The 144,179-nt window shown below is 39.4% G+C and overlaps 4 protein-coding genes across 7 annotated transcripts in view; 2 read left to right on the forward strand and 2 right to left on the reverse strand.

Annotated features, from left to right (window-relative positions):
- Positions 1-2,395, reverse strand: part of TFPI2 (tissue factor pathway inhibitor 2) — a 6,619-nt gene extending 4,224 nt beyond the window's left edge. Inside the window, exons 1-3 of one of the 2 annotated variants that reach the window (XM_066317408.1) lie at positions 2,068-2,395; positions 1,798-1,977; positions 1,175-1,354 (exon numbers count right to left, since the gene is read on the reverse strand). In XM_066317408.1, coding sequence (XP_066173505.1) covers positions 1,175-1,354; positions 1,798-1,977; positions 2,068-2,149 — 442 coding nt within the window. In that variant the 5' untranslated portion in view covers positions 2,150-2,395. The remainder of the gene's footprint in view (positions 1-1,174; positions 1,355-1,797; positions 1,978-2,067) is intronic. The other variant, XM_066317397.1, reaches the window with a different exon arrangement.
- Positions 2,396-5,593: 3,198 nt separating this feature from the next.
- LOC136360283 (guanine nucleotide-binding protein G(I)/G(S)/G(O) subunit gamma-11) lies at positions 5,594-9,250 on the forward strand. Of its 3 annotated transcripts, none has more exons than XM_066317440.1 (3): positions 5,594-5,695; positions 5,841-5,944; positions 8,811-9,250. In XM_066317440.1, the coding sequence occupies exons 2-3, from the start codon at positions 5,849-5,851 to the stop codon at positions 8,934-8,936; spliced, it is 222 nt and encodes a 73-aa protein (XP_066173537.1). In that variant the 5' UTR covers positions 5,594-5,695; positions 5,841-5,848; the 3' UTR covers positions 8,937-9,250. The 3 variants fall into 3 exon arrangements, with proteins under 3 accessions (XP_066173537.1, XP_066173518.1, XP_066173527.1); XM_066317421.1 differs by having other exon boundaries at positions 5,609-5,714; XM_066317430.1 differs by having other exon boundaries at positions 5,610-5,714; positions 5,846-5,944.
- A 116-nt stretch (positions 9,251-9,366) lies between these two features.
- Positions 9,367-89,426, forward strand: LOC136360383 (probable acyl-CoA dehydrogenase 6). Its single transcript, XM_066317594.1, has 9 exons — positions 9,367-9,498; positions 21,653-21,773; positions 59,749-59,878; positions 64,030-64,136; positions 70,043-70,210; positions 75,425-75,598; positions 81,213-81,374; positions 81,501-81,651; positions 88,609-89,426. Exons 1-9 carry the CDS (start codon positions 9,376-9,378, stop codon positions 88,697-88,699), a joined length of 1,227 nt encoding a protein of 408 aa, XP_066173691.1. The 5' UTR covers positions 9,367-9,375; the 3' UTR covers positions 88,700-89,426.
- A 1,269-nt stretch (positions 89,427-90,695) lies between these two features.
- Positions 90,696-97,236, reverse strand: BET1 (Bet1 golgi vesicular membrane trafficking protein). The gene is made up of 4 exons (XM_066317617.1): positions 97,074-97,236; positions 93,409-93,524; positions 91,418-91,474; positions 90,696-90,860 (listed from the first exon to the last, which is right to left on the reverse strand). The coding sequence occupies exons 1-4, from the start codon at positions 97,090-97,092 to the stop codon at positions 90,705-90,707; spliced, it is 348 nt and encodes a 115-aa protein (XP_066173714.1). The 5' UTR covers positions 97,093-97,236; the 3' UTR covers positions 90,696-90,704.
- Positions 97,237-144,179: the final 46,943 nt, after the last annotated feature.

Genomic DNA, 144,179 nt, shown 5'->3' on the forward strand with positions numbered 1-144,179 from the left:
AAAAAAAGAGAGAGTGAGAAAAATTGCATAAATGTAATCTCTGTATGTGGCTTATTAAAATTTTTTGTCAGAACAGCTCTTTTTGCCCTTGAATTGACACTATTCCTGATGACTTCAGACACTTTCTACATGGTATGCTTGTGAGCTGTGAATGTAAGAAAGCAACAGACCATCCCAGAACACAGGATTATATTCCATAAGTGAAATTGATCAGCTTTCCTCGTTTGTGGTGCTATACATACAACAGCTAAGATTTTTAGATAATCTTATTCCAAATATAGGAATATAGCAATAATTTTGGTGGTACAACCTCTATAGAGAAAAAAAGGCACAATTTTGCTATGATTTTGCCAGCAAATTCTGCTTGCAGCAAAAAGTACAAATCCAATAGTTTCCTCAAAACCATGTTTCTTTTTGCCTAAAAAAAATTTATTTTTTCCTGCTGCAGACCCTTTATCAACTCATTGTGTGTGCAACAGAAATAATTCAGTTTTCACCTAAGAAAATGCTGATGATCTGTCATCAGCCACAATAAATGTCATCAAGCACTAATAAAGCTTGGGGCAGCTGACAGCTTTTATACATTCTGGTAGATCTTCAAAGATCCTATCTTGAACTGGAGCCTATCTTGTATCTGGTGTTCACATCAAAACTCAGTTATAGTCATCTGCTCATAATTACCACCACTCTTATTTAAAGCTCAAATGGAGAGACAGTGAAGAATCCCATCAGACTTTTGTCAGAAGCTGAGCTGTTGAGTGCCAAAAACCTGAGCTGCCTACCACCATCTCTCAGGCCTAAATTTTAGAAAGGTGCTTCTGCTTTACATTACACTACCACTTCCCTGAAAGTGATTGCCACAATCTCTGACACATCTGCCTCAACACAGATCTTCAACCTTATTATTTCTCTTCAGATACACCTCTACAGCTCTGTAGAAGTCAAAAAATTGGTTTGGTATAGCTGTGAGTGTATTTAAGATCTCAGCATTCTTGTTCTTCCAGTAACAGCTAAGACAACATATTAAATTAGAGTGGAAAATATAAACACCTGCTTTACACAAGTCTTCAAAAATACCACTGTAAGGGTATTCAGGGGAAAATATCAAATGAAGTATCATCTTCATATTACTTTCAAACCACCTATTTTATTAAAATTTTGGAACAACCATTACTTTTTTCTGGCAGACAGTGGTCCATACAAGACTGTAAATCTCTGAAGTTGTTGCCATTTCCGTAACAGCCACCATAGATGAATTCCTCACACCTCATCGAGCTCAAGTTAAAGGCATATCTTCTTAGATAACTCCTGCAAGGTCCTACATCAGCCTCCATCCGGCACAATTTGGGGACTTCTGCAGAAAAAATAATTTCACCCTTTGTAAAGCCTTCATGCTTCGCATACAGAACAACATAGTAGTGTAGGCAAAATTGTATTACTTCAGCCGCAGACAAGCCCCAGTTTGTCCCACCTGCTTCTTACTGGAGGAATCCAATGCATTGATTAGCAAGTAAATGCAATATTACATCCCATTTAAATATAACAGATAATTCTACACATCATCTCTGGAACAACTCACTGCATTTTCTGCCTAAAAATGTCATCAGCAAGAAGCCGTAACGAGCAGGATGGTGATCAATTGGACTTGATCATCTTAAAGGTCTTTTCCAACCTAAACAATTCTATGAGTCTAAGACTATGATATAGCGGGTGGGTGCAAAGCGCCCCGCAAAGCCAAGCAGCCCCCAGCGCCCTGCCCGCCGGGGCCCTCTGGGGACTGCCGGTCCCCGGACTCACTCTTGATGGTCCAGCAGCTCTTCTCGCAGTCGTCGAAGGTGAGGAAGTTGTTGGCGTTGCCGTAGCAGCCCCCGTAGGCGAACTCCTGGCAGCTCTGCGTGTGCCGGTCGTAGTACCAGCGCGGCACCAGGGCGCGGCAGGGCCCGTCGTCGGGGGGCAGCAGGCAGGCGCGCTGCTTCTCTGCGGAGACACCAGACCCCGGGGCTGAGGCCACCGCGCCGGCGGGGACGGCCCCGGCCCCGCGGGGTCCCACCGAGGGCCCGCTCCTACCTGTGAGGGGGCGCTGGGCCAGCGCGGCGCAGGCCAGCGGCAGCAGCAGCGCGGGCAGCGGCAGGCGGCGGCCGGTGGCCATGGCGGGCGGGTACCGGCCGGGTCCCGGGAGCGAGCGACGCTCCCCGCTCCGACGGCAGCGCTTTATATGCACCGAGGCGGCTTCCCCGGGCCGCCTCCTTGCGCAGGTGGTGGGAGGGGAAGGTCTGATTCAGCGGGGCAGGAGGTCGCCGCCGATCCGGCCGTGACCGGGGCGCGGAAGGCTGCGCGATGCGGGTCTGAGGGCGCGGGCAGCCCCCGCTCCGCCCCGCCGCCGTCACGGGGAGCAGCGGGGGGCGCTCCCGGGGCTGCCGCCCCTCAGGGCTGCGCCGCCCATGGCCCAGGGGCCTCCGCCCCGCGGCTGCGGCCAGCTGGCCGGCGTCCACCCCCCGCCCTGCTCACGTTACGGGATGATGCTCCAAGAGCGCTTCCTGTAAATCACGGCGAAAGCCGGGACAGGTCACTTAGCGAAAGCCCCCTCTCCCTCCCCAAGTCGTCCTCGTCCCCATCGAGGCCGCTCCCTATTCGGAAACTCCGGGTAGAGGGCGGAGGGACGCCGAAAATCGAACGCTGATCCTGCTGCAGGTCCCGATCCAGCCCGATAGGGTAGAGGCTGCTAAGCGAGTGCCGCCGAGACAAACGCGCGGCATTAAAATAATAATAATAAATAACAACAATAACAAAAACCTCCGTTGTGTAAAACGCTGATGAACTTGAGAAAATCGAGGCATCGTGGGAGGGCTCGGACTCTGGCGAAACCCGAGGGGCCGAATGGATAACACCTCTGGCAGTGCGAAGGTTTGCACTGGGTTTCAGGAAATATCATGACCTGGGGTTTTTTTCTGTACATTTTAACCCCACCAGACAATCGGGTGTGATTTGGAGGAGGAGGAGGAGGTGAGCAGCAAACAGCATGCTTTCCCTCTCTAATCTATTAGACACATTGCATTAATTAGTGTTTACCCCAGATTGAACACAGTAAGAGAGATAAGAGTGGCTGCAAATTAGGCGTGTTCTCCATAGATAACGACAAACTAATCTGATCTCCTATTGTTCTTCTCTGCTCCCTTTGCAGTGACATTGGGCCGCAGTCCTGCAGGCAGGCACTGCCCTCGATGGGTTGCAATTCAGGGCTCTGGATATGTGTGGCCTGCAGAAAAGAAACCACAGTTTATACGGGCTGTAAGCAGGAGGCACTTCAGAGCACACTGATTATTTGAACTGGCTTTCTCTCCACTGCTTCTCTGCTTTACTTATGTTGTGGAGGATCACAACCTAGTTTCTTGACATAGTCTTATTTTTCATAAAGGCAAGAAAGGAACAAGTCTAATCCCTACCCCACCTATGTGACTCTTGAAAGGGTATGAATGGCACCTCTTTCCCTCCTTTTGCAGAACTGCTCCTTTTTTCAGAATCTCCAGAAGCTAAGGGATAAGGGTGTGCTTTAGTGACAAGAAAATAAACCCTAGTGCAGCTTGAGTCATCACGATGGGACACATCTGCCATGCTTTAGATTCTTATAGCTACAACTGTTACTAATGGGCGTCTTTATTTTCAGGGATTTTGTTCAGCTTATTAGGTAGAGCAGCTAGCTATATTTAAGCTTACATCCCTCCAAAAGAAAAGAATCAAACCCCCCCCCAAAAAAAAAAAACCAAACAAACAAACAAAAAAACACCCACTTTTTTTTTTTCTATTTCTAAAAGAAAGCAAAAGGTCATCTTTCTAATATTGAGAAACTAAAGTGGTTTTAATATGATGTTCTTTAATATGTTGTCCTAGACTGATGTCCTTTCGTTTTCAACACGTTTTTTGGAATTCCAAATAAAGAAATTTAAATGTCACTTTAAGCAACAGCAGCAAAGTGAATGCTGTAATGCAAACACCATTTTCAATATTTTCCATTTCCTCTGTGCAAAAACACATAGAAATCAAAGTCTGAGTTAAAGCCACCTATCTATCAATGCTGCTATTCAGCTTCTCCTTTGCTTTAACTTGTATCAGGTAAATATCTGTAAAAATACATGAACCACAATGAAAGTTAACACAGTGAGTGGTAGAAAGTCCATTACTGACTGCCATCTGCAGAGCTAGTCATATCAGCAGACAGGTCAGTGAAAGCTTCCATTACAGAGCTATGGATACCAAGTTCTTCCCATGTCAGTGGTGTGCCAGAGCTCACCTTCAGCTCACTCCTGCACCCTCCACCTGCCTCCACTAAATCACATACTCTCTGCCTTTCCACACCACAATGTTTCTACTCCCACCAACAGCCTGGGCTCCTCTGACACACTGGCCAGCCAGCTCCTTCCACCTGTTTTGAGTGGCCCAGGACCAGCAGCTGGTGGGGTTTGCAGCTGTCAGTGTAGGTTATGAGGGTGTAGAAAGTGCATGCCAGCAGCTGGGGAGGGGGAAATAATAGCCAAAGGGAGAGGAAGAGAAACTGGTTATAGTGTACTGGCTAAAGTAAAACGATTACAAAACCCAAGAGCACTATAGGAGCAGTGCTGGAGAAGATGTAAATCTTACATGCTGCTGACAGCTGCTTACATCTGGTGAGTAGGGAGAGGAGAAAGGAGTGTGTTTAATGCGAAGAAACAGAGGAGGAAAGAGGGAGGGCTAACTGCCTATAAGGATCTTTGAAGTGGCAGATAACAGAAGGAGTGCAAGCCCATTTTAATGCCCTCTAGCTATGTTCAGTCTCGGGGGTCCTGAATTCTGCTTCCTTTGCTACTGTAGGAAAGCAACTGCTAGGATGAGAGCTGCCAGATGCTGCACAAACATTCATGAAGGGACCACTCTGCTCCTGAAAGCATAGAACCCTGTTTGGGATCTAGACCTCAAAACTATGTCCAACCATGTAGGAGAAAAATTTCCTAACTTCTTGCATCTTCTGAATGCATCACTTCCCTTACATTGAGTACTCCACCTCAATACCTGTCATAACTGCACGTGTCCAGAGACCCTTGGTGCAAACCAGGGACAATAACCCTCTTATGCAGAGTTGCAATTCTGCTTTGCAGACACACCTAGCAAAAAGTTTCCAGGTCTGGCATTGATGGGCTGGCCACCCGTTGGGGCACTTTGTATGGGAGTGTTTTCTTCCCCTCTCTAGTCTAGTTCATCTGCAATTGTAATGGACAAGTATTGAGGAATGTACCCATGCACACCACCTGCTTCTGGCTTAGCTGCTGGGCAGAAAAACACACAGCCCAAGGATGCTGGTAGCACAGAGCAATAGTCATTTCTATGGCCAGGAGGTGCATGAGGAGAAGGTGGTGGGGAGAAAGATTTTGGCCGCTGGGTTAAAAGCCCGAGCCGATCTCGCTGCTGTTGTCCCGCACTGGAGTTGTGGAGGGTAAGGCCAGGAAGGTCAGCACGGGAGGGTCTTGCAGCTCTGGGCTCCTGCTGGGACGGCCGGACCTCCCTGTGCAGCAGGGCCCGTGTCAACGCCCCGGTAGCGGGGCCGGGCCGGGCGGCGGGCTCTAATCCGGTTAGAGGGGATTAGCGTGCAGGTTTAAAGGCCGGAGCGGCGCGGGGAAGGGGTGCAGGCACGCCGGAGAGGAAGCGGCCGCCGGCGAGCAGCGGGGTAACTCGGACGGCAGCGTGTGAGTGAGCCGGGGGCGGGCCGGGGGCGGCCGTCCCACAGCCCCGCCACCGTCCGGGGGCTCCGGCCCGGCGCCCTCGCCGCCCAGACGTAACCTTTTGTCCTAACTCCCTGCGCCCTTCGGTAGTGCAGACGATGCCGGCTATCAACATCGAGGACCTGAGCGAGAAGGACAAACTGAAAATGGAAGTGGAGCAGCTGCGGAAAGAAGTGAAACTGGAAAGGCAGCCGGTGAGCGGGCGCGGAGAAGGGGCCCGAGGCTGCCCGGCGGGCGGCGGGGCCGGCTGTGGAGCGGGGAGCAGCCCGTTCCTCCCCGGGCGGCAGCCAGCGGCACGGCGGGCGGGCGGGCGGCGGGGCCGGGCGCGGCAGGGGCGGCGGGGCTGCGGGAGCCGCTCGTCCGTAGAGCCCCGGCTGTTTTGGGACGGCCGCGGTTTGCACCGACGGGTCCCGCCGCCACTTTGGGACCGGGGCCGGCGCTGTTGGCACAGCGCCGCTAACAGCGCACAGGAGCGCCGGTCCTTCCCGGGGGTGACTGTGGATCCCGGGGAAAGGAGCGCACCACCCCTGGGATACAGCGCCCCGAGGGGCTGGCACGGGCCTGCCCGCCGCGGCTGTTCCCGTGGATTTGGCACCCTTTAAATTCCCCTCCCCGTGAGTCCCCGGCCCAAGGCCGCACAAGGCAGGCTTGCCAGGCGAGGGAAGGAGCACGTCGCGCTCTATTCCCCTCGTCTGCGGGCAGAACGCACCGGGACGTGCTGCTGCTAGGGGAGGTCCTCCCCTGGGAAGCCAAGGGAGCCCTGGCGCGGCGCTACACTCGGTCCCGGCCCGGGGCTGGGTCTCGGCCGCCCGCGCCCCCGCCCCGCTCCCCGCGCTGGGCAGTGTCCGGGCGCAGGGCAGCGGCCAGAGCTCCGCCCGTGCCGAGCCGTGACCGCCCAGCCTTGCTCCACAGAAACATACAGACATTTACACTGACCGTTCCTTCCCACAAGTACTTTCCCCTTAGAGGTTTATGGTATTGCACACTTTCTATAGACGAAAGATATGCAGAACTGATCTTGCTCCACGATGAAACTAATTTTTTTTTATTTTTTTTTTTAATTCTGCATGCCAGCGGAAGCAAATTACACCTAAATAAACGCTTCTAGCTAGGACCAAAAATACATTTATACGTGGGAAGCAGTAGAATTGGTCATGTTGATTACATTGAAGGTCTGGGTTTTAGCTCAGAAAATAAGAATGCTGCAGTTATGTTTTAGCTGTGAGTTAGGTATCAGTGACTGCAGATGTTAGGCTATAGTCTAAGGCTCCAGCAATATTGAGGGTTCAAGATCCAACTAGTGTAGACACCTATATCAACTCTCAGAGGATTAGACAACTGAAATATACTCTGTAGGATGTAAAGTTTTTCAAATAATAATAGTTATAAATCTTGTGTACATTTTGGGAATAAACCAAAACCCCAATCACTTTAGGAAAATGGATATTTTTCAGTTTTCCTGTAGTAAAGCACAGACAGCATGCTCAATTTTACCAGTGCATTGTATCAGAAGTTTAACTGTGAGAATGAAATGTGTTGTAGTTGCCACAGTCCCCTGGTGCCTGTATGGGTGTGTTAAAGGACAGAGAAATGCAGAAACCACATTACTGTTGGTACCAAAATAAAAACGTCAGCCAAAATTTTCTTGACCCTCACTAACAACTTTACGGAATAAAAAGGAAGTATCCTTTAGAATGAATAAAAATTTCTAAATGTGTATTTAAGCAGGCTTTTTTTCTTATAAGTGAAAGGAATCCTGGCAATTCTGACTGAAGTGAAACAAACCCTAGTGCTTCATATACTTTAGTGTGCAACTTTACTATGGTGTTAGGTACTCCAATTTGAATGAACAAAATTTGCAAGGCACAGAAGAACAAGACACATGTAATAGGATTTGTAGGTCCCGCTTCTTCTTTGCCCTAAGGCAGCTAGATCTTACTTTATGCACTGTTTAATTGGGAATTACCTCTGTTCTTTCTGGTGGCTTAACACTTAATTTTGCACAGGCCGTGCTTTGTTGTCTGTGGTACAGCACTTAAATTCATTGGTTCTCTTCTTTTAGTTTTACCTTTGAAATAAAATATAAATAACAGAGGAGGCAAGGGGCCTTGATTTAGCAATACTAATTACCTAGTGGCCTGGTCAACAGCTGGTTCCTGCTGCTGACTTTGCACAGCTGTATCACTGCAGGGCCTGCGGGTAGGAAGGGAGGAGGTGGGGACAGACCAGGAGTGTGTCCTCAGGCATGTCAGATATTTGAGCATCTAGGGACAATTTCTGCAGACACAGGGAGCAAGAGATGTGTGTGCACAAGGAACCTCAGGAGCCCCAGACGTTCACTTGTGCACTCTCAGACTGCACAAGACACCATTACCACATGTGCTGCATGTGCTCCTGTGCTAGTGAACAGAAACTAAACACACTTCTTCTCCATAGGTGAGTTCTATGCAGGCTTACCTACATCAGTGCTGGCTTGGTATGAATCCTTTGGGAAGTGTTATGGTCTCGTAACACAACAGGCTCTTTTATTAACCATTGTTCGAAACAACCCCAGGTAACAAGTAAATGAATTGTCTTTACTAGTTATACTCTCATCAGTGCTACAGCAGAACAGCAAAGTAAGAATTCGTATTACCACCGAAAAATCACTGCTGAATGTTTTGTTTGTGAAAAACACATAAAGGCATAAATACTTAGAAACTGAATTGAAAGTTACTGACCCTGAAACTATTGACCATAAGTCATGCTGTTGCTGAGGGAGAGTGTGATCTGCAGCTTAATAAAACTAGATTGGCTAATTATGAACACACGTTTAACTATGCAGCAACTGCTGTTCAGAATGGCGTTTATTCTCAGAGATACTCACATGTTCTGTCAATATCGGGCTGTGAAAAGAGAGGAAGGAAGCTGAGTTTGCACTTGCTTAGTGCTCTGTGGGCAGTTTTTTTACATCTAGTGTGAAGATGAGTGAGAAATTCACGGGTAAATTCACGGCTTTCCTCCTCTGATGAACATTTTCCCACGGTCGTAACGCAGCCACTTTCTGTCCTTTCTCTCGAGGTGTCCAAGTGCTCCGAAGAGATCAAGAACTACATCGAGGAGCGGTCGGGAGAGGACCCGCTGGTGAAGGGGGTTCCTGAGGACAAGAACCCTTTCAAGGAGAAGGGAGGCTGTGTCATCGCTTAGAAGGGACCCCGCGCCTGCCCCTGGAGCAGACATTCCCCCCGTACCCCTAGGGAGTCATTAGCGTGTCCCCGCCGCCGCCGGTCCGTGTCGAACGAGCACAGGAGCGGATTTCTTTTCATTTTCTATTTCTCCTTACCAAAATACAGAAACCCTGGCGAAGGCTGCCGAGGCCCCGCCGGCGGCTGGGCAGGGCAGGGCCGGCTGTGCCCGCTCCCCGGCGTGCCCGGCCGCTGTCGCTGCGCGGGGCCCGCTCGCCGCCCGCTTGTCGGTCGCTTCATGGCTGTTGGTTGGCATTAAAGAAAAGCTGCCCGTAACCCGAGAGCTGCCTGACTCGCTGCGGGACGAGGAGCGGGAGGAGGGGCGGGGCGGGGCGGGGGTTGCCCGGCCGGCTGTGGGGGCACGGCGGCCGCCCCGGCCTTTGCCCGGAGCGGGAGCGGCCATGGCGCTGCGGGGCGGCGGGCGCTGGGCGCGCCTGGGCTCGGCGCTGCGCGGCCGCAGCTCGGGGCCGCGGGACGCCGGGGACACCCCGCAGCACCGCGACTTGCGGGACGCCCTCCGGAAGGTACCGAGGGGGGCCGGGGAGCCGCGGGACTGCGAGACACCCGGCCGCGCCGCCCCGTGCGGGGAGCGAACCAGGGCAAGGGCAGCGAGCGACCGAGCGGCTCGGGGTGTGCTTAAATAAGCCAACTTCCCTGTGCCAAGGCAAGAAACGGAGCCGTGCGTTCCCTGCCTGTGACCCGCCGCGGGGCAGAGCCCGGCCCGGCGTGTGCTGCCCTGGGCGGAGCGGGGGTCGGTCCTGCCGAGCACAGCCCGCCCGGCGCTGCGCCCGCCCTGAGGCGCACGACGGACACATAACGGGAGCGTCCTGCCAAAGTAAATCATAATCCAAGAGGAAACCGGGCGCTTCTGGTAACGTAGCATGTAAATAGAATGCCAACTGGCAACCTGCAAGTTACAGTAGTGCTGGCGAGCTGTGTGTCAGCGAGGTCAGTGTCACCTGTAGGTCTCCGCGGTGCTGTTAAGGGCGCCTGCCAAAGGCAGAGGGGCAGGCGGCTCGGCTGCAGGGAGCCCTGCTGCGGTGCCCGCTGCGGGGCCGAAAGAGGAGTCACCTTTAACCTGTGAGCCGCTGGAAGAGTGCTGGAGTTCAGAGCCTGCTGCAAGGGCCAAACAGCATTGTTGTGGCCACCACATAAGAACAAACATACAATGGGTGCAGAAGAAGGGAATGTAAGGCCTTATCTCAGACTGACCTGTAGGCAGGTTTCCAAATTCTAGCTGGTAGGGCAGTGCCCTGCTGTAGTTTTTTTTAAAACCATATGCCCTGGATTGCCAGATACTGACTTCTTTACGTGAGTTTGGACCTATGTTGTCCTATCTTTTGTGGACGCTTTTAAAAATTACTTTCAGAATCTTAGACTTCCCTGGATAAACTTTTTTTTTTTATTTTTTTTTTTTTTTTTTCCCCCCCAAATTTCACCTCTTCTCCAGTTCACTGTGGACAAAAGATAGTAGAGTTTGAGTCATGTAATGTTTGCCTCGGGTTTGTTTTTTCAGCATTAACTTTCACACTTAAAGCGTTAAAATATCCCAAACCCAGCGTAATTAATCAGGTTTTCTATCACTGAGATGTGTTATCCTTGAGTTTTGGGAGAAGAGGGTGCATCTTCTGTGCTACAGAAAAGAAACCCAAGTGAGAAAGGAAAGACATGCATGACCTGTCACTTTCTTAGTAAATTAGTTTCATTATTCTACATTCCTGGACTCTTTGCAAAGGAGAAATAAGATGATACAGAAAGAACCAGTAGAAGAAGCTGGAAATGAATCATCCTCTCTCACCTGCACTAATAGTGTAGAATTTTGTAGCTAATACCATTGTGTCAAATTTGTGCCGTTTCTGTCTGGAGAGAGCCCTCATATATCTGTGTATCTGCAGAGCTATCTGCCTGATGAACTTGTTCCCTGGCACGCTGCTCTTCATTACCTGCCCAGGGACAACAACTGCATTAATAAATCAACTAGTGCCCTACAGACACAGAGGACAAGGCCAGACCTTGTGAAGGTGGTGATCTGGAAGATTTTAAGTCCCACTTCTTTGTCATGGATAGGTCAAGGCACACATTGTTTTGTATCTCATCTGTTTCCAGCTGTGTATTTATTGAGGATGGGGAAGTAGCTATATTAGTGTCTGCTAGTACAGTGTTTGCTGCTCTGCTGTGTGACACAATGCTTTTTCTTATAAAACTTTCCCCTTGTTTTTATGTCTGCCATCCCTACTGAAGAGCAGATAACAGTATGTTCTACCTTGCTGGGTTCAGTGCAGATAATGACAACATGGGCTAAGAGGGAATGTGATGCTACATTTATCACATAAAGCCCTGTAATGAATATATTGCAGAATAAATCACAGTAGGCAATATAAACCTGCTTTTTTCATTGTCCTGCATTTAAAAAAATGCTTATATAGCACTTATTGTAGATTTTCTCTGATCATACCGGAAAAAAAGAAAAATCACTACTTATGTCAAATCCAGTCTGATACTGTTCACAAAAAGCTTCCAGCAATCAGTGTTTGTTTTGGCTTAAGTTAAGCCTGTCCCCAATGACTTTAGGATAAATTGAGAAGTGTCCCTCCCCCTTTGGGAGGGAATGGCCATTCAGTATCTGCAACATGTTTAAAGTATACCTGTTATATATTCTGGGGCACCCTTTCCAGTAGCTAAATCCAGATGTGAGTACCAGAGAAATCAGAGGAATAAGCAGGGCAATTCCATGAGTGAGAACTGGGTTTTTTGTTTGTTTGCATTGATTTTATTTTTTAGTATATTAAGATAAGGTACTTTAAATGATCTATAATTTCCCAATTGTTCTGAGCAGGATGAGGAAGAGACTTATAATTCCAGGGGGCTGTTTTTAGCAAGGGTATTGAAATAATCCTGTGAGTGGTTTCCTTTACAACTTTATAGGTCACCACCCTTCCTCTTGGAAGTTGAAAACCTAGCTTTTCCTTAACTTGTTGAACAATGCTTGCAGTACACTGATATCCTACAGCTTGCTTCAGTAATTAGTATAACTGGTTTAAATAAAAAAGGTTTAACTTATTCTGTGCATGTATGTCTAACTCCTGTATGTCAGCATTCATGTACATACAGAATGTAGATGGGGTGTCTTTTTCTCTGGCATTAGCAGAAAGAAACTTTGGGAAATTGTGAAATTTGACATGTATTTTGCTAGAGTTGCATGTAATATAATGACATTTCATTTTATGCCCAGTGGTGACTGAGTGTGTTGTGTGTCTGTAGGATGAGAATTTCCTCTGTGACAATGAGACTCCACCAAAGGACACTGCTACTTTTTTCTGCCATTCTTGGCTTGTATGTTATGCATTTCTGTTTATTAATATATATGTATTTTTTGCAGCAGTTAATGTCTCTTCATATTAGACCATACAGGATCTGAATTTAATATTGACACTTTCTTTAACTTTCTGGTAAAGTTTCTGTAAATTTTCCATCAAAAAAAATATGGCTCTTTCTGACTGCTTGCAAAATAATGAAGCGTGACCACATTGGAGCAGCTTGGAGTTGGTTTATTTATCATTGTAAGAAATCATAAGCCCCTGCCTCAGGATGGTGAAGTTATGATTTGCTGGTATTACAAAGAATCACTTAAATGCTAGTTTCTCACTGAGATGGGCGAGAGAAAACGCCCAGCTGAATCTGAACAATACATGACTGACACCTGTAATTTTAAAACCTAATTTGTCATACACCTGAGTTAAGAGCTTCAGGAAGAAAAGAGTTAGAAAAGAGCCTTACACTGGTAAGGCTTACAGATTCTGCACTGACTGCCCTTCTGTCTAAGGGAAGCAAAGTGTATTCCTAGATTGTGGGGTATTGCAGTACTCTTTTTCATCTTGTATCTGACAGAAACATACAGACATTTAGGGGCTAATTATCTTGTTGGTGCCAAGAATTTTTGGTAGCAAGTTATCAGAGAGGAAATCTTCATAATTGAATTTTGTTGTTATTGGAAGAGGCAGCTGGTATACACCACTGTAATATGAGAGACCTACCAAGTACACCTACTAGTGCCCTACCAAGAACTGCTTTTAAATCAACGTAGGAGGTGATAAAAAAAAAAAAAAAAGAAAATAAATGAGCTTCAACTTATTTAGGCAAGCTCTGTAAAAAGCTTTTTCTCATAATAGAAAAAATGTCACTTTCTGTACAAATGCTTCAGTGTGTAGGAAAAGTGTAATAAAAGCACTTTTGTAATTAGCAGTCCTATTTATTACTTGGTGTCAGAGTAGTGCATACCTCTGAGATTGCAGTTGTTGTGTCCTAACACTGGATTTCTTTTTCCTGACCCATATCAATGTAAGAACAAATTTCCACTGTATCTAGTTAGACTTTTCAGTGAACAGTTTTTAGAAGTCTGCCTAGTATATATTTTTGTGTCTCAAATCTAGCTATTATATTGCTTAATCATTGCCACATTTGATTAGGCAATACAGTTATACATTTATGACAACTAAAATTGTGTCTTAATAAGCAGTTTTTGATTGAGCAAACACCTGGGGTTGGTAGAGGTTTTGTCTGACAGTTCAGATGTGATGGTGTGGGCTGCAGTGAGAGAACTTGTTTTTTTCCTTCAGGGATGTAACCCAGAATCAGGAGAAGGACCCAAACCCCAACATCCCTACCTCTGGTGAACATTATGCCATATCCCATCAGCATCTCTGTCTTGGAAAGTATGATTTGCAGGAGCAAAAAAACCCAAAAAACCCGCTTGCTCAGTTCTGTATCTCTTTCATAACTTGATACAAGGAGCCTGAATACTATTCCAGTGGCCAGAGCTCCCTGTCATACAAAAGGCTTGCCCAAGATCAGTGCCTAGACTGGCTCAACACACATTTTGCAGGACCACCCTGGCATCTGCCCTCAGATTCTAGGAGTAGTTGTATCCTCAGTGCTTTCTTTTTCACAAATTTTGGGCTCCTGCCTTTTCTGCCATACTCTTGGATAGGGCAGTTGAAGGGGTTGTGGTTGAATGTGCAGGGGCTGCCAAGACACTCAGGTCTGCACAGGAGGGATTCGTCTTTGCAGCTGTCTTTGGAAAAATGACAAAAGGAGGGAGAAGGTGTTGGCTGGGATCATGTGTGTTCCCTCCCAGCTGGATCTGCCTTCTAGCCTCTCATTCCTCAGGAAATGGTTGAGCAGGGCTCAACTCCAGGGTGGTGGGCTGAACCTTTCATTTCCTTAGTATAGTGATGATCTGCTTCAGCAGTGGGGCTCCCGGATGTGCCAGCAGCTGCATAGCGTGGAGGGCAGGGCATACTTCTGCACTCCCTGGCAAACTTGCAGCATTTTTTGGATTTCAGTAAGTGTTGGCAAAAAATTTTGTTGTTGATTCAGGATTTAGATTTTTTTGTTTCCCAAGGTAAAAACTGTAGCCTGATGTATGGGACCAAAAGATAATCAGTATTCAAATTTCTGAACCAGTAATCAGCCTTGCTTTATCTGTTAGGTTTGTTGCAAGGAACTCTGTTGCAGTGAAAAGAAACCAAATGATTTAAACAGAAGTGTGTCTAGATACTGACAAATTAATAAACCAGGCACAACTGCAGAATACTTATAAAGTGCATGCTTTTTTTCCATGGAAAATCAGATTTTGTAAAAATAGATGAGGACAGCTATGTTTTATTACACAGTGAGAAGCTGCCAACTCTAGCATTATAGGGGTTTTGCCTCCACTATTTTTTTTTCCTCTGAGAAAGGAAAGATTTCATTTAGTTACTGTTTGTTCCCATATTTGATGATCACTGCAGTCTTTAGTAGCAGTGCAGTAGGAGATTGCAGATTACTTTGTTGCCTGTGGCACAGCTTAATTGAAAAAGGAATTGTGGTGCTCTAATTAATCAGTTTTAAATACACGTATTTCCCATTTAAGTCTCTATTTTCCAGCTATTAGGAAAAATTTCTGGGTTTTTTCCTTGTATAAGCCTACTCAATATTGGTTTAAAATCCATTGGAAGCTTCTCTGGAGGGTCAGTTCTGGCCCCAGCTATGTGCAACAGCATGGTAGAAACCCACTTTCTCTTTTCTTCTCAGTGATATATTCCAGCTGGCTTGAAGTGTCCTCTTCATCCAGTAGGCTTTTTCCTCTGTGTGGGCTACATCCTGTCCTGCAGGCACCAAGCAGAGCCATTGGCTTCTGCACGTGAAATGTATGAAAAATTGGGGAGATCAAAGGTTTGAACAGCTTAAGACAAAATTACTTTTATTTTTGTTCTTTATTTTAATTGTCAGATTATTCTCTTTCTAGGACTTTTTTCTGCTACAAGTTTTTTACAGGGTAATAAAATGGATGTCTACTTTTAAACTGAACTTTTGCAGTTCAACCTCATATCATCATGGAAAATGTTTTCTTGGCTTCTTTCCAGAAACAGGCTGATGACAGCTCAGAGTGTGAAAGTTTCCGTGTCATCGCGGCCCAGCCTCAAATCCCATATGCAACTCTCTTGTAGCTTGTCATTTGCCCAGGTGTATCACATGATATATTTGGCTGGGGATATTGAGTAAGAGGTGCATATTGTATCCAAATACCAAATCTTCTATATTGTGGGCAAGAAGAGACTTGTCTGTGAAGCAGTGAAGTGTTTTGGCAGCATCTGGGACATTTGCTATCTTGACAGGACCCCTTGCATAACAGAGAGTTGTATTTTACACGGATCTCCTAGGTGAGCTCCTAATTAATAATAGTATAGGTTTTATAGGAGGAGTGAAGGTATACCCCTTGTTTCAATTAGTGTTAAAAGGAACCCCAAACAGAAGACAAACAAGCAAACAAACAAAACCGCAAAAACCAAAACACCCAAAAAAGTCCCCAAAACCCAAACCTAAACAAAAACAAACACCCAAACAACCCACCCACGAAAAAACAATCCCCAGAAAACCGTCCTGCAAAACTTCCTGGAGACCTTTGCCCTGTGCTGGTGGTGCATCCTGAAAGAGGAAGCAGTAGGCTCAGCTTCACTCTCTAGATTACTGCAGACCACAGGCAAGCTTGTAATAATGGATTTTGCTTGCCAGAAGAAAGTGCACTAAATTACTTTGCATGAGCAGGCAAGGTTAGCACTGCAGGGAGCATTTTCTGGCTGCTGTGTGGTTAAATCATATTTGTTTAATAGGGTTATTTTTAGCCTGCTGTGGTCTTTTAAGTCTCATACTGTCTCTGCTTCTGCACCCAGTGTCATCACAGACTGAATGATTGCCTCTTCTGATGAGGCACTGAGCTCATCCTGCTCGTGATCCAGGCACGTGGGCAGCTCCTGGCTTCTGCTAGGGTCTCCTAGCATGTGTTGTGGGGACTGGAAGCACAGCACTGCCGTCCATCCTGCCGGTGCTGGAGGAACTTCATAAATGCAGGAGGGACAGCAGGACATGGTTTTGCCTGCTACATGCCGTAGATGTTCACATCAATGAGCTGCTGTGGCAGAAGCTCGATCTGTCCACAGCCTCTCCAGTAGGCAGCAGCTGCAAGGAGCTGGCCTACTTCTCTCATGCACCTGTATTCTCCCTAGTTCTGTCCTGAGTGTGTTTCCACACCTCAGTTTCCTTTCCCGTGCCCTTTCCCTACCTTTCTGAAGAGTATTACTGGGAAAGGATTGTCCATCAAACTTTATTTAGGGTTTTGGAGAAGTCTTGAGAGAGTCAAGGAGGGCTGTGACCTCCAGCCCAGGAGTGAGAAGAAATGAGTAATATATTCTGAGAAACTCCTTCAGGTGTGCTTGGGATGCATGCCTTGGGAAAACCAAGATAGAGATCAATATGTGGGAAGTGGGCAGCTGCTCTTTGGACTTAGGACTTTCTTCTTCCACGTGTTTTTCACAGGGTCATGAAATGGATGTCTACTTTTAAATTGAACTTTTTCAGTTCGACCCCATATCATCATGGAAAACCTTCCCCAGGTCTTCCTGGGGAGCAGCTGGGGAGAAGACCTGCACAGGCTGCATGTGTGGCCAGCCAGGAGCTCACCAGTGGGGTCCTTGCTGCCTTGCACCCCTGGGGTGGGTTTAGGTGTCCAGGTTTGGCAGTACCCACGTGTAGCCCATGGGTTTGCCCACCTCAGCTTTGCCTTGCATCTTTCTAAAGTACTTCCTTGACCCCAGCACAGTGTTGCTACAAGGCTGAATTGTCTCACTGTGCAGTCAGTGCTGCCTGTGGTTTTGATTAAAACTAAAGGACAAATGTTGTTTTGAAGGCTGTTAATTATTTGCTTTATTTATTGCTGATATGGAAAGCAAAGGAATCTCTGGTCTTGAACCTCCTGTTCAAGTAATTGTTGTGCTAATGTCTAGGTATACCCACTCAAGAACTGTCATTAGTGGTTTGTTGTTTACTTATCTGTTTTTTACATTAGAGGTCCTATTAACTGTGTAATCATCGGTTATTATATTAATAGAGCCAAGTTCAATTGCTGTAACTTGATTTAAAAGGGAAAAAATGCTGCTCCTAACATAATATGGAACAGTTATGCCATAAAATCATAGAATCATAGAATAGTTTGGGCTGGATAGGACCTTGAAGATTATCTATTTCCAGCCCCCCTGCCATGGGCAGTGACACTGGTCACTAGATGAGGTTGCTCAAGGCCTGTTTCAACCTGACCTTGAACACTTCCAAGGACAAGGCATCCACAACTTCTCTGGGCAACCTGTTCCAGTGTTCTACCTCCCTCTGAGTAAAGAATTTCTTCTTAACATCTAACCTAATCCTGTTCCCACAGACTCCATTTAATCTTCTTAATACAAAATGCCTTTTTCTTAGACATTTTCTCTTGCTTCTCTAGTAAATTAGTCTAATCTCAGGAAACTTTAGTAAAAATTTGTGTAATTTTTTAAGAATTCAGTTTATTTTTTCAAAATTCATCATTTTTCTAATCATTTCATCATTTTTCTAATAGTGTGCTGAAACTGTATGCTCTACAGTCTTATAAGGGGTATTTAGAAGAGGTATTGTGTGTAGAACTGGTATGGCCTTTAATTTCTGAATTGCATGACAGAAGGTAAATATACTGGTTAATAATTAAAACTAATCTTTAATTGCTGTAAAGAACATATGTACATACTCTCAGTATCAAGTATAAAATTAATTCAAGTACAGTTTTTACTGTTGTAGAGTGCATTTACTTTAGAATTCAGAATAAAGTGGCAATTGCTGATGTTTCTGGGTAGTTGCTGGTACAATATCAGCACAAAATTCTGAGCATCAGCATCATATATTTTTGTTACTTCTCTCATTTAAATAATACACTAAGTTTCAGTGGGAAATAGTCCAAACTATGGCAGTGATTTCAGAAAAGAGAAATTAAAATTAACTGTTTCTAAAAAAAATCTGAATTTATGTCTCTGTCCGCTCTCCAACCCTGTCATGGCATTTCCCCAGTCCTAGGCAGGAAGCCACAGGTGCTGTTTTCACAAAACTTTGTCAAGAAATTTTCTAACAAAAACACTTACTTTTCTTACCATCATTCAACATGAAGTGCATTTGTTGGCTTGATGCATTTCCCACTGGGCAAGTGTCCAGAGTGTTTTTAGTATTTCACAGCTGATCACAGCCCTGAGGCCATTTTTTGGAGGCTTCCCGGAGAGCATACTGAGATGCCGGCTAAACCAAGGCTGCCTCCAGAGCCTAGTCCTTTAGGTTTGCATCTTCAGTGTTTGGACAAAGTGGCCTGAGAAAAACACCAGGTCCATACATGAGACTTACTGTGTGTCCTTGCTCTCAGGAAAACAACAGTTTTTGTTGTGGTTTACTGGTACTTCAGCAGGTGGGAAAGTTATATGGCTCCTTAATCAACTTTACATCCCAAATGCCACTGAGATTCGGCAAGCTAGAACAGGTGGAAAGATTTCTTCCGTGGCTGGGAATATCTGTCAGATGGCATCTGTAGCATGCAGTGTTAATTATTTCTGCTGATAGAAGTTTTAGATCTTGTTGTAGTTGTCCTAGTAATGAAAGTCTAAATGCTGGCACCCATGATTTCCATGTTTCTCATCATAAAGCATATATAAATAAGCAGACCAGCTGCTCACATACTGTTGAAAGCTTGCTTCTGTATAATTGCCAAACACTGCATGGATACCTTAGGGTTTAAGTTAAGGTGCATACATTATATGTGTCTGCAGTTCAAGTGCAAAATATATTTCTAAGGGACACAAAGGTGAGGAAATTGCTAAAGCCAAGAAAAGGGACAAATCAGATGGTTAAATACAAAGCATTATTTGACCTGTCTTCAGCAAGGTTTTAAGCAAATGTTAAATTTTGTAGTCATTCACTGATGGTCTGAACCTTTAAAAATACCTTTCCTTGTTTCAGTTAGCTTTTCTAGTCAGGGATGACACTACCCAGTAATCAGTGCTGAAGCACCAGCCAGTTGAGCAGTACTGCAGCTCTCCAGCAATTTGGCTTATGTTTGTATGTGGTAGTACAAGCAAAGTGTTCCCCCAAACCTCTTATGATTATAAAATAACGTGTGAGTTTTGCAAGCAGTTTGTGACTGAAGCATAGAAGCTTTTGACAGGACTTATTTAAATCTTTTCAAAAACACAGTGAATGGTCCAATAGCTAAGAAGAAACTGGCTATCAGTATCTGGACTGATTTTTTAATTTTTTTTTTTTTTAAAGCCATACTCAATTTATGGTTTGTGCAGTGAAGTTATCTTTGGGGGTTTTATTGTTGTGTCATGTAAGGAAGATCTTGTTTTACTCAATGTGTCAAACCTCACTTGGTAACAGGTCAGTTCTGTTGAGCAATTTGAGTTTTATGCAAAGGCACACGAGCCAACCTGCAGAACTCATGGCTTAGTCATTCAGAATCTGCTTAACTTCAAAGGTAGCTTTGTGTGTAGGCTACAAAACACTTGGCCCAATACCAGCTACAACAAACAAAACTCCATGTTAGTATACTCACTACATAATTTTGCCAAGATCCATCAAAATACTGGAATAACTTTCTTGTATGCTCTTTCAAGTATTCCCCTGGGTGTTATCCAATGAACATTGCCAGATGCTATTACAGCCAAAAAGGTGTTTCACCACCTTCAACATCGAGGGTCAGCATCTTAGGATTTGAGCATATGGGATATGGCAATATTGAATAGAACTGCGAGCTCTCCTAGATAGGGTTCTGCCAAGTACTTTTTTACTATTGATCATTAGGCCTGTGTTAATCAATATAACAGAGGAAGAGAGATAATAATTACTGAACGAGTTGAACATTCAGTATACAAATTTCTGAGAATTTGGTGAGAGAAGTGAAAAAGTGATTTTTCTGTTACCAGCATTCAAGTATGCTGCTTTCTGTGGCCAACTGGAAGGCAGAAAGTAGCCATATATGGGTTGAAATTCTCCAAAGAATGTGCAATAAATAGATAGTTTGGAAGAAGGTTCCGCAGGGTCTCAAGAACACAGCAGTCTAGGAGGGAGAGGATTCTATTTCCAGCTCAAGAAATAGTTAGCACCACAGGACTTGTTTATTTAGTGGAGAAAGAAGAGGAGTAAGTTCCTGAAATAGTAAATTCTCTCTTCATGATGCAGCATACTAGTAAAATCATGGTCACAGGTTAAAGACATTACCTTTATATTGGGAACTGGTGTTTGTTTTGGTAGGGTTTAGTTTGGGAGGAGGATGTTTCCCGTTTGGACCCCCTTGTGTGGCTGACTGAGGCGTGTGGTGCCTTTGCTGCATGGCAGAAGCAGCCTGTCCAAGGCCTGGTTTGGGCTGCAGAGGTAGATAGAGGTGGGCATGATCCAGCTGCCTGATGATGAGCTGGTAGGCAGCAAGAACACACCTGCAGGCTGCCCACTTTGCTCCTTTTCCATGGCCATGGAAATCTGGGACTTTGTGGAGTGAAACATCCAGCCCTTGTGCCCTGAAACCTGGAAGTGTTGCTGAATGTAGTGGATGTACTCCAGATGTGTTTGCTTGCAAAGGCTGGAAGGGACACTGCAGCCTGAACAGTGTAAGGACTGTAGTCAGGCAGCTTGGGACACTGACTTTTGGAAGGTGTGCAGCACTAGCAGTAGCACAGTCAAGAGTTGCTCAGGGATTAGATTTGGGAATATTATAAATATTCTTTTGGAAGAAGATTATACTTTTCCAGTACATGTTCTGTCAGACCTGTGGGGAAGTCTAAATACAGACTAGCTGTAAATGCCCTGAACAGCACCAACTTCCTTGAGAGTCTTTCCGGCAAAGAGAGAGGAAATGAATCTCTTCTACTTGACTTTCTTGGTACTGTGTGTGGTCATCAAGAACAGATCAACCTTCTTTGCCAAGGTTCCTTTGAGGATAATCCAGATTTCCCTTCCTGTCACTTTCTAGAAACTGTAGGCAAAAAGGTAACAAATGGGGGAAACACCCATTTTCATAGAACTTGGAGAGGCTTAAATTAGCCCTGAAGGCCTGTTCTAATAGTCATTGCTAAAATAATTATTCACATTTGCCTCATTACATATGTTGTAATAGTTGCGGGTGAGTGGAGAATAAGGAAATCCAACAGAAAGTAAGAAAATCAGTGGGCTTTCAAATTTTTTCCTGTATATTATTCTTTCTTTTCCCTCTTGAATAACAGTTTTTAGGTGAAAGTAGTCAACAGCTTTTGTGTAGGATGCCTGTGTTCATAACTTGTGCAATTTGTTTTCCCAATCTAGATCATTGACAAGGAGATCAATCCCTTTGTGGACAAGTGGGAAGAAGAAGGACAGTTCCCAGCACATAAAGTGTTTAAAATCCTGGGACAGGCTGGATTCCTTGGGGTGGATAAGCCAACAGGTAGGCAAGTGTAAAACTCCTGACTATTAATAGTGATAGACTCAATACATTAATTTGCTTTTGCCCCAGGTCAAAGCATGGGTTGGAATTCAGTACAAAGTTTACTTTTATTCCTCAGTCATATACATGCTGATTAGCAACTCTGCAAATACACAAAATAACATTGTAGAGTACTTACGTTGATATTCTTCTAAATACAAATGTATTTAGATACATGACTTGTATGACTGTCATTTTAAAATTAAGGAAATGAACATCACTTCAATTTTCAATGTAAATTCTGTATAATAACTTTTCTTCTGGATCAAGATACATATGAAATAATCCAGATCTTCATTAAAGAAACCACAGTTTGTAGGCATTGAAAGTGTTTTAAAATTTGGCTTATTATACTTCTTGAATGTGTAACCTCTCCATGATTTCAAAGGATGAGGATAGTGTGGCCTTTAGGCCATGATCACCTGGATTGTCTTTAAAATGCACTATTCCAGCCCATAGAAGCCTGAACAGGACAGGAAGCTGATGACACAGAGAGCAAGTTTTTGTGTGTCTATGTATGTAGGTGGCACAAAAAGTCCAGAGGAATAGGAAGTATTTCTGCTCTTCAGCTAAGATACATATTCTGCTATTTTTTTTAGTTTATATGTGATGTAATATATAATTGTTTTCTTTTCAGATGCTACTGTTACATGTTCAAGCCAGAATTGTCAGTGATTTTTATACCTCCATTTTCCTATATTCAGAGCAGCCTGAAGTGACAGTGAACAGTTAATGGCAGATCATTTTCTATATGGAGCAGCTCACACAACCTTAGCTGTGCCGCACCACATCATGATATTGCTAAGGCACAGGGTTCTATGCAACAAATTATGTCTTTTTTTATCACTTAATTTCAGAGGAAATATTCCCTCTTGAAATGAACTCATATTCGTACATTATGATGTGGAAGGCTGCCCCACAACTGTTCAGCTGTTAGATCTCAGAGAACTGTTGGGCTGCAATGGTCTGACAAATCTAATTAGGTCTGAGCTGGTATTTCTTTACAGAACTGCTGACAACTCAAGATTATGCTTAAGATCTATTTAAAGGACAAATAGGATTACTGGAGAAGAGAGAAAACCACTTCTACTTTCTGCTATAATTGTTTGATAGGCAGATTTGAATTGCATCTCGGTGGGTTTCCTTCGCATTGCTGATATTTGTGCTGGTTGTAATAATGGTGCATTGCCTGGCTGACAGATTTCAGTTCTGCCTTCTTATATTCATCTCAGGGCATGCAGAGGCTTCAGCTGGGGTAAGGAGCCTCTGTGCTGAAGGTGCTGCACATAAAACTTTACAGGAGTAGAAACTTAGTATATTGCTCACAAAATAGCTGGACAAGAAACAACAGGAGTGAAATCTAGTGAAGAAGGAACTTTGTAGAGGTAAAGGTGGCTCAGAAGGTTGCGCTGATTACACTTGTCATACTCATGTTTAAGATTATTTTAACTTTGGCTTTGGTGTTTGTATCTAGCCGTTAATGTTATTTATTTGACCTCTGCAAGTACATTTTATAAAAGGTATAAAAAATTGATAGAATCCTCAGCAACCTGTGATCCATCTCAGTTCAGTATTGTTAGGTACAGAAAGCGCACCAACTCCTTGGAAGATGCTGTCTTTGCAGGATTCAGTTGTGCAGCAGAATGTCACCACATCCAACTTTGTTCTGTAATGGTGTAATGCCACCAGGTACATCCTGAAAGTCCTGAAACTTTCTCCTGATGGTCAGTCAAAGTAAGGTGTGTAACAGCATAGTCTCAACTGCACAACTTTGGCAAAGGCTGAAATTCTTTGTCTTCTACAAAATGCTTAGGCTTGCTGTATGGTTAGTGTATACTGTAAAATAAAATTAAAAGATCCACCTTTTTTACTCTGCTCAGCCGTGTCTGTTATTTATTTGCTGTTTGCAGAGGTAGAGAAGTCTTATGAGATTTGAAGAAGCCAAGAGCAGCCAGGAGCTTTGGAGGATGTAGCAGGAGGTCTGAAGAAGGGAGGTTAAAATGATTTGAGGAGAGCAATTGCAATGCAGAGCACTTGTGAGTTAACAGTCTGCCCTGCTTTCTCTTTCACAAACCAAAATTATCATGCTGTATCTTTTCAAATCCAGATCATAACACATTTTCTTTAAAGAACAGTGATTTTTTTAAAGTTAATTCAGATTAGCTGCAATTTTGAAATACAGGTTTTATTGAATGTGTTTTCCAAGATTATTCTGTCAATTATGAAGGGTTTTTTTTTCCCTGCAGAAATAATTTTGAAGCTGTCTGATTGGGCAGAAATGGGTTGCAAACTTGTTTTGCTCATATAGAAGGAAACATCTGCTGGATTTCAGATTTGTTGAAAGTGGACTTTTTCCTGTGTAAACACCATTCCCTTTATGAACAATGAGCTGCTTAATGGGAGTCAGTTTTTTAAAAGAACGTGCCTTACATGTGTCCCTTATCACTGGAAACTTTCTCTGTGTGGAGAGCTGATTTGGGGCACTATTTGTATTGCAAAGGCTCTGTCAATTCCCACTGTATGCAGTTGCGGGCTACAGACTTTGCAAAGCTTTTCCTGTATATTTTTTCACAGTTGTTTACACGGTAGTTGGTTCTAGTGAATATTGGCTGTAGTTCAGGATGTTCATTGGAGGTCATGTAAACACTGTGGGCAAAGCTCAGTCATGCACCCATAATTGGAGAATTTTGAGATCATCAGTAGATTTAATTTACTGTCTGGTCAGTTCTCTGCCAAAGAAAGTCTTCTCTTTGAACTATGTTTCTGCTGTGGTATTCTTTACATGACTTAAAAATAGTGCCTATGTTAGTTTTCCTTAGGAAAAGGTTTGTGTTCAATTACATTGCAAGATTCTTCTTACTAGTAAAATACATGGTGAAAAGTGAACATCATTTATGCATAGAAGATGTTTTTTATTTTCTCTATGCAAAATGTGTTTTACGGAATTACTTCATTCAGGATTTAGAGGAAAAAAACAGCATCCCTATATACTTACTATTCTTCATTTACGTTTACTGTGTATTTCTCCATAAATTATAAAATTCTGTATTCCTGAGCTACTGCCAGTCCCAAAACTAAGGGCAGAAAATATTAGGGCAGGCAGCAGAAATACTTAACCGGTCTTGGTAGTTTGCCATTGTCCGTTGTGCCAAGGGAAGTGGGCAAGACATATTCTTTGAACTGTTTTATGTGCAGATTAGATAAGATACTGGAGTAAAAGCTGAAAGCATCTATGTGGTTATTAGTGATCTTATGATTTATGAATCAAATCTTTGGCTGTTGCTAAATTTTAGGATGTGTTGCCAAAACTGAAAATGTACTGTATGCCTACGTATGCCAATGCAGATGATTAAAAGTTGTTTGATGTAAAAGCACAGGAATCCTGTAAAGGATGGGAGAGGCAGGTTTGTGGGAGGGCAGTATCTGCTTTCCGGTGTATTCAGATGGCATCACTGTGAAACATGAGTGATAATGCCTGCTTTCAGTATTTCATTAGTGTTTACACTGGCAGTACTGTAGGAATATTTAGTGGAATGTGTTAGGAGTTAGGATCTAGAAATAATTATGACAAGTTTGTCCAAATAGAAGCCTTCATTTATTACTGTCAGACACTTAGCAGTGAACTTAGAAAACATGTTCTTATATATTTCAGGAAAATTAGGTAACTGTGGTATGATTTGCACATGGATGGGAAAGTGTAATTCTATGCTGTCTGTCCCCTTTCCCTACTGCTGGGACAAATACCAGATTCGGGACTGGAGAAAGTAACAATCAGTACCTTCTTGTCACTTCAGACAGAGAAGTGTCTAATAAAACAAAAATAATGTTTCAAGTGACTGATTGCCCTGCAATTGTAAAATGATGCAATACCTTTCCTTCAGAAAGCCTGTTTTATTACAAGTATCTCTGTGTTGAATATGGGAAAGGAATACAGATCTATACTATCCTCTAAGGTTAATTTTGCTGTTTTCTTCGCCAGTATATATTTTGCTGGTAAAATGAGAGAGTTTGAGCATGCAGAGTCACTAGGAAAGAGTGTATGTTTTTTTTTTTTTTTTTTTGTATGGGTATTTCTGTAATGCTAAGCCTTATTATTGTATAGAATGAGCATAGAAGGACCTGGGAGGAGCAACAACTAGAAGAGAATTTAGTAGTTCAGGTGAAACAGGGTTGGATGGTATCTAGGGAAGTAAATGGAAGATGTTCAGGTATTTCTGTGGATAGAACTAGGAGGGATATATTTGTCAGAAGTTAATGAATTTGTCCCAAACCATTTCTGTATGGCAGTAGCGGACCAGCTGCAGTGCTTGTTCTTGGTTTAGTAGATTTATGTATAGTCTATTGAATTCACTTCCTGTTCTTTTCTTACACTTACAAAAGAGTGCAATAATAGTTAATAAATAATAGTTGCACTCTAAATGTTTGCAAGAGAAGCCTTTGGGCCATGTTTTTGGACACTAATGAACCAGTAAATCAGCACTCTCAAGGGCTTACCAGCTATTATTTATACCTGTTTTGCAATCAAGAAGTAATTTTGATAGGCCTCCAAAAAACAGTAGACTAAATCAGTCACTGCTTTATTTGTTTTATTGACAATAATGAAAATAAATCTGTGATGTGTGGCAGGGGTTTGGAGACCTTGATCAGATAAGTATAAGAAATTTCAGGTGCTTATTGGACCTTCTCATCTGATGGATTGGATTGAAATCTCAGGAAAACAGGGTTTTGTATGTGTTTGTACACCTGAGTTTTGTGTAGTTGAGACTTCTTTTCCCCTCCTCCACTGCTGTGAAATGCTGACTATTGGAGTCCCATCTAGTATCTTGCAAGCGCATGATGAAATTCAGTTGAAAATGGTGAGTGGGGGACAGTTTGCCACATTTCAGAGATAATCAGATTTTTCTCATCAGACAGGGTAATGAGCACTTGAGTTCATCTTTGTTTTTTTCCTCAACATGACTTGGGAAATGGTTGTGCTTCTTTTCCTCATGGCTGGTTGGGAAATACAGTGGTACCTTTGGGAGTGGCTTGTTCAGCTATCAATAGCAGCCAGCAGAGTACTGATTACTGAAGGACACCCAGTCTTTGCAGAGGAGATAATCTTCCTTTAAATGTGTTGTTGATCGAGGGATCAGATTAGTTCCTGGGATTCTGCTTTTGTACTTCAGATAAGGCAAATCCTCACACTTGTGGCTTGTAATGCAGAGCACAGCAATACTGCAGTTCAGGTGTGCTAATAGCGTCTTAGGAGTCAGATTCAGGGATTTCTGAAATCTGGTATGTGTAAAGGCAGTTACAGGTTATGTCAAAATTATATTGAGAAGGCAATTTAAAATGTGTCTTCCCTGGAGAAAGTTTCGAAGCATCTAACTGGGATCAAGTACTTTTGTGTGTGCAATTAGTGCTTGAGCTCGACACACATTTTGCTCACAGCAGACCTGCCATGCCAAATTCACTTGTGTATCACAGGCTTTGCACAAACTGTCAAACCCACATGGTGTTTTGAATCTGACTAAGAGCACCTAGAATCTGCTTGCAGAGATGAGAGTGTTACAAGCAGCTGGAGCTGTTCTGTGCCTGGTCTGTGCCTGTTCTACTCTGCGCTGTCAGAAGAGTCTGTCCTCTGTTGACTTCCCTCCAGTTTTGTAGGAAATCGTTGGGTTTGGGGATTTTTGAAGATATATATATTTATATTTTTTAGAGATATCTGCTAAAAATCTGATGTTTTTTTATTTTATGATTGAGAAAAAGAGAAGAATGCACACTAAAGAGAATGGTTGAATATATTAAAGAAATAGGAAATAATATAACATCTGAAAAGAATCTAGAGATTGAGACTCATCAAGTAAGATGTACTGTTCAGGAAGTTTTTATTAGAGGAGCTTTGTTTATTCTTTACTTCTGTAGATCAAATAGCAAGACTATCTTGACAAAGCTTAGCCAATGAATGAGCTTATACTAAAACAACCTGGGTATTACAAATCTCTCTAATTTACACATAACTGTCTTTTCCCAGTCTCAAGATTCTTGACATCTGTCATATACATAAATGGCGTAATTTAAAAGCTTTCTGAAAGTATAAATGTACGTCTTAGGCTTACATGTCAGTACACTAATTGTGGTGAGTTTGGGAAAGTTCTTTTTGTGAAGTGTAGGATTGATTCTGTTTTACCCACTCACTTATGCCTTATGAACTGCTGGATGTGAAGGTTGATTTCTTCCATTTCTTCCCTCCCCATGGGGGAAGAATATTGTTAAACAGTCACTTGGATGCTGATATGGAAAATGTCTGAAAAGCCATTGGCTTGTCAACACTTTGCAGATCCCATTTTACAAATTTTGAACAATATCTGTCTTGAAGAGTAGATTCTAAAAGGTTTCAGTAGAAATTTGTTGTTCCTAGTTGTGTTTCTGTTCCCAGGATTTTAGCATGATCAGTTGGAGTCCCGGCCGTGCAAGCCTGAACATGTGTAGCCAAATGAGAAGAAATGAAAAAAAAAAAAAAAAACCCAACAAAAACAGACAAGAAATGTATTTAGTTTTAGTTCTCCTTCAAACATTTCTAATCCCTGGTGACACAGTTCATGCAAAATCTCACACATCATTAATCTAATCCCTGGGGATCTTGCATAAGGCCTTAGTCACTCCAGCGTCTGTAAGGAAGTTGAGAGGTCCCTGTAACAAAAAAAAAGTCTCTTTTTATACAACTGAAAAACAGGTCATGTACCTGCTCATGGCAGGAGATTTAGAACTGAATGATCTTTATGGTGTCTTCCAGCCCAAACCATATTATAATTCTTTAGAAAGGAGGACAGGCAAAGGCATGGAGCCGTATTTGTGAATCTGTGTGTGACATGCAACTTGCTTACAGGATAAGTAGTGCACACAACACTTAGCAGCTTCATATGCTACACTGTAAAAGACAAAAATATGTCAGGGAAGGATAACAATATAAGGAATTTAGCTCCATGGGGCTTAATATTTAGATAAGGTTAGAGCTGGCCATTTATAGTTTTCTTATGTGATGGACTGGAACAAGTGAGTTTGTCGGCAGAGATGCAGACAGCTGAAATGTGTGTTTTAATCCTGCTGTATTGTGGGAAATAGGTGTCAACATTTTTCAACAAACTTGAAAGTTATCTATACCTCGTTATTCATCCTGAGTCTTATGTATAAGACTTTTAGCTCTACTTTGAATTATTTTTTAACTCTCATTTAATACTGATATGCACATCAGACAGCACATGGTATCTTCTACTGAGTAAAGTAGGAAGTGAGAAAATTGGTTTTACTCCAAAATAATTTTAAAGTTTATTAAACTGATCTGAGAGGTGTTTGGATCCTACACTCTGGTTGTTGGCACAACCCTGTTGAATATCTTTTTATAGGATTTGTCTAAATAATGCACTGTATTGCAAATTTGAGATCCAAAAAATAAATTTGGGTACCTTCAGCTTCTCAGTTGATTATTAAATTAAAAAAAAAAAAAAAAAAAAAGAGGTGAATTGTTTTTGAAGTGCTGATACATTGGAGACAGGAGTGAAGGATGTTTTAAAACTTCAAAACTTGTCCTTCAGTCTGGATGATCTGACTAGTGCGAGACAAGTTCTTGGCTCATTTGTGGGGAGGCAAGTGGGTATTTGGGGCCATCAGGACTTGAATTGCATTATTTACTGTGTGCATTGCAACTCTGAAGGATATATAAATTCCCAAGTTCCCTGAATCAGAGGCTCAGGTGCATGGCAATCATTCTTTCCAGGTGTAATATATCTACTACATATGGAAAAGTAATATTCTCTTCTGTGTATTACTTTGTAGTGATAAACATGATTGTATATACACTGCAAATTTTTGCATATGTTGCATTAAAGTATATCTTGTTTTATACATAATTTTTATATGTACAGAGAGAATTTATTTATTTATTTTTATTCCATTAAATCATAAAAACCAGAGAATACCAGTTGGAAGGGACCTCAAGGATCACCTGTTCCAGTTTTTCTTGGCAAAAACATAGGCTGGGCAAGATAGCCCAGCACTCTGTCCATCTGAATCTTAAAGTTATCCAGCCCTAGGGAATTCACCACTTCTCTGGTGAGACTATTCTAATAGCCAGCTGTTCTCACATGAAAACTTTTCCTTTTCTGTATAATCACAGTCTCCCCAGGAGTACCTTGTACCCATTTACCACTCATCTCCTTCACATGATTTCTTTTAAGGAGAGAATTTCCATATTTGATAATCTTTGTGGCTCTTCTCTGAACCTTTTCCATCCTGTCCACATCTGTTCTGTGTAACAGGAACCAAAACTGGACACAGTATTCCAGGCATGGCTGACGAGCACTAAGTAAATTGGGATAATGACTTCACTATCTTTGCTGATGTTGGTTGTGCAGCTCAGCATCCTGGATGATTCTCTGTGCTGCTGCAGGACACCACTCACTCACTGAACTTGTCCACTAGGACCCCCAGGACTCACAGAGCTGTTCCCCAGCCAGATAAATCCCAGTCCTGCTTAGGTAAGATGTGCTCTCTGCAGACTAGCATCAGCAAGCTGGATGTTCAGTGTGGGAGTCTTAATATTGATTTTCTGGTCTTCTACATATTTTAAAAAAATGGTGCAAGAGAGCATCTTTTAAGTGAAAACACACACAGCACTGAGGACAAACTGGATTGATATCCACAGGGAATGGGTGCACAATGCAATGTGAAGACAAAGAATGGGAAATAGCAAGACCCTAAGGCTCTGTGAAACAATATCAGTCTTTAGGGGTGGAAGGGGCACTAAGCAGGACTGGTGGGTTGGATGTGCTGGGCAGAGTTTGTGGCAGTCTTGCTTCTGCAGTGTGTTGCCAGTAAAACTGCAGTAGCTGTTTTGGTTATTTTGAAGCTGACCTTGCTGACAGACACATCAGGAGGAGAGGTGTCAGAAGTTTATTGGGGCAGAGGTTGGAGACCTGGCACAGGACCTGGGAGGAGATGGGAAAGAAGCTGCAATATAGGGTGAAGATTTGTTTAACACTTTTATTCCTGGTGTGTCTGGTATCCTGCTGTCATAACCATAAGTCATGGTTATCTGGAGGAAATACAGTTTCACCCTGTTTGCAGAGGAAAATAAAATAAGACAAGTGCATGTCAGTTTAAAAACAGATGTGAAAAAGAGGTTGAAATAAAACTTTATTTTTTTTAAATTTTTTTCCTTCCATCCACTCAAGAAACCCTTAAAAACCTTAGTCTTTTAAGGTTTTTCAGTAACAGAAAGAGGTTGGAACCTTTTTTTGAATGTGGAGACTTGTGAAAACTATCTGTATAAGTATTTGAAGTGTGGACCAACTGTGAGAGACAAAGTAATAAGGAAAGTGTTTTTCCAATCACCAGAATTGTGCATGCACTGAAATGTAATTTAATTTTTCTCTTTTACAGAAAAAGTTTTTCTGTTTTTTTTTTGTTTTGTTTTGTTTTTTTTTTTTCTTTGTTTTATTTCTTAAGCAGAGGCATGGGAGGACATTTGTGATAAACAAAGTACTTTGCAGGGCAATGTATTTCCTGAAGAATGTGTCTGTTCTCTTTGTACCCTTCCTGGGTGGCCTAGAATAGCTGATTTCTGTTATCTCTAGGGCAGTAGCTATAGCTTTCCGTAGGACTACAAGCCTGCTCTGTGGTCTTGCCTGCCCTGGGAGATACCTTCAGTGCTGGGTGGCAGGAGCCAGGAACATGGCATGGCTCTGGAGGGTGGCAGGAACTTCTTGCTTTTGGAACACCATGACCTGTCTACTTGCACTTCCCTTGAGCCTGTGAACTGGCAGAAAATGAGCACTTGCCCAGAACCTTGAACACTTACAAATCAGCTTCACTTGTACAGCTGAAAAGGGAAACAAAGACGGAATTAATGAAAAATTTCCTTGAATGTGAATCACAGGGGAAGGTGTTTGAGTTTTTGGTGCCATCATTGAATGCTTTAAAATTCTTTGAATGTGACTTGAGTCAGCATTTCTTCTGGTGCTATATTGTGTGTCAGAGGAAATGAATGGGACTGTTCTCATCCTTACTTTTTATTAAAGAGCAGGGGTCTCTCAACAGAGCAGGAGATCAGTGAGTAATAAGCCTTCCATAATGAATTTTTTTTTCCTTTTTACGTTGTTTATAACCTGTGAAACTCATTCCATGGAAATCACAAGGAGCAAAGTTTAACAGGCATCCAGAGGCTGTTAAATAAATGTACAGATGGTGGCACCATCCACAGTTACTACAGGGAGAGTAATTGTATGTCTGGTTATCAGCTGCTCACTTAGCAAGTGAATACATAATTTCACAGCATGTTGTACTCTGTGGGCTCACCAACTCCTCCCTGAATAGCACATCTAGCACTGCTCCGTGTGCTGGAGCCTAAGCCTGGCAAAAACATTCACAATACATATTTGACTTGTTCAGGATCCTTCCCCAGCCCAAGAAAGGAAGCCTTCAATTAGTTACAGAACCATAAAGTTTGGAAAGGACCTCTTAGATCATCAAGTCCAACCATTAACCAGCACTACCAAGTTAAATTTTTGCACTTTTCTCTATTTTTGTATGTTGGAATGGTTGTGAATGTGTTTTTTACAGGTCATTGCTATCCATATTTATTTTCTAAATCTTACCAATTGTTTTCAGCCACCTCAATCTATTTGTATTTCCCACTGAGCCTCATCTCTTTCTTCTTGCTCTTTTCCCTCTTGAGAGGCTTCTGGTGGGTGCCTGTGTAACTGTCCTAACAACTTATATTTGCTGCTGCTTCTATTTTCACTGACTTTGGCATGACTGAAGGTAATAAAAATATTTTGCAAAAAAATAACGAACATTTGGGTTTAAGGAGGAAGGAATCATTTTTTTGATCAGATATTTTTTGTATTACTAACCACCTCAAGGTCCTGAAGACTGATAATATTGAGGCTTTTTTAATTAGCATAAATCACCAGCTGTGCATTTATTCTTTAAAGTCAGTGCCATTTAAGAGAAATTTAGATAGATAGACTTTGTATTGTGTGGAAAACTTATGAAAGATTAAACTGCATTTTTTTCCTCAAGCTAGTAACATGCTGTGTTTCCTTTACCTGGTCCTTTGTTTGTTTTTGCTCAATAACCTTTTTGTGAGTTATCTTTTGGAAGATAAATAGATTATTTTACTCATTTACCATTTTAATAGGCTTTTGCTTTCCAAGTTTCGCTTCTCACAGCTGAGCAGTTCAGGCTGAATTATCTGGTATCATTAAATTCCATGTGTACAGACCAAACAAAAAAGCCTCTGAGTCCATTTTACTGGCTTTGGGGCTATGATTGTTTGCTTGTTTTAGGTAGAATAATGAGGGGGGATTTTCCCCTCCACCTTTATTTCCTCCCCCCAGAGTGATAGCATGGGAGCAATTTGCTCTTCTGTAGCTGGTGTAAAGGAGCTGTTAGTTGAATTTGTCACTCAGAGCTGATCAGGAAATTCTTTCCAGTGTGTCCAGATGTTTCCTGTGCACAAGGCTGCTGTCATACTTGGCACATGATTAAAAAAAAAAAGAAAAAATTCACGCTGAAGCTGGTTTTTATTTTGCTTTTAACCCGGCCCTTCGGCACCTGGAGGGAGTACAGTGACATTGTGCTTGGGGTTGTTTGGAAGAACAAAAAGGAACCATGTAAAATTTTTATTTATTTATTTTTAAAGCCTTACACAAATTCATATTCTGCACATGTCAGGTTCTGCATTGTTTAAAAAAAGTAGTTCTGGCAGCTGATACTTTTAGCAGTGCTGCAGTTCAGAGGAGGAGATTTTGGCATCTTTGCATTCTGGCGGGTATTTGAGCTGCTCACGATGCATCCTCTGACCTCTTTGTGGATTGTATTATTCTTTTACATGCTTCTGCATGGTAAAAGTTGTGTAAGCTGTACGTTCTGGTTGTTCCTGTAAAACCTGTGGGCTGCTGGACCTATAAAGGAAACAATTATGCACTTGCTACCTTTGGGCAGGTCTCCACTGGACTCCCTGGCACCACAGTAACGAGATGCCCAGATAAACTGGATTCTCTGAAGAGTAAAGGCAATTTCCTACATTTTCTTTCTATATCCTTACAACACAATGTTGGGAATCCCATGCTCTATCTCTGCCCTGGTTGAAACTGTGTGTCATCAGATCCCACAGCCCCAGAGGCGGATGTGGAAAGAGGTGAATAGAAGAGGAAACAAACACCAGGAGGAAAATTCTTTACATACAACTCATTTTGACAGGAAATGTTCTGCTCCTTCCAGCAGAACTTTGTAACTATTTGCAAGATACTAATTTCACTTTTTTCCAGTTTTGCATTTTTTTCTTGCTACTGAGAATCCAGTTTCTTTTCTCCTAGAAGATAGGTGAATATTTTGGTCTTTGAAAAGTTTGCTTCATCATCAACTTGTAGTCACCAGCAGATCTTTAATGCACATGAAAGATGCTATAAATTCTGCTAAAGATGCTCTAAGTTCTGCTGGATAGTGCATTAAAAATGGAAGGAACCTTCAGTTTTGGAGGTGCCCAGTGAACATGCTTCTACAAACTGGTTATACAAGAGCTGGCCTGGCCTGTAAAGTCACTGCATTGTCTAATCCATAAGCAGCTCCAGGGACTTCAGAGTATCATCTCTTTGAGGTGGATCAGAATCTGGGCACTGCACAGATTCTGTGGTGCTGCCTGCTAAATTAGGGAAGGGAGGGAAAGTACCCATTTTCTGTTAGGAAACTGGAAAAACAGTGGGAGATAATGAATTGAACTTTCTCTAAAGATATTTTTCAAGCAGTTCAGTTAGATGGCTGAAACATAAAACATGCAAATGCAGAGGATTAGAAAAATCTTCTAACTTTGATCTTGCTAAAGGTTTAACAGGTTTTAATTGCTTCCATGTTTCAGACAACGGACTTTGAAACAATCTAAGATGCAGAAACTAAAATGGCAAGAATACAGGAGATTTTTACCATTGCAGCAACCACTGTCTAGATCTATAGCACAGTATGGTTTTTGCAAGAAAAAATGCCAGGTGGGGAGGGTGGAGAGGGGGACACATGCTATGGTGTACCTTGTGCCTGCCTGATGGGCACTCAGGAGACATCCTCAGGACTTCTGTCACAGTTTCAAGCTCTCTGGGATTCATGCTGTGTTCTGTGGATAGGCTGTCCAGCATGGCTTTAAAATGTTTTGCCTGGATTTGAGGAGATCTGTGTTTGTGGTGTGCACAGTCTTCCACTGATGGATTTAGTCAGGAGAAGCAGAATAGAGATGGGTATGTGGGCATGATTGGTAGATCTGGGGGTTGAACCTGCTCCTTCTCCCACCACTCCAGTGAGAACTGTAATTAGCTTGTCTGTGATGGAAGGTGGAAAAACCTCCAGCAGAGACTTTTCCTGTCCTGATGAGAGATGAAGTAGCACACGTGAAGGGTGGTGATCACTAACAGTGGCTACCACTATCTCATTTCCTGTCATTTGAATGAAGACACTGGTAGTGCTTGAAAGAAAAAAATAGTTGATATTTTAACATAATTTTCCTTTTTTTTTCACTATTTTATTTATTCAATGGGTAGTTGTGAGCTGTACTCTGTAAATGTCTCCACATGCTGAAGGATCTAATTTTCCATGTAGGAGTACAGAATAAACTTTAAAACACAAAAGATTGCATGGAAAGGGGGCATTAATTATACAAAATTACCATCAGAAGGCAGATTATTATACAGAACATTCTTTTTAACATTATGAAACAGCTTTTAATTTAATACTAAGTCTGAACTGACAACATTCAAAAATATTTGCAAAGCTTTAGAGTTTAATTTCTTGTAAGGGAGTATCCTTAAAGGTAGTTGTTGAAGCATATTAAGTAAGTTTGGAGGGTAAGAATTTTTAAATATAAGTTATGCTGAATAATAATAAAGGGATTAATTGAAATCATTAATTTCTGGTCATAGCAGAACTTGGTGAGAAAAGGTGAAATGGAACAATGCCAGAGTTCTTCTCTGAGTCCCAAATATCCACAAGCTGTAAAATATGAGAGCAGCCCTGCAGAGAACAGCACTGCAGTTGGGGGTACTGGTGAATGAAAAGTTGGACATGACCTGGCAAATGTGCACTCGTAGCCCAGAAAGCCAGAAGTATCTTGGGCTGTATAGAAAGCAGTGTGACCAGCAGGTCAAGAGAGGTGTTTGTCCCCCTCTCCTCTGCCCTTTTGAGACCCCTCCTGCAGTGCTGCATCAAGCTCTGGATGGGAAAGATTTGAGCCTGTTGGAGCGAGTCCAGAGGAGGGTTATAAAGATGATCAGAAGGACAGAGCACGTCTCCCATGAGGAAAGGCTGGGAGGGATGGTGTTGTTCTGCCTGGAGAAGACTCCAGAGAGACTCCTGTAGTTGTAGTCTTTCAGTACCTTAAGGGAGCTTATAAGAAAGGTGGGGCCAAGCTCTTTAGCAAGGCCTGTAGTGGTAGTACAGCGAGTAATGGTTTTAAATCCAAAGGGGGTAGATTCAGATTACGTGCAAGGAAAACATCTTTTACAATCAAGGTGCTGAAGCTCTGGGACAGGTTGCTCGGAGAGGTGGTAGATGTCCCTTCTGTGAGAACATTCAAGGTCAGGTTAGACGGAGGTCTGATCTAGTTGAAGGAGTCCATGCTCAGCACAGGAGGGGTTCAACTAGATGACATTTAAAGGTCAAGCCAAAACATTCTATGATTCTACATAGTTAATTTCACAGGCATGCAAATGTATACAAAAGCCTACAAGGAAAACGATTGTTATTTATTTGATGTATTGTTTAAAAAGAAATAAGAAAATTAAATAGCAAATAAGAGGAAAATCAAAACATAATGTAGGCACTGATTTGTCTGTGGCCAAAGTGGCCAAATGTGAAAGACAGCGGTGAGGGAAGACTTCATTTTGCAATTATCTCTGGCTTTGGAGCTGCACAAGCCCTTACATGTTTTCTTTTCATCTATAATTATGCCAGCTCATTTTAAAAGGAAAAAAACCCCAAAAAAACAAAAACCAAAAACAAACAAACAAAAAAACCCCCAAAAACAAAACCCCAACCTGCTCCAAGAGCTACACTTACTGGGTTATTGCAGTGAGATGAAAACCTTCACATAGTCATAATTCTTTTTGCTTGTATCTGGAGGCCAGAAGTGTAACCAGGGCCATGATGTCGGGTAGATGGTGGGTGCTCACCTGGAGCCAGACTTCACTGCTGAGAGCTGAAATGCAGATATGGCAAAGTCTGGAGCAAAGCGAGAAAATGAACTCTGAATTTGTGAGTCTGGGCAGCTGTGATGAACCTGGGAGACAGGAGGTTCCTGATCAGGATGGTTTGTACTTGCTCTTGGAAAATCTTGAGGGAGTTACTATTGCTCCAAGACTTGAAAGATCCCAGCAGATGAACCTTGTGGAGAAGTGTTTACCTCCAGCATCTTCCAGCATCCCTACTCAGCTTTCAACCACTCTTCCCACTCTTGTCTGTGATGTTTTTAGTCAAAGTTGTTTGGGTTTTTTGTTGTGAGAGTGGTAAATTTCAGAAAAAAAAAGGGGAATGTTTTAAAAACATAGTAGAAAATATTCTTGCTGTTTAGGTATCAGGCTGTGAAATCTCTTGGCAGGGGTGGTTTTATTTTAGCTGACTCTGGAAAATCTGAAGAATGCCACAAATGCATTTTTAATGGTCAGCTGCCATTTTAATCATAAGTAACAAATTGTAACCAACCAGGGCATCATTTAGAGTGAAAAATATCTCGATGATATGAAGTCATTCCAAAGCACAGGGCCAGATGAAAATACCCACTTTCTGTACAGGCTTTGAACTCACCATGTTTGTGAAGCTGGTCCATAAAAAGCACAATCAAAACATTGCTCTTCATTTTTGTGTGTGAGATGTGTGCCATCTACAAAGGACAGAGCTGGAGGGATTATAGTTATGATTGTTTTTTAGTTGATCCTCTGTTAAAACCACATGTCAACATGTATCTTCTTCTTGCAGCAGTATTTTCAACACTCTAGCTGCTGGCTGAAACTTGGATAATTGTCTGTAGCATCCCTATTTCTTGCCTGTGTCTTTTTAGCTGCTATGGGGAGTATATCACCTTTCTTTAATTAACCTCTGTGCAATAAAAGGGCTGAGTGCTAGTTATTGGGTTTTGGCTCTACTGAACATCAATGAGAACTGGGGCATACTTGCAATTTTAGTTTTTTGAAAACTGAGATTGTAACGAGAGAAAGGAAATTATGTGAAAAATATGCTTCCTCTTTCTTTGCCTCCATAGAACATCTTTCCTTATTGGTTTCTGATAAAGCCTTCCAGCTACCTGGAACCATGTAACCAGGTCAGTCGGTCTGTCCTGGGTGTGTCCCTCCTTCAGCCCGCCCCTGTCTCCCAAAATGATTACGCTGTTGCAATGCAGAGCAAGGGAATGATGAGACAGTGGTAACTGCTGCTCGCAGTGGCTTTAAAGGCAGCATCTTCACTGACTTTAATAAACCCTGGATTAAAGGGCAGGAGATGTCTAATGCACCTTCTCTGTAACCAAGGGAAGCTCCCTGAGCCACTCATGGAGATGTCACCCAGCGGATGGGCAGAGGTCACCATGCCCCCTTTCTTGTCCAGAACAGAACAGTTTTCAAAGTTTGAGCGAAGGGATACCTGTGATGAGATAACATCAACGCTACCTGGTCTGCAGCAGTGGTCTTTGGAAACAAGACGACTGAGAGGGGGCACTGAAAGCTGTTTTTATGAAGCCATTATGTGGTTTGAGTCAGTTTCCTAAAAACACTCTTGTTTTATTATGTGCTCAGTTTCCTTTAATGCTTTGAGATATTACAAAGCTTAGCCAGATTAAGCTGAGGTCCCAAAAATAAGCAGTTCCTGAGTGTCTGAGAAATGACTGAGAGGAGAGAGACAAGAGTGTGTGCCACCAAGAAAAGAGATGTGGTGTGAGCTGAAGCTGTTTACTCCCCTGGCCCAGCTGCTTACCCCCCAGCTGCTTACCCCCATACACCCCAGCCTTTTTCCTGGCTGCAGCCCCAGGGCCTGGAGTGGGGAGCTGGTGGGGAGCTTTGCTGGTGCAAAGCCTGGGCACAGAACAGGGGGAGCAGAGTGCTTGGAGCTTGGACAGGATTTCTCTCTACATGATGGCAAAATATACCACAATCTAATTATTTTTTGTTTGCTGGGTCACCAGAGTAGTGATCATCACCGATGCCATAAATATTTATAGAAAAAATTCCATTCCATCTTCCACTTTCACCGAGGTATTTATCCTCACTGTTTCTCTCTTTGTTGTCAGGTTACCCACCTGATTCATTTTTCATCACTTTACACTTGTGGGCTAATGTAATGTAATATTCAGGTATCTGTGAGAAGAATGACTATGCTGTTTTTGCAGGAGTGCTTTTTTACTATGTATTTTGTGTGCTGGTAATGGCGTGTTTCTGCATTGCTTTGAGATGGTGCATTATTATTGTTGAGTGTATTTTTTTTCTTTTGGATATATTATCAAAGCCTACACTGGTTTGGTTTTTCTAAGAAAATCTTTATAAATCCATTTTCAGTAGCTGTGCTTTGCATATTCATGCATTTATACATATTTTACACAGCCTTAATATGTTGAAGAAAAATCAGGGGTCAAGAAGAAGCTCACAGATCAAATTAATGAGTTCTAGTGAATGCCCTTAAATCCTTTGTGCATTGGGAATGGGGCACAGAGACACCTCTCCTGATGCTTATTTTCACTTATTCCTTCAATATTTAATTAGCATGGCTTACACACTATAATTCTCAGTGAATTTTTAAAATATTTAATTTGAAACTAATTAGACCAATTCCCTGACTACTAATTACCCAAAGCTGCAGGTGTAGGAATGGTGGGAGATCAGTCCATGTGAAGACCCTGGATGCAGTTTTATGTCAAGGTTTAATCTCAGGTGTAGCTGAACAGATTTAGGCAAATCTCTTCTGTTTTCTCTGTACCCTCTTTGTCCTTTGAAAGAGGAAAGAGGGGAATGACCTAACAACCTCACTGTTGTGCTTGGCCTTTGTCCTGCAAGGAGAACCAGGTCAGCCCCAAGCAGTGGTGTTCAGTCGTGTTGTCTGAAACGTGAGTCAGAGTGGCAGGACATGCAGCTGGTGTAGATGTGTGCATACACGTGTGTGTGTCATGGCACATCTGTGTTTGTGTGTGCATGTGCATGTCGTGACACATCACAGTCACAGAAGGTCTCCTGGCAGAAGGGACCCACAAGTATCACAGGGTTCAGCTCCCTGCCCCTCTCAGGACTATCTAAAATTAAATAATATGACTAAAAGCATCAGCCAGACATATGTATTTTTCAGTCTTTAAATTAATGAACAGTTTTTATTTTGCCATAATTTAAAAGGGTGAAATATTACATTGCTGGATTTTTCTGGGGCTCTTTCCTGGCTGAATTTACAGATATGGAAGTCTGTGCAAGAGGTCTTGTTTTTCAGAGGCTCAGTGTCCTGAAGTAGACATACTGCTGGTTGGAGATGCTCATTTGTTAATCAGCAAGTGAAATTTCAGTGAAGCATTACAAACTCTTAAGTTTTCCATTCCTGCTTCGGGGCAGATGGGCATTACTGTAAGCTTGCAATAAATGTGTCATACTGAAATTTGTAAACTTGCCAGTTTGATTTAAGTGAGGAAGCTTGCTCATGCTTTGTAACTCTCTTATGGTTTTGTGTAAACATTTCTTAAGCAGTCTTAAATTTTCATAAGGAACATACACCTGAGTCTCTTTGTTAGTTTAGTCAAGACACAGAGGCTTAGAAGAATAAAAAAGAAAATTATGTTTTGGTGTTTTTTTGGCTGTTTTGGGGTTTTTTTTGGTTTTTTTTTTGGGTTTTTTTTTGGGGGGTTTTTTTTTTTTTTTTTTACATATTCCAAAACAGTGATGACAATTTTTCCTGCTGGTACCTGGGTTCTCACCTGAGACTTTAGTCTTGCATCTTGATGAGTGGTTGGACATGACTTGTTGGTAGTGGATTTGCAGGCATGGAAGCTCTGCTGTGGCATGCTGTGCAAATCCTGCCCAGCTAGTTGTTTTCTCTCAGACCTGCAACCCTGCCAGGCAGCAAAAGGTGTGGATGGCAGAGCAGAGAGTCTGTCTGAGAAACCACCGTGCAGCTGCGGGGTCTGGCCGTGCAGCAAAGTGCAAATTACACTTTTCTGTCCATCATTTGTTCAAATGGCAGCATGAACCCTGTTTTTGCCTGATTAAAGTCAGGACAACAGTAACTGATAGGAAAATACTAGCAAGATTTATTCCTGTGTGTTTACAACTGTTCCTGGTGCAGTAGGCATTCCAAATGAGTTGCTGCAGGTGCCCTACGTTTTCAGAGACCGTCAGCTGCTGTAAATCACAGTCACGCACTGTGACTTTCAGTGCTTGTTCTTCATACTGACATCAAAACTGTGCCTGCTTCATGCTTGTCCCCCAGCCTCCCATTGCAGGAGGGAATGAAAGAAGTAGTGCTGTCTCCTGAAACACATAGGAGATGAAGTGTACCTTTTTTCATGAGAATAGTCATGAGGAGCTGCACACTGAACAACTTGAGGCTGTAGTAGTGACTACATTTCTGTCACCCTTCATATTTGGATGACAGTAAGATGACTTACTTGGGGTAATATTGGATCTCCATGCATTTGGATGTTCTAAATCCCCAGTAGCAATTGAGAATATTTTTAAGTAAGGTGACTTTTACTCTGTTATCTATAGTTAATGCAGTATATGTTATTGGCTAGGAAGGTGGTGGTTAATTTGTTTAAAACTGTAGAAACAGCAGAGCCCTTTTCCTGGCACATGCCATGTCTAGTGGCAATAATAATAAAAAACCCAACTTAGATCTGTTTTTTTATTTTTAACTCACCGTAGCTTCCTATGATTCTTTTGTTTTTCCCAAATACAAAATACTTAAAAATTACCATTTTATATTTTTGCTAGAGACAATTAATATATTTTATCGAGTTTAATTTGGTCTGTGATCTTGATTTTTTTTTTTTTAGCCATCTGTTCATCAGCTAGAATGACATTTTTGAGAGGTTTTCTTGTTTGACTGTTGGGATAACTTCGCTGTGATGCTGGACTGCTTCTGCCAGTGAAAGACCTAAGTTCAGTAAGTGGCAATGAACCATGTTCTGCTGTCAGAATTTTGAAGTTATCCTTTATATTTGAGCAGAATTTGATCCCATTCTTCTTTTTTTTAAATTAATTTCTTTTTTCTCTTTGCTACAAGTCTGCTTTTCTTTCTGCATCTGTTTAACACTTGTGTTGCAGAGGTCATCACTGTAATTACCAGTGAAAGCTCAAAAAAAGGGGAATCAATCTTTCCTGTGTGTCAGGGAATTTTCATCTACAACTCTTAGGACAAAAACTAAATTAACTGCATATTTTACTAACACTGAGGACAGGTTTGGAATGGAAGCTATTAGCTGGGCATGTCTTGGCCTGAGAGTTTTTGGCAAAGTAATGAGGTCAAGGAAGAAATTAAGAAAGCTCAAAGGATTGATCTGTAGGAACAATTTAAGAGCTCTCTAGTTGAGCTATGGAGTGATTAGAGTCGTGTGATTACAGTGTGTCTGGCATAAACAAAGAAATGAAGATCTGTTTAGGACAGTGGAAGAAAATGAGAAATATAGGCTGAAAAACTGCCAGCAAATGAAAGGCTGAGATTATCACTTTTCACCAAAAGTTGGAAACCTTACTGGTGAAGACATACCAGTTGTATTGATGGAGAAGAGATGCAGCTGGGACTGTCTTCTGAGACCTTCTGTAGAGGTTCTTGGCTTTGTTTCTCATGTCCTTGAGTCTTTAGTCGTCATTAAGAGCATCTTTATAGATAATACAGGTAGAAATAAGTCTCTTTTCAGTGAACAGTGCAAAAGTATGAATAATGGAAAAAAATCGGGTTGGTATTGCTAATAGGCAGTTTGTCTTCAGAATCTCTATATGTTTGTTCAGAAAAAGCCTTTATTAAGCAATTCCAAGCACATTTATAAGTTTGTTGTGTATTAGCAAACAGGCAAAAAGACAATTTCTGACTGCAGATTATTTGCTATACACATTTTGATCACATATATATTTATTTTATAAAAAAGTTTTGCTCTGTTTCTGTGTAAAATAAACCTGGCTTTTGTCATCATTGAAAGTAGTGAAAAATTTAAAGTGATTTATCATGCTAATGAAAAATAATCTCAACTGTAAACAGAAAAAGCTAAGTAAGAAACCCATCAGTCTTCAGTTTTCATGCTGCTCCCTCTAGACAGCTTGTTTAGTCACATTGAAGGTAGAGAGTGTATGCCATGGAAAGACTTCTAAAGCAAATTTTGGGGAACAAACCACCAAAATTGCTGTGATTTTGTTAGTATCTTTTGTTATTCTGTCATGTAAAAGACCCAGATAGAGTATTAAACAGACAAATATGAAACTCCTATATAAAGTTTGGGTATGGGACAGGAGGTTTTTCATACACATTTAGTTTGGTTTTGCATTATTCAGACAACTCTGTTGGGATTGGTGACACTGTTATTAGAGTGTATAGAGTGGCCATAAGAATTAGAAAAAAGGGAGCTTTAAAGTGAAAGAATACTTCTGTGCCAGAAAGGTTCTTAAAGAGCTGGTGTAAATTTCACAAATTGATTTTTAAAAGTATCTTTCTCATAATTAAGAGTGGGGACCCACTGTGTTGTGCAGTGGGATAGCATAACCAGTGAAGAATACTGGGACATAATTTAAAACAATCTGCCACTTTTTAGTACTGGTTATTGTGTAACTCTTCTGTTGCTTCAGGCAGTTGTGGTTGTGTGGCTGAGGAATGGGGAAACAGCCAGAGACAAATTATGCTAAACCTGGAATAAGAGCAGAGCTGCTGGCAGCCCCACAGCGTGATGACCATGGCTGCTCCAGGAGTCAGAAATTCTCCTGCTGAATTCTGCTTGCAGATGGGGCTGTGGTTCACACTTAGGGATAGTCTGTTTTCTTCAAACCAATCCTCACGGTGGCATGAGGAAAATGAGTAAAAGTCACAAACCTTTACCTCAATCTGTTTGGGGCTGCAGTCTGTAGAGCTGTGAGCCCTCGCCCAGTTGTTAGGTTTGCCCTGTACATTTCCATGGAGCCCACCCTTATACCAGGTAAGATGATGGGATGGCAATAAAAAACCTTAGTCTGTTAAAGCTGGGTTTCTCTGAGTGGTGGAGCCAGGTTGTTTCTCCAGTCTCTACTGGCCTCTGAAGAAGCTTTTTTCTTAACGTTTGCTTTTTCCAGGAGGAATCTCCAGTTAAAGCACATACCAAGTTGGTTGTGAGGATTCATATTTCCTTCCGCCCCTTGCTTAATTGAACTAGGTTTAAAAATAAAGTACTTTTATTCCTAAGCTTCCTTCTCCTTTGTTTTTTGCAATGGTGAGCATCACTCTCCCCAGATGCCTGCCTTCCTTTCCACGCGCTTCCCTGAAATTGTTCCTCTATTGTGTTTCTTGTTAATTAATTATACTATTCTCAGCTTCAGGGTTTCTTTTTTTTTCCTCCTTTGGCTTCTTTGAGACTGTGATAAAATCCCATAACTTGTGTATCAAGAGAATTACTCATTATGCTCATGTTAGTTATCTTGCAGCATCTACTTTATCACAGAGACCAAAAACATCACAAATTGCAGGCAGTGCACTATTTCTAAATTACTGTGTCCTTCCACGTCATCCTCCTCCATGTGTTTTACTAGTTTTTTTTAAATCCTACTGTCATCATTAAGGGGAAAAAAATTTCATCTTTTCAGTAAGTAGTAAGGCATTTTAAAATAAAGTTCATAGTACAATACCAGGGCTTTACTGCCTCACGGGCCATTTATTTTGAAGACATGTAAAATGCTTCTGTGCTTGTGCAAGGAGATAAGAAAATGAAGGTAGATGCATGGGTAAATGAAAGATAAGAAGTACAACTGTTTGGCCTCTCTCTTCCTTAGCAGGAAAGGCCTCATAGCAGGTAGTTCCATGTATCTCCAAGTGAAATCTGACCATCAAGAAATGGGGAGGCAGCAAGGCAGTGTGGGGAGCTGAGGGCTTTTTGCTTAGCAATTGGCAGAACACAGCACTGTGTCTGTTGTTGACAGCAGTTGAGAAACTTAGCTAGAGGTCCGATTAAAAAAATAAAGTCAGTCAACAGGGAAACATTAGGAATAATTAAATTCCAATATGATTAGGTTTTATATAACCTTGTTGCAACACATTCTCCATTGCTGGCAGGCTAAACAAAGAGGTCTCCTGATCCAGCTGTAAAATCTGTATGAATTTGGTTTGGATTCTTCCATCTTTTCTGTGTTTGTAGTCAACAGAACAATCAGATCAATAATGCCCATTCATCTTGCTAAAATATTCCAAAAACATCCTGAATGTGGTATAAGGATGATAAATCTTCATTAGCATAAGAAACAGAACTGATTGAAGCACAGTGCTCAAAGCTTCATTTACACTGATAAAGACCTTTCATTGAGGAAGAAATTAAGGAGCAGTTTCACCCCAGGTTAGAATGGAAAACACAAACCAGAGAATGGAATTTGTCTGAGGACACATCTTAGCTCTGGAAAATTTGGCATGGAAGGGGTACACTGAGAGATGGAAAACAAACAAAAATTGTATCAGGGTTTATTGTTTGATTACTCAAGCAATATAAGAGTAACCAGTTTCTTAAATTTTTTTGTTCTAACACAGTAAATCTTGGTAGTTCTTCTCTTCTGCTTAAAGTTTTAGCCTGAAGTTTTCTGGAAGCTGACAGGCTGCACACATCTTTTCAGCTGCAAGGCAAGATTAAACAGAATTCCAACAGCACTAGCCACTCCAACAAAAAAGTCAGGAGCAAGCCAAATCTCACAGAGTGAATTGTAATTAAATTGCAAGTGGAAGACGTTTTCCAGTGGTAAAACATTAGTGTGGGTGACCTCAGTCTGCAGCAGCAGAGCTTCCAAAGAGCAATTTCTCTAAAATGGTAAAAGGTTGGGGTTTCTTTTGTGGGTTTTTTTTTCTGTTTCTTTCCATGGCAATACTTCTAACGTGTAGGAAAAAAAAAATGCAACAGAAATATGTATCTAGTCTTGCATGTAAACCTCATCAAAATGCAGAGAATAGTGACATGGCTTAGTTTAAAAATGTAATTGCTAAGGTCTGTCTTTTAGCATGCTATTTAGGTGGATTTGTATTTGCTGCATTTTTCATGTCTTGCTTTAGTTAATTGCTCTGAATCCATACTTTATCAGTGCTGTTCCAAAATGCACAAAACAGGATTAGCCACAATGTGAGATGGATTTCAAACAAGAAAAAATCTTTATTGATGTTTGGTGGTGTAAGAAAAACAGAAGGTCAGTCATTGCAGTTATACCATGTTTGTATAAACGAGAGCAAAATAAATATGCTCTTTTTTTCCTTTGCTTCTGCATTGGAGTTTTTTTGAGACAGGATATAAGCATTAATTAATGTTTTACTTGTTTTATATCACCTGACTTGAAGTGATGAGGCTGTAGCCAAGAAGGTGCTGTGATCTTTTCCAGACAGAAAAACTTATCTCACTTCCCCCTCCCTTTTTTGTTGTTTGTTTGGTTGGTTTGATTATTTTTAATACAAAGACAATTCCAGCTTTACAAGTGAGGAATTGTTCATGTAAGTTTTCATTGTTTCAATGATGTATAGCATATCTTAAACCTTATTGCTAATTTAGTGTTCAGTATTCAGTGAAAAATGTATTTGTTCTTTCCTCAACTATTTTAACCATAGGGTGAGAGTTGAGCATAAATTGGTATCTTTGGTGTGGGTTTTCTCATTCTTTATGGTTCTATATAATGATGTAGTTGATGCAGTCACTGCTGCTTTGCTCATTGTCAGTTTGCTGTTTCCAGAGTCACTCAGTTTGGGACTACCTGATGCTGAGAGATGCTGTACACTGTATTAGTCATAATGAGTTAGCAAATAATTTTAGTTCTTAAGGAGTAAAAGGATTGAAGTAATGCAGTGCTAAAGGATGTGCAGTATGCTCAGCATGATGAAGCTTATAAGTTTTAATACATTTATTATAATTTTGTCTGAGACACTGCAGAAACTTCATAATAGGTCACATTACAGAATCTTATCTATCATTTTGTTTCTTCAGCATTTAACTCTGCACTTTGATCATGATAACATTGATGAAAAAGCCACTCTGCACCCTTGAACAGCTGACCTGGCTCTTGGGCAGTTTATAAAGACAGCCTGAGTCAGTGTGGGGTTGGTGTCTCCACCAGACTAAGGGTACTCAGACATGTTGACCGTGCTACATTTTTGCTTGCCTGTGAGATACAATACGTGTGCTGGAAATGCATTTTAATCAAGAACCATTCCAGGGCAGACATCTGCACATCTGCTGCCTCTGCTGTGCAACATGGAAAGCCCACAGTGTCTCAGCTGCTGGTGAACTCCAAGAGCCCAGCAGCAGTGGGCTCTTTGTCACCAAGATGATCCTTGCAGTCCCACCCACCTCTCATGTCTTGTGCTGCCCAGAAATGAGGAAACAAATTTTGCCCAGCACCTCTTTCGGGTGCCTCTGAAATACTGGAAAGCTTATCAGCAAGCTCTTTGGAGACGTTGTGTAAGATCAACAAGGAGGTGGTGGAAAATACTTCTCTCTCTGAACAGAAATATCCAGGAGAACACACAAAACAAAGGATTCATCAGCACTTTTACTTAGAGTGGCTGCACAGTGAGATGTCTAACTGTGATTAAAGGTGCCTGTGGTAGTAGAGTCCTCTTCAGTTCCCTTTCTTACAGGCCTGTGCTGCCCACTGGGGTCTCATGGCCACAGAAACCTGCAGCGATAAATGGATGCATGCGAAAATTAGGCAAATAGTTTGTGACTATTGAGTATCCTTCTAAAACAGTGCCTCTTATGAGATAGTAATGTAACTCAAAAACATGATACCAAAAACATCAAAAAAGAGCCTTAATATATTAAAATAATTTTCTAATTGTATGTTTTGTTTCTAGAGATCCTGACACTATTTGCCAATGAATTGCAATGGGATTTTATTTTTTTATTTCAGTTGTTTCAATTTCAGTGTTTTTCATTTAGAAACAGTACACACAACATTGTAATAAATGCCTGGTGTCTGATGGGTGGTTGCAAGTGCTTTAAAAATTCTTAGCAATTAGATGGATCTAATAGAAGTTGCATCATACAAGACCAATTAAAAAAATTAGTAGTAATATGTAGTTTTGACAAAAGCTTTTTCCTGCATGAAAGGGCTACTTTTCCCTCCCCCGCTGAATCGTGAAAAACCGATAAGATTACGGACAAAGACTCTCTAGCTGGTTACAATTAGAAAGTGGTGTGTGACGGGGGTGGCACAGGAGTCACCTCCCAGAGTCGTGCCCATGAATCACAAGGCTCTTTGCCCTCTATTTCTTTCCCAGAGTCTTACACGCTATATGGATGCATAACCCCAGCACCTCCCACTCCTGCTTCCTGTTCAAATGAGGCTATTAGTCCTTCACACGTGCCCAGTTCTTCTCTTGAATTGGGTCCGTGGTCTCGAATTGGGTCAGTGGTCTTGAAGGATGAAGTCAGGAAAGTCTTCATCACAATGACCTTTCTACCTTCGTACTGCTGGCAGGCCTTCATGACCTTTTGGCATGTACCAGTTCCTCCTGCTTTGTGATTGATCAGCCCTGAGTCCAGGTGCTGGTCATGGTTTCACTGGTTTCAATTTGTTATTATGATGGTCCATCTATTTCATTTCCTTCTATAAACAAAACTGAAACAAGCACATAATAGCAAGCAATACATCATTTAGCTCGAAGTCAAGCATCTAATAATCATTAACTTATCTTTTGTTTTTCTAACTTGCATCCTAATCAGTATAAATTGCTTCTAACCCCTGGCTAAAGTCTTAACCCTTTAAAATCATGATTCACCATCATCCCTATTTTTTGTCTACATGTAGATGTGTGGGAGAGATAGGGGAAGCATGATGACTCTGGAAAGTCTGTGTCCTTGGGAGGTGGAAGGTGGAGAAGACTCCAGCCTCCGTGGTTGGTGGGTTTTTCGTGGTTTTTTTGTTTTGTGTTTTTATTGTTGCTTTTGTTGCTGTTTTGGGGGGTTGTTTCTTTTGGGATTTTGTTTCGTTTTGTTTGGTTTTTTTTAAATTTGAAAGGAAGGTGTATTATTGGCTAGATTCTTGAGCCATGAAGATAATAATTCAAGTATTTGGCAATACTTGTAAGATTATTTTTTAAATATTTCCTGAAATAATTTCTGAATTTCTCTGAAAAAGATGGAGGGTTTTTCCCTCAATAAAAATTATTTTGCTTCTTTTATTTTAAAATATAAATGTTTTAAATTCAGTTTCAGGGACATCCCACAACAATACATGTGTGGATTTACTATAATTTGCCTTTCAAAATTTCTTGGAGAATGCAATGAAATTTAATTCCTTTACAAATTTACTATGTGACCACATATTCAACATGTTATTGCCCTGAAAAAGACATTTATTGCTATGCAACTCTAGAGTGATATCTTGAGAACAAGAATTTGAAATAAAATTTGTTGTATAGCTGCTTATGAAAAAGTAAATTACTGAGATGAGTAGTGAACCCTTCTTGGGTTCCTGAATGGTCTGTAAACAGCAGATAATATTCACAACTGGGAGAGGTCTGACTTTAGTCTTAAGTGTTAAATTGCAAGAGATGCAAATGCATCCTTACTGTAGACTTTAATTTGCTATGGCTGAATCTATTTTCTGCTTCTGTTGTAAAAAATTAAAGCTGAACTGTATAGTAAAAAGGTACTTATACTATTGGGTGCATGAATTCTTAGGATCATTAATTATAATTCAGGTAGGTTTGGGAATCAAGGAAGGTGACAGGGATATTCTGTGGAGGAGGTTTTGTTATTTTTCTGAACTTGTCTCAGACTTCTACAGATAACTTTAGCCATGTCTTTGTACCCTTTTGCCCTAGGATATTCTTTAGGTATGTTATGGATCTCATTAGGCAGTTTGATGTGGTTTTGATTGCAAACCACATAATTTGATAATTTGATCTGGTCTGAAGCAGGGTGCTGTTATTCCCCCTTGGAACAACCTGCTTTTCATCGGTTTGTGAGCTGATTTGTTACTGATTTGAGAAACAAATCTGTAAGAAGAAAAAGATAATTTTGATCAATAATAATTTCTTGGAAGAGACAACACTGGGTGATGAAATGCTTATAGAAATAATATAATCTTCTGAGTATAATGTTCTTTTGAAGAAAATAATCTTGAATGGGGAATTCTTTTTGTGGTATGCTCGCACTATACTGAAAATCCTTTTGGTTTTTGCCAGTAGCACATACAAGGCACACACTCCAATGTCAGCATGAATTAAAATAGCAGTGTAGCATATTTCACACTAGAGACTGCAGTTCCGAGTAGAATCCTGTTGTGTCAGCTCTTCTACAAACAGGGAGGAATAATCTGTTTCATTATTGGGTCTGGCTGACAAATCTTAAGGACAAGGATGCACAGAATCATAGGCAAAAATGAGAACTGAGCCAGATATTTTCAGCTCTAGAATATAGTTTAAAATGTTTATCCACACTCCTTAAACCAAATAAAAGTTTTCAATGAATTTTTCTCCATTAAAATGATCAAGAATCGAGAAAGCATGGAAATGTATCAGTTTTACTGAAATATTGACTTTGTTGGAGAAAATTATGGGAAAGGCATTGTTCTGACATTGCAAAAATGCTTTCATTTTTACCCCAAAAGTGTTTTTTATTGTGATCTTTCCTTTGTGTGTCTTTAAAAAAAACCAAAGTCACTTGACAGAAGCATACAATTTAATGTTATAAAAGTACTGATATTTTTTTATTTTTATTTCAATTTTGGTTTGAGATCAAACCCATTGCCTTTCCTGGAAAACTGCAAATTTGGGTTTTGTCTCAAAGAGCTCGCCACAATCCACTGCTCAGATCTAGAAGTACTCTTTTGTTGTTTTGCTTTTGCTAACAGAAAGCAATTTCAAAACCAGTCAGGTTTCTCAACAATCACAAATACAGAAGATGGCCTCCTTTGTTTTGTGCTGTGCTTGGGAACTGAAACCTCTGGAGATCTCCAGCAGCACAATGGGCTGTCCCACACGGAGGGTGGCTGGGAGCTGCCAGACAAGGAGCTGTGGAGCTGGTGGTCCCAGCCCTGATCGCCTTGAAGGCTGGATCTGTGTGTAGATGCAGATGTTGCCAGCTGAAGAGAGTTTATAAACAAGGAAATTACCTAATGACAGAGGGGTGTGCTTCCATCTGCAGCATTACTTGATAGATGTCTATTTAATATCTGCTGTCTGTGGCTGTGCTGGGTCTGTGTTGACCTGCAATGTGACAGTCATTCTAGGATGGCATGTTACATTTTTATCAGTATCTGAGCCAATATCTCAAGGGCTTAAGAAGTCAACCACTGGAAATTCATTTAATCCTTTAGGTCTATGCTGATCAGAAATTCCTATAGAAACTTCCTACAGTGCATTTCTGTTCCAAGTTTGGTGCTGCTGAACTAAAACCCTGTGGCTGGCAAGGCTAGCTCAGAACATGTCCGAAGTTTAGTTCATTATACACTGCACACATGCTGAAATTCTCTTTTTTTTTAAAAAGTTATGTTAAATTAACATTTTCCAAGTTTCTCCCCCCATGCCCAAAATTTTAATTCTCAATTTATAATTCCATTTGTAGATTGGAATTTTTGGAAAGTGCAATCTAGTAAGATTTATGTCTTTGGATGTGAGTTTTGAGTTAGTGTCTTAAGTTTTCATGTCAGACAAATGTGAATTTGCAACAAGCTATTTATTAGCTTGGACTGGAATAAAAAATCTTGTAGGGAAGAAAATTAAACATAGCTTTCAGCTGATAAATATTTAGCCTTTGTATTAAATCTTAGCATAGAAGTTTTAATAAGCAGCAAATGTAATAAATCTATAATACTTAAACCACTTAGCATTGCTTCTCAGTTTATTTATTTGAAACTCAGAAGAAACAGAACGATGTTTTGAATATTGACTGTATATCCTGATACCTTAAGGAAATGAAAGTAACTGGATGCCTTAAAGCAATGGAAGCAGTAAGTCTGCTTTTTGCTTGTAGAGTACTACGAAACTGAGTACAGTGACTCCTTTTCATCCAGCCTTTAAAAATTCCTTACAAATGTACCTACCTGTATTCAGTCCTGTTACTCATCTCTTCTCTCTGTTGTGCTTAAACTGGGGTATGTTCTTTGGGATATCTCTGTTGGTAACATTGTTAAGTCAATTTCCATTTTCTTTCCCTGTTGACCTATGGATGGTTGAATGCACATTACTATATATTCCTTATAATATCTATTTGTGCATTCACACTTAAGATCCTACTGGAAGAAACTTTGCTGTGATGCAGAGTGACGTAAACTTTTTGTAGGAGTTTGTGGCAGTTCATGTGAGAGGACAAGTCCTGAACAGAAGAACCAACAGTACATAAAGATGATGTGCCTACTTCACCATTGTACAGGGGTGGAACGGAACTAATTATTACCTGTTCAACACAAACGAATATGTTAAAGATAGCCGAGCAGCTGTTCAGACACTTTCTTGAGAGAGAGAGCACATTTTACATGGGGTTGACAGATGCTGATGAGGGATTTTGGTGCCTCTGAGGGCTGACTTATACAGTTGTGTCAGGAGGACTGCAGGGGACACACACGGTGTTAAGGGATTTGAGGCAGTGGTGGCCTGACCATCAGAAGGGTGGCCACCTTTAAGCTGGAGAGAAGCAGCATTCGCTGCTGCATGTGTCTGACTCAGAGAATTCACTTGAGCATCCACAAGCAGAGCTTAGAGCAGGTGACTGTGCAGGAGCTGGCAGCAGTGGTGTGTTTGATGTACATAGGGAGGTTGGCAGTTGTTGCTGGTGGACTGATCTCAAGCAACAGGCAGGTTGCAAAGGTGATATCCTTGAAATACATTCTGTGATTTGTTTATGAGCTTGCCCAAAACGAAGCCCACTGAGAAGTAACATGGCTTTTCCACTGAAGCTCAGGAAGGATGATATTCAGCCTTTATATTTCTTGACTTCATTTTTCTATGTGTTTGGTGTCTATTTAATTTTCTTTATGCTGTGGCATTTAGTTTGACTGACATTTTCAAATGTACAGTAATTGAGATCAGTGCTCTTTAACCTTGAAGAAAAAGCTGTAAGGTGGTCTAACTATTTCGATTACATTCCAATTTCTTTGGAACAGATGTTGGATCACAGCTGGGGGGGGGGGGGGGGGGGAATAAGCTCCATTTAAAATTCCAGGCAAAAGACAACTGAGGAGTCTGTGACCAGGGATTACCTAAAGTTTTTCTCTGATTTGGAGCTGATGCAGTATCTGGTGCTTTGGACTCTGTGCACTTTGGATCTTCTTTTTCCTCTTTTCTTCTTTTTCCTCTTCCTTCTTTCATTTTTACTGCACCTTTTACATTGCTAATGTTTCTTATGTTGCCATGTGGACATTTTATTCTCTTTTGCTGGGCAGCTTAGCTTTTCCTTCCCCATAACATTGTTTGTACACAATTTTGGGGCTTTGTGTGATATTGTTGTTAGAGCTCTGATAACTTTCTGAGTTTGAAGTTTTATGCAGATGTGATTACTAAGTCAGTGTCACTGGGTGATTCTGCATAGCCACTTAGAAAATGAAGAAAACTTACAAAATTTTGAGGCATATTTTCAAAATCAGAGGGTAGCAAGTGTAGGTGTTGGCAACTTGGTGATTTAGAATATACTAAAAGTGTCCTAGATATGTTTTAAAGTGTCCTATACAGCCTTGAACCCTTTTTAAAGTGTCCCTGCTGTCCCTAGCTGGGGCCAGGCCTGTGTGGTGCATTTATCTGCTCAGTGGCAGGCACTGCCAAGTTCCTCCAAGTGGTGTTTTGTGGTGGTGTTATAGGAGAGTTTTTATCCTTATGCTGATCGAGAAGTTTCTCCTTTTTATTTTGCAGTGTAGGTCTGTCTTAATCTAAAACACTCCTAGACAGACCCCATCACCTCTGAGTAAACTTAGTTTCTGTGGCGGCAACTGTGATGACTTCTGTAGCAAGAAGGAACAGAATACAGAATACAGTGCAGAATAGTACAGAATACACAAGGACTTTTGCAGGAACACACATTTTGCGTTGTTAATTGCTCTTGGGATTGTACTTGTGCTGCTAACCATGAGTGTTTGAAAAGTAACGAGCAACCAATCCATATTTTTCCTTTTCTGAGGGCTACTGGCTCATGAGTGATACTAAAAGTTTGGTTAGCAGAGTATTTCCTTAGCTGTCTTGAAATTTTTGGATGAAGTATTATCTGTCAGAGAGCAAGTACTGAAGGTGATTGACATCTTCCTAGGATCAACCAAACAAAATCGTGAAGCACTATAATTTTTCCTGGTTTGGGACAAAATTTCATTCAAACTGAGGGAGTTTGGTGTCTCTGACTAAGGTAATATGTTAAAAGGAACTTTTTATCTGTTACAAGGGTTTATTTGTGTCTGGAGGTTTTTTTCTCTGTTGGGTTTTTTTTGTTTGTTGTTTTGTTTTGATTTTTTTGTGAATTGATCTGGGAGAGGAAAAATAGCCCAAAAATACATATGTCATAATCTCAACAAGACTAAAGTGGACTCACAGTGTTTCTGTTATGCTTAACAAGTATTTTTTTCTCTACACCCAGCCAGAAGCAAATAACCAAGAAGGCAGGAGGTGTTTTCTGAACTGCATCAGTCTCAGCTTTTCCGAATGAGTTTATGGGAAATTGAGCAAGACAGAGAGTACACCCTTGGTAATTCTTTAAATTCCTTCAATATAAAGCAAAGGAAAGGAATTATGATATGAATTTCTGCACTGTCCTACTTGATGACATTTGCAGTTATGTAGCTTCAAGGCTCTTTGTACTTCTCTGGAGTTGAAATTCTTGAACCATATTTATGACAGGTGAATAAGGTTTGAACACTTAAATTTTGCTACCGTTGATTTAAAATTATAGGCTGTAATGAAAATTGGCAATTACCTTTGTCATCTTAGTGTCAAATGTAGGAGTCTCTCAGACCTATCTTCAAACTGGGATTTGATTCATACTTTATTTCTCTTTCTAGTCTCTAGAAATGAGAGCACATACTTGTGGTTTTTTCTTGCACTAAGGTAGATGCCAACAGTAGAAATAATACTAAGTGATTTTCTTCGGTGTAGATACACTTCATTGAAACTTTGGAAACTATGTAATCAAACAAGATAAAATATATAAGCATTTAAAATGGAGTTCTGGATACAGAACTGCATTGTGTTATCACTATTCCTTTATCTAGGCTCACTTACATTCTTAAAAAACTCTAACAATCACCTGTTTCACCTTGCTTCAATTCACTTACAGACCCTTTTCACCACAGATAGTCACTACCACTAACATGGGAGTTAACTAGATGAGGTTCAGAAGCAAATTCCAAATAGAGACACTTGTAAACTCTTACAAATTTTTGACTAGAGACTTCAAGCCTGTTTCATCATGGAACAGTCATATTTGAACAGAGATCTTGAACAAGTGGCAAGAAATGCTCTGGCCTTCACAAAAGTGAAATGATTGTATGAAAGATTTCAGCTTCTCATTTGCCTTTATGAATCCTTTTTCAGAGACTTTCTCTGCCTTTGTTTTTCCAGCTGATCTTCTCAGCAGTGTTCTGTGTTTGTTGCAACTGGAGATCATGTCTTGCTCTTTTATTTGTAATTTTGGGTATCATCTGTGCTGTCTGCCCTGTATTCATATATAAAACTCCTGATACTCTAAATTGTCAGATTTAGTAGAATGTACACTTGCAGCTTTTAAAAACAATGTTTTTTAAGATTCACTGTGTTGTTCTGGATCCCTAATCCCCTGCCAGGGTCTATAAATATGACATGTAAAATTTGCAGGTCCATATAAAGTAAGGAGGTTTTGTGGGTTGGGAGTGTTAAAATTATGTGGTGGTGGTTAGGAGAAAAGCAGCCAATTTAAAGGAATAGGCTGATATACTGACCATAGTGTGGCAAGTTCACCCTGGCCTGCCACTATCTCAGTCCCCCTCTTTAACAGAACAGGGGAGAAAATACAATGCCAAGGCCTGGCTGTTGAGAAAATGAGGGAGACTGGTCACCAGTTACCATCATGGTAAAAAAAAAGACTTGGCTGACGGAAAATGATTTTAATCCTTCCTGCCAATTAAAGCAGATTTGTGTAGTGAGAAGCAAAGCCAAATTAAAACAAGATGTTCTACCATCCCTTCTTCCCAAGTTCAGCTTCAGTTCTTCATTCCTGACCCATCTCCACCCCAAGTGGCACAGCAGAATGGGGATGAGAGGTTCTAGGCAGTCCATAGCACATCCTCTCTGCTATTCCTTCCTCCTCACATTTTCTCCTTCCTGCAGCTTGGGTCCTGCCCATGGGCTGCAGTGCAGAATCATTATTTATTCATATCAATAATGAATCTTGTGCTCTCTGCTTTGGGCCTTATATTTTAATTGCTTTGTAAAAGAACCTGAAATCCAACAATGGATAAGATATTGTATTAGGCCATTTAACAGCTCGAAGTTTTGCTATTATCATCAAAACTGTAACAATTTGAATATAGCTGAGTTGCTTCTTTCTCTTTTCAATTATACAAGCAACAGTGCATTAGACTTTCTGCCGAGTTTAATCTACTTTGTGCTTTGTTCTTTTAATTTTCTTACAAATTAAAAATGGTAATGTAGCCAAACAATTCTCTAAAGTTCCCTCATCTCATTTTAAAGTAAAATGAAATATTTACCCTGGAAATGCTTTACTTGAGAATATTTAAATATAGTTTGTTATTCTTGATATGGAATTTTTTGGTGTGGGTTTTTAGCTGTTTATTTTTTGAGTTTTTCTGTGTGTGTGTTTGGTTGGTTTTATGTTTTATAAAGCAATCAAATCTAGAACTGATTTGCTTTTATTATGGTTTTTTTGTTATGATTTTTTTTCACCAAAATTTTCACTTCTCTGTCAGGCATGGTGTTTGCTCTTCTGAATTAAAATTTAATTGATCTATTAGCATTACATCATAGTACAGATACTTCCAGGAAGTGGTGTTTGTTGATAAGACTGGCGAATACAAACCTACTACCATCAATAAATTGCCTTTTTTGCAAATAAGTTATTCCACAAAGCCTAAGTTCTGTTAATTCCATAAAACTTTTGCCATCATTACAGAAGCAGATGGAAATAAGAATGGGTTGGTGATTTTGTCTCAGATTAAGAGCTGAGTCCCATGACATGCATGGGAATGTGCTCGGACCAGCTCCAAAATCACTGGCTGGAGTGCTGGGAGTGGGTTCCACTAGGAACTGAGGAAAAAAGGAAATTTCTTTGGTGCTTTTAGCCAGCACTGCCTCCTAATGCTGTGTGTGAGACCATTGGCAGCCTGGCTGGGTGGGGAAGGCCAGTTCTCCAAAGAGATTGGACACATCTGTGCTCAGCCATGGCCTGAGTTACCTGAATACCAGGGATGTAACAGCACAGACTGCACTGGCAAATCAGCCTCCACCCTGATCAAGTATTTGGGGCTCAAAAAGACATTCCCTATCATTTCCATCAAATCACATTTCTCCATGAAACTTTAGCTTCTGGGCTCTTGGAGCAGAACTGATGAAAGCTTAGGTGTGGTCTGATTAATGGTTTTACCATTTGCTTCTGCCCTTCCTGCCTGCATCTGTGATTGTATCTTGTTGTGGTTGTTATCTATCCCCAGATTATAAAATCTTGAGATTTTACCATCTCTTTGCCTGGCAGGGCTTCCCTCTCCACCTCCAGCTCCCAAAGCTTCATTCTGCTCCTTTTCTCCCTTTGGTCAGAAATTCTTTCATTGTTATCCCTCTAAAAGTTGGCCTTTTGCAGTATTTTATTTTGAAAGTGTACTGCTTAGTAATTTATCTCAAATGAGAGGAAGAAGAGTCTGTTATGTGGTAATATACAGTGGATTGTGGTATGGACAATGAATGTCTCTAAGCTGTATACTTGGATAAACCAGCCCTTCTTTGGGTCAGTTTTGTGCATAACATTCCTCCTGGGAAGTTACTTGGGATAAATCAAGAAACTAAGGTTTTGATCTGTGAATTTAAGTGAAAGATGGGAATATAAATGCCTGGTAGACAAAACTAAAGATAAAATCAGTAATAACAGTAGTTTGGCAATAAAAGTATTGACTAATTTAAAATAAAAAAATCTAATGAAAAGGATTTGTGAGGTGCTGAAACTGAGGTTAATTCTGCTATAAATACATACCAAATTAACAAAATCTCTCTCATTCCAGATATCTTTAAATAGTCTTGCTTTTACCTGCATACCTCCTTACTGCTCCTCAGAGCATTTATTTATTGATGAGGGCTGTGTAAAGGCAAGAAAATTAGATAATCTGTTCTATTAAACACATTTCCATGTTGCTATTGTTTCATTGTACTGCTCAAGCTCCCAGTAGAAACTTTAATTTTGTGTATATTTTTAAGAAACATTCTTTTCAAGCAAAAATTTGGAAAAGTAACCGGTTTTTGATTCTGATTGCCTAGGCTATTCAGTATGACCTAAGGAGAAATGTTTTTTGGAAACTAAACTTTATGCTTAGTGTTTCCTATTGTATTTTCCTTTCAGCTGAGAAAGGATGCACAAAGATAGTTTATGTGGGTTTAGGAAACAGATGATAGCATGCAAAGCCCCATGTTTATCTGCACTGTGGTGTTTTGACCTTTATTTAATGGTGTTTTTTGAAAACTTCAGAACAGGTCAGTGGAGGGGTGTTCTCAGTGTTTGAGGTCAGCAAGTGAAAATAGAAGAGGGTCATCTGCCCCTTATTGTGTGTGTGAGGGGTTAGGGTTTCTATCTATTTATTTGAAATTTTCTTAGCTGGTCTTCAAAGGAGCTTAAAAAAAAGAAAAAAGAGGCAACATTATCTAATCGAAGCTGCTCAGTCAACTAATGACGTCAAGTAGTACCCTTAACCTTCACTTTCTCACCATATTTCCTTTGGACTGAAAGCCATTTAATACAGCTAAAAATTACCTCATCCATCATAGCAATGTAGCCTTTTTCTGTGCCTCGTTGTGTAGTGGGTTTATCAGCACTGGGCATGGGAATGAGGTGAAGAATAATTTCTTCTTTAATTGAATTTGCAGATTGGACTGTGTGCGGGGAGAGGGGGAGCAATGGGCTGTGCTGGCACCAGGACAGAACCCCAGGTTGTCATCTCCCTGTGAACAAAAAATGCTTAAATCACTGCATGGACCAGGTGCCAGGGTATGGAATAAATGTGTTCAGTATTGTAGTTGTGTCTAACATGAATTTTGAGCTAATACAGTAATTTAGAATAGCAACATGACCTGCATGTGGTCACGCTCCGTGCTGACTTGACTGCTGTGTCTGAGAAAGGTGACCACATTGTGTGATGAGAGTGGGTGTCAGGTGTTATCTTGGGGAAATAAAAGCACTTATTACCTTGTGGTGTGATTTGTTCATTATGATCATGTTGTTGAAAAGAATAATTTTGCCTTCTGGTATCATTTTCAACAGCATGTCACTTCTTCCTGCTGTTTCCAGTAAAAGTAATGAGGCTACTTGGAATAGTCAGAGGTGACCTGATGTGCACACAAAATAATTAGGGCAGATGTCATTCTCAATTCAATTCTCAATTAAATTCTCAATATTGTAGAAAATAATGTGGTATTGCTTTTGTGAAAGAGAAGCGGGTAATTGTCAAATACTTAAAAATTAGTGGTTAAACTGCAGTTGGCAAGTCCTTGCAGTAGCAACATCTTTTTGTTGCTGTTGTTTTTCTTGTTGCATATGTCAGTGTAGAATATGAGAATCACAGATTTTTTTTTTCCTCAGAATATGGCGGCATGGGTTTGGACTTCTCCTATAACATTGCAGTGGCAGAAGAGCTGGGAAATATCCGTTGTGGAGGTGTCACTATGGCTATTGGAGTGCAAGCTGGCATGGCTACCCCTGCTCTTACAAGGTAATTTTCAGAAAGTTTAGTTTAGCCTAAAATGCAATTGTCTTGAGTAGAAAAAACCAATACTGTGTAGATTCTCTGTCTAGTTGCTATACAGTAATGCCTGAGAAAAGAATGTACTCTCTACTTCTCTTAGTTTGCTTTAAGGGGAGAAATTTTTTTTATTTTTTTTTTATTTTTTTTTTTTTTTTTTTTTTAGTGCTAGAGTTATATTAATTATATGTTAAAACATAAACCTTGTTGAGTAGTAGATAATATGTTTGCAAACACAGAATTTGGGTGCCACAACCAATTAAAAAAATCTTATTCCAGAATCCAATTTGTTTATGTTTATCTTTTTTCTTATATCCCAGTGCAGTAATACTAAGAATGCATTTAGTTGTAATGTTTAGGATCACTCTAATTCTGCTTTATAATTTACTTCCTCTTCTTCCAGCTTTACAAGGTGTTAGTCCTAAACTTGTAACACATATATCATGCTTCCAAAATATGCCCATTCTAGACAATCAACCATTTTTCTTTTTCTCATCAGCTATGTCAGTGTTCCTATTTCAGTCACTTATTATCATTCAGGCTCCTGCATTTTCTTCATCTGATTTGTTGGGGTTTTTTTCTCCCTCAATAAAAGTGACAGAAGTTAACCAACTTCTTCCTATAGTAGTTTTGCAGACATTCTGGGTCATAACAGCAGTTCCTAAAACTAGAGTGGGGCAACTGGCTGATCCAGCAGTTTGCCCCGGGAATATGGACACACCTAAAATTCTGGAAGATGAGTCTGGGAATTAAATTCTAATAATTACGTTGAAACTGGAAATTTCTCTGCACAAAGCAGACGTACAAGAAGGGAAGTTTTACTCAGAAGGACATTTTAGGGAATTTTTGGTAGTTGTCAGTTTTTTACCAGTCTAAATGAAAATGCTCTGTTCTGCTGTGGTAAAACAGTGAAGTTATACATATTTGTGCTAGTGAAATCCTACAGTGGAAGTTCTTGAAAAATAAGAGTGAAATTGTTGTTAACTCGATGAAATTTTTAATTGAATTTGTATCTGCATTACTGATTTTTTCCTCCACTGCTGAGCCAATTCCACTGGCTATTTATACAATACGGTGTCCCACACACATGCAGGAGTGAAACTTGGTAATGAAAAGAGAAAGTTGGTTGCTATAGGAAATTTTGCCTGTGTGCATCTTTACCACACGCTGTGTAGTGGGAAGGCCAAGGGCTTGTCCTGTGTCCTGAATTCAAATGCACCCATGTCCTGGATGGTTTCTTTCAAAGTATATGTGTACTGTGGGGATTCTGAACATGCTCGTAGAGATAAGTCACATTTTGCATCTTGACTGTGCATTGTTGCACAAATCAAACAATAAAGTGGGAATCAACCATCAACCCTAAAAAGCCTCTGTAGCTGTTTCATAACTTTAGGCTTTGTTCAGCATTCATCCAGCATATACTGAGTGTACCTACAAACTAACTCCACGAATGTGATTCCTGTAATTACCAGAATCTCCTAAGTGAAGCAGTAGGACTTTCTAAATTTAAGAACTAAATGAAAAATTCTTTGTCAGCAGTGATCTGACCTTTGATGGTATGGAACCTAACTTTCTGTCGTGTCTTTCAAATGCATTCAGATATAATTCTTCCCTTGCTTGCTTACAAATAGAGTGGAGAAAGCAGCTCCAAGCTGAGGCAGTGAATGATATGAATTTCCCAGAACTTACAGACAAACCTGCGGGGTGTCACATCTGCAGTGATACCAGATCAGTTTAGAGCTGCTCATCTCGGCAGTTGGTAGCGAACTTTACTTTTTTTTTTTTTTTTTTTTTTTTTTTTTTTTCTGTTTATAGGCAAATAGTAAGGATAATGATGATTATTTAGTGGGAAGAGAGTGCTTTTCTGTGTCCTCACTGATTTTTTTCCTCCACCCTTGTTAACAGCATAGCTGGGAATTAATATTAAAAAAAGTTAGCTTTACTATCTGATTTATTTTTTGCTGTATAGGAGAGAAGCTGCAGCTGACAATTAGAACATATAAACAGAACTGTGTGGATCACAGAAGTGTTACAGCTGTGTTTTGCCGTGGTTTTACTTTTCTTTTACCCTGTAATTACAAGATTGTATTCCACTGGAATTTTTGTCTTTGTTTTCATGACATTTCATCAATGTTAGTAATAAAGTATGGAGCAAGAGAGGATGAACCACTTTCATGCAAGTCAGCATGTCAGAATCTCACACTTGGGATTTTGTGTTACACAGGATCAAGAAGATTCATTGACTGTAGACTTGTGTGGGTGTATGGATACTAAATGCATAGAAATATATTTTTTAGTGATGCCAAGGCTGCACAGTTAATCCCATGGGAAAATACTCTCTGGACCATGGCCCCAACCAGAAAGCAGACATGGTCGACTCTGTCTCAAGCCAGAGCATGACCTTGAAAATAGAGTTTTCTAATTCTGCAGGTGATAAACCAGGAAGAAGTGAGTGTTACATTTGTGCAAACCTGAGATTTTTCTGGGATGCCTTTAAGATGGGTAGAATCTAGTAGAATCTAGCACAAAATCTAGTAAGCGAACAAGAAGCTACCTCTCTCCTGCAAGGCACAGAGACCCACCATCTTCTGAAGATAGTGTTGCCCTACTTTTTTCTGATTCAAAATAACATCTATAGCCACATTTTTGGAGGGAACTGAACTGTGTTCTGTAACTCAAAACAAAGAAAGACATCATATCAAAAATATTATTCTAAGCAAAGTTCTTGCTGTGCAAATCCTCTGTTGAAATGTAAAGGTTAACATAGTTTCAAGTATCAGAAAGCATTGCCAAAATCACTACTATCTGCTCTCATAATCTGATTTTCCATGTTTTTGGTTGGGTTGTTTGTTTGGTTATTTTTGACAAATGAATATGCAGCTAGCCATACTTGATCATGCTCCATGGAAAATTAAAAAACAAAGTATGATGCCTAACAGGCATGGGAACTTTGTTCCAGTATGCTAGAGGAAGGAGTAGGCACGCCAAACTTGCTTCTTGTATTCGTTTGGGATTGCTGCTGTGATTTTCAGCAGGGACGGGACTAGGAATTGAGCTCTTTGTAGACAACAAGTGGAAGTCTCTGCCAGATCCCAGTCTGTTCTCTGGCTGCCCCATGTCCTTTGTGCCAGGGGTGGTTGGAGGGGATGACTTAGTCTTAGCTTGAATGGCACCACCACTCCTTTGGAAGTGCTGGGACAGTGTTTTCGAAGGAGGTCCCAGGGAGCCTAAGGAGGCGAGTGGTGATGATGAGATGAGAAGCCTCCCAACAAAGAGGAGGCTGAGAAGGAAATTGAATTTATGAATTTCTGAACACATAAGACATCTCATGACCCAAGGAATTTTTCAGTTGCACAAGAAAGTTCTCAAACTAGACTGTGACCTCACCATTTACAGTGCAAGAAGAAATCAGTGACTGTTAAGTAGGACAAAAATGAGCATGAAATGAGATGTAGCATATTTTGGATGGATACAATCTTCTAAACAATAGAAAAATAGCATGTGCCTCTTAATTGAACTTAAACACAACCAAGTGAAATTTTTGTGTTTAAATACCATCAACAGTTTGCTGTTTCCCTTTTTGTTTTTGTGGACATAAAAGAACAGCTGAGAAGAAGCATTAATGGATTTTACTGTGTGATTTAATGCAGATAGGAAATATAAACAATTTAAATACAGATATTTGCAGATGGTGGCCATCACATGTCAAAACTTTTCAGTCACTACTAAACCTGGCAAAGAGATGGTGCAAAAGTCAGAAGATAAACAGAGAGCAGGTCCTCCATCTTGGCTGGCTGCAGAGTGGTGCAGGAGCACTGAGGGGAATACCCAGGGGTTGTCATAAAGATAGATTTTGGGCTTCTAGACCACCCATTTCTGTGGGAGTAAGATGCCTGAATACTTTCTAAAACTTCTCTGAAATTATTGTGACTGCTCTCCTGGAGAAGGCTGAATCACAGCTTTGGAGGGTATCTAGTGTATCTTTTGGCTATGGGACAGCTTTTACCTGGTCGTAGGAAAATTGATCACTCTGTGTATAGAACAAAATTTGTAACTAACTTCTGAATAAATTTACCTTCATGAGGTTTTTATATCCTATCTTTTTCATTATATTATTGCAGGTTTGGTTCTCATGAGTTGAAAAAACAGTTCCTCGTACCAACTATAGCTGGTGATTTTGTGGCTTGCTTGGGAGTCAGTGAACCTGGAGCTGGGTCAGATGTTGCAAGTAAGTTAACCCAAAACTGGCAAACTGCCAGTTTTAGACAGCTTGATGTTTTAATGAAAAGAATCTGTTTTCTGACCCTTCACTTTGCCCCCTCTATGAGAAACAAAAGGAAGGAAAGTCTCATGTGACGAGGGCAAAAAGTAACATTCCAGGAACATAACACATACTTCTCATGCATCTGAAAGCAATCAATTTTAACATATTTATCAGGTGAATCAATGCAGTAACCTTGTATAGGCTGAGCACAACAGATTAATGCAGCTTTTATGCTGGCCCCTTTTCTTCTAGTGTTGTCCAGTTCTGTCCAGGCTGCACTGGTAGGAGCATTCCAGCACCTCACCAGCTGCACAGCCACCAGCAGTCATGCAACCTGAGATGTACACGAGAGGGAACACAACCTGTTCAGCTGTCCGAGAACTTGGGCTGCGTTGACAAAGATATCTCCACTGAATGAGGCGTTCTACAGAGCCACTCTGTTCTGAAAATGATGGCATCACTTTCACAATGATTTCCTCTTGTTCATCCTTACCTCACCTCAGCCCCTTCTCTTATTCCTGTGAAGCAAAAATCTCTCAACTGGTGATTGTTTTATTTAGAGCAATTGAAGAATTTGCAGTGTCAAATCTATTAGCTTTATGATTTAGTTACTTTGCATGCAACTGTTTTTCTTGGTTTAGTGCACGAATATGTTTAGAAACCAGGACAAATGAAACTATTATTCTGAAGTGCCTGAGGCAGTAGAAAATTTGAAAAATTAAATCAAAACAGATATGGTAGAAAAAGAAAAGATGTCTCCTTGGATGATGAATTATGGTCTTCACAGGAAAGGGAATGATAAGTGGCCACTTTCAGAGATTTAGTTGTTGGACAGAGTATGGCTAAGTTGAACAAACTGTGTTCTTACAAATTACTGAGACGTCTTTCTGCCGACAAAGTTGCTGAGTATGGCAGTCATTTTTTATCTGAGGAGTCCCATATCCATCTCCATGACCAAACTCCTGTTGTGTTTTCAAGGCAAATAGATAAACTTCCAGTGCTTGAGCAAGAGTCCAGCAGATAGATTTCAAGAACATTAATGTGAATAATGAAATAATAGGACTAAATATTTCTGAATAATTTATTGCTGTTCTCCTTTCTGGGTTAATTGAATTTATTCATAAGAAAAATGCCATAATTTTAGTAGACTTGTTTATTAAATAGTACTTATTATTAATACTTAATTATAAATAATAAACACAAAAGTATTAAATTTAAATTAACTAACCTTACTGATTGCTGTAATTTAAATATTATTAAGATGTAAATAATATATCTTATAATATTACTTAATTATTTATTTATTAAAGTAATTATAAATTTGAATTTTGCTAAGGTAAGAAATACTACATCATTTATTTTAATAAATGTCTCTCTAGTTTAATTGGATGATTATCAGAAAATTCTAAATAGGAATTTAATTTTTTTGATGCAGTGTTCCAGATAATAAGTAACATAAATATTCCTTCAGCAGCATCTTGTTTATCATCTAGTTAAAGAGGTATGATACACTTAGATTAATGCAGTTAAAAACTAATTTGTAAAGAGAATTATCTAATGAACTTACGCTGCAGCTTGGAGACACACTGCAGGATGAAATGAAAATACTTCTTCCTCCATCCTGGAAGATTTGCTCCTTGATATAAATGCCAAATCCAGCTTACAATGCTTCTGAAGGGCAATTAAAAGCACAACTTAGGTATGAGCAACAATAGCCTGTGTTCTGAGTTGCACCATTTTGCACTATCTCCAGATGGCCCTGCCGTAAAGGCTGAGCTGTGTGAAACTGCACTTGGTGCTTTCTTGTATTGCTCGTGCTATTGGGATGTTTGTCTCCCTAAGAGAAGTGAAGGGACATAGCAGCTGTTCACACGTGAAAGTTGGGGATGTGCTTCTACCATGTGAGCCAGTGTATTTTAAACAGACACAGAGTAAGAATGACACAGAGTAAGGTCTCTCTCACATTTTTTCCTGCAGTTCAAAAAATTACTGAAGATGATATGAACACAGAGGACAAAAACAATGTTTACATGAGAACTGAAATGTGCCTCAAATTAATTTATTCAGAAATCAACAGAACAAAAAGGATTGTGTATATTAGTCTAATACAAAATTCATGTCTGTTTGAAGGAACATCTGTCTGCTTTTAAGTGTAGTAGTTCTATATTGTCCATAGTAGTGACTCTGTGCACCAAAACTAGCACAGAGTTGGCTTGAGAAAAAAAAAAAAAAAAGAACTGTACAGATGGTACAAAAAGTGTCTTTAATTTCAGGATTCTTATACTACAAAGCATAAACATTTGTGTCAGTTTGAATGATATTGTGCCATTCTATCTCACTCCTATTCCATAATTTATGGAATATAGTCTGTGGGGATATATAAGAACACATCATGGAAAACATGTCCTCTTTCTTCAAGTTATGTCCAGGTATCTGCAGCTAATAAGAGTGTTCATGTCTGCATCTTTAACAAAAATATCTTCCTCCATTTTGTCTCAGTGGAAAGCCTTTCTGCTTTTCTGGATTGAGGTTGTCTTTTCTGAGCATAAACCCTCAGAATTTCACATGGTGTCTGTAATATGTTTCCAACCCTAGTAGAAGTCTTACTTTCCAATACATGATGTTACACAACAGCTTGCAGACTTGTGAATCCTGTGATTAGCTGTGGATCATCTTCATTACCAGTTTGCTATTGAAACATTGCAAGATTTAGCAACCACTTTTACTACTTTGTGTCTGAGTATTGGTACTTGCCATGTTGAATTCCTTTCTTGCTGGGTCACTTCAGTTGTCTGTGTTGGTGATGTCTCTAAAGTTTGTGTCACAAACAAATTTGATTAGAGTATTCCTATCCTTTTAAAGATCATTAATGAAAATATTCAGTAGGTTTTGTCCAGAGGCTGATACACAAGGAGGCACTTAACTAGTACTCTCCCTGTGCATCAGAACTTCCTCTTTTAATGTAACCTGATGCAATTTCTGCTTCGCCAAGTTCCTTATGCACACATCCACCTTTGTTTTAATTCTTAATTTTTCAGATTTTAACTCATAGTTACCTAGTATTTCATTTGCTTGAGTCCAAGAGGATTTTTCTGTAGAAAATCCAATTTCAAAATAAATCAGGTTAGATTTTAAAAAGATACCATGGGTAAATTGAATTCTCTTTTCTTTCCAGATGTATTTTGAGGTTGTGCAGATTGCTGAAACCAGCAACCTCTGTTTTTGCTAACTACAGTTTCTGTAGTCTTTCTTGTAGATGTTTTGCTTTGTCAACCATATTTTGAATCTGCCTCTATCTCCTGTGAAATATTTTTTTATAATATTGTCTATATTGCCTCATTTTTTCCCATCCTCATTTCATTTCTGTGGCTGAAACAGTTTTGTTTGTCACCACAATCTTATTTTGTTGGTTTTCATCTGCAAGATTTAACTTTGTTCAACCTGTGTCAGTACTTATCTTCTGATCTCCAAATTGTAGCTTACTTTCATGACTAATCTTATTCATTTCCTGCAAGTCATTTCCTTGTTTTTAAAGTGATTATTCATTCAGTTAGACTTGAAGGTATTTCATTAAAGTTTTGTGAGTTTTTTTTCCTATGCCAGTGATGTAAATTTCAGATATATGTTCTTCATATTTTACTTTACGGGTGTGTGTTGCTTATCTTTGACCATAATACTGACCTTAAATGTTGAAGCCAACCTTACCTTTAGTCAAATCTATTTAGATGGATGACTGGACTCAAGTGCAGTGGAGAAGAAAATTGAGGCTCAAGTATGTGTGACTGCAACAGTGATGTGACCAGCCTTGGTTGCTTATTTGGCAACAACTGTGTCATTCACCTCTGGTGATGCCTTATGCTCTTTCCTAGAAGGGCTCCTCAGAGTATGCTGTGTAAGAGGTTGTGAGGGTCAGTGGTGTGGGCCTGCAAAAATTAGTTACGGAGCACCCACCAAAGTAGCCTTTCCGTAGAGCTATACTCTGTCAGGGAAAATAATTAGTCAAATATTCCAAATTATCTTCATAGCCATATTCCTGAGTCCTTGACCATAGTAAATTGTCAAGTAGGTTTTCAAAGCCTCCTATATTTTAATCATAAAACTTACATACTAATTTGATTATTTCTTCTAATTAGAGAGAATCAGTTCTCCATCAGATCATTTGAAATAGTTGTTTCTCAAGTGTTTGAAACAAACTGTGAACAATTGAATCTGGAGTACTTGAACATTCTCATTAGTAAGGCATTTGTTCTTTAATCTGTACTTGGGTGGTTAGGCCCCTGTGACGCCATGCCTGCAAGAACTATTTACATCTGTGGTAACATCACAGTGCTTATTGTTCCTCTGCAGACCTTCTATGGGATTTCTATCTAACTTTTTCAGTAGCTGTTCCATAACAAAGGGATGTTTGATGTAAATCACTGTGTATGCTCCCGTCCTTGTCACACCATTTCAGTACGGTCATATTTTTTATTCCAGCTCTTGTGTGTCCTTCATTTATTATTTAGTCTCCATGTATATGAGTATCCAATGTCTGTGTCCATGTATTATAAGTGCCAGTACTTTAGATTACTTAAGCTTCTTGGCATTCATTATTATACAGATTTCATACTGAGTCCCTTGGACAGATCTGCCATAGTCCTTTCATGGGGTGAATTCCTCTGTGTCTGCTGGTTTTACCCACATGATCACTATCTCTTTACCTTGTTGTTCATCATTATCAGCTAGTACTTTCCTTTAGCCATAGCTATATCCCATACTTCCCTATTTTATACCTTATACAATTTTCTCCCATCACTTTTTTTTTCCTATGCCTTCATTAACAAGACTAATTTTCAGCCATGCTGACCTCAGTTCCAATTTATGTCCTAAATGAAGATCAGATACTTGTGTTTGCTTTTGGTTTATGTTTAGAGCCCTAGGGAAGAATGTGCATGTGCAACATGCACAGCAAAGGCTGAGGTGATGGTCTATGAAAGTGCAACCAGATGACTTAAACATGCCTGCCCACTCCACTTGGTGTCTGACTCTTACCTTCCAAGTCTATGATCCCTCTTAAGTGGATGGTCTCTCATGGATTTTGGAGTCTTGTTGAATTTGCAGGTGTGATTAGGAGTGTGTTAGGGTTCTCTTATACCATACCTACTTATAGCTGGATATCTTTTGGAGAGTCTTCATCAGCTGGAGTTCTTGTTGAAGGAGTTCGGATAAATAATGATTCTCTCTGGCTGTCTGCTGCAGCTAGGGCTGCTTGAACCATAGCAGATGAAAATAAGGTGTTGGGGTTTTTTTTGCAGGTGTTTAGAACTCCTTTTAGAAGCAGGTGTTTAGACCTCCTTCATGTCCAGCACTCATTGCATTCAGACTTGGCCTTTAATAGTTTACCAGCTTTGAACATGTTGCAGCACTGTGACCAAGAGCATGCAGCAAGTGCATGTTGGTTTATGTTTATGCATTCACAGGTACTGAGGCTTGTGCTTGTTTTAGTCATGGCTCTGGAATTAATGGCCTTCTCAGGACTAAGGCACACAGTAAGAGAAACTCTAATAGATCACCTCACAGTGAAATGCTTCTGTCCCGTGTTTATGACCACCACATGTGCTTAGGAAGTTTTCTGCTCTCACCCACTGGGATGAAGACTCTATCTAAAGGAAGGTGGGAGAAATGGTCCTGTTTCCCTGGCTTGCCTTCCAAGAGTTGTCCAGACTGGTTTGCCATAAGGCCTGGAAGGGTTGGTTATAGGACAGGGGAGTATGAGGGAGAACCAAATAGTTTCCTGTCTGAGAGCAAGGGATTGACCCTGGCAGTCATACCTGGACCGATATACCCCTCCTTCACAAGAATAACCCTTGATTTCCTGTGTTTTGAAATAGATATCAAGACGACGGCTGTGAGGAAGGGTGATGAATACGTCATAAATGGTGGTAAGATGTGGATTACGTCCGGGAGCCAGGCAGACTGGATGTGCCTCCTGGCTAACACCAGCGAAGGACCTCCCCATCGAAATAAATCTCTCATATGTCTGCCAATGAATCTACCTGGTAATAACACAGAACTCTTTGTCTTCTCATTTGATTTTATTGGTGTGTTTTGTTTTGTATGCCTAATACGAGAAGGAAAGGTAAATAAAAATATATTTAGAGAAGTTGTTCAGATGCATTTTCATGGCAATGATTCATAACCATATGAAAGTAAAAGGATAAAGAGTTTAGAGATTTCAAACTTGGGAAATATCTCTCAAAACAAGCCTGATGGACTTGCTGAAGAGAATTGCAGGCAGATTCAGAGTGTTTCCTGCCTGTGCTGTGCAAAGGGATCCTTTCACCAGAGCACTACTACCAGTTAAATTACAAAAATAGTCTAAGAGTTAAATGTGGGCTGGAGTGAAAGATTCAATTATCCTGGAACTAGGGATTTGGTTTTGAATAAGACTAGCAATTCAGCTGAAGATATGGAAGAAATACATCCTGAGCTAAGGGTTCCAGTTTCAGTGGTGTCTGTTCCTGGGTAATCTGCAGACCTTGCAGAATGCATGAGTGCTGTATGCATGAAGAACATCATCCAGAGAGGGTGCCGTTAAGAACGTGCTTTTGATTAAAATAAATAAATTAAAAAATAAATGTGTTTTGATACCTATTCAAAAGTTTTTAAACCTTTTCAGTTTTCACTCATTTTAATATCCTAAAATATGCAACATATTAATTTATGCGCTATAAATATATATAGTGTATTTAATATTTAATTTTTAAAATAATGTTTATTTTATGAAAAGAAACAGTTTGATACTATTTAATATTTATTAAATTTAGAATATTTAGTGTATGTTAATGCATTTATATATAAAGTATTTATGCTCAGGGTTCTTTTATTCATTTAATTCAGAGTATTTTACACACAAAATATGTGCCATTTTTGGCATTTTGCATGTAGAAACACCACCATAGCAGTGAAGTGAAGGTCTGTATGTTCACTTAATGGATTAGGGTGAGAACAAAACCCAGGTCTCCAGTGTTGCAAAAGAGGATGATGAGAACTTCTTAAGGGAGTGTATTTTAAGTGAATTTCAGTGTGGAGTAAGTCAAGCAAGTGAGTTACCTTGGGAGTTGTGAGCTTCTACTACCTCTGCTCATGCAGAAGAGGTTTTGAATGGGAGCTCATGGAAGACAGACCTGGTCTGCTTCACTAGCTGTGAACTTCATCCTTTTTGATAAGTGATGAGCAAACATGTAACTTAGAGCCAGAATTTCTCTGAATTTCCAGGTAAATTCACTTATCAGCCATCTGCTGATAAATCAATTACGTCCTTGTGGTTTTTCATAAAAGGGTCAGAACGCAAATGCAGTACTACTTCTCTGAGATCAATCTTCCTAAAATAACAAAGCAGCTGACCCACAGTTGATGGCATATAAATTATATAGAAGTTGACTTAGAGGTTTTCAGCTACTTTGCTTACTCAAAAAGGACATGAGTTGTCATAGCTGTGGGAAAGGGGAGATGTTAGACCTCACAGCCTACATACATACCTTCTTTCCCTGCATTAAAGAGTAGGAAAATAGCCTGAGACACCTTAAGCTGATCTGCAGAAGTATAGAAGTCTTCCTAGGAACAAAATCTGTGCTCCTCAAAAGCATGTGTATTAATTCTTCTATGATTTTACGCATATTCACCTCCAAAGGGGTCACAGTACCAAGATTGGTGACCTTTTGAAATGAAGCATTAAGACTGTTGACTGTGCTCAGTGGGTGAGTCATATCAGAAGCGAGGTTTTTCAGGAAGCTCCATCTGGTTTGATACATCCTAAGGATGTCTGTCTGCTAAAGATTGTGCTCCAAGGAGGGCAGCAGACCAAGGCTGTACGGGAAGTGTCTGGAGGACATCACCGAATGATGCACTCTCAAACGTCTGTGGATGTATGTGTGTCAAAGCTCAAAAACAACTGCAATTGAGAGCAAATGTGTTATGTCTGACTCACCTCTGCAGGCATCAGCCTATATGGCTGGGTAAGGAAAGATTTGTGATGTATTTTTGCTAAAAATCTAAGTTGTTTTGTATTTATATAGTGTGGTAGGAAAAAAAAGAGAAAAAGATTTCAAGTTGGAAAGTGAATTATTAATTTCAAATAATTAAACAATTGGTAGTTTATTGGATAGACAAAGTAGGATTTGCTTCTTCTAATTTTAGGATATATATACTCTTTAATGTGGGCTGAAGCAAATCATGGTCTAGATTTGAGAGACACTGCTGAATACATTTCTCATAAAGGAAATTTGGATAACAGCACCATGGATCCACAATAGATATCCAAATTAGGTGAACACTCCTCATGCAATAACAATGCCTTTAAAAGGCAGCTGAAGTTTTCATATAATGAAAAGAATCTATCAAAATGTTGCAAAACGTCTGTTTGTATATAGACTAATTGTTTGTATATAGACTAATGGCTTGCAGCTCTCATCTGGTAACTATTTGTCCCCTGGTTTGTCCTCTGAGTACTCAGATACAGAGGTATCAAGGGGAGGTTGCAAGGAGAGGTTAATAAAGAGAAGAACAACCAGAAAAAAGAGAAAGAGCATGTTTCTTGGATTGCAATTTAAAATGTGTCTGTTTTCATTTGTAATGGCACTAAATGGTGTCAGGAGAGAGCAACTGCCTTTCTGTCAGGATAGAATATAGGAAATAAAAGATTGTCAGAAGGCTGGAGGAATGGGAGAAAATGAAAAATCCAAGACACTTGGGAAGAACTTCCCAGGCAGAGAAATATCAATCCATCTCAGTGATGCCGGTGTAAGTAGTTCAAATGGCTCTGTTAGAGTGATTTTAGTAAGTCAGATGCTTGGCCTTGTTAAATTGAGATTTGTGAGTTATTGTGTGTGATTTATTTAATACTGATGAACACCAGGAGTTATCTGGACCCATAATTTCTACTGCTGCTGGTAATTTTTCATTTGTAGCACCCCTTAGGAAGAGAAGGAAGATAATTAAATTAAGGGAGATTTTGATGCCCCCGTAGTGGCCAAAGAGATTATTATGTATTATCGTCTTCCATGATGTAAAGCATGTGCTAGCCTCAGAAGGGGCATCACATGAGACTGATGCAGCTTGGTCTCCTTGTGGGTGAGAACTGTGAATTAAGAGCAAGTGAAACTGGTAGGGCATGACAAAGGGGGATGCTGCTGGACCCAGGAAAATTGAACACACAACCTGACCTGGAAGAATTACAGGTAGAAATCATCTGCACATTTAGATCTCTAACCAAGCCGGCGAGAGCTTTCTTCAATAGTTGTTGCTGTCTGTGGATCTGGGAAGTAAAACAACATGGATTTAGCAATATAATGAACTGGCAGCAGTTGTGCTTTCTTGAGGAGAGTTCTTTTAAACCACCCACTAACAAGGGCAGTAAGTGCATCTTTGTATGGATGAGGGGCGGTGATTGCATAAACCCAGTTGGCTTTAGACCATGCATGATCTCTGTGACTTTCAAAGAAACCCAATGGCAATATTCCAATGGGAAACAATGTTCCAGATTTCATCTGGGCTTGTAAATTGCTCAGTGTGTGGTTATTTAGCTCTGTTTTTAACATGGAAACAAACCCCAAATGCTTTTTTGGCTGACTGAGTACAAATGGATGGATAATTTTCAATTCAAGAGTCAAGAATTTTTATACAGCTGTCCTGATTTTATTCCTGCATTGATCATATATCAAAGCAGTCTTCCTAATACATAATCTGTTTACAGATTGGTTGGTAGAGAAAAAAATCTTGAGTGGAACTTTTGGAAGTCTATATGGACCTTGTTCTCAGAGCAGTCTTGGCATTTGTAAATACTGTCAGTATTTCATCTCTGTGAAGAGGTGAAAATTTCCATAACCTTATTTATTGCAGCCAGTGAGAGTAAATTTGAAAGAAACGGCTGCCAACTTCTTCTGCCTGCAAAACCAAAGTAATTTTAAAATGCCTGAAGGCCTCCTGTGAGTAAAAGTTGAGACATCTGTGTTAGTTCAGAAAGAGATGAAAGCTGTGAAGGATAGCAAGATACGAACAAAAGGAGCCACAGCAATCTGTGTGGTGACCAACCAGCTTCTGCTGCGCCATGCCGGAGAATAGTAGAGAATTGAAAAAGGATAAAGAGGGAAATAACAACAGAATACCTCTTCGTCACAAAGCTGGTTGGAATAACATGTATGTGAGTTGTAAAAAGCTTTAGTTTTCTGGCAAAAATACATATGCTGAGTTGGAGGACTGTTTTGCTATGTATACAGACATGTCAGATGTAATTGATGTGTTGTGTACAAATCCTTATGCCTGGTTGCTGTCCTCCTTTTTCTTTTGAAACATTCTTGAATTTCACCCTGAATATTTGAATTAGCTCCAGATCAACAAGGAGATAAAAGCTGAATGGAGACAGGAGAATTGCCATGGGAAAACGGTGGGTGCCTGTTGAACTCTTGTGGCACAGCGATAAGCCATGCTTGCATCTGAACGACAGCAAGAAAGAACTTGCAACCACGGAAAAACAAACATTGGGAAGGAGTCTTGCCCAGTTCGATGAGGTAGCTGAACCCTTACTTGGTCAGACCCGAATGAACCAGGTTCATCTTCAACAGACCAGTGCATGTGGGGTCAGAGCCAGTGCTGTGCAGAGAGCTCTGTGGGGAAGCAAACCCTCCTCACAAACATACACACATGAAAACTCAGAGTGATCACTGTACCAGAAGAAATCATCTTAGGCTAGGAAGCAGAGGATAAATGAAGTAGGGGAAGAAGAGGATTTCCAGAAAGAGAAATACTCATATCTGCAGCTTAAAACGTAACTCTGCTTTTTGTCCTTACAGAATATTTGTGTACTGTTTCCTAGCAGTGCAGACACTCTGCAAATATTGCCAAATTGAATTTTAGCATTTTATTAAAATGCTAGATAAAAATCAAACATAATAAATAAATATTGCATTGTTAGAAAACCTGTGTGGAGTAAGATTGTTATGACTAGTAAATATTTATTATTTGGGGACAAAATGAAAAGTGGGACTTTTACATTTAAAGTTTCTGATTTGCTGGTTTTAATAAAGTGGAAAAACTTCTTAAAATAGGATTTGGGCCGTTTTACTCCAGAATACTGTTATGATTTTCCAAAAGGTAGGTTTCACTGTTGTCTTGGAACATACATTCACATCTGCAGACTTTTTGTTCTGAAAACATTGTACTGGTGCACAGTGCTTCTATTTTTTGTGATCTTTCTGATATGCTTTTCTTTTTAGGCATTCATATTGCTAAAAAGATAGACAAACTGGGTATGAGGTCATCGGACACAGCTCAGATCTTTTTTGAAGACGTAAGGGTCCCCTGCAGAAACCTCATTGGTGAGGAAGGAAAGGGGTTTACATATCAGATGTTGCAATTCCAAGAGGAGCGGCTGTGGGGAGTAGCCACTGGTAAGTCATCGTTGGCGCTTCTGCAGCTGGGCAGGGACACAGGGGTTACTCTTCTCATAACTAACAGCACTTTTCTTTTCTTGTAAGTTGTGATGACCTTTTAGGATCTGTTTTTTAAATCTTTCGTAGCCTGGATACAGATGACATTCCCTCTCTGTAGAAAAACGTGAAGCAGAAGATGTTTTGAGAGCTATTGCAGAGGCTCTTTTTGCCTTGTTTCTTTTTCTTGGTGCTTCTCTCCTGATAAGAAAATATGGCCTTGTGCTATGTCTATTACAAGTATAGTGCAAAAGGTATCAAAATAATGGCATGACATAGAAGGATGGTGACTTTTCCTGTAGTACAGTGAGTTATGATTCTTATGATGGATTTTAGAAAATTAACTTATTGGCTGGATAAAGAAATGGCTCTTGCAGGATGTCAGAGCTTTGTTTTGCAGATCTGTTTTACCTCTGTACACTTTGGACATAAGTGGTACAGCACCACATTCTTTTCCTTGAAGTTATGTTTTTCCAGAGTTTATGTTACTCAGAACTCAGGCTGTACTCAAATCTATGTATTTGGGTTATATGAATTCTGGATGTTCGAGGACACCAGATCCAAGTCTAGGTTGTATATTTTCAGCCTGCAAACTTTCTCCCTAACCCTCAGTGTTTGCTTCTTCGAGTTAAATGTAATGTGGTTCACTGTAAGAAGATCGGTCCTCTTTAGATTCTGGGGTTGCCTAAATAATGTGACTGTATTCATGCTCTTGTGCATTCCCTGTCTGTCACTGTCTCTGTGTGGCTGGGGAATTGAGCATTCTAAGAACTGGTGTTCTGATTCAGTGAACAAATAAGAAAGCACACACTGTTACGGGTTCATGCCAGACCAAATATTTTGGAGTTCAAATGCCTTTTAAAAAAATCAGGTTTTGAGATGAAGTTCTTAGTTCAGCTGAGAGTAGTTTTAGCAAAGGACAGGATGTTACATTCACCAAGGATGTCACTGCAGACTCAGCCAAGCAGGAGTTGTGATCCAGCCACTACTTCTACTTTAACTGAGGTGTATACAGACTGCAAGGATGTGCATTGTGCATTTTTATGCTCAGTTTGAAGTCTAAATTAAACAAACCATCAGAAGCTCTGCGCTGCAGTAAGACTCCCCCGGCAGCATTAGTCATGCCCCAGGCAGGAGTGACGCGCACTGACAGCATCAATACACAAAGCCTGGCAGGTTAGATCACTGAAACCACGGGCAGCCTGGTACTGTCCAGTCTTGCACAACTACCTGGTTGTCGTGCTCTGCCAGGAACTGGAACACCAGATTTCCATTCTTCTATTTTTATTTTTTTTTTTGTCCAAAACAACTCAGCAGGAGCAGGTGAACCCTTGCCCTGATGAGCAGCCAGGGAAGGGCATCTCTCCTCACCTGCTATGTCCAAGCAGGGGCCATGAGGGAGGAAGAGTCTAGGAGCTCACAAAGGAGAGGGAGCTGCCTTCTGCAGTGGCTACTGTGTAAACCTTGCTGGACCTCCTGGGTTTGCTTTTTTTTCAACTATCCAATATAAAATGCATAAAAGCACTGGCAGCAGGGAAAAGACCCATGGTTTGGGCCAATCTGCAAACTTCAGAGATCACCAATTGTGGTAAACAAGAAAAAGAGTAACCAGAAGGGGGCTTGATACTTGATGGGTGCAGTTTGTTGTACCACAGCATCTGGGTCCTGCAAATGGTTTCACATATGTTTAACCATGACGGCTCTGCTGAAAGCTTAGTTGTGCAAAACAATGTAAGTGCCTTCAGTAATTTTATGATTAGGTCTGCATGTTTAATCCTGGTCTTCACTTCTGCCCCTCAGTAGGAATTTCTGTTCCTTCCCAGTTCATGACTGTGACACTGAAAATCATCAGTCTTATTTTAAATGCCTTAGGGACCAGTCCTGACATCCTCACTTTCACTGCTTCCTTTAACTTGGAAAAGGCAGTTGACTGCCATTCTTGCCTGTTTTTCCTTTCTGGGTGTTATTTTGTGGTGTTTGGGGTTTTTTGTTCTGTTTCTCTTTGTTTGGTCGAGGGGATTTATGCATTTTTAGTTTAAAGTATTGCATGCTCTAGACTTCTTCTTTTTTATTAATTATCTTCTTTGTGGCCAGTATCTTTCTTCACCGTTTATTTATTTTCCTTTTAAAATCTATTTTCAGTCAAGCAAGTTTAAAATACAAATGGAAAACTAACTTCCTGGAATTTCAAAATTTGGTCCCAGGTGTGGTCTCTTCTTCTGAGTGACACATTATCAAAGGATTGGTCAAAGTCACTGTGTTTCTTGCTTCACGGAAGGAAAAAAGGTTCCACGTGTCTCCCGTGTTGTGACTCTTGGTGAACACTGTCCCTTTGAGGACCTATTGCACAGATTACAGGAAAAGAATGTTGCTATGGCAAAAGAAGCAAACAGTTTTGTGAATTGCTTAACTCAGAGACAAAGAGGGAGTTCAGTGTGCATGTGAGAGCAGAATGGCACTTTTCTAAAGATTTCTGCACTTTGCTCCTGCAGCTTGAGTTTTATGAGCACCATTGAGTCATGGCCAGTAAGTGGGATGACAGATCCTTTTGCATGCGCAACAAACGTTCTTGAGAATTGGATTGCTCAGCTTAGAGCTCACTCTATGTATCATTAGAAAGTGATCACTCACAACCTAAGAAAAAGATACTAATTTCCTTTTCTTTTGAAAGGAAACATAGCAACAAGACAAAGTGTCTTTACAGTGAGCAGAAATTTCAAGTGGAATAATGTAAGTTGGATGGAGATATGAGGAAAAGATTATTCTGCATTTGGCAACTTCAAGTGCTTTCAAAATTCTCAGCTGTGTGGTAGGCCACGCATTCCTTAAGATGCTCTAGAGTGACATTTCCTGCATGTGCTGTCAGTTGAAACCCATGGGGCTATGTTTGTCTGAGGATGTGGGGAACATTGTATAAAAAAAGGAAACAAATACACACAAAAACCAGGGGTGTTCCCTATTATGAATGGCATTTCTCTGAATTCATATGACTGGCAAAGTGTTGTGTGATGTTATCTTGTTGAACAGGGCTGTTGGCTGTCACAGTGTTCATGATGTTCTGCATTTTGGTGCTGTTTGCAGCACCACAGCCAAGGTTTGCCATGTTAGAGCTGTGCTCAGAGCTCTGAATACCTCTTGTCAGCATGACAGAATGGTTTGGGAAGGGACCTTTGAAGTTCATCACGTCCAACCCCTCCACCATGGGCAGGGACAACTTTCACTAAATTTGGATTGCTCAAAGCCCCATCCATGCTGGCCTTTAACATGTACAGGGAATGAGGGGCATCCACAACTTCTCTAGGCAACATGTTCCCATGTCTCACCACTCTCATAAGGAATTTCTTAAAATCATAGAATGATAGAATGATTTGGGTTGGAAGGGACCCTAAAGATGATGTAGTTCCAATTCCAAAATAGTTTTCCTTATATTCAATCTAAATTGACATTCTTTCAATTTAAAACCAGTCCCCCTTGTCCTGATACTACAGGGTTTGGTATAAACTCTGTCCCCATGTTTCTTATAAGCTCCCTTTATACATCAAAAGGCTGCAATAAGGCCTCCCCAGAGCCTGAACTGCTCCAGGCTGAACAACCCCAAAACTCTTAGCCTGTCCTCATGGGAGAAGTGCTCCAGCCCTTTGATCTTTAGGACCCTCCTCTGGACCTGTTCCAACAGATCAATGTCTGTTTCGTATTGTGGCTCCAGAGCTGGATGCAGTACTCCAGGTGGGGTCTCAGGAGAACAGAGTAGAGGGAGAGAATCACGACCCTTGGCCTGATGACCTCTTTTGAAGCAGCCCAGAACAGTCCTTAGATTTCCTCTGTTTCTGTGTGCAAATGAAAGTTCCTGAGATAAGAAGGGCAGAAATGGCAGCTAAGGAAACAGCAGGATGGATCAGCAGGGGCAGTGAATTGGAAAGGACTATAAGAGCAGTTTTCCCAGAGCCCCAGTCTGAGGGAAAGGGGCAGGTGGTGCCTGGATACTCCTTGTTCTTTATTTATTTATCAAGCTGGAGACCATAGACATACAAGTTAAAAAGCTGTTGGTGTTATGCATGCTACAGTGTTGGGTGGCATTGTCCTTTGGAAGGAGAGTATTTCTATTCAAGAGATGTTCCTAAAAACAAATTTATTTTCCTGTCCAGAAAGGCAACATTTGGGTGACAACACAATGTGTTAACACAGAAGAAATGAGGACATTACTGTATATGCTCTTCTGAAAACTAAGTATTGTGGTTAGTTGTATCAGAAAGGAGGGGAAGATATTTAGGTAATGAGAAAATCTGATCACCCTATGGAATGTGGAGACATCATGTGAAAAATGGTGCTTTATTGAATTGATGGTGAATTATCATGGCAGGGGGAACTGGTGGGATGCAGAGTCTACACAGGAGAGCAGTAGAGAAATGAAATTTAAATAGCAGTGATCTTGAAAAGAAAGCAAAAAAGGTACGTGGAACCACACCAGGCTCCTGCAAGGGACTGTCATGTGAGTAACTGGCTGGTAGGAAAAGGGATTTCACAGTAGTCCAAGGCTTGGGTTTATTTTGCATTTCACATTCAGAGTTTTGTGGTTTAGACTCTAAATGCAAATAGATGTGTATATGCCTATTTGGAAAAGAGAAAATGTGACCCTTCTCATACAGATAGATTTGTGAAATCATGCCCTGCTGCTTGTCATAGTAACATGGGTCCAGTTTGCCAAACAAAATTCTCCACACATTCTGTACCTGCTGTTATCCCAGCTACACTGAACGAGCCTGATAGCTTAGTCATTCACTTCGAGGCTGGTTTGCCTTGGAAAAGAAACTTTTCCCTTTTTTTTTTTTTTTTTTCATGTTTAAAATGGAATATGTCTCATTTTGCACAAAAAGAAGCAGGAAACTCACTCTGCTTTAAAGCATCGTCTGCTGCCTCTCTCACCTGTTCTACAGCAGTACCCTATTTCCATTCTGTTTCCATTAGGAGAATTATTTAATGTTTCTTTTAAAGTTGATGTGATTTTTTTCTTCTCTATGCTGGGATCTGATCACAGAATGCAGATGTAATAAGCAGTCTATTTGTGTTCCTTGATCTCAGAATAGGTTTCTGCCTTCTCCCTGAAGGCTTCCTTCAATTTACATTTCTACAGCATTCCTCACCAACCACACTACACTGTCTGCCTTCAGATTTTTTTTCCAGGATTTTAACAAACCTTCAGGACACAGGCAGCATCAAAAGTAGGAGCTGCCACAAGCTTTTGCTAGGGCCCCAAATGAGACACTAAGCATAAAGTTTATCTCATCATGTTGGTACTGCTTTCTATGACTCTCCCTCTTTCCTACCCCCTTCCCTTCCCTCTCCTCCAGGTTTTGGCAGTTTGGGGCTCAAGTGAGATAGATGTTTTCAAGGTACAAGGAGGTACCAGACTCTTCTCAGAATTGAAGTTTCACCCCAAGCTGAGTGTACAGAACAATTTCTTTTAAAAACCTAATATGTTGGTTGTACAATGTGAAAAAACACCCTTTCTTTTTCAATGAGAAGCTAAACAGATCGGGCTAAAATGATGTCTCGTTCTATGCTTTGTTTCTTCCAGCCCTGAAACCAATGGAAAGTATTATACAAGAGACTGTTGAGTACACGCGGCAGCGGAAGGTGTTTGGGCAGCCCGTCCTGCACAACCAAACCGTGCATTTCCGCCTGGCCGAGCTGGCCACCGAAGTGGAGCTCCTGCGCTCGCTGCTGCACCGCGCCGTGGGTGAGCTCCCACATCTGCTCCCCAGATGTGCTGCTCCTCCTGCAAGGAACCTTGTCAGCCTAAAGGAAGATGGGGAGGTGATTTCCAGAGTGACTGCTTTTTTCTCTCTTTTTTTTTTTTTATTAGCTCTCTATGTAGAAGGTAATGATGTGACGAAATTCGCTTCCATGGCTAAGCTAAAGGCCGGTCGCCTGACCCGTGAAGTGACTGATAGCTGTCTCCAGTTTTGGGGAGGAATGGGATTCACCAGTGAAGTTCTCGTCAGCAGGTTTTACAGGTAAGGGAGTGATGCAAACACTTATTGACTTTAACTAAAATTTATACTCTTAAATGTCCTGTTAAACAATCACCTGCTTGAAAAGAACACCAGCACCTCACCAGTGTGAATGCTCTTGTTCTGCTTCATAGCATGTCACTGAAGTGGGTTGTGGATGCAAGGACACCCAGTGCCATTAACTTTGGGTAGATGTGTCAGAACTTACTATTCTTTTGCCAAGTCTTGTCTTTGCATTACAGTTGTGAAGTTTGAACTACCCACAGGTTAGTTTAAATGTCAAATGAAAAACTCAGTATTTTCCCTGATGGCCCACTGGTACCTGCCACAGAGTAGGAAAAAGGGGGAGGAAACTGAAAGCTACCAACCAGTGACTTTTTTCCCTTTTTGCTTTTTGTTTGCTTGTAATCTTGATTACAAGAACAGAACTAAAACCAGAAGCTTACTTCTAAAGTCAATGAAAATCAGCTTTATCTTTTTCCCTGAATATGTGTGAAACAGGAGTTCTACACCTGGCTTCTGCAGTAGTCTGTTCTGATAGCAGTCTCCACCTGCTTAGTCACACTAGATACTGTGTGAGATATACAAGAGATGTAATTGAATCCAGAAAGTCTGTTAAAATGGTACACAGGCCATTTTACAAATTAATTGAAGTCCCTTCGGATTTTAGTCTCTATCTACTTAGAGCAAAATTCTCCTTAAGGAAACAGTTTTCTTGGTATCTGGCCTCAATGTCTTACATTTTGTAGAAGGACCAAAATTGACTTTGGATTCTCTTGCAGTAACAGCTTTCTGTTCAGGCCTTGCATAGACAATACCTAATCCAAAGTTAGCTGTATCAGTGATTCAGTTAGTTGAAAGTTTTGGTAAATGTGTCTATGTAAAGTGAAAGCAGAACACTTGAAAAATCTGCAAAAAGCTTGTTTCTTCTTAGGTAGGTTGAACTACTTTTTCTATTTTTAATAGCATTTTATGAACAAGAATGCCACTGCACTAAGTCAAGAGATCCTCAATATTTTTGACAAGTGGACTCCTAAAATTTTCTTACAAAGGTACAGACGGCTTTACAATGGTGGTTTTAAGCTAACTGTTAGTATGATGGTTTTCCTTAGTTATTTTTTTCACAGTCTTATTTTAAAAACTAATGGTAACTGGTGATGGAGATGTTAAGAGTTACTGAAGTAGGCACTCTGAATAAAATGAATCACTGTCTTGCAGCACTTACTGTAAATGTTGTAGTCTGTACAGATTAATGTGCTTTTATAAAGCTGTAAGATTTCCTAGCCCTATATAGTAGTGCTAACTGTGAGCAGGGCTTTTCTGTGTGGATTCCAGAGTGGTTTCTAAGTATACCAGCACAGTGACATTTTTCCTTAGAAGAAGTCCAGAGTGTTTCCTGTTGGTGTACAGAGTCAGCTGGCTAAAGATATGTATCTTTCTATCTCTAAAACAAACACTGTTATAAATGAGGCTAAAGACAGTGTGATATTTATACTCTGAAATTTTCTATGAATCAGTAAAATTCCGTCATTGAGTAACCAAAGGTCCAGGAAGAGACAAGGAGAGTTTTACCTGAATAAACAATTACACGTTCAAGTCAGAATCTTGTTAATCTGTAAAATAAGTAAAGCAGCAACTTCCCTAAAGACATTCTTTTTTTTAGTACATCAGTCTGAGTAACCACTCACGTCAATGGGATGTTTGTCCAGTAGCAGCAGTATAATTGTACATCAGGACATCTAGTCCTAATGTACAAACATTTTGATAGCATAATCTTTATGAAGTTCCCAAAGAAATATTGGTTAGTCTTCAACACATCACACTGTTACTCACTCCTCAAAGAACACACATCACATCACCCAGGATTAGTGTATGATGTATCTGAATTTTATTTATTAGTGTCAGAGATCATAAATAAAAATGGCACAAAACTGTTTGCCAACTTACTTTATTCATATCTGTCATTTAATGATTAACATTTTAAACTTTGTACAACAACTGGCATTTCTTAAGCGCCTATTCTCTAGAAGGCATGAAGAGAGCTGCTTCACCATTAGGGTGCCTATACTGGACTGATTTTATACATGTAAATGTCTCACTTGTACAGATTCTTATAAGGAGAATAGGTAAAAAAAAAACAAAAAACAAAAGAACCAAAAAAAACCAAACCAAACAAAAAAAAAACCAAACCAAAACAAAACAAACAAACAAACAAACAAAAACCAAAACAAACAAAAAAAAACCCACACAAAAAAACCCCAAAACTTAGAGCCCAAGTATCAAAAGATTTCACAGAAAAATACAAACCAAACCCATAAAGAATGGACTTTCCAAACTGTACCCTAATAGCAGGATTCTGGAGAAGGAAAGGTCTAGCCTGGAATCATGCTTGTTTATTTTTTTACTCCCCTGCCTGAAAAGCCTTTAAGACATCATGACTTGGCAAAAATCAATTACTGAACAAACCTGTCATGTATATGAAGGCCCAGGTTATGAGAGATCAGAGGAAAGAAACCTTTTAGTAACAAGATTATTGCAATTTTTCAGACTTCATGAGTTTTAAAACATTTCAGGTAGTGATCCATATATTTTAATAGTAAATATGTGCACTTCAGTTGTTATAGGAAGAACTTACGTGGTTTTCTTAAAGGAGTTTGGTTTGTTGGACTTTTTTTTAATTAAAATTTTTGCTAACTGCTCACAGTTCCTACAAGTTCTACTATTGTGGGCTGTGATGGGGAGAATGCTATAATTTCTTTACTTGCTACATTGTAAAAGACTGGAGAAAGCAGTAGTGAAAAGTATGGACAAATGTGAAATAGAAGTGTAAGTAGCATTGCAAATGCATAGCTGCAGAAGAAACACATTTTCATTTTTCTCCTTAACTGTTGCATAATTATTGCAATATGAAGGTCTATTTGTAATTGAGGATAGTTGAAAAAAAAACTTCTGTATAATTTTAAGTTGATTTTTTTTCATAAGTAATGTATTTCTGTCTAGATTTTTTCCCCTTCACATATTTCAAAAGTTCAAACACTTCATTCATTTTATTTTTTTTGTCATTGTTTATAGTCTTTCATTCTTTACAAAACATGTCTAAACTTGAGTGAGTCCAGACAACTGGGAGGGTTTAATCAGTTTTTTTCATTATAGCAATTTATAGTTGTACCAAACAAAATGAAACCTATCCACTTCTGCTGACAAAAACAATTTGCTTTGAAGTCTGTAGCTAACTGCTGAGACAAGACTTAATACCAATTCCTGTCATCTATGAAACAAAATCCGCAGTTTACACCTCTTTCTGCAGTGGCTTTATCACAGATGCCTGTCTACCACTTTGCTTGACTTTTATGAGTACCTTGAGAAGGAATTTAGGAGGTGAAGCACATGACATCTGCCTTTAAGACAGCAAATCAAAACAGATAACTGTACAATGACTTCAAAGCAGAGCTGTGCTCTACTCTCTGCTTTGTGCTCAGAGCAGGCCAAGGTGATGCCCATTCCCTCATCTTGGCCTTCAGAATGTCCCTGAGGGGGAAGGGACAGGGTCATGGGAACTGGCAGGCATGGCTGTGGGCTGTGCCAGCCTGGTCAGCACTGCATGGCACCAGCTCAAACTCTTCTCTCTAGAACAAAGCCTCCTTCAGATTCTGCTTAATTTGGACAGCCTACAGGTAATCTAGCTGAGTCTGAAAATGGAAGAAGTCACAAAATATTAGGCTTGAGGGTTCATCAGTACATTTTTTTGAGAAAATTCTTGCCAGTAATAAAACCTTAATATAGTTAAAACCTAAGAATTGTTGGTTATGAGGAAAAAAGGGTAAAGATTTTGTAATAAGTGCCATTTGCGCTGAAAAGAAGCAGTGTATAAATGGCCTGAGAAGCAGTGCTACTCTGAGCCATGCAAACCTTGGTAAGGATTTGCCAATGCCTTTCTAACCAGGGAAGCAGAGAGCAGCATCTCTGAGGAACCACTGCCATAAAGCCAGGTTATTAGGAGAAACCTGGGCTTAAGGCACCAAAACTCCCTTTCTTCCCTATGTCTGACTGGCACTGATCACTGCCAGAAAAGGGCAAGAAAATGTCTTGGGTTTTTTGGCAGGAGTTTGAAGTTTTGAGCAGACACCTGCATCATACATAGTGCAGCAGGCTGCTCTCAGATTGTTTGGGAACAGAAAGGGCTTCAATCCAATTCCATATGGTTTTCCAGAGGAAAATGAAGTGTAGAGCAGCTCCAAGAGCAGGCTCAGTTTGTCAGCTGTTAGTAATAAATGGTATTGGAAGGCACAACTGCAAACACGATCAGATTTTATTGGCTTGAAGCTACAGACAGATTTAGTGTGCCATGAGGTGCATATAGCACATTACAAAACCTAAAACTTTGCTTGTGCTGTGAATGGGTTCCTGTCCCTTCTTTATGGCTAGGGAAATCACACACAAGGGAGAGCTCAGACTGGGATATGGACCAGCCCCGATTTTCAGGAAAACTGGGACCAAAAGTTTTGGGGGCAGGGTAATTGACATGGCTTAGCTTGTGCAAAACAAGGTCCAAATGTCACTCAGAGGGGTCAACACCAGCCAACAGAGGAATGTTATACTGCAGATTATTTTTGAATTACACTATTCAGAAATGCATTTTCAGGCTGTTTATTAGAGGGATCCTAATCATTAGAACTAACTTTGTTATCTCAGTATTTTCAAATTAGGGTAGCTGAAGATCAAAGGGAGCTTGTTTTTCTCCTTCAAGCAGTGCTTGACATATTTCTGAAGGTTGTTTAACATGGCCTCGGTGAAGATGGGAAACGATTTGACAATGTGGAGATGTTTTTTTTTCCTCTTGCTACCTGACTAGAAGTTATTGATAACCTGGATTGAGTTTGGTGGGTGGGAATGGCTCCTCCTAAGTGCAGTTTTTTAACTTGACATTGAAGAATTTTTTGCTTTTTTTCATTGAAATGTGAATTTTTACCATTTATATCTCCTGCTTTGGTTAGGTAAAGTCTTATAAGCTACAGTGAGTATTTCAGAGACATGGGATTTCCTGAATGTAAGGAAACTCTTTGCAGGGAGTATTTTAGAGGGATAGAACACAACAGTTGGATTTCTCTCCTTCTTCAGGTTAACTCCCATTCTCTAAGGAAAACAGCATACAATGACATTCAACAAGTAGAAAGATGTTTGTTCCCTCAAAATGGCACCTTTACAAACTGCCTGGTGTGCTGCAGGCTGGTTCCTCATGATCCTTGTCAGGGGGAGGCCACCACAAGTTGGTGCTCACCTCAGCAGGGCTGCAGGTGTCTCAGGATGTGCTGCTCTGTCATGTGGCAACAAAAAGGTGATGCAGAAATCAAAAGTAAAATGTTACTCTGCCAGATAAAAAGCCTTTACAGCTATAGCCTAACAATGTCCCTTACAGAAGCAATTAAATTCCAATATTTATATATGTTGAAGTATTTTGAGCTGAATTAATAACACATTCTTGATAGAATATAAACTATCAAACCATAAGCATACATTAAATAACTGATATACAAGCTGACTTCACTATGTCCTCTTCCCCAGCTTCCTTACAGTTTCTGGCAGCATAGTTAATCCCATGGTTTTGTTTTCTTATGATGCCCTTTTCTTTCCCAGAAGAGGGCTGCTAGATTAAAATAATTTGAGTCTTTGAGTCATCTTAATCGGCTTAAATTAGGGGAAAACCTTCTGTCCTGTCTCCCCAGAGGAGAGATCAGCATTAGTCAGAATCTACCTGGCTGTAGATTCTGTAAGAACTTCCTTATCTCACCCATAGACACCAAAATATAATTATCAGCAAATTCGTAAAGATACACACAAGCACAAAACACACAAAAGTTGTTCTGGCTTTTTGAGCTGTGTCTTTATATGTGACAGCCTGACTTGTCTGTCACACACACCACCAAAGCCAGATCTTAACGCTGCCTATTTGTTACTTCTACTAAACAAGCCCTATGTGTCCAGGATTCCTGCTGCAGAGAGAGCATTTTTATTGACATCACAGAGGAGTTCTGAGGATTAGTTACTTGCTGTTGTTACAGTGAAGATGCCAAATGCTGAGTGCTGGCAGGGGCTTCTGCAGTTTGACAAAGCAAAGACAAAGCTTGACAGCACTAAGAACTAGCAACCTACCACTGGTCCAGGTCTGCTGCCTTCAGCAAGGCCCATAGGAAGGTGGGGAATCTTCAGGTTACTAAGTAGAGGTAGTTTAGAATTGTTCTGGTGGTTTTAGTGGTGGTGTTTTTTTCTTATCTCCAAAGGAGGTAAAATATTTGTGAATAAAATTGCTCAAGGCTGCAGTAGTTAGCACTCTGGCCAGCACAGGAACTTAGGCAATACTGTTCGGGATGGCTTAGTGATGGTAAGGCAGGTTTTACATGAGTGTGATTAGAAGTATCAGATCAAGAGTAAATATTCTTGAAGCAGCCATTAATTTTTAAAGCACAGAATCTCTATAGATTATACAAAACTATACTAGAATACTATACAACACTACTTCTAATATTTTATAATGTAATATTAAGGTGCTATATAATACTAATAAGGCTTTTACCAGATCTTATGTAGCCATTAGGAAAACCTGGATTGGTTAAAAACCATGAATGGAAATTGTACTCTTTCTGTGCAATTCTCCAATACTGATGACTCTTTTATCAGAATTAAGCAAATTTAAATGCTGCATTGCTTTTTGCTGCTGGCCCTGGAAAAGCTCCCTCCTTTATCCTACAGTTGAACTGCAGGCTTAGGCAGCTGCAGGTTTAGGACAGGACCAGCAGGGCTTTTGTGGGAAGCATCACAGACCACCTGCCCAGGAGCCAGTGGATGAGGTGCTCTGCAGGGATGTGGTGTTTGTATGCAATGTGTAATTCTGGGCAAGCTGTCCAGCACAGCACCATCAGAGCAGCATGCAAATCTTTAAATCCACCTTTTATATTTCTGCAGGGACTTGAGATTGATGTCAATAGGAGGTGGCACAGATGAAACCATGCTTTCCATCATATGCAAATACATGGATATACTTCCAAGAAAGTGACGCGTCTCCATTCTTCCTGGAAAATTAAGAAAGCAAGAGCACGGCTTGTGCTGCTCACTGAAGGTGACAAGCAGCCAGTACAGTTTGAGCAGAAAACAGTAATTTTGCCATCAAAATGCACATCAAGGTCTTCCACCATTACCACACCTTGTTTTCCGGGGTCAATTTTTTTTTTTTTTATATGAAGCACTCTGAAAGCCTGCAGCCTCCTGCATTCTGTTTTTTCATTGGGTTACTTAAGTTTTCCAATGATGCATGCTAAGCAGACAGAAAAAAATGTGGGTTTTAATCAAGCTTTAGCTACACTTTAGAGCATCTAAGATGACAATAATGAAACAGAACTTCATGTGAACGGAAGCTATGCAGCTTAATCGCGTTTCATTATAGCTTTGCTTTCAAGATGAACAATTATGTCACAAATGATGCCCTGCCATAATCAAACCCCAGAACAGTACCTTTCCTCTCCATTACAGGTACCTTCCCTATCTTTCACTTTCAGCAAGCAATCATCAAAATGAGCTCTGCTGTCTTTGTCAAATCCGTATCAATTTGTACCCACTCTGTCATGGATTTTTGGTGATGTGAGTAGTGTTAATTATTATTTCCAGAATTTACAAAAGTTTAACTGTATCTGAGCTTGTGGAGGCCTGAACTTCAGCAGCAATGTACCATGTTTTGTGCATAATTATTAAGAAAAATATTAAAAATAAACACTTTAATATGAAAACTGTCCATAATTATTTAAAGTCTTCCTAAGATAGCCATTTAACATGGAAGAGGCAACCTGTATTATTGATTAAAAAAAAATAAAAATTGCCCCTTAAATGCAGCACCACTTCCAAAAAAATACACTGGTCTTCTACAGTAGAAAAAAATGTATATAAACAACACTAGCTAGGATAGTACTACAGGACACTTTATTTTTAAGTTCATAATTGGTTATTAACGGTAACACATAATACAGTATTTCTAGAAAAGTTTTTCAAAAATTATAGATACAACTTCAATATCCAGGAAACTTAATTTTTTTGAATGTTAAACTCAGCAAGGTAATAGCCTCAATGACTGGAAACTACTTGGTGAGCCAAAGCTAAGTCTTCAAAATAAAGTACTTTAACATGACTGCACCTCCCACAAATGCATCATAATATAAAATTAAAAATATCTGCCATTGTATTTCAGACATCATGCACTGTAGATTTAGGGACTGTCACTAATTGAAAAGTAAACATACTAATGGTAAAAGTTTAGGTGATTCAATGGAATCATTTCAGTATTATATACTTTAAATATAAAGAAAACATTTGTACTATGTCCATATTGGCTGGTCCCAATGATGAAAGGCATTTGTTTAAAAGAGTAGATGTGTAAACATGGTGTCACATTTAAATTAAAAAAAAAATCCAGTTTTAAGTAACTTCTTGCCAAATCACACTACTTAAACTACTAAGTAGTTTGAGGTACTTAACCATTATCAGATCTAACCACAAAAGTAACTTTGGGGCTACCACTGTTACATTTGCTAGCTTCAGGCCAGCCTTTTAAAAATCCACAGGTAAGATCTATTTAGAAAGATCCACATATTCTTTGTGCCTTTGCAACCAAAATTATTATATGCTTGGAACTGGAGCTCTAATTTAGAGCATGGCCCAGAATGAAAAGCAGAATGAAAAAGGAAGCCTTGAAATTCTGCAATTACTTAATTTTCAAATAACCGTCGTTCTTTGAATTTTTCCAATCAATTTTCAAAACTATTTTCCCTCTAAAAAAACCATCCCACTACACTAGCAGTTTCTGCATATTTACAAATAATCCCCCCAAAACAGGGGATGGTGGAAAAACTCTGATACATTAAGAAAACTATATATAACTTCGCATTAATTGTTAATGCAATTTACAACAATTTCACTGTGTTTTATCCACAAAATGTGCCACTTCAAATCAATGTCTTCATTAATCAAGACTACAGTTGAAATTAATCAGTGTAAACCAGAGGTAACATGCATCACCTCAGTTTAATAATCCAGTATATTACAAAAAAAACAAACAATGAAAAGAGCATCATGTAGCATAATAGCTTTGTCTGGCTTCCTCTGGAGAGTGTTCTCAGTCTGCCCATAGTTGCACCTAGAAGTCCACCTGTAGAGTCAAAATCATTCTCCTATGTTTAAAAAAAAAAAAAAGGCAAACAAAAGAACAAAAAGCATGTTACTCTGAGAAAAAAATACCCTTACAGCTAACTAAATATAGTTTTCCCTGTTCTTTCAAAGTTTCAAAACTAAAATTATTTTAGAGGCAAAAAATTAACCAGAAAAAACTTTCACCCATTTATCCAGTGCTATTTTAATCCCAAGCCAAAGCAAAGTGTAAGCAAAAAGGGAATTTCTGACTCCTTTATTTTTTGCTTCTTTCTTCTACTCTTGAACTCAATTAAATGTAGAAGTGCCTTTCTAATGATACTAGACATTTTCTAATTGAAAACTTATACTTGTATCTGAAACATAAAGATCTTGTTTGTGGCTTTAGAATAATGTATTTGCATGTCTTATCTTTTTGAACAGAAACACTGATACTGCTGACAAATCAGCCATATATTACAGTCAACTATAAGCTGTCAACATTTTAATACCAATGTTCACACTAAAAGACAGGATGCTTTACATTATTAACTTCTAATCCTGACCCATTTTTAAAGAAAGTTAGTTACTAAATACTTACCATTTCTGATAACATTTTATTCTGGTTTTTAACTTCTGTTCCAATTTCAATGGAAAGCTATAAAAAAAAAAAAAAAAAAAAAAAAACAAAAACAAAACTAGAAAGTATGAAAGATGAGTAACCAGTTACTACACAGGTTAGAGAACCCACTCAAAAATACATGACATGACTAGCATTTCCCTAGTGAAAGCAATACCTGATATTTTCAAAAAATACCCATGCACAGTACTCTATCAATAACCCCTAATGAAATACATATTTTTCAGCTTTAGACCAGATGAGTCTAAAGAGTCACAGAAAGTACTCAATCCTCCTCTTCCCCTTTTCCAGATAATGTCTTACTTTGAATTATTGCATGGACTTTTAAAAACGTAAGATCTAGTCAAGTCTGAAGTGGCAATTACCCATTTCCTGGAACAACTGTTAAAACTGCTATCGCACAACAGAGAGAACCATGAGCACTGGTGTGACTCAGTGTTGCTGGAGTTGACACTTGTAACTACAAACAACATCTCTTTTGACAAGCTGCTGCTGTGCTGTAAGGGGACTTTCTTCAGGGAACCTGTGTAGCCCTTCTCTGCTTTGTGTCACAGAACTGAAGGTGCTGCAGGACAAGGCGGAAAGCTGCACAGGCCAGGGAGAGCCAGTCCTGAGACAGTGACCAGGGCCTGGGCAGAAACCTGAGACAGGTCCCAGGTCAAACCAGAAAATGAAGTCAGGTTAGGGTTGGAATCACAGAGGTACGAGACCAGGCACAGCTGGAGCTGCAACACAGCTGCAACATCACAAGGGTGGGAGCCAGCCAGAATAGCCTTGGCTTAAAGCAGCTCTGGAGTTAAACAGGGAGAACTGCCACTGAGCCTGAATCTTAGCAGCTATTCCTCTGTTATTAGCACACTGGCCTTCTGCTCAACTCCTGGGATGGCGGGAAATGCACTGCAGGCCCCCATGCTTTGGATTAGCCAAAACCCATTTGTTTTCACATGTCAAAACTTGAATCTCATTATCTCGTACTGATGCATTTCAATCAAGAGTGAAACTCATTTTAATGAGGCTTCCTGGAAGATTATGTGAAGGCTATTCCATATGCCAATATTATCCCACTGCACTAAAAGATTCAACTCCAGAAAGAGCTCCTTGGAGCACCATGAACTGCTCTGTTGACACACACAGATTTTGAAATGTAACATACCACAGCAGGAGACAAGAAATGAAATTTGGTAACAAAGGTCAAAGCTTTTTTTTTTTTTTTTTTTTTTTTAATCCCTTAACTTACTCCAAATTCTTATTCTGAACCTGTTTAATTTCTCTTTGACATTAAACCAATTTTAAGCAAGAGTATTAGCAGTAAGACTTAGTGTGTTCAGGCCTAAAAACTTACTGGAATGTGCTTTATAAAACTTGAAGCTTTTAAGAACAAGAAATCCACAAAACTTTAATCTCAGAGCTGTCTTTCAGTTAGACTTGTTTGGAAGAAGTCCTCAATCTCTGAAAGGAATCAGAATCATCAGAACGCCAAACTTTTCCTTCAGAGGACATTAGCATGCTATTTCTAAGAGCTGTTTCCACATTACATATTTTTTTGACTGCAACTCCCATTCCCTCTTCCCCTGTACACTGAGGGTTAAGAAGCAGAGAAAACTGGGAGTAAAGCTGAGCCTAGGAAAAAGGGAAAGGTAGTGGCAAGGCATTTTAAGTGTTTCATTTCTCATTACCCTACTGATTTGACTATCAATAAATTCATTTCCCCAAGTCGAGTCTGTTTTGCTCACGATGGTAATTGGTGAGTGATCTCTCCCTGCCCTTATCTGGATGCATGAACCTTTTATTGTACCTTTTCCTCCCCCTCCATCCACCTGAGGAGTGATAGTGGTGGTCACTTGACATCCAACTAGGTTAACACATCATAGTTTTCAATTTCTGTCTTGAACCAAGTCTGCTGCTTCCCTGATTCATGGAATTGCATTTAATAACTGCAGTTCAATACGCACCGACTTAATGGCACTGACTTTGGTGCGCAGACTTTCTGTTAACCTGTCATTCTCTTCTTCATAGACACTGTAGCCACTGTTGGTATAGCCAGAGCTCCCTGCAGCTGCTCCATCCCCTGTGAACAGAGCAGGCAGGAGTCAGACACACAACACCACTGGAGCAAGTGTTCTCATGTTCCTGGAACAGGGGCTCAACCTTTTTCTAAATGCATGTTACCTTCAATAAGCAAATAAAAGAAGAGACACTGAGGAACGGCTGTAATTTTTTTTTTTCCTTGATAGTGCTTTCAGATGAGTTCTATGGAAATCAATCCAGGCACTTCATGGAGATGTGAATGAAACATTGAGGCCATTACACGTGGAAAATCAAATGGAGAACAGGAAAGTTGAGACCATTCTTTGACAAAAAAAAAAATATCACTTGATCACACATTTAAAGGAGAAACTATACTATGATGACACGGGTTCCTTTAAAAACAAGACCTTGGAGCAGAAGGCAGGCCTCTGAGCAGAGCACTGCTGTTTCAGTCACCATTCTGCAGTTGTACTCTCACTCCTGCCTTTGTTTTTGGGTGAAGGAGCTTCAGGACTGTCATCCAGACAACTGAGTCAGCCCAGTCTGTGGGGCAGAAGGGAATGAAAGCTGCTCAGCCCCACACATTCTCTTCCTCCACAACCTATAATAAAGATCTCCTACAGACAGCAGCTGGACAGCAGCATGGGCACAGGAGAATTAAAGTCATGTCCACTCAAGACAAAAGTCAGTCTTAGACCTCCAATTTAAGAACTGAAAACAATGAAGAGACAAAGACTTAGAAAGGCAACCAGAAAAGAACTACTAAAAGCTTTATCATAAAGATCCCACTAGATTAATTCAACTCAACTAATAATCCAGTCATAACATTAATAAATATGTTTTAAATGTAAGCGAATATTTTCTTGCCTAGTCAGAATGGCACACTGAAATTGAATGCCTTTTAAATAGACTTTAAAGATTTTTGTGTTCGTGTTTGTTTCGGATTTTTTGTGTTTGAGGAAAAAAGGAGAGAAGAGACACCAACCACATGCACATTGAGAGCTCTGTCTCAGAAAGCTTCACTGTATACTTGGCATACATAATATTAATATTTTAAAACAGAGCACTACAATGCTATTTTGATATTTTATATTTACCCATAAAGCCATCCTTTAGATCCAAGTAATGAAGATTTTTTCATTTGTACTTGTGAACGGTTAGTCTGTAAGTTAAGCTAGACAAATCTTCAGCAGGACTGAATCACAGAATCTTCTGAGTTAGAAGGGACCTACAAGGATCATCCAAGTCCAACTCCTGGCACTGCACAGGACCATCCTCATGAGTCACACCATGTGCCTGTCATTGTTGTCCAAATGCTCCTGGAACTCTGTCAGGCTGGTGCTGTGACACTTCCCTGGGGAGCCTGATCCAGTGCCCAACCACCCTCTGGATGAAGAACCTTTTCCTAATATCCAACCTAAACTTCCCCTGACACAAGTTCAGGCCACTCCCTTGGGTCTCTTCACTGGCCACCAAAGAGATCAGTGCCTGCCCCTCCTCTTCCTCTCACAAGGAAGTTGCAGACTGCAATGAAATGGATGGTTTTATTTCATCACAGTGAGTCAAGAAGCCCTTTTACCCTGACATAAACTAAAAGTACCAATGCCTGACACCGAAATGTAACTAAAATGTTAGGATTTATAGAGTCTGGGTTGTTCTCACTTTGTTGTTGTCTGATTTTACAAGTGCATCTAGCTACAGAGCTTCCAACCGAGTGACAGATGATTTTGATTTTAAGTTAATGTACCATACAGCTTCATGCCAAAACACTGAAACTCTTAAATGGACTGTAAAAATGCAGACATGAACAAGTGCCTCAAAGCTCTTCAACAGGCACAGCTGCTTCTTTTTATGTCATAGGAAACACAAAGAATAAGCCTGGCTACAGCTATTCATGGGAAGCACAGAAACTTCAGTGTGGCAGTTCTGTGGGCTATCCTGCTGCCCTGCTCATTGACACTGCAGGGACATGACCAAAGACAACTGCAGGCTGAGAGAAAGGTACAGGTACCTGGTGACAACTGCACAGCTGCTGGAACTCAGCTTCTGTTCCCAGCCTATTAAATAAAAAACAGTTCTGAAGTGACAACTGAAATGTCAAGCAGAAAATTTTACTGCAGCTGGTAACAGATGTTTAAGTGTTCTGCTTCACCTTCCAGAAGATTTTTTTAAAAGCAGTTTCAGGACAATCCTTAAGGCATTGTTTGCCAGAGACAGCCTAAAAGCAGGTATGCTCTTTCTTCAGAACTCCTTGTATAAACATCCATCCCCTCTTCAGAAACAGCCCACAGCTGGGTGGCCTTCATTCCAACCAAGAGGGAGCTGTCAGTCTGACAAAGGAAAGGACGGAAGACACTATCAAATGCTCACTTTTTAATAATAAATATCCTGACACCTCTCTTGATTCACTAAGAAACTTTCCCAAGATTTGCTTTATTTCATGAAAATACTACTGCACAATACAAATCTGAGTTGTAGGAGTAAATCTAGGGTAGTGTCAGACACACCTGGTTTAGCCCTAAATACTTCCTAGAAGGAAGCCCCAGGACTGAGTCATACATTTCAGAGGTGTAAACATCTCCTAAGCTTTACAGTGCCATCACAGCAACCACATGGTTGTACAACATGACTTGGGAGTTCAAAGTTTCCTTCTAGTCATCAACATGACTGCTGGCTGAAAAATGGGGCCTAAGCTGCTCAAAACACTCAGCAGGAACTCTGCAAGGATTTCTCAATTTGCACCAGATTATATCTGTAATGAATTTGTAATAGTTAGGATTCTTGGGTTTTCCAACTCCCTAAACGTGGCATGAAAACAGACAGAAGTACTAAAAAAAAAAAAAAAAAAACAAAAAAAAACCACCACAAACAAACAAACAAAAAACCAAAACCCAACAAACAAACAAAAACAAAAACCCAAAACAAACAAAAAATCCAAACAAAAACCAAAAAAACAAACCCACAAACAAACAAAAACAAACCCCAAAAACAAACACTGAACAATTGAACAATTTCTGAATTTGGAAAAGACTGGACAGAAAAGCAACATATCTGCCTATCCATGGGAACATGGCTCAAACTAACATTTAGATGTTAGAACAACTAAACAACATCACAACTAAACGGGGCAAGACAATTTACAAGAGCATGTAGTGACAGGACAAGGGGAATAGCTTCAGATTGAAAGACAGCAGGTTTAAATGCAATATTAGAGAAGAATGCTTTACTGCGAGGGTGGTGAGGCACTGGAACAGGCTGCCCAACGTGGTGGGTGTCCCATCGCTGGAAGCGTTCAAGGGAGGCTGGATGGGCCTCCGAGCAACCTGGCCTAGAGGAAGGTGTCACGGCAGGGGGGGTGGACCTAGGCGGTCTTTGAAGTAATTTTCACACCAAATCCTATGGTTCTATGATAAAACACAAACCCCAGCGCTGCTCCGTAAATGCAGCTGGGCCAGAAGGAGAGGCAGAGGCAGGAGTGCCGGCCTTTCCCCGCCAAAGCTGTCGAGCCCTGCCCCAACCCGGCACCACAGCCACATCCCCCACGCCTCCCCCGGCCCGAGCCCTGACGGGGCCCCGCCGCCGCGCTTACCCAGCCCCGCGCGCCTCATGGCTCTGCCGCGGGAGGAGCGGGACGACGAGGAGGAGGAGGAGGAGGAGGAGGAGGAGGAGGAGGCCGGGAGCGCCGCAGGGACACGGCGGGGCTCGGCGAGACTTGCCGCGGACCCTTCACCCCGAGCGCCACGACAGCGCTGCGCGCGGCCCGCTGGGTGCGCGCCGGGGCCGCGCGGGGGCTGCTGGGAGCTGTAGTCCCGGCCCAGGGCCGGAACAGACGGCCCGAACAATTAACATTTAGCGCTGAGAGGGGCTTCCCGCTCCTTTTTTCCTCTCCACCGTTTATTTAGAAGTAACAGGCATGCCACTGCAGCATGCAGAAACCTGGAAACCTGAAGATTACATTATTATTTAAATTATTTAAGTTTTGGTTTTGAAGATGATAATTTCTCCTTCATTCTTTAACCCCTTGCAACGCTTTAGCGCATATGGGTTTTCTCTGCTTATATTAAAGATGTGACTCACTCTACACCAGTGAATTGAATTTATTTGCTAGGATAATACCAGAAGGATTTATCAGTATTACAATGTAAAGCAAACACCGCCGAGTCCGTTCAGAGTTTGCTGTTTGAGGTGTGGTGTCCATTGGGCTAAAGCTGAGCTGCCTTTCCAGCTACAACAGGCTGCCTCTTCATTGACTGCTCGGGGTTTGTGTTCTGGTAGGAACTAGGACCTTCAGTACCTAGCACCTGCTTGCATTGTATAAGATATATAAACATAGAGCACAGCTCCTTCTTCCGTGAGCTTGCAGTACACCAGGAATCTTCACTTAGGCAAGCAGAGCTGTAGAAGGAAGAATAAAATCGTTCTAGTCAATAAGAAGGCCCATGGCACCTTGCTGGTATCCTGCTGACCTCGTGTGTAATTGCTGTAAGACACCCCAAGTACCCTTTTACTTAAACCCACAAATAATTGCAGCATTTCTTTTCTCTCCATTCGCAGAAGTGCTTTTGAGACCTGAGTCTTGTATCTGTCCAGCTTCAGGACAGACACTGAGAAGCTTCTGATTTATTTACTGCTCTGCCACCTCTGGATGCCTATGTCTCAAACAACATTACAAAGAATAAAGTTAGTTAATACAGAAAATTACTCTGATTTTTGATAGGTCAAGCGGTTTATCCAAAATTTTAAGTACAGCATCATTTCCACATCTGAAATAGAAGAGAAAGCCAAGGAGAAGAAATGAGCTGCAGAGCCGTGCCCTGTAGTGCTCACTGTGAAGCTCATCTCCATGGGATTCTGTCTGGAACTCAGCAATTCTTACAGGAATTTGCTAGCTGCCATTGCTGATAACCTGAGACTTGATTTACAGCAGTTCAGGGAAATGCATCTGTTGTTTCAAAAAAGAAAAGTGCTGTCACCAGATTAAAGTTCAAAGATTTAGCCCTTTGAGGTAAAACATCTGAAGTTCACAGACATTTCTTACCTTGCTGGGGCAAAAAGGTCTCTTAAAGGATTACATCTTTAGAGCAGCAAAATTTAGATGTTCCAAAATTTACAGAAAATGAACAGATCCTTAGAAAACCTTCTTCCTGAGTGCTTCAGATTTGACCTAAGTCTCTGTTAGGAGCAATGATCTTATCATCACAAATTTTGAAGAAGGGCTAGTGTGACAGTCTGTACAACAAGTAATCAGAGAGTTAAAACTGAAGTTTTGGGAGGCAATAGGGAATATCTTTTCATAACAGCTGGCCTGACTCTCTCCCTGTTAAGTGTAGCTTTATCTACATTTTTGTCTTCATACACCATCGAAGAAAATGATTGCATTTGGTGACATTGCTATATGAAAACATTTGTCTTTACAGTATTTGCATATTATATAACACTTTTTTCTTCCCCCCATGACTCATCTTCCAGTTTTCAGTAAACATGGATTTATACATAACTAGGTAAAATGTATATCTCTCAACAAGGATTGCAGTTATAATTCATGTTAAGGGGCTCATTTTTAATTTTTCCTTACATTTTCTGTAAAACAAAATCCCAATTAACCACATATAAGGTGTTCACAACTCATCGGGCATAGACATATAATCTCCTTATAATGTGAAATAACATCTTGAGTCTATATGCAACTTATAAATATCACATTTAATTCTACAGTTTCTTACAGCAAAGCATGAAAATGATACTGACATGATTAATGTTTCAAATCCATTTTAGTCATACTGAGTTTATGTTTTTTTCATACACTGGAAGTAGATCATAGGGAAGTTAATTCTCTAGATCTCCTGGCATTACAAAAAGGAAATTGTGATTCCATCTCACAGCAGAGGCTGGACACAGAGGTCAACTGGGAGACATTAATATTCACTATGTTTATGTTGTACTTCCATGGAACGGCCTGTATTCATGTTAATGATTTTACCGAACAAGTCCGTGAAATAAATACAGTTTTTCTGCTGATGTGATTAGCTGCTCTGCTGTTGGTTTTCTGGCCCATTCCCTGGCAGCTCCCTGAGTGGAGACCGTGCCCTGAACTCCTCAGCCTTGCAAACCAGCTGTGCATGGGTAGCGAGCAGGTGTGGCTGCAGCTGTTCCATAGCATCTGCAGTTCTTCCTGCCAGGAAGCCTAAATGAGTAGTCAGCAAGTGGTTTTTACTGAGTGACTCATCAATGTCTTGCGTACCAGTGACAACATGCAGGAAGAAAAAGCGCATTAAAAAAATAAAGTCTGCAAGTTTACCTGTTTTGTCAATGCTTTTACAATCTTTTAATAATAGCCTGATATAGGTGTGTCATTGTCAGAGACTCTGCTGAGGCAATGTGCATGCTAGTCTCCTTTCCCCAAAATATTAGTGAACAATTTACTGTTTAAAAAACCGCCAAAATTATGTCTTTTGTATCCTACCAACTATCCTGACTTTTTTACTCACTCTTTATTGACCTAAATTAAACAAGATGCAAGCATTTATACAGCAAACAGCCCATAGATTTTATTAGTGGATTACTCCATGACTCCACTGCAAAAGCAATAAAAAGGAAAAAAAAAAAACCAAAACAAAACACAGGGAATCTGATTCAAACATCCTGTAAAATCAGTCTTCAAATACACAACTAAAAATCCATGACTCCTACTAACAAGATATAATAATGACATGATTTTAATCAAATTATTAAATAAGTAACAAGAATTTCAATGTTTTCACATGTTTGAAAACCAAGTTTTTACAGTCTTCATTATTAACTTGCTATTTACAACAATTATAGATTGCGAAAACAGCCTGACTAGTCACAGGCATCATTAGCAAATTGAAAAGCAAATATCATGTGATATAATGTTTAGTATCCAATATTTCAATCAATGTTTTCTTAAGCAGTAAGTTACAATTAATAAAAATCCCACTTGCCAATTAAATCTTGATCCATTGTGCAATTAAATAACAGCTGACATTTCTAAATAAAACTAAACATTATTGACAGAGAAACAGCACAAGACAACTGACTCTTTTAATTAGCCTCAATATCTTCAAAAATGAGTAACATCAGCATCTTTCATCAGTATCCTTTCAATTAATATCTTGGTTTGTTCTAAGACTATTTAGCAAATGAGAACTTTCAAAATGCTTCTGTTTCAACAAACCTGGTCAAATAATTTAGGACTTTGCTTCTGTGTTAAGCTGACAAAGTTGATAGTGGGCTTAGTATGTCATCAGCCTTGTTCTTCCTGGTTGTGCTCTCTAAATAATGCAGTCAAGAAAACCAAATACTGTGTAAAACCACACCTTCTGTAAGGCTTTAAATGTCTGAAGGAGGCTGCTGTATATTGCCATCCAGATTGTCAAGTAAAGAATTAACCATCCAAGTCACCAGAGGAATAGCATGTGCAGTCGTCATTCAAATTCTTTAATGATGAGATCATATGTAAATCACTGTGAGTACCAACAAACCCGTTGGTGTCACCCATCATGATGATTCAAAACTTTATGAAATACTGCTAAAGAGAAAAATGGCTGTTTCTGGTCTTAAAGCACTTCCATCATAGCTGGCATCTTCCTTCTGGAATAAGGACTCATTTCATCCCATTTTGTATTCTAACCATTTTTTTAATGGTGTTATTTTAATAAGACAGTTATCAAATACCTGCCAAAATATCATGGTGCTGGGAATCAGAGGACCTGCCTTGAATCTGTGTAATTGTATTTATTCATGCCTAGTCATCCTTAAGCCTTTCCTTACAGAGATTCAAAGGATCATTAACACTTTGTATCTATAAAGACTTTCTATCTCATAGCTTTGCATATATGTATGATTACAGGTTGAAAAATCACATAAACCAATCATAAGATTTTAAAACTCAGAAAATATGCTTAGAGCAAAATTTCCAGTTTGTATTTATATCAAGTTGTGGCAGAATGCATTCCGCACTGTTTTCTTGTTCCTGATTTCAGTATCATCTTGATTTTACAGTCACAGTAGAGGTCCCTCAGGAAGCTTGGTTTGTCAGACACACATCAGCAGCAAAGAATCACCTGGAGGAAAGAGAAACAGTATCTGTAGTTGCATCAGCAGAAAGTGTCTAGTGAGAAAGTATTTTTCACCTTTACAACACTGTTTAAATTTATTTACAGTGAAGGCCCCTTTCTTCTCACTTTGGCATAAGTTGTATTAGGGAAGTATTGAGCCTTATATTAGCTCATGCACAATATAATTTAATTATAATCATTATTTACTTCATTGCCAAATACCATGATTATTCTTTTTCTCTCCTTCAGTAGCTTTTAAGTATCGTAAACTGCTCTGTCTCCTATTTGATTCTGCAGGGAACACACCCAGAAATATCTGCTGTACTTTTATAAATGTTTTGTCAGTTCTGTTAAATTACATCAAAATAGAGAAGAGAGGTTATGGACACAACTGCTGTCTCCCTCCTAAATTTCATTACGTAGGGCTAGAATCAAAATTTACTGAAGTCATGGAGAATTTTTGTATTGACTTTAGATCAGGCTATAAATTTTTATTAAAAAACCACCTCTGCTGATTCTTTTTCTCCCAAGTAGTGTATGCTGTGTAATCTATGAATAATTCCAGTCATGATTTCTTTCTCTGATATTAAGGTACCATTTCTGATGTCAGCTTTGACGGGGTAATAATATCAGCTGAGTGAGTGATAAGAATTCAGAGTCATGGCAGCAGCCAGAGCATTAATAACTGTAATGTCTAAAGAGGAGGACTAATATATTTAAAATAAAAAGTGGAAGTCAAAGTAATTTTTCTTTTCAGTAGAAAAAATGTATGTGATGAATTGAGCACACAGTCCCAATGCTCCGTAAGATGTAATTAAATAGTAATTTGATGATTTGTGTTATGTTTATTTTGACCTTTCAAATATATGGGAAAGGCTTTCACCAGTTAAAGCAGAGAATTCAATAAAAACAGAGACTTTGAGCACAATGAGTTTCAGTGAAGGGAGCACTATTTTGCAGATTTGCAGAGCATTTCCCTACAAGACACTTCTCAAGACAAAAGTAGCAGACATCATGCTTGTTTCTTTGTCCAGCAAGGCAAAACTGAGAATGTGAATTAAGATTCCTGGATATTGGAGATAGCTTTGTTCTACCTTTGTTCTTGGCCACTAAAGAATTACTTAAGAAGAAAAAAACAAACTGCCATGTTTTTTCTTCCTAAGAGAACTCTCTTTTGTTTTCTCACAAGTCAACAAATCATGCACAAACCAATTTATTTGATGACTAATTAGAGAAGCTAATGCCTGAACATAAATCTGCAAAGCTCTTGCAAGCCGCCTGTTTTCCAGAAAGACCATTATAAACAAATTGCCCATTCAAAGCACCTTTATAAAGATCATTTTCTTAGATTGTTGGATTGAAGCAGCTGGGTTAATTACCTGTGCTGAATAGAGCACAGTGCTAATGGGACCATACGACTTCCTGTCCTGTGGTGGCTCATTCTGAGTTTTCTTGTGTGTTTCTGCATAGCACTACACTGGGCCACAAGAACAGATATTTGATTTCTGTATTTATATTGTTTGCTTGATGCAGTATAGCAAACTGGAAGAAAGTGTAACATTATTCTCCACAAAGATGCCTCAATGCACTTCTAAGAAAAAAAAGTTGGTTTTACCTACTGAAAATCTGAGCACGATATCTAACTTTTAATGAAACTAACAACAAAATTACATCATTTTTTTATGACATGGGATCAAAGACTGAAATAATTATGGTGTAGAAAGAATCACTTTGTTTCAGAATTAAAAGTCATAGGTTCTCTTCATGGTTTTCTGTAAATGTAGCTAAAATCAAACTTAGGTTATATTTTAGGCTGCACCATGAAAAAAAGATTCCATCTCCTGCAGACCCTTCACCAACAAAAGTAATATTTACTTGAAAATAACTTGAAAAGTCATCATCATTTGTGTGGTCAGAAAGGACATGATTTATGACTTTGAATTAGATGTTATTCTACACATCTATGTCACCACACACAAACCATCTACATTGACACAAACTGTACTTGGAAACCCACACTTGGACAATAACAACTACCCTCTGTCACTTCAGGGACTGTGTAAGGCAAAAGGTCTGGAGATAGGGTTAAAGGCTTCTACTCCATTTAACCCCAGCTCAAGTGCATGAAACCTGCATCCTGTTGTGGGTGGCTTGAGGTGCACCAGCCCATGTCCACTGGTGGGTTGCTCTCTGGTTCAGGGTCCACCAGCTTGTGCTTTGTTGTGGATCAAGTCCTGGCTTACAGCTCAAAGTCTGCTGGACTGCTCTTCTGTCTTTTACTCTCAGTGCTGGCCTTGGCCTGCTGGAACTCCATTCCCTGCTGTTTGATTTGTGACAAATTAAGCAGGTCTCTTAAATACTTTTTCCTTCCCTTTTATGCTTTGATAAGGAGCCCTTATTCAGTTTCTCCCCATTAGTCAACACCATTTGATATCCCTGCCACTCAGATAATCCTTGAATAATCTGTAGTTCTTCATAGCTAAGTAAATATGGGTTGGTATTTTAGAATCTTTTAACCTAGAATCTAACTATTTAACTGAACCCTCTTATCCAAATTTCTTCCCCGAAATCCTGAATCAACAGAAAGAGTCAGACTGGTGGTTTCTAGAGCATATCTTTTCCTGGAAGGGTTCAGGAAGGATGGAGAGAACACTAGACAAAACAAATTCTACTCGGAGTGATGTTTCTGAGTTGAATCCAAATGCTGATTACTGGTACAAGGAGTTAAAATACAAATGTTAGTTTACTAAAGCAATGCTGAATGACCATATATTCCACTGGTGTAAAAGAAAATGTAGACAGCATATCTGAATTTCATATTCATGAATCTTTAGTTACAAAGATAATTTTGCTTTAAATGAGATTACTAGGATAACTTCATTCATTAAAATAAAAGTTGTTATTCAATATGAACTGTATTTTAAGTTATATATTCCATATATGTGTGAAAGCTATGCTTTAGAAATTACTAAATTAATTATACTAGTACCCCGGTTAGAGTTTATATTTCCTGACCACATAAGTGGTCATGGATCTGGCTTCAAAACCTCCTCTGCTGGCTTCCTGCTCAATGGTGTCAGCAGGATAAACTTCAGACTGCATTCCTTCTTCATAGGTCAGTATAGATCACAGACCACTGCAAAAGTAGGGATGATTCTGGCCACATGATCATGTTTTACAAGATGCAGTTTTCTGTACCTTGACAAAGCATGACCAACTATAATGTGACTGACTATTAATCACAGAATATCCAGAGTTAAAATGCTTCCACAAGGACAGCCCCAAGAATTACACCACATGCCTGAGAACATTGTCCAAATGCACTGTCCAAATTGCTTCAGGCTTTTTCCAGAGACTACAGTTCTTAAGAAATTAGTAACAGAGAGAAGCCTGGAAAAAACAGCAAAATCAGACTGCAAAAAAAAGCAGGTCTGAGGCACCTGGTTCTTGTGCCTGGCATTTCCTTGACATATACAAGTCAGCTCATCCTGTGCCAGATGTCAGACTGGAGGACTGGAGCCCCTGCAGGTGTGCAGTTGGTTTGATGTTAGTGTAACGTGTCCAGTGTGTGCCATGTGTGTGCAAGTCAACGTGCGTGTGCACATGACACTGAATCCACCTCTCTCAGATATGACTCATGGTCTTCATTAATCACAGGAAACACAAAATATCCTGGGCTAAGTCTCAGAGAAAATCTTGGTGACCTGCCAGGAAAGCAGGTCTGGCCCTAGTTCTATGTTTCTGCTTCCTAACGTGAAGAAGTGAGACTCAGTGTGTGCTCACATGCTGCTGCTGGAAAAAGGGCAATATTTACTCATTTCTCTTGCAGCACAAAGTGCAAATGACAGCTCAGAAAATGTTCCTAGAAAGTGATATGCAGTATGGAGAAGGAAGACTCTAAGCTTTGAAAATAAATTCTGGGATAGAGCCAAAAACATCTCTGTTCCTCTTTTTCCCTGTCACTAAAATGTTAATTTCTTGCCAAGGATGTTAAGAGGTTTATTTAATAATTTTTACTAATGTGCTCTAATGCCTTGAAATGTGGCTTAGGAAAGAAAAGTGTTATTCATAGTCAGTGAAAGAATGATGTCCACTATTTGTGTTGTAGTAGAAACTAATGACCTGATCTATCATGTGTATTACATAGGGAGACATGATTCTTTCCTCAGAGTCAGTGGGAGAGAAATGGTCCTTTTTTGCATTACAATAGAGTCAGATGATATGGTTCATCTTGTATGTTTTGCAGAAAGGCACCACGGCCCTCATACATGCCTTATAACTCTTCTGACTCCTGTAGTATGTTATCCTGTTGTGCACATTAAATTTATGCCACCTTTTAGCAACAAGGAAGCCATTTGAAGGAAAAATATATGCATGTGCAAACTGAATAGAAATACATTTATATAACATAGTATATAAAATATATTTTATATATGTCTTTATAATAAGGTAGATTTTTTTTTTCTTGCTAGAAATAATGTACATTTGATAAAAGAAACTATATGCTTTGTTTTGTTGTCATTGCACTGGAATTTCCAGTTTTATGAAAAATACCCCACAGAATGTGCAGACAAGTTTGCAAAACCATGTTCATACACTTCACCAAACAGCTATATACAAAGAGCTTTCATGTGAGGGTCTTCAAGGTCATGTTTTACTATGGAGTAGATACAAATTCTCTGTGTGCACTTACTGGTAATAAGGATCTATTCTTAGGAATTGCATAATTTATGGAGAAAAGCTCATTTTAGGAATTATAAAGAAATATTCAATATTAAACACCTTTTAACAGATTCATAAGAATTTTTGAAAATTTAGATGGAGACAGTTAAAAATAAGCAGATTTGTGCTATTGTACACTATGAATTGATCTTTTTCAAAGCTTTCTCTTGACCTTCCCTGCATGCCCCACCCAGTGAATGTCACAAAGAGGAAATTCATCTCTCCCCTATGACACTGCCAGCAGGAAGGGAAGCAGCCAGCAGCATTCAGAAGGAATGTGAGCACCCTAATGTGCTCACAGGCACAGGGGTTTCTGCAGGAGGAGAACTGAAGACAGAAGAGCTGCACATTTCTCTGCTGTTTCAGGTTGAGCTTCTTCAGCATCAGCTGCTCAGGTGCCCATGGCAGGGGTGTTGGGATGAGCACACCCGTTGTCTCCACTTGGCCAAGTCAGGCAGCAGCCTTGGTGCTGATCCCAAGGAACAGAGAAGGAAGGGGCAAGAGAGGGACCTTGAGAACTGCCTGACATGTAGTCTACTCCAAGCTTTCCTGTGAGCAATGGAGGCAATGAAATCTTTCTCTTCTGTAGGTTTTTTGTTGTTTTGTTTTGTTGGGGGTTTTTGTGTAGCCTAAGTAACTTAAGAACTTGCAAAACGCCTTTCCTTCCACTGGTGTGTTATTGGGTTTTTTTTCCTCTAGTCGGATGTCTGCAGGACACTTGTGGAAATTCAACACCAATAAGGCCAGAAGCCTTTTCAAGTTCAACAGCAGTTAGCTAAGGGCTTGTGTTCAAACAGATTCAGTGTCACAGTGTCACTGGGAGACTCCTAGGGTAAGATTCCTTTCCTGGAGAAGTGATGGGGAAGAAGGGAGAAAGACCTCTTTAGACTGGAAGAAAATATGTGGAGGGATAGAAATTACTTAAAGCCTTGTGCATGGTCAGTACAAATACAAAAACAAGGAAGTTCTGCTGTGGAGGAGATGTGCTGAGGGAGCAAAGATATTCAACAGTCCCTACCCAGCAGAATTCTCAAAAGATGTTGAATCCTGCTGGACTATCACATGTAAGGGATGTGAATATTGTAGGCAGATGAAAATGAGAGTATATTCCTTTAGGGGTGACTTTGCTAAAAGGTTAATTAGAAGAGTATTTACATAACTTTGATGTTCTTTGATGAACTGTTTTGTACAAAACTGGTTTTCAGGTATCTCTTTTATGAATTTTGAGAGTGACCAATTCTAGATAGTAAATCAGTAGTCCAACTCACTGCCTTCAATCATTTAAGAGCTTTTTTTTTTTTTTCCTAAGACTCTGGAGAATATTACCTTGAAGTCAAATAAAACTGTTTGCACATACTGTGAACAATCAGCAAAATAATTAAACTTCTTTCTAGGAGACCATAATGCACCGACAGTTAAGATTTTATTTAATGGAATACTAACAAGGATTTTAAATGACATTTAATGGATTTGAAAAAAATATTTTCTTTCCACAGCTGAATTATTAGTAGGTTTGTATTGAGTTGCAAGGTATCATAATTATTTTTACATCAGTAATGCCTTTCTAACCTCAATTAGCAGGAGATCAGAAGCCACGCTCTGAATCTTTCACTGAAATGCAGTTGTCAGCTATGTAAATGGCTTTATAAATGTGTCCTAAAAATGGAAATGGTTTATGAAAATTAACCTGAACCACAGTGTGCAAGATTGGAAGTATAAGAAATAACTCAGTGGTGTTGGGAAGCATTAAAAGCATGACTTGGAGAATCAGCTGAGTTCCAACAGAGGCAGGAAAGGAGACCTTGCTGACATTTTCAGGTGTGCCAAGGATGGAGGAGGACACCTCTTCTGCTCACCCTCTTTTCTTGTAAAGTATATTTTTCATTCTCAGAGTATTTCTCCTCATGTAAAAAGAATTGTAATTTTAAGTGTATCCTCAGCAACTGGAAAAACCCTCCTACAAATGGAAATAGAATTAATTTTAAGACATTAATGTTCCATGCTCCTCAGTGGTAGCCGGCTCTTATGAAGATTTGGAAAGAAATATAAAAATCTTTGAAACCTTTTACTTTAGATTATTTGAAAGCTGTTAGACTGGCAAAAAAAAAAAATGTAAATCTTTTTCATTCCTTCCAAAGGCCTGAATATTTGATAATATTTTTTATTTTATCTCTAATATTAAAGACTTACCATGAGCATCTGCTCTGAATTTGCTTTAGTCGTTGATTAGTAATTTCTCACATACTGTCATGTGAGATGTTATTACTCAATGTCTTTCAGGAGGTCTAACTCAGTAAAATCTGCAATTGCTGCTCCTTGGACAGGTTTTATTAAGCCTGTGTTCATACAGCTTGGGTGGAATTTCTGACCCAAAAGGTATGAAGAGGTATTATTGACCTTAAAGAGCACAGACTTTTGATTGTGAAATGAAAACAAATGAAAGAGGATCCAAAAGAGGACCAGAAAGATGTCTGATGTGAAGCAAATTCAGGTGTTAAATTTTAGCTTGTATATATGTAATAGTATAGATGAAAAGATACACCTTCCTCAATTCTAAAAGACACATTTCTCTTCTGTAAGGAGTAGTGACTTTGTCCCAGATGCTTTCTTGAAAGATTTAATCATTCCTTTAAACTATTGATTCAGAAAAGCCGAGAACTTTGTTAAATGAATTATAGTTTCAGTTAAGATACATAAAAATAGCAAACCATAGCTGTTATAGAAGTTGACAATTACAGTAGCCCTGTTAGGCCAGTGCTGCTTATTAATTGTTATTTCAAAAAATATGTTTATCTTCTAACTTTTTCGTTAGCATTTTAAAAAAGTTGTCAGTTCACTGTTAAAGTATGTCGTGTTGATGGATTTCTTACCTTCAATATGAAATGTTCCCAGGTAAGTTGAGATATTGTATCAAGTACTACAAATTATTTGTAACATTACGTTTCCCTAAGTATCAAAAATTGGAAGGGACCCCTGGAGGCCAACTGGTCCAACCCATGCTCAAACAGACTCACAGCCAGATGGCAGCCAGGACAGTGTCCAGAAGGGTTTTGAATATCTTCAAGGATGGGGAAAATGTATTGATTATCTTGTGTCTCTTAATGACTCTTACAAGCACTCTGAGAGCAGGATTAGCATTTTTGAGAAAACCTCAAGGACATTTTGACTACTTCAGAACTGTGAAATACACAGTGATTACACTGATGTGCAGAGGGGTTACCTGAGAGTCTGGATTGAGATTCCTGGAATCTGAAATGAACACACTGGAATGGTTTGGTTATGTCTTAAGTTTAATATTTGTTTCCTACTGTGTTCCATATGTTTCATTGGGAGAAATCTGCTGACGAATTTCATAAGCAGTTATATTTTTTATTTGAGTTTTCAACTGTATTTCCAGTCCAGCCTTTTTATCAAACACACAGTAGTTTGCTGACAGAATTCACTGCTTCATTTCAAATGCTCCACTTATCACCTGGTTTCTGCTGGATGCTTTATCTATTTTTTTGAAAACACTTAATCTGAGATACCAAACAACTTCCTTAATACTGAGTATATGTTAGTCAATATGACAACAAATAGAAAGCTTGCACACATCTATTACACCAGACAAATCTGGCAATCAAAAACTTATTTAGCAGCAATTTCTGGTAGCATCAAGAAATAACACTGATTGTAGGACAGAGGATTTCTTCAATGTGAAAAAATAAATAGCCCTTAATATACAATTCTATTGTATGTCGTTTATTTTCTGCTTTTCCTAAACTATGTCAGCTGTGTTTGTCGTTTAATAATGGCACACTGAGAGGGGAAATCAGGCTGTTAGGCTGTTTGTTTCCTAGCACATAACTGCAGCACCTTTTCTTTCATTTGACAGATTTGGACCTTTTATACTGGGTATACTATCCTAGCAGGCACATCTATTACATCTCCCATAAACAATTGTTTAATTGCCATCTGCTAACACACAAAGATCCATGGACCACAAAGATTCACATGGTCAGTGGAAGTGCTAGAAGTAGAGAACTTGCTTAAAACTTACAGTCACATTTTTTCACAGTCCTCCCATGAAATAAGCTGTCAGAACTGGTGCAGTACCCCAGTCCAAAGATTAGGGGATAAGGTGGAGTATCCTGTGGTTGTGTCAGCACTGGTCATCTAATTTAACTCATTAGGGGCTATGTTCTCTCTTAGTTATGAGTGTGCTGGTCTTTGAATTTGCACAATCTCTTGAGCTATCACACACAATTAGAAAGTGATAGCTAAGTGCTTCAGCATGACTCACACAAGGCAGGAGATGGCAATTCTCCCAGCAGCAGCAGTGAGAGTGCAACAATGACTGCACAGGAACCACAGAGGAGGCTCTGGGGGCAGTTTCTGTGCTCAGAAAAAAAAAAGGTTGCTTGTATTCCCATAGCTGTGACTAATACATTCATGCAGTCTGCAAACCAACATATGTATGGTTGTATGTCCAGCAAGCGCTGCATGAAAAGTGCTTCTGTCTGGGGCTGTTGTCTCACAGAAAACTAATGGTTATAATTTAGTTGGACAAATACATTTAAAATGAGGAAAAAGCCCTGAACTGGTGCTTGTGTAAGTAATAACTGAATTTTATTAATAATTTTCTGAAGTAGTTTTATGAACGATTAGGAGAAAATTAATAAAAATCATGAAAAATCACTTTTGGGTCAGTATTCCATAAAGAAAAGGCAAAAATAATTGTTTATGAAAATGAGCCCCTCAAAGGTGATATATTTACCTACAAACAGTTGAAAGGATGTAGAACTACAAGTGTACTACAGAGTCCTAAAAAACTACTGACAGAAGTAATTATAAACCTAGATTGTAGCACCTTAGACAGAGGAGTAAAAAAGTTAATCTTTTAATCTATGCTGAATGAAAGGTTTTTTTTACTCTTACTACGTCAAAAGGGAAATACAATTTTTTCTCTGTTAATATATAAAATCTCACTATATTACACATCAGAAGTATGCACAGACGCACTGTTAGAGTCCACTAAATATTGTGTGTTTGTGTTCACTTACACTGTGTGGCTTTTCAGTGTCTGCTCAGTGTTTGTCCAGTAAATTCAGGAATCATAGCTGATTTTTTATTTGTATCTCCTCAGGGCCCAGGCTGCAAGTCTCTCCTTTGTGGTTTACAGAACTATTGCAGTATGCTTCTTGGTGTCAGGCTTCCCCATGCAAGGACAATTAATCTCTGCTGGAACAATCTCACAACATATGAAGAATGTAGAAGGACATCTGTATTTCATATATGAGTATAGTGTTTGTGAATTATTTTGTCAGAAAGACCACTGCTTTCCTCAACTGTAAATGTAGATTACACCTTATTTCTCTAGGGTTCACTACTTTTGAAGCCTTTTTCAAATATTTTGTAGAGTGTTAAATGTCTGCTCAGAGCGACCATCAAGTTTATTTCACACAGGATTGCTTGTGCCTTTTCACACATCCAAGTGAGTGTCTAAGTCTGCAGATGCTTGGAAGGCTGGAGCTGCTGTGGGGTGAATTGGTTCATCTTCAGTCCTTACACAAGGCAGGTTGCAGCTGTGCCTGAAACATCTTGCAGTCCTAATAATTTCTTTCACATGAATAATGCAAGAAACTGGTATTTCTGCACTGTGGTGGAAAATAAAAAATTGGATGTTTAATTATGGATATTAAAAAAAGAAAAAAAAAAAAAAAAGAAAAAAAAAAAAAAGGAAAAAAAAAAAAAAGTGTGTCTCTGAAAGAGGGATTTAGGTAATATTTAGCTTTCAAATCCCAAACTGCAATTTCAAGAACCTCTCCACAGCTTCTGTCTCATAATGCACACACCTAAACTCCTACACTCTCCAGTCCTCTAGACTCTTAGGTCCTTCTACTCAGACTCAGAAGCATTTCTGCTTGGACAAGGCTGACCTCCTCAGGATTCTTCAATTTAGAGATCAGATATATAAGACTTTTGATGACTAGCAGCCAATACCCTGATGTGGCTACTTCTTTTGATTGCTATAAGGAATACTTAATCTCATATTACCACTCATAGGTTTTATAGCAAATCTAATACTTTTCTCCATCTTTGTGTGTTTCTATCCTTGGAATGATTTCTGGAGATGTTTAGTAAGTGTGATTTTTACTAAAGTACCATTGCTTCTTCAGTAGTTTGAAAATACTAGTTAATATATGAGCTCACAAAAAGGTTCTTTCCTTCCACTTTTTTCTTAGCAATTCTTGATGATTTTGACAAAGTTTTTGCTCATGGACTATTGGTATAATTTTTTGGTATTCTGACTTCTTAATAAACTGAATAAAACATAGGGAGTTATCACTATGAAGACAGCAGAATTCAGTCATGAAAAAGTGGGTTGCTGGAAGGGTGAAATCTTAGTCATGCTGAAGGAATCCTCTAGATGTAGAAGTCTCCTTGTACCTAGTCTTCATTCCAGTTTGGGGTATATACCAGCAACTCACTGTGTTAAAAAATCTCAAGCCCTTGTATGTCTAAGGGCCTGAGAGCTCATTGAAAAAAATAGATGCTTTGAAGAGTATACATGACAATACCTCAAAGTTTGAATGAAAAAAATCCTAATTAGGATCAAGAACACTGTGTCTTCTCACAAAGTCAGAAATACACTCCACAAAAAACCCCATATTTATGCCAAACACTAAAAGAGAATAACATTTACTAATTTGGATCTACCACTTTTTTCCACTTCCTTCTAACCAAATAATGTATTTCAAATTTGACAGCTCTCTATATTATGATCCTGAACACCTTCCAAAATCTGTGGGCATATAATAATTTCTAAGTGAAGTCTGACTCAGGTCTTTTTTTTTTCTCTGATGAATGTTGGTACCTTTGGGTAAGGGAAGTTATAAAGGTATGACACTTGTGAAAAGAAATGTGAAAGCAGCTATTAAAAACCCTTCTTCATGTAACTATGTTTAAAAAATCTGCTGTTTAAGCTACCATATGGGTAGCCTTCACTTTCAAAAGATATGTCTTATTTTTGGAAACAGAGAGGCATTGGAAAACCTTATAGAGACTGTGCTTTTGTTTTCTGTCAGATGATTGACTCTAAATGGATAGTACTATTATAGAAACATCCTCATCTAGATTTAAAATGTTGTAGAAATACCAGATGGTAATAGGAGTTGATTTTTATTTGTAAAGAAAAGGAAAAAAATGTCGTTATTTAATTCAATTGAGAATCCATTAAAATACAGTCCAGCTTATCTGAGTTTGGGATTTTGTCTATGTATATATTTTCCATAAATATATAAATCCATACCCATAAATATGCTTTTTAATCCATAAAATAGCCTGTTCTTTTCCTTTGAGCATTATGGTGCATGTTTGTGATTACTGAGCTTTACTTTCTCATCAATGTGCTTATGATTTCCAAAGTGGGGCTATTAGCAAGTCATTAGGAGCTAACAGCAGGTAAATTAAATACATGTAAAGAGCCACATGGTTCTGCATTTACTTGGAACAGTTACTCTAGAAAGGAAAAATGCAAGGCTTGAAGAACTCGCAAGAAGCAGTGTTGTGTAAATCTAGAATGCCAAGTTTACTGTGTTACCAAAGCACTGTTTGGGTCCCTTCCAGCCTTACCCATTCAGTGATCATGGGCAGCAGATGCACGGTTCAGTGGCCATAGGCATGTGATTATCTGGTGACTGTGTTGTGATTGCACTTCTTTTGCCGCAGGAATGTGTGAGAAGTGGTTAGTCTCCTGACTGTCTCCACATCTAAAACTGAGACAGCTGCTTGTGGGTGAGAGTTTCCAGGGCTGAAGGTGAAGCCTTAACCCTGTTTTATTTTGGTTTTCTTTCTATATTTTTTTTTCCCTCCTGGATGTACTGCTTCCCTCTCTATTAGCAGAAAACAGTATGGGATATAGGTTGTTGCCAAATTTCATAACTTGCAGTCTGGACTAGATTCAGCTGATATAAATTCTGACTCTAGAGTATGTTGTAAACAAAAATTCTACAAAATCTGGACTCGACTTTCAGTGTTCACAAAATTTTGTTTTAGCCTGAACTGAAGAGTGGTTTACAGCTTTATAGCCTGATTAATGTCTGCAGTAAGTCCAAGTAGTGTGTTGGTGGAATATTATTGACAGTGTCTGGTATGAGTTCTATGGATGCAGAAAGTTAAGGCACATAATGTACAAATCACTTCTTCAGGCCCATTTAAAATGTCAAAAGGAAAAAAATAGAATAAAATGAAAAAACAGAGAGTTCTCATCTTTTACCAAATAAGCTGAATTATCTATGATTAGGGAAGAAAGACTACCCTCAAACTAAATATTTTTTCTGGACTGCTTAAGGATAATTTGTGCATTCTTTAAAACTGAAAGGTGTTAATTTTGTATGCCTTTATATCTTAAGATTCCAGTAAAAACAGTAAAGGTGAATACTGAATATAGGGTGAAGAGTTCAACTGAAAGCTTGCTAATGAGGCTTAATTCAGGGCATTCTGTTAGCTACCTTTTCATAAAGTCTTTCTCTGTTCTTTTTCACTAACAATCTTCCTTGGTTAACTTCAACTAGACATTCATAAAAAATAAAATGTGGCTTAGAAATGTACACCCCATGATAATTCAGGCATGCAGAGGTGTGCCTGCAGTGAGACATACATACCCTCAGCAGGCACAGAGACCAGATTTCATTTGCTCTAATTAACAATGGCTGTGACTCCGTGGTGTTATTTATTGGGGCCTAATGAGATAATTGCTAATTGCTTAATGTGTTAAGGAAAAGTTCGTGATACATAAGAGAATCTTCTGTTGCTGATTTTAAAACCCATGAGTAATCCTCAAGATCAGCAGCGCGACCGTGGCTGACTCAGCTCTATGTGGTGTCTTTAAACACATTAGCAAAGCAAGAAGCTCATTAATTATTCTGGGGAGAACTCATGGGGAAAGTGATTTCCTCTGTTGTTAGTCAAGACAGAGCAATAAATGTGGCCTTACTTTGATTTGGCATTCCTGATATACTGCAGGTTTTTACAGTCTTCTGTCGTCATCTCCTTCAACATCTGCTTTGTGCTTAGCCGGACAGCCATCAGCTATAAAACAGGTAGAATCTGGCCCCCCTTAAACCTGAGAGTAGTTATAAGGTACTGGATACTTTGTAAGCCAGAAGGAACTAAATCAAAGGTAAATTAAGGCTATGGGATGTCCAGGAGGTGTTGCAGAAACTTGTGTTTGCTGACTGGGAACCTGGAGAGAGGAGGGGATAAATTAGAGGAACGGAGCCTCTGGTACAAGTAGAAAATGGTTCTTAAGCCACCCCTGGATACAGACTGGTGTAGGATAAGCATTTCCACAGTAACATTTTAGAAAGCAGAATAGACCATGTCTTAAAGAGGGAAATTTTCTTTTTTGATTTCTTTTCTCATTTTGGAGCAGAGATGCATGAGGGTTCCCAGAACTAAGAGGCAGGAAAAAATGAGTTAAGACCAAAAAACTGTTGCCCTATGTAATGCTTGACCTTTTTACCTTGTTTCTAAGTAAATTGTAATTATAGTCTGACTTATAGAAGAAACAACAGTTTGAAACATATAATAGCTGAATTCCAGTTTACAGAAATGTCAAAAATTATGTATTTGATGACCTCAAAACATCTTCTTCAATGTTTTTTATTACTTTACTGGAATTAAATACTTTTAGCAAAGAGCATTAGCTTTCATGGGTGCGTTTTTGATTTTATGAATACTTGGAAATAAATAGATTGCTTTAAGATCTCAAGGTGTGTTGGAGTATGTTCTACATGAGAAAGACTGTGTGTGTTCTTTTGCTACAGAGCTCATAACAAAACACCACTACGTTATTTTCAAATCCAGAGGATCACAGAGACTAATATTCAAATTGGACTGCTTGAAATCAGCATGTACTTAGATCAGCTTATTTCTGTACTGTGCTGAAAATTAATTGTTGTAGGTTTTGTGCCAGTATTGGATAGTATGGCTTGTTGCTGACCTTGCAGAGCTGGTAAATGAAAAGTTTTAATTTTTCTGAAGAATGTTATGCACAGCCTACTGAGCTCGTATGAAGGAAGCAATGTTTTGCATCTCCATAGTAATTTTTAGTAGTACTTATCTCAATTGTTCGTGTAAACAATTTTGCTGTTTCTTCTGCTCTGATTTCTTCTCAGCACGCATCAATGGAAAACTATAATTTAAGAGTTCCTACTTCAAAAGTTACTAATTTTCATAATATTTGGTGTTCAAGTATTATGTCAAATACATCAAAGTCTCACAATGAAAAGTTTTACAGTTAACAGTTACAGCTGCAATTCACAGTTCAGTCCAGTCATTATCAGAAACTAAAAATCTGAATCCAAGGCTTCCCACAGGCCCCTATGAGAGCAGAACTTCCTCATCTTGTACTTACCTGCTTCTCACTAACACTCTTGTAGACAACTCTCTACTTTAGCAAATAACCTCCTGCTGGTTTATCAGCCTGGGCTGTAATATAAAGTGTTTTTTTCAGTGCTTCCCCCTTCTATGCTGAGGCATGGATTGCTGTAAGTCATCATTTAGGTTTTCTAGCTTTCTAAAGGTGCCTTACTTGAAACATATATGAAGAAATGATTTTTCATTATGCTTACCACTCTGTAACAAATGCAACCTTGATTAAATTGTTAGGTTGATTGGGCTCTCAGCAGCTGTTTCATCTGAACTGCACTTTCCCAGAGATCACTCTCAGGTTCATTCTATCACCTGTGAGGCAAAGAAGAGAGAAGGTAAAGAAATGAAGCATTTCAAATTTCAAAACATATTTTGGCAAGGCAATTGTAACTGGTTATTTGCAGAGTTCATGATCACTCTGTGGTCAGCAGTGGAAAAAAGGCTACTGAGATTAATAATTTCCTCCAGACTATTCAAGATAAACAATTCAAATGTCTCTGGGAAACAGTCTCTTGTAGCTGTTTGTTTCAATAAGCTTTCAAAAAAATGGCCCAAGTCTATTTCACCAGAAAGTCCTCAATTTTACTGCCAATTGAGAAAAATCCAGTAACATCAGGATAAAGCACCCTTGAGATTCATGGATGGCTGACAAAGCTGCTAGTGTCTATTTAGAGTAAAAATACCTGGGCTATTTTGGTTTTTAAATGCAAAGCACTGAAAGCATAGCTAACAGATTAAGGTGTTCAGCATCTTGGAAAGGTAGGCCCATTAGGAGTGTGCAGAATCACTAATGGCTTATCTTGAGTCAGTAAACATCATTTTATGGTAAAATTACTTTTTTCAGTCAGCATTATCTAGAGATGTGTTCTACTGGTTGCAAATTTGGGACTTGAAGAGAATGTCCTGGTAGGCACAAAACTTGATTCACCAAAAGTGTTTAAAAAGTACTCCAGATTTATTAGATCAATCAAAAGGCAAAAAGGGGATGGACAACAGGGTGATCGGTGCAGTTGTGCAGCAAAATAAATACCCCATAAATAAAATTCATACAGAATTTGGTGGAAATAGGTTCTCTATTTCCTCACCAAATTCTTAAACCTTAGGTGTTCACTGCCCGTGAAAGTCATTCTAGTATTTCTAATTCTAGAACTGCTTTATATAGATACTAATGGTGTAAGGAAAGCTAGCAGAGGCCACTTGAGCAGACTATATTCCCTATATAGTCTATAGACTATTCCCTATATATTCCCTATATAGACTATATAAACAGAAATACCAACTCCCATTGTTGAGTGGCTAAGAGCAGCACAAGCTGTGGACCTTGTGCAAATGCAGTGGGTTCTTGTATGGAAGTTTTGACCCAATCAGGAACTAGAATGATACTGAGTGTCACTCTGCTAGTGGCTAAAAAGATGTCTAACTTGACTTGCTTTCCTGGTTCAACTCTTTCTTGAATTTAAATAGCTATTTTCTTCCTAGCTGCACGGTAGAACAACAAAACAGTTGTGATGCCAAATTTAAAGACTAACTGAAGTGGTTTTCTATACTGCGGCACTATTGTATTTGTAAACTCAGCAGAATATATTAAATAGACAGCTGTAGTCCAAAATCCCATATACTCTACTTCAGTGACATCTTGGAGAAGTTGTTTCTTAGTTGCCATAGAACAATGAGCAGTGACACATTTCACTAGACCAGGTTGCTCAGAGCCCCATCAAAACTGTCCTCTAACACTTCCAGGGATGCAGGATCTGAAACTTCCCTGGACTACCTGTTCCAGTTCTTCACCCTCACAGTGAAGAATTTCTTTTTAATATCTTTTCTAAATTACCTTCTCTCAGTTTAAAGTTGTTCCTGCTTGTACATTACCACTACATGCTCTTGGAGTAAGGAGACTAGTTAATAATAAAGTCGTGATCCTTCATCCCTTCAGTTATGTGCTACAGGTGACAAAATATGGCAGGGGGAGGGGGTTGTTGGTTTATTTGGTTGGTTGGTTTTGTTTGTTTTGCTTTGGGGTTTTTTTATGCTTTCTAACATGTACCAGCTGAGGCATCTTAGAAATTATAAGACATTCACAATCTTAAGGGAAATAATTCAAAAGAAAATTAGTATTTTAATCTTATGCTTCTTACAAAATAGTGAATGTTTGCTTAAGGTTCCTCACAAAAATTTAAGCAAATAAATATCTGAAATGCTCCACAAATAAGAGCAAAGATAACAGGATTTTGGTTGCATATAAGCAAATTATTTCTGTGTGTAATGACTGCCTAAACAAATAGGCATTTGAGCATGCAAGTGATAATTATGTATGGTTATGTCTTGTTATCTAGTAAACCATGTATCTTGTGTAAGTGCTTTTTGTGTAGGAGCATATTTGTGTAACCTCTGCGAAGAGCCTTTCCTCAGTCTTCTCCCAGCTCATGGGAGAAGGTTGATTCACCTCATGTTATTGGGTGCTTTTGACCATCTGATTCAATTTGCCTGGTTTTGATAATGAAGTTACCATTTGTCAATACTTTCTGTAGCAGCCCTTCTGAAGAGGTTTTTATCATTTTTATTAGGAGGTAGAGAAAAGGCAAAGGGAAGAATCAGAGGTGTAGGTTTACAGAGCACTGAGGAGTCTCTGTAAGGACGTTCTGTCTCCACTTAGGACAGCATTTCCCTCCTGGGTCTGCATCTACATTGTAGTCCTGCTTTAACAAATGCTCTTCTCCAGCTATTATTGGTTGTGAGCAATGAGAGCTTCAATGTATATTTTGCTTGAAGAGCTCTTGCTGTAGCATTCCATTACACACAGACTGCCTAGATGATCTGGAATAATACTAGTCCATGGAATGTATCCCTTACACACAATGAAGTATATGTTCTTAATCATGAAACAGATCCAAAGTTGATCTGTACTGAACTTCTCTTGTTTGAAGAAAAGCCTTTAATAATGTTAATTTTAATGCTTCTCAACACATAGTTTCAAATGAAATCAAGTCAAGTAACAAGCCCTCATATAACACATAAGAGCAGGAAAAAAGCGTGGAGTGGGCAGGTATGGTGCCCACCTGTTTCATAAAGGTACATAAAGGCGATTCTCCTGTTGTATAAAGGAACATCGGATGGTGAGCGGTAGGTGCTAACTCCCATACTTTTAAACCTTTTCTTTCATACTAGGCCAATCTGCTGCAGTCAAGGCAGGGAGTTAATTGAGTTATACTGCCATACTTCAGCTCTGTGAAGAAGGACCTGGGAGTCCTGGTGAACAAGAAGCTGTCCATGATCCAGCGGTGCCCTTTATAGCCAAGGAGGCCAATGGTACCCTGGTGTTCACTAGGAAAAGCATCAACAACAGCTCGAAGAAGGTGGTCCTGCCCCTCTACTCTGCCCTAGTGTGACCACACCTGGAGTGCTGTGTCCAGTTCTGGGCTCCTCAGTGGAAAGGGGACATTGAGCTCCTGGGACAGGTTGAGCAGCAGGCAAGAATGATTAAGGGACAGGAGCCTTTCTCTTATGAGGAAGGCTGAGGGAACTGAGTCTGTTCAGCCTTGACAAAAGATGACTGAGACCTCATCCATGCCTGTATGTATTGGAAGGGGAGGTGTCAAGAGGATTGACCAGACCCTTCTCTGGTGCCAGGCAGGAGGACAAGAGGTAAGATGCAGAAACTGATGCACAGGAAGTTCCACCTGAATATGAGGAAGAACTTCTTTACTGTGCAGATGACCATGCACTGGAACAGACTGTCCAGAAAGATTGTGGAGTCTCCCTCATTGGAGATATTCAAGAATAAACTATACACAATCCTGTGCTGTGTGCTCTAGGACGACCCTGCTGGAGCAGAGAGATTGAACCATAAACCCACTGTGGTCACTTCCAGCCTTACCCATTCCTTGACCTTGTGGTTCTGTGATGAGTAATGATCTCTTCTGTCCTTAAAAGAAAGTCTGCTGTAGTTTGAAAGCTGCATCTCAAATTATTACATATTTAATGTTACAGATTAATGAATTAATTATTAATGTAATTATTAATGAATTAATTATTACATTAATATTACAGATTAATGAAGCATCTAATTTTAGACTCAAACAAGCCAGGTAGGTCCTGTCAGTCGTCTCTGCTAATATTTGCCTGCATAGACCTATCTCCCTCTCTCTTGCCTCTCTCTCATCTTAGTGATATTTGGGCCTTTCTTTATCTGTTAAATCCTATTCTTGTAAGCTTTCTAAGAAGGCTCTGGGTCCAGTGTGCTTCTGTGGTATATTGCTCTGTTCTCACACCACTTCCTGTGATTTAGCATAACTTCTAGGAAGAGAGCATGAACATTTATCTGGAAACTGTACTTGAGTTTTAATGTTTTCACATCTGCCTTTAGTTGCAATGTTTCTGCAGAAGCTGAACTGAGGGAAATGAGTAAGCACAAAAGGGATTCCTCTATTGCAGAGAAATTCTCTTTAATTTGAATATTGACTGTGGCTTGGTGCCAGTGCATGGAGCTGTTCTGCACTGCAATGAAGTATAAAATAGGATCTCAGTGGTATGAAATTTCTCTGGCCTCTTCCACTGCATCATTCTAGGAAAACTGAATTTGGAGGGAAAATGGTTAGCACAAAGACACGTCAGCTGTGCTCTGTCATGTGTTAGAGCATGTCAAGATGTGCTTCTCCAAGAAGGAGACAGCTGTTCTTACTGAAGGAACCATTTCTTTCCAGAAGGCTTCTGCAGTGAAACATAAGGCAGGACTATGCACTTGGTTCTGTTTCAATGTTTCATCTTCCCAGGTGCTTCCTAGTACAGCTAACAGAGTAAACTGCCTCAGAATAAAGAAAATCTTACAATGCTCATTATGTCACAGCTATCCAGAGAAACTTCCTTGTAATGTGCACGTTGGATGTGTTTAACAGGAGCAGTAATCTTTACATCTTCAGAAATATTTTCAAGAGTATTTATCTAAAAAACTGCTAGATCAAATGATTATGTAATGCCTATAAAGGTAATTGACAGCTATATTTATATAGTCTTTAAGAAGTTTGATCCAAAAACTACTACTTGTAACTGCCAACAACTTGGCATTTTAAGAGATTCAGGTTTAATTCTATACCTGAAGGGCATTAGGGACTTGAATCAGTCCTGGGTTGGTAAACAATTTTTCGGGTTATTTTGGGGCTTCTTGGGAAGTTAGTCTTGGGGGCCTGACACTGAGGAGTATCTGATGTCAATTGAGATGGGGGAGAGGAGGAACATCTTGAAAGGAGCTCCTATTGGCTCTGAAGCAGGATAACTTCCAGATACCTTTCTATCTTTGACAGTACAGGTTCTTCTGTTACCTAATTTATCTAATGATTCTATCATTCTGGGATCTCTGAAATGCAATTTTTGTCCATTTGCAATGGTAAGAAACCATTGTGGACTTGGTAGTTCTTTTGCATGGATACTTGGAGAAAGTGTAAGTCATCTTTGACTTTGAGATACTATTTCTGACAGCTTACAATAAATCTCAGAGAAATGAATGATTACATTCCTGCAGCGGTCTCATACTATTTATCTTAGGAGGCATGAGTTTGTTGTTTTGAACCATATAGCCTTTGCTTTGTCCATCCAGATTCTGTGCAGCTCTAGGGAACACAAAAATATTGGCCTTTCAATGGTGGCAAGATATAAAAGTATCTAACTGGAAAGCTGAAATAGCATGTATTTAATGAAGGGAAACATCTGAATTGAACTTGTTTATATTTTAGACACTGAATTTAACTTTTTACTGTGCCTAATTTGAAACATACTTCCTAAGTGATGTTTGTATTTCCCCCTAGGGTTTATTCAACCTCAAGTGAAGTTAACAGTGCATAAAGTTCTAAAGATCATTTTTAACCTTTATATTAATGTTTCATTGCTGCCCAAGGAAGCCTCCATCCAATGGAAAATATTTGCTTCTAACAATTCAAGATGAAATCCTAGATCATTATAGCAGGCCTGGAAAGACTGCACAGCTCGAATGTTAACATCACAGAAACATGCACAATGAAACGTCTGGAGGTGGCAGAGGGAGCCAGGAGGCTGCTGCTGGCTTCTCATCAGCCCACTTTGCATCCAGCCATGCCAGAAACCTGGGGACTGCTCTCTGAATTTTCTGCTTGAAAATGCACGAGGACTTGAGACTAGAATTCCTCTCTCTCTCCTGAACACTTTGCTTTAATGCACCACGCCAATTCCTTTTGAGTACCGGAGACTGGCACTTCATATTTTGGATCCTAGTAAAATGGATTGTTCCTGTGTTTGATTTCATTTCCTTGACTCCTAACCCCCAAGTAGAACAAGAAAAAGTTAATAATCTCGACTATGTAGGCAGAAAATGGGGGTTTATGTGGGTGGAAAAAGTCTTGAAATGAGCCACTCTTCTGACAGAAAACAAGAAAACACTTTTCAAAAAAGTTCTGTTCAGTAGTTTTAAAAGTATTTACATATACTGCATCAAAATAAGTTTGTACAGTGGTCAAATATATCTTGAATATTAAATTTCTAATTTCCTTCAATGTTCATTGAGTCGAACTATCCCAAACAAACCTGTAACAACTTCCCCACTGGAACATAATTTCCTTCTACTGTGCTACATTCCTTGTTTCATTTTGCAAAAGAAACACCTAGCTGGAGAGTGGGTGGAGGCAGACTGCAGTATTTTGGCCAGTGATACATCTGCTGTGGATATAATTTGAGCACAGTGGAATTTAGAATTATGTCTATACTGGAATTGAAGTCTTTGTTTTCCTTGACATTAATGCAATATGTGATAAAATACGGAGTATAACTGTGCTGGTTTTCTGGATTTTACCTTCCTTGTCCTCTAGTTCTTAGTTTCATTTGAAACACACCTCTGCTACTGATAACCCTGACTGCAAGAAAAGCCTCCCACTTAGGCCTTTGGGAAGTGTAAAGCTTTGTGAAGATTTTGTTTAAAGTTCAGCTAAGGATAAAAATCTACTTTTTAGTGGAAACAGAATGTAGTGTCTGATTTTTCCTTGCTGTTAGTAGCATGACAAACTGTGATAGTCTGGTCTTTACATAGCAAAGTTTTGAGTTTTCCAGTAGCTAACAGATGATGCTTTCACCACCCCTTCAATGCTGGAACAAAACACATGCAATTTATCAGTAATGAAAAATCAAGATCAATAACACAGACTAACACTTGGTTCAGTGTACAGCTGATTAGAGTTTTTTGCCTTTTCTGCCTGAAAATGGTTAAATAGAGAATCTCACTAACAAAACACTGGAGGTGGGGAAAAATTCTGGCTTTATCATTCCTAAAGCTATAAACTGAGATGTCATCAGGTCCACAGAAGCAGCAGCCCACACTAATACACAATGTGAGAAGACTACACCATGATTTTATCTTCTTTCTCTTATTAATGAAACGTGTATGTATGTTTTCTCCATGTGTTCAGCCTGCCTGAAAACAGTCCTCCTTGGATCCTGGCCTATCTTGTGAAATATTGCCTTGTGGTGGTATTGCAAAAATGGGTATTATCCCAGTGAACAGTTATCCAAGATCCAGTGGTTTAACAGGTACCATTGCCTTAAATCTTACTGCATTCACTACCACTGCTATAATCCCTTCCCCATGATGCAGTCTTCCCTTTCATATTTAAAATGGAATAATCATACTATGAGTATTGTTTCTAAACTTAATTGGTTTAATTTAGTTAGTTTCTCATTAGCTCTGGATCAGGACCTTGCTGCAGTACTGACTCTGCTATGCTTCATTTAATTACATTTAATGCAATCTCTTTGTTTCCCAAGAGGTGAAATAAACCTGCAGCCAAAGACTCAAAATGAGTACAGAGGGATGCTTTCAAGCAGGTCTAGAAGAGCTAGACTTAAAGCATGCATTGCATCTACTGTTTAGTTCCCTATCTCTCCACAGTACTGCATGACTCCCTAACCTGGCAGCAGGAACCTAATCCAATTTAATACGAAAAAACAGCTCTTTCCCTCTGGACAGCTGATAACCTGGTTTTGTGCATGTTTTGGGTTCCCTACTTTCCTTTATGCCTGGTTTTTCTACATTCAAATGCTTATTTTAGCTGAAGACTTGAGTGTTGTTTGCAACATCTGGCAAGGAGACACAGTACTGAGCACCTGCACAGAACATGGGGCTATTCAGTTAAATCTCATTTCCACATTTAAGTGCTGTAATTGTTAGTTTTCTGACGATGCTTACCAGAAGAGTCCAATCTATCAGTTTTCTTTCTGTTTAAGTTAAATTCTGCCATTCCAATGACTTCCTGTGTTTACGACCATTTCTATGGTTCCATTTCCCATACAAAATAAAAGGTAGTTTTCATGCCCTGGGAGATATCCTGCTGTTTCCTAGGATACTTTTCACAGAAGCTCAGAGGTGCCTCTTTCTGCAAAAGTAGTATTGCTTATTGCCCACGGGTAGGGTGAAAAGGGCAGAGAGCAACCGGTTTGAGCTGAAGACCTAGGGCAAACAGTATGAGGAGAAAACTGCAGAATTTGATGCTGTGAAAATTTGTGCCCATTTCTCTTTCCATATCTGCTTTTTAAAGCATTGCCAGGTCCTATTTGCCTATTTTTTACTGCACGGGTACACACAAACACACATTGCAATAAGACAGTCCTAAATGGTGAAGTATGTGTTCAAGTTTGACCGCTGGGCATGCTGCAGCAGGAAATCACTGTGAATGCAGCTCCTCAGGAACAAAGCAATTATGAGGAGTGAACAAAATTAGCATTTCCTCAAAACCATGGGACCTCTGCAAGCAGAAGAGATGTGAAGGCTAACTGGGGATGTGACTGGAGGTAAAGAGAGAATACAGATCTGCTGTTCCTACTGGACCAGATGCTCAGAGAAAGGTTGACTTCCCTCTGCTTTGAAGAGTACTGGGCTTCCTATTACATCTCACATGTCACTGTGCTCTATTTTTGCAGGTGGCTTTCATTCGGTAGTAAAAGCCAACACAGGGCTAGGTGAGAATCTGGTTATAACCCCATTTCATACAGAAGAAAAACTCCTCTGGATGTTTCTGTAGTAGTTCCTTTGTAATAGTACATTTCACCCAGAAATACCAAGAGTTTAATAAAATTAGCTCTATGATTGTCTTGTGATGTACTCTAGGAATTCGTAATTAAAGCTCATTAAGAATGTTCCAATTAAATTATTTTCTATTGGATTATGCATATTCTGCAGCATTACAGTATTTCCTTTTACTTTGCCCCAGGAGCCCAGGGAGCCTTCAGAAAGGCTGCTACATGGTGTAGAGCCGTAGCATTCAAGACATAGCCATTCCCCAGAGCAAAAAGTCTAAAGTGGCAGCCCGAGAGGATTTGGACAAGGCTGTCAGGGCTGCAAGTGTTCTTGGCTGTATGGAAGGAAACCAAAGGCAGTCTCCAGGAAAGAGAGGTCACTCCCACTTTGAATGGCTGAAATTAATCTTTTCAAGCCTCATTCTGTAATGACAGTTTGCAGTAGTCTTTCTGATGAAAACTGTTATTTTTTTCTTCTGTAATCTCAAACATTTTTTATTCCAGCCAACACTCCTCTTTTCCTAAAACACAGAGGAGTGGAGGCATTATCAGTGTCTTTAGCTTTTCTGAAATTTCCCAGGAAACATAGGAAATAACCAGCAATAAAGACCAGCAGCAATTATCACTGCTTTCTGTTATGATAGGTGTGCAACTCCTGACACTGTCACTTTTAAAAGTCTACCTAGGTTTTTGCTGTGTGATTAGAAAACTTGTTTTAATAAATGGATAAGATCTGTCAGTAATGATTCTTGAACTGGATTGCCTTGGACTAACAACCACTTTTCTACTGGGCTTTCTAGTGGGAATGGAGACTTTTAATTTGCTGGTGACTTAGAAATACAAGAGTTTGAGTGTATGGAATCTTACCATGCTCCTTCTTCAGAGGGACATCGTGTAATCCTTGCTTTCTTCAGGATCAATGGGGTCACTCCTGACCTCACATCAGCTCTCGGAATACACTGTGCTACTCTGCTCTCACTGAGTACTAATTAAGGCAAATATCCCTACAAATTTCTGCTAGAAGCAAGGAACATTCATGCATTTGAGAGTCACTGTACTTGGATGTACTTTAATTATGCTCTATATTTGCATTTTTCAACATCAGCATCTCAGTAGTATCTCAGTTTATAAATGTCAATCATCATGTTTCTTTGAGACCTACAGCAAGCCAAAGTTACAGCTGACTATATTCAGGTGTCTGGGAGCAGGTCCAATAATTATAAAAAATCAGAGCAGCAAGCTCTACTTATAGATTCAATTCAAAATAAATATAGAATATGAAAGAATTATGACTTTGAGAATTGCTGCTTTTAAAACTAGCTAGGGAAGAATAACCTAGTGCTCAAGTGATAAGGTAATTCATTAATATATTGCATGCTATATGGCTAAGCTGAAGTAAGAACTTGGAAATCTTTTTTTTTTTTTTAATCCTTTTTTTGGAAAGAGAAATTGCCTAAAAGAAATCTTTAAAACAAGCAACATATTTTCTTTAATTAATTTTTAACTTAGGAACCAAGATGTTTGTGGCTGAATCCCCTTTTTCACGCTCTTTAAAGAAAACATTTTTATGCCATCCTGAGAAAACTTCCACTGTCTTTTATCTGAGAAAAGATTTTTAAAAAATAATTTAAAAGTGTGGGAAGTATTACACCGATGTACATAGGCAACAGTCAAAGTCATCCCAGTATAGCAATCAAGCTTAAAAATATGTCGAGTTTTAAGCAGTAACCTAATTGAATAGGATGAAAACTGGTGTGTGGAGTGAGCTTGGAATGTACAAAGGAATTCCTAACCTCTGCATACTGTTTGTACAGTAAAAAAAACAGGCATGGAAAAAGAAATACTGTCAGAACTTTCTGCTTTGAGAGTTACATGGCACAAAATGTTAGAAATCCTTCACCAGTAGGGATTTGGAAGACACATTTATTTTATCTTTTCACAAAACCCTGGCAACTTCTCCGGAAGTTGCAGTGGAAGCAAAGCATGGTGAGTAAAACAAATCATAAGGGCAAAGCCTGCCTAAGAGTATAAATCATTTAAAAGGTGTTGGAGTACATCATTATGTATTTAGGAAATTTGTTTTGTTATTAAAATATATTTTGCAATAATGACTGCAGCATTGCTACAGGAATACATTATCATTAGACTGATGATTAAATGTAAAATTAACTTTAAAAAATTTTGGCTGTTAAAAAGCAAGATACACCAGAGGATGGAGCAGGAGACTGCCAGAATGACATTCACAGTCATCTTAAATGGCAGTTTATGCAAAGACAAACCTAAATAGTGTCACGAGGTAAATTGCAGCTTGTTCACTGACAAGTTTCAGCAGGGATTTTTAAAAATAAAGTTTATTCAGCTCTTAGACATTTGGAAGACATCTCTTTTTCAGGCTGTTGGGTCTTTGGTATTTTCAATGTGCAGAACTGCATAGTAGTCATGGGTTTCTTCTAACAGCTTAAAGTACCTCATTTTCTATTTGCTTTTAGCATTTTTAACAGCTGTTAAAACCATCCAAGGGTTTTCTCTGCTTCTTCAGACACTGAGATCAGAATTTCCACCCTGTCTTGTCTTTAGTGGGGATTTTTTTTATTATAAAAGGTAATCAAAATATTTTAAATACCTTCCAGGGAGAAAATTCTGATATTTATGAGAATTGAGATGGAGCTGAGGATGTCCTCTCAGCAAATAATATGTGTGCATGGCTGCAGGGAAGGGAAGGGCACACGGGGTTTGAATCAAACTCTATTGTGTTAAGCACAGATCAGCCACCAAGGTTCCTGAGCTCTGAAACTAGGAGCAGCTTTCATCTTGCTTAACTTCAAATGTAATACTTTCCATCTAAGCTAATCATGCTAAGCTGGGTTTGTAGTCAAGAAAGGCAATTACGTAGACTCTTAGCACCTACTCTGATATGAGAAAAGTTGAGTCTGATGCTCCAGTGGGAGCTTGGATCCTTTACTCCACTCCCTGATGTTTTTGGCCTCAACTTAATGTAGTCCAATGAATTACTGCCTCATTCTTGCCACCAAGTACAATTAGGCCCACCCTCATGCCAAGTTAAAGCTCTAATTAATGAGACATTGACTGTCCTGCCTTAGGCTGCTGTCCTCTGTCATTCTGTAAGATTATGCCCAAAAAGCCGGATGTCTAAAGGACAGGATATTAGCAAAACAGCCCACCCTGCTGTGAGAGGTGTGACAAGGGAGAGGGATACTTAGATTTCCCTGGTGTGTGCTGTGAGACTGATGAGCTGCACACAAATAGCACTCTGCCAAGCTTTCTGAGGCATACCCACAGATCATGGCCTGAGCACGTCAACAGGATGTCAGGAGATTTATTGAACCACGGCTGAAGGCTCTGACAACAGTTAAATGTATGCTACAAGTGTATTTCTGTGCTCTTGACTGAAATATTTAAGCTCTGAAATACTCTCTTCCACTTTTCCTAAGACATCTTGGGCAGCTTTGTCAAATATTATTTAATGAAATTTTATTTTACTTTGCAGCCTACAAATGCCTTAGTTTGTTACACAGCCTTGTGTAATGTCTTTGGTGTATTGTTATGACTGCTTTACCTCCACCTGTATCTGATAAGAACTGCTATTCCATTTATTTTCCTTAGGAGACAGTTTTTTCTTGCTGTACAAGTGTTGGGCATTTGATGAGGCAATTAAGAGAACTTGAAAAAGAATATAATGAGAGGGGTGATGGTCTTTAAGTTGTCTGCCACTCTTGGTATGTCAGTTTAAAGCTTTGTTATAAGGTCACATCAGAGCACTGTAACCTTCTGTGTAACATCAGTCATGGGACTAATCAGCATTAACTCCTTGCAATAATAGCACATCTGCTGGAAAAAGTGTCTGACAGATTTGTTCTTGTTTAAGATTGAATGGTGTTCCCAGCAACTTATGACCATTTGTTGGGATTTAAGCCCAGATGGAAATTAAGCACCACCCACAGTTCAATAATCAAAGTACAGTAACAATCGTCAATTTACTGTAATAATGATAATGAAAAAGGAAAAACAAATGATGCACAATGCAATCATTCACCACCCATTGACAGATGCCAGACACCCCTTCCCAAATCCAGATCAGCCACGCTTCCAGGCAACTCCTCCCAGTTTAAATACTGGGGCATGACTTTCTAATCTGTGGAATATCCCTTTGGTCAGCTTGGGTCACCTGTCCCAAAGATGGTCCCTCCCAGTTTCTTTTGCACCCTCCCTCTCTGGCAGAGTATGAAACACACACACACACACACACAAGTCCTTGAGTTAGGATAAAAATGACAGCAAAAAATCAAAAAATCAATGTGTTGGCAACACCATTCTCATTCTAAACCGAGAACAGTGCTGTAACAGCTACTGAGAAGAAAGTAATTCTACCCTAGCTGAAACCAGGACACTATTACAGAGTTTTTATTCCCTTCTCCATCAAAATAAATACATGAATAATTTGTTGAGAAGGAAAAAGATTGTTCGTCTGAGAAGAGACTGAAAAGGCAAGTACTTTTGTATTTGTAGGCTAATTTAAGTCCTGCAGGATGTGAAGACATATTGGTTTGAAGGAATAAAAAATCTATATGGAAGGTAGAAGTATTTTAGTTTATTAGGGGCTAAGTTTTGTTACAGATGTGAAAAACCCTGATGGGATTAAGGAAGAATGGGAAGACAATGCCACTGTTGTTACCTTGTATCAAAGAACTTAAAGGACATGTAGATGACAGCTCTTTAAAAAAAGGCTTCAGGACACCAAAAAGAGACTACTCCATTTAGGAATAAGCTGTGAGAAGTACATGCCATACTTTATCACATTAGTAGCCTAACTCACTTCTTACATTTAGAGAGTACATATTATGGATTATTAATAACAGTAAGTTTAAGGTGTGCTTCAGCCAAAAGCAGCACATATTTTCAGAATTTGTATTTTAGGTCCCTGTTCTTGCTGTGCAGAAAAAAATCTATTCAGGAAAACTGTTGGCAGACTTATTACAAAGGCTTGAATTAAAAAACAAAGTAAATAGAGAAGCAAGTACTTTGTGTCCTCAGATTACCAGCCCTTCACTCCATGACTCCTGGAGAGAACCACACACTGAGTTCTGTAAGGTCTACTTTGAAGACAGAAGCCACAGATTAAAATTTTTCAGTTTAATTAAAGAGTTGGAAGTCATAAAGGGCCTTGGAAGGCTGGAAGCAGGTTTTTTGATTGCAGTGATAAATGTCTTTTGGTTCCTAATGTGTCATATTCACAATTGAATGTAGTTGGATTTCTCTCTGCAAATTCCCAGAGCACAATTTTTGTATGCATTTGTCACTGTCATAGCTTGGGCTCATTATATTGCAGTCCAAGACAAGTGCATCCTCTATTTTGGAGGTCTAATTCTTCCCTTCATGGGCACTTCTGGTAACTGGGGTTGCCTTGAGAAGGACCAATGGTTTTCTCTTCCATTTACTTCCATCTCTGTTAGCCCTGATATTGGTCTGATTTTTATGCCTCTACTGATCCAGAGAATAAAAGTCTTATGTATAGTACACACTTTAAATAGTACATTTTTCTCAAATAAACCCATACTCATTTCTAATCTTTGCAATTTTGCACTTGCCAACACATTGAGTATTTTTTCCCTTGTGTTTTCCTTCTTGTTGCTTTCATTTTCTACTGGAAATATTTGAATAACTTATCATTAGTATTCTCTTGATTGCCTGAGATATGGTTTTTTGTCTTGAGAGACATGGAAATAACCTCACCTTCTAGAACTGATACTACATAAGAAGACTAAATGGGGATTTTCCCAACTGTAGCAAACTGGTGTTTCCCTGACTGCTCCTACACCTGTTCTTTTTAATTATGAAGGAAAAAAGTAGTGTCTTTCTAGGCAATTCCTTTCACTTGAAACATTAAACCTTATGTTGAAAATTATACACTTTATCCCTCAGGTAGTTTTCTTTATGCTGGAGCCCATGAGATGAGACTCAGTGACGTTACATTTCACACTGCATTACTCAAACAAGTGAAGTGTCTCCTGTGAACAGCTCAACCTTCACAATTTTGCAGCAGCACTTTTAATGCCCAGCTGGGTTTTCTATTTCAGCTTTTCCAGGAAGTCTTTCCATTCTGGAGTTGTATTCCCAGGTTTATTTTTTCTTACTTCTGATTTTATGGTGAGCTCCCCTTTGTGCTCTGGCAGTGTCTGCAGGTCTCCAGCTGTCTGCTTCTCACTTCCTCAGTGTCCCACGGAGAGCTTCAAGCTCAGTAGTTAAGTGTTGCAGGTCAGTAACTTCTTACTACAAGAATTCTGAATGTCAGATTGTTCCTCAAAGAATAAGTAGAAGCTGGCCCCAAATGTTTCAGGAGAGTTGATTTTATGTCTTTCAGTCCCTTTCCTGTTTGTCTCCATTTGGACTGAAAGGTTTCTGTTCAGAACAAGTTGAGCCAGTCTCTTTGGTGAGACTTTGAGGATCAGTGTTTACCTTTTAATTTGAGAAGTGTTCTTCATTAACACAGTTCTGTGCTTGATTTTTAGTGTTTGGGGTTTGGGGTATTTTTTTCCCTAACAAGTGTCATAGAATCAGAACTTTTCTGGTTTTGCTGTCTCTTCAGAGCTCAATGTCAAATATCCATCTTACTCCACAATTCTACAGTTCCCTTCATGGCAGCTTCCAGAAGGGATGTTACATGAGGATACATACATGAGGATGTACATGTCTTTTATACATCCATTATGTTGTCTTTCAGTGGCAAATTACTGATACGGTGAGGATGTTAGGTGTTACTCATGCCTATAATACCTATTATAAGAAATGTACATAGATTAGAGGTAATATAATAGGTAACACCTAGAGCATTTTTGGTACCTGATGCATGTTGGTGAACAGTTTCAGCATGACTGCTGAAGAAAAAGATGAAAGATCAGTAGTAAGACACCTGGGGTGATGCAATCCAGGTTTATTGACAGTATGGTAGCCCTTATGATATATCACTGATACAAAGCATTCTGGGCCAGAGATGGTAGTCTTTGCTATTGAACACAGTGGGGTCATGGTTTTACAGCTCATAGGTGTTACCTTAATGTAAGGAATAAATCAACAAGTTTATTTTTTCTATGTTGTTATCATTCATCAGCCTCTCATTACAGAAAGTATATAGTGCTATTTGTGTAGGTTGTCATCAGTAATCTTTGCCTCTGTGTGATTGTCTAGCACTTTGTCTAGCACATTTTCTAGCACTTTTTTTTTTGTCTTTTGTCAGTACATAAATTTTAGATATTGATGAAAAATTCTGTCATGAATAAAAAGGCTAATTGTACAAAAAGCTGGTGAAAAGCACACATAAAGTGTCTCATGGAACAGAGACATTATCTTCTGAAAATTTCTTTCATCCTCAGGAAAACCCTTTGCATCACATATATAGAGCATTCTGATTCCTTAGCATGGAGCTATGTTCATTTCTCCTTGAATCCTTGATTTTTTTGTTGTTGTGGTCTAAATCAGATTAGACAGAACAAAAAGTATTTGATTATAGTCTTGCTCTAAGATCAGTCTGCTTCTGAAGTATTCATAGGAACAACATGATGTAAGCATAAATGTGCATGAACATTCAGATTTTTAAAAGAAAATTTATCCTAGAAATGTGATGAACTTGAGATTTTCATCTGATAAGTCATAAACAGACAGTAGAAAATATTTCATATTTCATTTAGGCAATAGCTATACTCCAGTTTATTAAAATTAATAGTTGTGTCAGAAGAAAAACTGTTCTATACACATAGATATAAGAGATGGATGACATTCAAGAGCCTCTCAAATGATTAAATTGCCTGTATATACCATTCAGAGATTTGTTACACATTGAGAAAAATCTAGATCTATCCATCAATGGGAAAAGGACTAAAAATTATTGAATAAAATATCCATAGGTATTAATCACATATACCTGACTCTTAATAAATATTTTTGTTCTTGGCTATTAGTTAAAATGAAAGAAGCAAGTCTATATTCCATACAAAGACACATAATGTGTTAAAATGTCCTGTAAAAGATGTACCTACATGCACAATTTTGGGCTTGTTTTTAGCTGGTTTTGGTACTCTATGTTATCTCTGGGTGGCTGAATACAACCAAACTTCAAATGAGTTTTATAATTTTTGTGTCTATCAGGCAGTCTGCGAAACAACTAGTGGGGCTGCAGACTCTGTCTTAACCTGTTGTCAAGAATTCTGCTTCTCTTCTCAGCTTCATTTTTCATTTCTCCTCAATTTCCTTTGAGGGTCTCAGAATGGCAGAAGGAAACGACCCAAAAATGTTTCAGTAGGTAAGACAAAACAATCATGCTGTAACTTTATAGACACCAAAGAACTCCATCAATCCTTTATCCTAGTGAGATAATACCAAGTAGTATTCATTATGCTGCAAGGGCAATATGGTTCATTGGTCATTCATAAATACAGGAGATTTCAGACCAAAATCAATTACCACAAAAAATTTGTTAATATTCAAAGGTTTTACATGCTTTGTCAAGCTCTTATTTTCTGTGGTTTTTATGTTGTTCAGAGGTTACAATTGATAACCATACCTTATGGAGTATCTTGAGCTTGTTATTAAGTTGTTTTCATTTTATTTTTTCATGTACCTTTAAGCTAAATCAGTGTCCCTAGAAAAGCTTCCTTCTCTCAAAACTAAGGTGTGAAGGAGAGAGGTATCGTCTCCCCAACCAGTTTCTTGTAATCTACTCTGTTAGTTATGCTGAGTACTCAGAATATTCAAATAGTAGCAATTGGTATCTGTATTTTCATGGAAAGACTTTATTCCCTAATAAATCAAAATTAATTTTTTTTTTTAAACAACCGAGAAGAAAATGGTATGACAGGGCAATTCTAGGACCAGCTGAAACCCTTTAAAATTAAAAGAAATACAGTAATCAAATTTTTCTTCCTTGTTTTTTAATGCAGTTTTACCAACATCATTAATTTTTTATATCCATTGCAGATATTTTGAAGAGTTCACTTCTCTTTCCATGAATGCAGTAGGTGAACATCATCAGGTGTTCTGGAAATACTGAATTCTATTAACTACAAAGAGTGTAATTCATTTTGTATCTGTGGTTCTTGGCAAGCTGTGCTTCCTTATTCACTCAATGAAAGAGATATCCAAACAATTACAATATTAAAATAGTGGGGGAGTGTGGGAGGAAGAGGAAAATAAGAACAGAAAAGAGAACAGGCAAGGATAACAACTCAAAATATGTATCTATGTTAAAAAATTACACAGTGCCCTCTCACTAAAACATAATCAAGGAGATTTTCTTGGTTTTGGGAAGGGCTCTCTTTTCACAGATGCAATAATAATAAATACACTTTATTTTCACTTAAAGAGGAACAATATTTACAAATATCTTTTTCGTTCTTCATTATTAAAATATTTTTTAATAGAAGACCTTTAGAAACTATACAGTGGCCCATTATTTGCAAGATTGGTCTACCAAATGTTCCAAGACAATGGAAAGTAGTCAAACCTGGTTAATAAGGAAGGCATATGAGCAAAGCAGGAATTTATCTATAGGGCTATGGATAGCAGTCATTAGGAAAGGGAAATTCTGTGATAAATAGCATAGCTATGACAGATAGCATACATTTTAAGGTTGTCCAAAGGATCTCCAAGGGGTAGTGAAGGCAAAGCAATAGTCAGCTGCTATGGGAACCCCTGATCCCATCATGGGAGCTTTAGGTCAAAGTTCGTTCAGAGCCCTTGCTTGCTCCTAGAGCTCTGAATTAAGAACTATGTCTGGAAAAAATTAGCTTGCCGAGTACCAAAAGCATAATGAAGCCTGGCTGTGGCTTGTTCCTTGATGAAAAATCTGATGGAAGCATTGGTCAGAAGCCCTTGGCCACGCCTTGTGTTCCTCTGGCATGTTTCCATAGAGCTCAGGCTGCTGCAGTCACAGAAGACTGGCCAGCAAAATAGCAGTCTTAATACCCAAAAGTTGGTACAGTGAATTTCCAAATATTCACACAATGTCCTTTTGTCTGCTCCTTTTTATAAATTTTGTAGGCACTTAATTATTATTTAGATCTCTACCTCTTCTGATGCAAATTGGACAGCAAGCTTTAAAAAATGTTTATCTAATTTTAAAAAAGATACTACAGAATATTAGGATTCTGCCTTTTGGTTCACTAAAGTAAAACAAAACAGAAGTAAATATGGTCTGTAGTCTCTCTTCAGCTTCTGCCTACCTGACCAAGGCAGATAGTCTTATCAGCATGTTCACTGTGTATTTACTGGTCATGTGTCACTGGTGCCTGAAGGCAGTCTCACTTCACTGTAACAGATGATAAAATTTCAATTTTCACTGGATGTGCCCAAACATATTTCTTCTTTTCAAGAATAAATAGTTAATTTCTTCCAAAACAATGAGTGAAAATGTGTTTTTTAGAAGTGCTGATACTGTCCTGAGAGATACAAAGAGTAATAGCCTCCTGTTCTTTGTTGAGTTCCTAGATAAATGCCAAGTTTTGGAAAGATCAGTAGCTGCACATTAATCAATAAAGGTATGTACCTCACCATGAGCTTGGATTTAGTGTTCCCTTAAAATTCATTTGACAAAACGCCTTGAATTAAGAACCTCACTTCTCTTCCTTTATGCATCACAGGTTGCTCTTGGAGATGACATCTATGACACTCAGATATGAGCTGATAATAAATACATTTACCATGGCCTGCCTGTTGCAGCTCCAGGCCTCTTGCCAGCCCTGTGAGGTGGTTGGTCTTGCAGGGATCAGTGGGACCACTGGATCTCCAGCAGTGGCAGATCAATTTGGTTTGGGAGCTCTGCTGTTGATTAAGCCTGTGGCTGTAGCACAAGGACAGAAAGGGAACACCCATCCTTTCATAAAGGGACTGGAAACAACAAAGACTCCAGGTGTAAGCAACAGCAAAAGAAAGCACTAAAACAGCTGGGTTTTCTTTGATGCATAGTTGCAGAAGAAGGACAAGAGAGAATGCAGTGAAAGGTAGAAGTAAAGCTTTTGCCAAAAAATTTCATTGTCATTATGAAGACCAGCTCTTTCAACACACTTTTATGCCAGTAAAGTCAGCTATCCGCTGATGTCTATTGTTCTTCTACCACCTGTTTTTGCTCATTTCCTCTTAATGCAATCATTTATACATTTTTTAATCTCCTTTAGTCTAAAAAGAAAAAAAATCTGAGCATGTCACTGTAATAAGAGAGGGTCTGTGTTATCACTAGCATAGATAGAAAAGGTTCTGTGAGAGTCTCAGGCCCTCTCAAGCAATAAGGTTTTATCCCCCTTTGTTTAGATCAGGGCACACTCTTCGTAGCTGTTAGTCTGTAGCAGCAATTCTATTAATTTCAATGGGGGTAGATTAATTCTTAGCTGTGCTGAACAATCAAATACTTATCTTGCTTCGCTTAGCATTCTTCTTCTTTTGTGTGTTTCACTATGTTCAATCCCTCTTACAGAAAGCCGTGCTAGTAAAACCGCAACACAATTAAATTTGTCACATGCCATCTCTGATTACCAGAGCTTAGCAATCAGTCTGAAGGGTTTAGTTTGGGGACTTTTAGGAGATAGACAGCACAAGGTCAGATACCAGAAGGAATGAAACTGCAGGTGAAAAAGCTGTTGCGAGGAAACCATTCCTGGAAATGTTTTTGCTGGGAAATAATCTCATACAAAAGTCAAGACCTAGGGTCCTGATCTAGCCCGAAATGAACCTGAGATCCTGAAAGGACTTTCTGATGATATTGTACACAGTTACAATTATGCGTGTTTCTGAACATTTGATGGCAAGAAAAACCTCTGAAACCTTTAAAATATTTAATATGAAATTTCCTATACATTGCCTGGGTAGGAAATTCTTTTTAATGAAAAGCATTGACTTTTAAACCACAAACTCAAACCCTCTTCACATCAAGTTTCAAGTCAGTTTTTTCAGCAACTGCAAGAATTGGAGCATGTCTATCCAAACCAGCAGTGCTTGGTGTGCTCCTTTGAGACTTCATTTCAAATTATTTTGCTGGACCAGAATGTGTGCCATGGGCTGAAGGAACCTCAACATCCTGCCTGGGGTTTTTTTTGCAAATGTATCTGGCTTATACCACAAAACTTAGTCTAGAACTGAAAAAATTTTTTAAGGTAAATTAAAAGCTATTCTTGAGAGCTATTATTGAAACCTATATTAAAAGCCAAATGATAGCTGGGCATATAGATGTGCTCATAGCCTAGAAAGCCAGCCACATTCTGGTCAGTATCAGAAAATACACGGTCAGCAGGTCGAGGGAGGTGATTCTGCCCCTCCACTCTGCTCTGCTGAGACCCCACCTGAACCCTGCATCCAGCACAGGAAGGACATGGAGCTGTTGGAGCAAATCCAAAGGAGAGTGACAAAGATGATCAGAAGGAAGGATCATCTTTTCTATGAGGAAAGGCAGACAGGGTTGGGGCTGCCCTGTCTGGAGAAGGGAAGGCTGCAGTGCGACCTTATTGCAGCCTTTTGGTACTTGATGGGGGCTTATAAGGAGATGGGGACAAACATTTTAGCAGAGTCTGTTGCAAAAAGGACAAGGAGTAATGATTTTAAGTTGAAAAGGGTAGAGTTAGACTACATATAAAAAGTTATTTTTTTACAGTGGGGGTAGTGAAACACTGGAATATGTTTCCCAGAGAAGGGATGGATGCCTCAGCTTTGACAACATTCAAAATTGTGTTGGGTGAGGCTCTGATCAAACAGATATAGTTGAAGGTGTCCTGGTACATTGCAAGGGTGTTGGACTAGACAATATTTAAAGGTACTTTTCCACCTAAACTTTTTAATGGTTCTGTAAAATGTCAGTGAACCACATCTATTTCTACAACAAAAATTTGATTCCAAATTTCTCCTCTTCTGCAAAAATTCTCACTGCTGTAATTCATTTTAGTTCCCATTTGCATCATCAAAAGTCTTACTGGTTTCATGATTGGAGCCTACCATGCAACCAGCTATCACCATGGTGCAGTGATTGTGCAGCCAACCTACTTCTATGGAGCAGCAGAGTTATTTATTAACATAATAATTATCCTGAACGACGAAATAACTACCTTCCTATCTTAGTATTTAAATGACATAGCATTAACTGTGGTTTCTTGTCACCCCTAAAATACAAATATTAGAAGTACCTGTGTTTAATAGATAATATTGACACTTCCCACTGTTTCATTAGTACTGACAAATTGTCTGTGTGGCATAACAAAGTAGAGGTACCTAATCTGCTTCTAAATGAGACATATTAAATACTACAAAGAACATGATGTTCAGTGCAATATTTGAGGAACATACATAGTGAGGCTGACTTTAGTGCTACTGTAGTTACTACTACAAAGTAGTCGAGGTGACAGCTTGTTTAGGGGATTCCATGCACTTCAGTGCAACAGGCAGGCAAACTTTTATTGCAGACAGAAAATGAATATTCAACAGAAATCAGCCACATAAGAAAAATACTGTAACAACAGGCCGTTTTAGGAGACACTGTATAACAACTGAAAGACTTCTTAGGGAAACTGCTTAAAAAACTCCAATACGATAGCCAACAATTAAAAAGTGCCCAAGATGATAGATGCGACATCTTTAGCACAAATCTGGAGAATTATCAGTGGTAGTGCTGCTCTGCCTGATGCAGACTTTGCCAAATGTGGATCTGGGTTCAAGGACATATCAAGGTTGCTGAACCCACAGGGAACTACTGTCCCAGGGTGATCAGATCCTTCCCACATGTCACACGATATGAATTTGGAATAAAATGTTAGTTTTTCATTTGTAGAATTACAATTCCTTTGTTTTCCATAGCTTTCTGCTATTCCATTTCTCCTATATTTTTCTAGTATCCCTAGCTTCTAAATTTAAGCTAAAGTGAATGAACATTAAACATTAGTTTCTCCTTGAATTTTGCCTTTTCTTACATCCCTCTCACAGAGCCACAGCATAATTTGCATGAAGAGAAAAAATAACTTCCCATTCCACATCCCCTTGTCATGATCAGGTTACCAGCTCACCCATGGGTTCATTTCTCTGGTAATGTAGTTGGATGCTGTAAAACAGCTTTGTTAAAAAGCAATAATTTTTTCATCTTTCCACATTTTGAGAAGTTTGCTGTCCTTTACTCTTTCTGCTCATCCAATCCCTTTCATTCGGTCAGTCCTTACAATATGACCTGCAGATGTACTTGTATGCTGCCTTTATTTCATTTTCATTTTCATTTATCACTGAATGCCCACCTCCTCAGCATTCAATTCAGCCAACACAAATCGAGTCACATCCTCTGGCACATATTATTGGGTTTGCTGTAGCGAAGTCATATTTTTGGAAGAATACAGAAGAACTCCAATTATAAAGCATGTCTGTGGTATATCTGTGTTAATACAAGGTGAATGAGGACTCAGTCCAGAAAAGCACTGTAGTCACTTAATCCGAAAAATACCTCTGCCTTCCCTCTACATTTAAAATAACTATTTTTTAGCTATTCTGGTATGTTTTGACACAAGTCACAGAAAAAGTCAAAAGATCATTTTAAGCAAAGGAAAAGAATAAAATAAATTCTCCAAGATGCCTGATATGAATGATGTTTAGCTTCAGAACAGCAGGACAAAAATTTGAAAAAGTACATAGCAAAGGAGATAGCTTGAGAAAATTCTTGCCATCCCAGTGCTATATTATTTTTAAAGTCTAATGAAAGGAGATCTCTCAGCAGTTTAGCTGCAGTCTCGAGAGAGCACTGTTGTGATATGCAGCTGCCTTGAAAACCTCATGCTAAGTGAGCCAGGAAATTTCCTGGCCCTTAAAAAATTATATGACAAGATACAGGGAATTAAACAGATACAAGGCATCCAGGCTGAGTTTTTTGCACTTTCACCTGGGATCTTGGAGCAAGAACAGAAACGTTTAACAGAATGGAAAAAATGTCAGCATTATGGCTACCTGATACAAGCACAGAACATATACACTCCATTTCAGCTACTGTATGACCAGTTTGACAGTGAATGCTTGAGAAAGTTGCAGCCCAATATCCATATGTTTAACAGAAGTTTAAATACCATAAATATCATAATAAGTGTGTATTAATCCTCTAGATCTAAACAGTGATTTAGAACTTCTTACAAAAGCAAATGTACACAAAGATACTTTCATAATCCACTGAAATCTCATAACAACAGAGAAAATTGTAGTTATATTAATATTGTGTATTCATTAAGTGGAACAACAGAACTGACAGCCCTAGAGAGAGATAAATTTGCAATGAATCACTCTTTCAGAATTAAATGTGAAAATTAAAGCAATTAAATTATAAGCCGCTGTAGCAGTATGTTTTGCCTGGAATGGAGGAAAAACAACTCAAACAACACTCTGTTTTCAAAGCTGTCATTGGTGAATGGAGAAAGGGTTGTCTTGCTGCTTCTGGTGCTGAATAATGCTGAAACCAGCCTGATCCAATTCCAAAGTTAAGCACCCTGACAGTGAGGGGAAGGTGCAGCAGAAGTGGTGAAGTGTTTGATGAAGGAACCAACAATTGATACTATTGATAACTCATCTAAAAATGCTGAACTAACACAACTGGCCCAGAGAGACAGGACTGACAGTCAATGACTTTATGCTATAAAAGTCCCTTCCCACCTTCTAATGGTGCAGCCTTCTAATACACCCCTTCTAGGAGTGTGTGTGGAGGTTCTTCCCTTGAGTGGGGTTGCTTCTCAACGTTACTCCTCAAGGCTGAGTGAAAGAGATTTTCCTATGCTTGTGAGTATGGGTGAGTAGCATAAATCTCTACCTAATAATTGTGTTTTCTAGCTTTAATGTAATTGCATCAATGTTAGTCCAAAAAGAGAGCATTATGCTACTAGTTATAGCCAGTTATACTGTGTAGCAAATAAATCTGGTTATGATCTTTTAATCTAGTGATTACCATAATAAATAATTTATTTTATATAAATATATCTGGTTTGTCATCCTTAATCCTGAAGAACAAAGTTGTATGAAGGGCAAATTACACCTGTACAATCCTATATACTCCTTTAGACACAAAATGGTGAAAAAGTTTGAGTCTGACACTGAATTCAGCCACAATTAGACTCCTGCCAGAGACAGAGTTTAGAATGCAACTTGAAGGGCTTCTCTAATAAACATTAGAGAAGCTCCTATTTCCGCTCTGACAGCCACCCAGACACATTTCCAGGCTAAAAGTTTCTACCTTGTAGTAATAAAAACAAACTGGCTTGCTGAGAGTGCAAAAATTTTTACTTCACAGTTTCTTCTTTTTTTTTTTTTTGTCACATAGGCTAAAGCCTAAAGCTGAGTCTCTATGACATCCTCTTCCATGTGACTAGGTGGAGGCCTTTTCTTTGTCCATCCCCATTAAATCTACAGTAATTCTACATAAGTCTAAATAACACTTAGAGAAAACTAAGACATTTCTCAGAGCTAGATATCAAGACGTAAAATTTCCTTTTGTTCTTCCTTTCCTCCTCATCCATTCTCATAGTCTATCAGATTACTCCCTATTGCCACAGATGTTTGTCAAAGTAATTCAGTCAGTCTTTTCTTTGCTTTCCAGCCTACCTTTGGCACTTACCCCTTACAGACTCCAGACTCTGGAGGCTCCTCTTTTCCCTTAGACTCTGTGCATCCAAAGCCATAAAGTGCAGTAGCAGAAAGGAGATCTCAGTTTCATAACTGCTGTGCTCAGATTGCTCAGGGAAATTATGTCTGATCTGCTGTGGGAGAAGTTGAAAGTAAAAAAAATTGAGTAGCACCTCACTCATTTTTCAAACCTAGTATCATCAGCTTAAAACTGAAAACAAGAATTGAAATAACAAAAATAGAAAGGTAAATTTACGGCGATATTCACTCTGACATTTTTCTGTAATGAAGCCACAATTGCTACGTGATTGCACTGACCAAACCTTACAATGAAACACAAGATTTTAGATAAAAGTTTTTATAATCTCAGTCACCTAAAAATTAATTAAAAGTTGTATTTGTACTAAAAGATTTTTTTTTGGTTTTTTGGATTTTTTTCTTTATATCTTTGTAGAGGGCAAATAGAACATAACAATATGGAATAATGACAATGAAATTTTTTACACTTTCATAGCTTGCTCCATTACCCTTTGCTTGAAAATAACGTACTGTGCTCTGTTCTGCCGTAAGAAAATGAAACTGCCAATTATTATTTTTTCATCCTAGAAACCATTTACCTGACCAACACAGCAATATGTAGCAAAATAAAACCTACACAACAACCAAACAACTTCTATATTTACAAATAGAAAATTACCAAGCAAATTTTAAACTGAAGAGATAAGGTAAGAGGTGACACCAATATAATCACAAGTTTTTAAAGGATTTTCCTAAAACTCAGGAATTTTCCTGCCTACTTTTGTTCTGCATACTTCCCTGCCAATATAAATAGCAAAAGTAGACATAAAGGTCAGTCAATATGCTGGGAGAGCATCAGTGATCTTTCCTTCTACAGTTTGCTGTTGCTTAACAAATTGCAAGTGCTGAAAGAAAGAACATGGGCCATTATAAATACCATAGTGCATTCCAGGACAGTATTTCATAAACTTTTTGAGTCATATTAATAGAAAGACTGAAAAAATCCCAGTGTATATTTTCTATTGGAATATTATGATTTAAGCAGCCTTTGGATTAAAATAACACAGAGGTGGTTTTGATAAAAACACATTAAATGCAGATTTTTCTCCATATGACATATGTGACATATGGAAGCCACATCTGTGAGTCTGGAGAACTATCCATCCTCCAGTGAATTCAACAGAATAACTATTCCCATCTACATCAATGGATTTTGTCTCTATATTTATTCCTTTTGTTTCTATATTTATTCCTCTATATTTATTCCTTGTTTCATTATTGTGAGCTTTTATTTTTTCAATATTTACATTTTCTATGCTTCTTTTTACATTCCTGTTTCAGCTTTTAAAATTGTGCCATCACTTCCCTGGCTCTACTAGAAACTCCTCTCTTGACACATCCTATTATCATGTTCACTTTTTTCATACGACATCATATTTATGAATGTTGACTACCTTTTAATAAACTCATGTAATCTGATCTTTTTGTGTTTGCTGTTCTCAGCTAATAAGCTTCTTCCACTTAGAGCAAAAATTTTTACTCTTAAATTCATGGCATTGCAGGCAGCATTGTTACATTTATAATTTCTATTTTTTTTGCACTCTGAGCCATCTAGTTCGTGCAGAAATGTACTCTGATGTTCATCTGTATTCACAGTACCATGCACGTTCTGTCATCAGCCAGTTTTGTTCCCTTATTTCTAATGGGGCCAGGGTCATTGATGAAAACAATAAATGTGCTGGGTCACTATACAATTCTGTCTCACAGGAATGCTCTGGGTAAGCTCTTTTTTTATCAGACTCAATTTT

This window comes from Sylvia atricapilla, chromosome 1 (assembly GCF_009819655.1).
Source record: "Sylvia atricapilla isolate bSylAtr1 chromosome 1, bSylAtr1.pri, whole genome shotgun sequence".
Lineage (NCBI taxonomy): Eukaryota > Metazoa > Chordata > Aves > Passeriformes > Sylviidae > Sylvia > Sylvia atricapilla.

Bases quoted from the DNA above. Each gene is read 5' to 3' on its own strand.
- LOC136360283 (XM_066317440.1), top strand. From the start codon at position 5,849: ATGCCGGCTATCAACATCGAGGACCTGAGCGAGAAGGACAAACTGAAA. The intron at 5,945-8,810 runs GTGAGCGGGCGC...CTTTCTCTCGAG, and splicing joins TGAAACTGGAAAGGCAGCCG to GTGTCCAAGTGCTCCGAAGA.
- LOC136360383 (XM_066317594.1), top strand. From the start codon at position 9,376: ATGGCGCTGCGGGGCGGCGGGCGCTGGGCGCGCCTGGGCTCGGCGCTG. The intron at 21,774-59,748 runs GTAGGCAAGTGT...TTTTTTCCTCAG, and splicing joins TGGGGTGGATAAGCCAACAG to AATATGGCGGCATGGGTTTG. The intron at 81,652-88,608 runs GTAAGGGAGTGA...ATATTTCTGCAG, and splicing joins CTCGTCAGCAGGTTTTACAG to GGACTTGAGATTGATGTCAA.
- BET1 (XM_066317617.1), bottom strand. The intron at 91,475-93,408 runs GTGCGTATTGAA...TTTTTTTTATAG, and splicing joins AAGTCAGTGCCATTAAGTCG to CTTTCCATTGAAATTGGAAC. The intron at 90,861-91,417 runs GTAAGTATTTAG...TTTTAAACATAG, and splicing joins ATAAAATGTTATCAGAAATG to GAGAATGATTTTGACTCTAC.